Source organism: Oryza glaberrima, chromosome 12 (genome assembly GCF_000147395.1).
Source record: "Oryza glaberrima chromosome 12, OglaRS2, whole genome shotgun sequence".
In the NCBI taxonomy this organism is placed as follows: domain Eukaryota; kingdom Viridiplantae; phylum Streptophyta; class Magnoliopsida; order Poales; family Poaceae; genus Oryza; species Oryza glaberrima.
The window spans coordinates 6339884-6483494 of record NC_068337.1 but is presented as its reverse complement, the minus strand read 5'-3'; the positions used below and the strand labels follow the sequence as shown (position 1 = coordinate 6483494).

At 41.6% G+C, this 143611-nt stretch overlaps 10 protein-coding genes and 2 long non-coding RNA genes across 20 annotated transcripts; 4 read left to right on the top strand and 8 right to left on the bottom strand.

Annotated features, from left to right (window-relative positions):
• The first annotated feature begins 23240 nt into the window (after positions 1–23240).
• Positions 23241–27235, top strand: LOC127757759 (uncharacterized). 4 transcript variants are annotated; one of them, XR_008013527.1, is made up of 5 exons: positions 23241–23678; positions 23758–23972; positions 24719–24804; positions 26019–26200; positions 26924–27235. It is a non-coding gene; the product is annotated as an uncharacterized LOC127757759 (long non-coding RNA). The 4 variants fall into 4 exon arrangements; XR_008013528.1 differs by having other exon boundaries at positions 23749–23972; XR_008013526.1 differs by having other exon boundaries at positions 23241–23972.
• A 2916-nt stretch (positions 27236–30151) lies between these two features.
• LOC127757181 (bZIP transcription factor 1-D-like) lies at positions 30152–36224 on the top strand. Of its 3 annotated transcripts, none has more exons than XM_052282631.1 (13): positions 30152–30374; positions 31831–31960; positions 32068–32136; positions 32408–32497; positions 33545–33628; positions 33839–33898; positions 33969–34159; positions 34247–34301; positions 34446–34485; positions 34570–34802; positions 35410–35487; positions 35575–35700; positions 35778–36224. In XM_052282631.1, exons 2-13 carry the CDS (start codon positions 31904–31906, stop codon positions 35871–35873), a joined length of 1179 nt encoding a protein of 392 aa, XP_052138591.1. In that variant the 5' UTR covers positions 30152–30374; positions 31831–31903; the 3' UTR covers positions 35874–36224. The 3 variants fall into 3 exon arrangements, with proteins under 3 accessions (XP_052138591.1, XP_052138593.1, XP_052138592.1); XM_052282633.1 differs by having other exon boundaries at positions 30155–30374; positions 32411–32497; XM_052282632.1 differs by lacking the exon at positions 30152–30374 and adding an exon at positions 30494–30512.
• A 612-nt stretch (positions 36225–36836) lies between these two features.
• On the bottom strand, positions 36837–37923 carry LOC127757182 (FAS1 domain-containing protein SELMODRAFT_448915-like). Its single transcript, XM_052282634.1, has one exon. It carries the CDS (start codon positions 37921–37923, stop codon positions 37192–37194), a length of 732 nt encoding a protein of 243 aa, XP_052138594.1. The 3' UTR covers positions 36837–37191.
• Positions 37924–40818: 2895 nt separating this feature from the next.
• LOC127757180 (MAG2-interacting protein 2) lies at positions 40819–52873 on the bottom strand. 2 transcript variants are annotated; one of them, XM_052282628.1, is made up of 11 exons: positions 52673–52873; positions 52239–52302; positions 51949–52137; positions 51001–51196; positions 50673–50899; positions 49492–50449; positions 46040–47243; positions 45471–45830; positions 44152–45382; positions 43748–44013; positions 40819–43613 (listed from the first exon to the last, which is right to left on the bottom strand). In XM_052282628.1, the coding sequence occupies exons 1-11, from the start codon at positions 52739–52741 to the stop codon at positions 41016–41018; spliced, it is 7362 nt and encodes a 2453-aa protein (XP_052138588.1). In that variant the 5' UTR covers positions 52742–52873; the 3' UTR covers positions 40819–41015. The 2 variants fall into 2 exon arrangements, with proteins under 2 accessions (XP_052138588.1, XP_052138589.1); XM_052282629.1 differs by lacking the exons at positions 52239–52302; positions 52673–52873 and having other exon boundaries at positions 51001–51186; positions 51949–52096.
• A 718-nt stretch (positions 52874–53591) lies between these two features.
• LOC127757006 (uncharacterized) lies at positions 53592–54089 on the bottom strand. Its single transcript, XM_052282411.1, has one exon. It carries the CDS (start codon positions 54087–54089, stop codon positions 53592–53594), a length of 498 nt encoding a protein of 165 aa, XP_052138371.1.
• A 2993-nt stretch (positions 54090–57082) lies between these two features.
• Positions 57083–61813, bottom strand: LOC127758246 (uncharacterized). Of its 2 annotated transcripts, none has more exons than XM_052283873.1 (11): positions 61539–61813; positions 61341–61454; positions 60392–60417; positions 60040–60124; positions 59747–59956; positions 59284–59406; positions 58569–58626; positions 58404–58477; positions 57777–57865; positions 57632–57701; positions 57083–57414 (listed from the first exon to the last, which is right to left on the bottom strand). In XM_052283873.1, exons 2-10 carry the CDS (start codon positions 61431–61433, stop codon positions 57632–57634), a joined length of 828 nt encoding a protein of 275 aa, XP_052139833.1. In that variant the 5' UTR covers positions 61434–61454; positions 61539–61813; the 3' UTR covers positions 57083–57414. The 2 variants fall into 2 exon arrangements, with proteins under 2 accessions (XP_052139833.1, XP_052139831.1); XM_052283871.1 differs by having other exon boundaries at positions 57622–57701; positions 61539–61811.
• A 1129-nt stretch (positions 61814–62942) lies between these two features.
• On the bottom strand, positions 62943–70685 carry LOC127756217 (adenylylsulfatase HINT3-like). Of its 2 annotated transcripts, XR_008013205.1 has the most exons (9): positions 70347–70685; positions 70112–70167; positions 67805–67862; positions 67239–67305; positions 66566–66621; positions 66391–66444; positions 66041–66246; positions 65037–65343; positions 62943–63077 (listed from the first exon to the last, which is right to left on the bottom strand). XR_008013205.1 is itself a non-coding variant. In XM_052281612.1 (7 exons), the coding sequence occupies exons 1-7, from the start codon at positions 70605–70607 to the stop codon at positions 66121–66123; spliced, it is 678 nt and encodes a 225-aa protein (XP_052137572.1). In that variant the 5' UTR covers positions 70608–70685; the 3' UTR covers positions 65726–66120. The 2 variants fall into 2 exon arrangements, 1 of the variants encoding a protein (XP_052137572.1); XM_052281612.1 differs by lacking the exons at positions 62943–63077; positions 65037–65343 and having other exon boundaries at positions 65726–66246.
• Positions 70686–73144: 2459 nt separating this feature from the next.
• LOC127758191 (pentatricopeptide repeat-containing protein At2g22410, mitochondrial-like) lies at positions 73145–77426 on the top strand. The gene is made up of 3 exons (XM_052283812.1): positions 73145–75680; positions 75781–75886; positions 77214–77426. Exon 1 carries the CDS (start codon positions 73321–73323, stop codon positions 75310–75312), a length of 1992 nt encoding a protein of 663 aa, XP_052139772.1. The 5' UTR covers positions 73145–73320; the 3' UTR covers positions 75313–75680; positions 75781–75886; positions 77214–77426.
• Positions 77427–77502: 76 nt separating this feature from the next.
• On the bottom strand, positions 77503–79159 carry LOC127758192 (uncharacterized). The gene is made up of 2 exons (XM_052283813.1): positions 78710–79159; positions 77503–78148 (listed from the first exon to the last, which is right to left on the bottom strand). The coding sequence occupies exons 1-2, from the start codon at positions 78977–78979 to the stop codon at positions 77747–77749; spliced, it is 672 nt and encodes a 223-aa protein (XP_052139773.1). The 5' UTR covers positions 78980–79159; the 3' UTR covers positions 77503–77746.
• Positions 79160–81382: 2223 nt separating this feature from the next.
• Positions 81383–83269, top strand: LOC127757928 (uncharacterized). Its single transcript, XR_008013559.1, has 3 exons — positions 81383–81665; positions 82308–82540; positions 82749–83269. It is a non-coding gene; the product is annotated as an uncharacterized LOC127757928 (long non-coding RNA).
• A 22116-nt stretch (positions 83270–105385) lies between these two features.
• On the bottom strand, positions 105386–107874 carry LOC127757579 (protein TWIN SISTER of FT-like). Its single transcript, XM_052283121.1, has 4 exons — positions 107561–107874; positions 106898–106959; positions 106278–106318; positions 105386–106038 (listed from the first exon to the last, which is right to left on the bottom strand). The coding sequence occupies exons 1-4, from the start codon at positions 107759–107761 to the stop codon at positions 105809–105811; spliced, it is 534 nt and encodes a 177-aa protein (XP_052139081.1). The 5' UTR covers positions 107762–107874; the 3' UTR covers positions 105386–105808.
• A 23104-nt stretch (positions 107875–130978) lies between these two features.
• On the bottom strand, positions 130979–132085 carry LOC127757413 (uncharacterized). The gene has a single exon (XM_052282914.1). It carries the CDS (start codon positions 132083–132085, stop codon positions 130979–130981), a length of 1107 nt encoding a protein of 368 aa, XP_052138874.1.
• Positions 132086–143611: the final 11526 nt, after the last annotated feature.

The following is a 143611-nucleotide window of genomic DNA, read 5'->3' as shown; positions in this document are numbered from 1 at the left end:
ACACAAGAGCCATGAGAGCCAACAGCATGAACTAGGGGGCACCAGAGAAGCCTTCTCACAACTCCAAAAGAACTCATAAGAACAAAGGGGTAAGACAGTAATGCAGTCTTCACCAATCGCTCGTACATGAGGTTTTCAATTGAACAAAAGTTGTCTAATGGATGGACTAGAGAGGTATTTATACTAGGAACATCCCTCCTAGCTGAGGTGTGAACATAAGAAGCCACGTTCTGGTGGTCAAGGCTAACATAAATAAGAATGCAAAGAGTTTACTCGGGTTCGCGCACAGCCCTTCAGCTCCTGCGCAGTCTTAAGTAAAAATGCTATAACTTCTTATTGGAAAATGATATTGAGGTAGGGTTTGATGCGTTGGAAACTAGACTTGCCCCTCTTTTCAACATGTATGCCATGCAACTCGTCTCTTGACTGGATGGGTCGCACAAGCCTTAGAAGTTGAGTTGTTACAGCGTAAACCATCTTCTTGTTGGTGTAGACAGCTGCTGGTTGGGCATGGGCTGATTCCTCCTCGACATAACTCCCTTGTTGTCCTCAACGTGACCCATCCTTCTTGGCGTAGTGATGATGTTCTCGGGTGTAAACCTTAGCAATACAAAGGTAGAGCATTTTGGTAGTATAAAATACTCACTAAGATTTGGGTTAAGTTGAGCAAAGAGTGAATTTACCTCTTGTTGTATTTTCCTAGCACAGCTGTGCATGGATGGACCATGATAAGTTTGGTCGTTCTTGCTAAGACGTAATCCATCAACTTGGTTTGCGTCATCTTCATTTCCTTCATGTGATGTATGACGTAAACCATAACCCTTACAATGCTATAAACTACATCGGTCCACATTCAATTATTCAATAGTATAGCTAGCACATATGACTGATGCATTACAATCCTACTCTACAAGAGAATCACTGAAAAATACACCAGCTACTCTAAATAGTTTGACCATACTAAAATAAAACTAATTATTAGCCAAATTATGGTAATTCTTTGATTTTTTTTCTAAGTTATTTTTTTAAGTTTGACCGAGATTAAAAATTACATAATAATATTTGTAATGCGAAACAAACATACTATTTAAATATATTCAATGTTAGATTTAATTAAACTAATTTGGTGTTACATATATTACTATTTTTTCTATACATTTGGTCAAACTTAAAAAAAATGACTTATAAAAAAGTCAAAGTGACTTATAATATGATAAAACTGAGAATCTTATTTGCATTCCTAACCACGAAACCAAGTATATAGGCTCTCTCAACTGTTAAAACCGACTCATTTTATCTCCCCCAACCATTAACGATGGTTTCGTTCTACGTGACACTTGTGTAGAATTACAATCAACGATTTGTCTGATATGACACGTTAACTTTGTACCAGCATGCTGACATGGTGTTTATATGGCAATACTATCCTAAAAATTATGGGTCCATATGTCAATATCAAGGAAAATAAAAATAGAAAAGCGTGAGCCCACACATCAGCCTTTCCTTTGGCGGTGTGTATCCTAGTTATGCAGAGGCCGGAAGTTTTCTTAGTATGGTTCTATCAACTTGATATAATCGTCTGAGATTAATAAAAGCTTTCTTTATAAAAAAAACACACACACACATCAGCCTTTCCTCTTCTGTCCCCACTCTCTGTCCTGTCAGCCTTTCCTTCTCTGTCCCCACTCTCTGTCCTGTCAGTGGATGGGGACGGCCTTTGCAGTGGTGGCATTCTCTCGACCGTTTTTTTTGACAAATTGGCCCTTTACAAAAACTTATTTTGAAAATAGCCCCTACCAAAAACTTCAACCAAAACTAGGCCGTCGGCTCAGCGCCAAGCCCTCTGGCACTGAGGTCATGCTCAATAGCGCCAACGGGGCTGGCGCTGACCTCGTGCCACCATGCCGGCCGAGCGCCTCCCCATGCTGACGTGGCAGGAACGTCAGCGCCAACCGCATTGGCGATGGTATACTCAACCTCAGCGCCAACCTCGTTGGCGCCGACCTTGTGCACTTAAGTCCATCAAGCAAGCAATAATTCTCCTCTTCTCTCCTCTCTCCCTATCTAGGTTTCATCCCCTCACAGTCGCCCTCTCTACTCCCTTCCCCAAATCTCTTCAAATCCACCCCAACTCGAAGGGCATTTCGTTGGCATTGCGTGGGGGATCAATTTGTAAGGTAAACCCCCTCGAAAAACCCTAATTTTGTCAACCGGTTGGTTATTTCCATTGTTCATTTTGGTTGAAAACGTGGCTTGAGAAAAGTGGTGAGAGATGGGATGTGATTTAGGGGAAGGGAGAGGGGTATAATGTTGTACTTCAATATTGATTTATTTATGGACGATTCATATTGTTGAACTTTAATTTGATAACCTCGTTAAAACCTTAGTTTTTTGTACCATGTTATGTTTCCCTAAACCATAGTTGGTGTGATTTATGGAATATACATGAAGATGTATTGTCATCCGGGAGTATTTATGTGGTATTATTGTTAGCTAGAGTTATTGGTTGATTGCAATTGATGTAGCTATTTTTTTTCAGTTGTAATTTTAGGATGTTTAGGAAGGATAGCGTCGGCTATGCCCCAGAGCAGCTGCCTCCACCAGGTGTGGAGCGCCCAATGTGTTAGTGTGGGGATGAGTGTTGTTTTCAGATAAGTCATGACTAGGATAGTTTTGGCCAAAGGTACTGGATGTGCCGCAACTATGCGTACAATCCAGAGAAACCTAAGCCCGTGCCTAAGGGAAAGAAGGGAAAGGCGAAGATGCCGGTGAAGGTAAATTGTTTTAGTGTATTTTGTTTCACATTGCATATATGGTCATCTGTCGTGAACATATAGAATGTGATTTAATGTGTAGGAACCTGAGATACCACCCCCTCTTTGTGACTTTGTGTAGTGGATTTACAAGGAGATGACTGAGTTCTATAAGGGGATGATTCAGACCTGGCACGAGCACCAGAAAGAACGTGAGGAGCGGCAACGGCAGCGTGCCGCAAAGGAGAAGGCCGAGAGGGAAAGGAGAGAGGAGTTGGACCTAAGGGAGTTTGCTAGATTGAATAGGGAGAAGGAAGAGCGGGCTAAAGATCAGGCGAGAAAGTTGGCTAGGGCACAGCATAGGATGCTAGGTCGTAAGCGGCAAGGAAGGGCAAGTAGCCACGATGCACCCAGTAGTACCATAGTACTTTGACTCGTAATGTGTTGAAATGCGCGCGTGTAATAATTAGAGTTCAGAGTCTTTTGCTTTGTGAGCATTGGATCAGCGGCACTCTGAGATGTTTAATTTGGTTTGGAATCCGTAAGACATGTGGTAATGAATGTTAGAAAACTTTCCGATGAAATTTTAAGTAATTTGATATGTTGAGTGGTATTGAGGTTGGACTTAGGTGGCCAAGTCCCTCCCCAGTCAATATGTTCAGCTGGCTAGTTTGCAGGCAGATAGGTCAGCGCCAGCAAAAATGGTGCTTGGCCTAGGGACCTTAGCGCCACAAGCGCTGGCGCTGAGGTCGGACTTAGCTGCCTCGGTCGAGCCCCAGACCTGTAACCCTTCTAGATGGCTGTGGGTTAGGACCTCAGCACCAGCAAAAATGGCGCTCTGCCTAGGGACCTTAGCGCAAGCAAAAATGGCGCTCTGCCTAGGGACCTCGGCGCCATAAGCACTAGCGATTAGGTCGGACTTAGCCGCCTCGGCCGAGCCCTAGACTTGCAACCCTTCTAGATGGCTGCGGGCTGGGACCTCAGCGCCAGAAAAAATGGTGCTATGCCTAGGGACCTCAACGCCACAAGCGTTGGCGCTGAGGTCAGACTTAGCCGCCTCGGCTGAGCCCCAGACCTGCAACCCTTTTGGAAGGCTGCGGGCTGAGACCTCGGCACCAGCAAAAATGGTGTTGGGTCTAGGGATCTCAGCGCACAATCGCTGGCGCTGAGGTCGCACTTAGCTGCCTCGGCCGAGGCCCAGGCCATCCAACCTTCTAGATGGTTGCGGGCTAGGACCTCAGCACCAGTGCATGTGGCGCTGTTCCTAGGGACTTCAGCGCCACAAGCGCTGGTGCTGAGGTTGCACTTAGCCACCTCGGCCGAGGCCCAGGTCCTCCAACCTTCTGGATGGCTGCGGGTAGGACCTCAGCGCTAGTGCTTGTGGCGCTGGTCCTAGGCCGAGCCCCAGACCTAGTTCAATTTATTTGGCGCTGAGGTTGCAAACCACCCAGCAAAGCACTGCTAGCTGGTAGCTCTCTGCCCAGGCAACATTTCAATAAACACATCAATCCAGAATTACAAAATATCAGCAGTCTCATTACAGAATATCCATAGTCACAGAAAACACATCAAACCATCCATCGAGTCCAGACTGACATAAGTCAAGTTCAGTTCATACATTCCATCCATCCATTCAGCCATGCAAATTGCAAAAGTCAATACAGTCCATCAATCCATCCATCCATCAAGTCCATACATAGAAACCAAAAGTCATAGTCCATCCATACAGTAAGTCCATACACATCAACTCCGTCAAGTCCATACACACTAGCGCCAACGTGGTTGGCGTTGACATTCCTGCCATGTCGGCAAGGGGAGGCGCTCGGCCGCCACGGTGGCACGAGGTCAGCGCCAGCCCCGTTGGCGCTGCTGAGCATGACCTCAGCGCCAGCGGGCTTGGCACTGAGCCGACGGTCTAATTTTGGTTGAAGTTTTTGGCAGGAGTTATTTTCAAAATAAGTTTTTGTAAAGGGCCAATTTGTCAAAAAAAAGGCTTGTCTCAAGGCCTTGCGGCAGCGGTCCAGTGCAAATCCTCCACGTAAGTCAGGAGGTGACTCGATCGGTAATGGTGAGGGCAGTCGCTAGTCGGAGACTCAGAGTAGCCTCGTGTCCACCGCCAAGCCACACCAGGGTAGAACGACTCAATGAAACCCGCCCTAATCCCATCAACCTAATCCATAGTGGTTGAGGACCCGTTATGGTGAGGTTTGGCGCTCACCATACCTCGCCTCGAGCATGGGTACCCCATCCCCATATCCTGTCCTCGTCGCCAATCTGCTAACAGCACACCGTGTGTGCAAAGTGTTAGAGAGGAGCAAGGGCACGGCCTAATTGGCTGATTACTAGTAGGTGGGTGTGGGTCTTTTATGGTGGGCCAGACCACCTAACTAGCCAATTCCAAAGTAGCAAGCAAACGACCGAGCCATAGTCCAGCATAAGAGCAAGATAGACTCAATGCAATGGATTGATCTCAATATGCAGGAGTACATATAGGCACGTCCTTCCCTTATCTACTCAACCGACTTATAGAAAAGAAGGTCGGGAGAGATATCGGGAGAATGGCAGGAGATAAACACTACGGCATATACCAAAATACATAAGATACTAACACCCTCCCCCCTCCCCCGTGGCAGTCAAAACGTTGGCTGGACGAATGTTTAAACTGGAACGAAACACCGAGAAAATGGAACTGGGTAATCCCTTGGTGAATATGTTCGCATATTGTGACGTCATCGGAACATGAAGCACTCGAACAGAACCGACGGCAACACGATTGTGAACGAAATGAAGATCAATCTCCATATGCTTTGTCCGCTGATGTTGCACCTAGGTTGGTGGAAAGAGTGGAGAGATACTGTTGGTATTTCTTACAACCACATATAAATCCGCAGGCCCACGGAATACCGTTGTAGCACTTCCCTTTCGGGTGATCCCAAAAGGATATGAACTCAGGGAACGTGTGTAACCTACCTAAGACTAAGACTATCCAAGGACAACAACTCTTGGTAGGCTAGCTAGGCTATAGAGGACTTCTATGTGTTTTAATTATCTAAGCTAAGTTAAAGGTAATTTCCTATTTGCTGCTTCAGGCACCGACCCCTGCTGGTGCGCCAGCGTGGTTCTAGCTGTAGCTCTATGATTTACCCGAACGTGGAGGATTACTAGGACAGGATTCAGGGCTGTCACCACCTACCGTCTACCTTTGACAAATCCGTTGTTGGTATTTCTTAACGACATTACTAGAAATATTTATTCCCAGCAATGGGGCAGAAATAGTCCTGATATATTTATGGTTATAGAAGTAATCCGCAAGCGCATGCATATACCATTGTAGCATTTCACCCGAAAGTATTCCAAGGTATCGTATTTATTTGATCCCAAAGGAAGATTGTGAAAGAGAGAACCATGCTAATATATACACATATATATTACTTTCTTTTATCAAAGTCTAAGTAGGGGTTAATTTAATATAAGGGTAAAGTGACACAAAGCGAAGCTAATAGATTTCCTCATATGAATAATTCTAACTAAGTGGAAGAAGAAATAGAAAGAACTCATTCCCTATACTTCTAATATACACTCAAACTCTAGTCTACATTTGCTAGTATACAATCATGTGGCCAACACCCCTTAACAGTGCCCTCCTGGTGTTTCAAGAGACCACCCTGGGTTGCCGAGTTCCTTACGACAACCTATCATGGCCGTTCAACCGGGGCTAAATACGGAAGAGTACCCTCCCCAGGAATTTGTCTTAGGAATATATACTAACGTGGAGGAATACCCGTACTGAGCTGTCACCTTCAGCGGCCCACCTCTACTGTCCCGCAGCATATATATATCCAGATAATGATATTTACTAATCTAAGCACCATGCTTACATTAATAAATACTACTCTACTCCTCTGCAGATGATATAGAGTAACCGATAAATCGGACACTAAATCCACACCATTGCACCTCTATTGTAGACTACCCACACAATTATATCGACACAAATGTAAAGTAAGAGCAATACTCATACTAAGTAAAGTACCGAGAATATAAGAAGAAGAGTATTTTCATTAATTCCGAAAGTATTACAGAAGAGAATAGAAAAGCTACTAGAGCCATACCGAAACTCTTCCGAAGACTCCTAGGATTCTGAATACTATTCTATTCTACTCCACTTAGCACTAAAACTACTAAAATAAAATATGAAGAGGAATCTTGAGCTTGCTTGAGTGTGTTGAGAGCAGTGTTTCCCTTACCGCCGGTAACCGCGCGGTTACCGGGCTTACCGCGGGGGTACGGTAATATAAATACTGTGGTAACCTCCTTAAATTCAAATAAATTTAAAAATAATTTGAATTTTTGATAAATTTTGCACGGTTTTTCACGGTTACCGTGGTAGCCATGCTTACCGCCGGGGCGTGGTAACCCTGGCCCCGGCGGTAAGGGAAACCCTGGTTGAGAGAGTGAATGAGCTCCTCCTTTTATAGGACAGTTGTGGCAGTTGTAGCCATGCGTAATGTCCATTCTACCCCTGCAACCGTCATTGAGAGAGCATCTGGTGCGTCCACGTGAAGGGCTGAGCTGACTGGGTGCCGCCAGGGTTCGGCCGAACCTGGGCCGGCCCAGCAGGCCTCCAACTTTGGCAGGGTGGCTGATAGGTGGGTCCTTATGCCAGTTTTGTCAGTTAAGGCGGTTTCCGGACGGTTACACCTGACATGTGTGCCCTCCTTATCCTCTAGCTTGCTTAGAAGTGAGGTTCCTTCACTTTCTCTATATTTTATTTGCTAATTTCCTGCAACATATTATTCTCCAAGTACAAGTGGAACTATATTATTCTAAAACAAATATGCATTGTAAGCATAGTAAATTTTCCTTTATTATAGTTGTATTGATGGTCGAAATTGGTCTATAACGACCGCCAACACACGTGGTATACACAACAAACAAAAGTAATCTCTAACCTAGACACCACGCCTAAGTTATTAATTACTAACCTAATACTTGCGCAGGAACTTCCTTCTTTATACAGAGTCCTAGTACTAGAGCACTTAGTACGAATACTAAACAATAAACTCGCAAAGATGGAAATCTAACTCACTTGGATTAAATAATTAAATAACATAAGAAAGGATCCCGAATATTTACTTTATAGAAGAAGTTTCTTCGAACTCGGAGCAGAGTGTACCAACAACTCCGGAACTCCTCCAAAATTACTCCTAGAAATCTGCATCCGCCGAGGTAGAAGTCGGAGAGAGCGCCAAACTTCCGGGCACTCCATAGCTTCCCTTCACTCTCTACCTATTTTCTACTAAGAAGAAGTAACTAAGCCTAGATAGGAAGAAGAGAGTACTCCAAAGAGTTGTGTGTGTGTGTGTGTGTGTTGAGAGTGACTTGTGCTCCTCCTTTTATAGGGCCATATGATGGTTGTAATGGCGGTAACTGCCAGGGAACCCGGCATAACCGTCATTGGGGAGTCAACAGGAGCGTACAAGTGGAAGCAAATGATGAGAGGCGCCGATATCGGTTCGGCCGAACTTCTGGGCCGCCTCCCGGCCACTCCTTCGGTTGGGGGCTGCCTGGTGAGAGGTTAGCATGTTGTACCCTAGTTGGGCTCAATTCTAGGTGGTTTTGTTTGACATGTGAGCCCTCCAATCTATGTAATCGCATCCTGATTGTCCAGAGGTGTATTTTATCGCATGACGGGTGTGTTTTCTGTATAAAATACCCGCATACATATATTTGACCAACACTAGTGGAAATAATTAGTAATAATCCCTACTACTAAATTAGATACCATATTTTATTTCATTATATACAGGCATTAATGGTTAGATATTACGATTTAAGAACCGTCAATAGATACACAACACTAACGTTGTCACAGTAGACCAAAGTAGCTCAGGATGACGGAGCATGTAACTCATGTAGTAGTTGGTGAAGCCAGCATGTCTCAACCACAACATTTGCAACGACCCTATACTCTGCTTCGGCACTGGAACGGGAAACAGTGTGTTGACACTTTGGACAACCAAGAAACAAGGTTATCTCCCAGGAACACAACATATCCCGAGGTAGACATGCGAGTGTCAGAACAACTGGCCTAGTCAGTGTCAGAGAGTAGGCAACTAAGTCAGCCGTAGAAGAGTGCCGAAGATGAAGACCATAGTCAAGCATGCCATGGACATACCGGAGAATACGCTTGAGGGCGGCAAGGTGAGAATCCCTGGAATCGTGTATGTGGAGACATACTTGTTGGACAACATAAGAGATATCAGGCTGTGTGAATGTCAGATACTGTAAGGCTCTAGCAAGACTGCGGTAATCAGTAGGATCAGCAACAGGCGTGCCATCAGAGGAGGACAACTTGGAATTAGTATCAACAAGAGTGGAACAAGACTTGCATTCGTACATGCCAGCACGCTCAAGGATCTCAATGTTGTATTAATGCTGACTCAAAAGAAGCCCAGTAACAGTGATCCCCCAAAAAGTGATGTAAACTGCTAAGGTTCTTCATAGAAAAGTCAGATTGCAAAGCCTGGATAGTCCAACGAAGGAGAGCATATGAAGACTTAGTCAGAACAATGTCATCCACATATGGTAGCAGGTAAAACAAATCAGGGCCGCGAAATAGAGATGTGTCGGATTTGGCTTCACCCAAGAGTGAGCAAGTAGCTGGCAAATCGACTGTACCAAGCACGGAGGGTCTGCTTGAGACCATAGAGTGATCTGTTGAGGCGACATACCAGGTCTAGCTTGGTGGGATCCACAAAATCTGATGGCTGAGTGCAATATACTGTCTCCTGAAATATGCCATGCAAAAACGCATTCTTCCCATCAAGTTGATGAACTGGCCAACGACAAGAGACGACGAGACTAAGGACCGCGCAAACAGTGGTTGGTTTGACAACCGGGCTAAAAGTCTCGTCGAAAGATAGGAACATGATTTAACCTAGACGGAAAGATGAGGGACGTCAAGTGGACTTACCCCCTTAGAATCACCTACTACCTCCATTTCAGGTTATAAGACTTTTTAGCATTATCCACATTCATATAGATGTTAATAAATCTAGGCACACATATCTATCTATCTATCTATCTATCTATCTATCTATACCTATACTAATCGAGCACTTCCTACGAGCTCCCACGTTAACCAGAAAGATCTAACCGTTGATTAGGCAAGTAATAAAACATTGACCGGTAGATCAGATATTATGGCCCAATATGCCTATTCGATTACTTTGCATTGGGCTTTTTCCAAAACCCACACGTTTATCTCCAAAAAGCAGTTATTGTATATCTCTTTGATTTTGTTCATTATCTCTATAGTACCACTTATCGATAGAGAGGCACAGATAGACAACGAGAGATGGCACATGAGTTGCTCCACACGGATCAGCGCCGATCCAAACTCCGAGCGGAGGATCGTCGGCAACTAAATCTGTCAATGTGTAACATCGAATCGGGCACTTCCTACGAGCTCCCACATTAACCAGAAAGATCTAACCGTTGATTAGGAAAGTAATAAAACATTGACCGGTAGATCAGATATTATGGCCCAATGATTTTGCTATATATTTGTCGACAAATTTTCTCCCAAAAATTTGACAGATGTAATTACAGTACAATCGTAGTGTAATTACACTGTAACTTGCATGTAATTACACTGTAACTATAGTGTAACTTGTATGTAACTTTCAAAAATCTCTACGTAATATGTTATTTCGGTAAATAGAGGTTGTGGGAACAAATCCTTACAAACATGTGTGCGTTGTGCGTTGTGATTTTATTTTTCTTTCTCACCAAAACAAATCTTACATGAAACTTATATAAGTTACACTGTAGTTACGTGCAAGTTACAGTGTAATTACATATAAGTTACAGTGTAATTACACTACGATTGTACTATAATTATATCTGTCAAATTTTTAGGAGAAAATTTGTCAACAAATGTATAGGTAGTCCCATGGCCCAATATGCCTATTCGATTACTTTGTACTGGGCTTTTTCCAAAACCCACATGTTTATCTCCAAAAAGCAGTTATTGTATATCTCATTGATTTTGTTCATTATCTCTATAGTACCACTTATCGATAGAGAGGCGCAGATAGACAACGAGAGACGGCACATGAGTTGGTCCACACGGATCAGCACCGATCCAAACTCCGAGCGGAGGATCGTCGGCAACTAAATCCGTCAATGTGTAACATCGATCAATATAAACTCTAGGACGTACGCAAAGTTGACATCCTCTATATATTCGCGAAATCAGGCACATCGATCTTTCCTTAATCAGTCAGGTACATGCATCTTTCCTTAATCCAGATTAGTTTCTCATCTAGAAACAATATTGACCTGCTGGAGCTTAGAGCCAAAAAATTTGAATGGTCGAGATGCTGATCAACAGATCAAAACGTTTGCTTGAACATCCGTATTCGTGTTTCCAATCCCTACATCATCACATCTACAGTCACGTAGCAATCCTCCATGGTCGGACCTGCAATCTATGCAGGGATGCGGGTGCCTATGAATCTTGCATGAATCCGTCAAACTTGCATATTGTATGCGATCTGTTTACCCTATTAAATGAGCTGTTTTGATGTATTTCCCAACTGAATGACCGTTTGATATTAGATTATGATTTCTACTGATATTTTGCCTATAAATAACTGACGGTTCACTACATGTAGGTTCACTAAAACAACTGAGTTGTTGAATAATAATTTTAAAGCCAATAGAATATACTTATCTATATTTTTTTCTGAATACAAACTTGGAGCTAATATTTAATTTCCATAGTGTTAAATGCCACAAAATTATTTTAAAGCAGATAGCATATACTCATATAAATAGACACATATATTATTTTAATAAAAAAGATCAATATTTAGTTTTCCATATGTTCGTATAAACTGCATACTGTATGCTAAATAAAATTACCAATCATACCAAATAGAAGACAGTAACAAATTATTAACTGTGTATTATTTTTCAAGGAACATGTAAACGGGTAAATGCAAATGTTTCCCAAGCTTTTAAACAGTGCGATTAAAAAACATTATTTATATGAATTTCTTATAAAACCATTTTAAAATCATTTTCATCTGTATAACATTTAATTCATTTTTCTACCCATGAATAATTATCACTCATACCAAAAAGAAGACAGTAGTGAATAACAGTGTGTTGTTTTTTAAAGTAACAGATAAATGTGCATGATTCTCAAGTTATTAAACAGTGTGATTTTTGCAAATATTTTCTGCATGTGAATTTCTTGAAAATCCGTTATAAATTTATTTTTGAAGTTTATAGTGTTTAATTCATTCTTTTCTACCCTTGAATAATTATCACAAATCTTCCAGCTGTTAAGGGAAAAACAGGGAATAAGAGTCAAGGGTAATTATTTAAAAGGATTTATCTCTACTTATAGAAATAAGAGTCTACACTTGGCCGTCTTTATGTCACAAGATTAATGGACCCAAGATCGTCCACTACACTGGCCAAGGTCACCTGTGACGGGCCCAAACTCTCATCTTTGACGGCTTCGCGCATGGTCAGTGATCAGTGGTCACTGGTAAGTCCAGTCACCTTTGACGGGTGGCCGGCCGTCACAGGTGACACCCACCTCTTATGGGCAAGTTACTAGATGGCCATCAGAGGTGTTGGTCTCCGCTAGCCTAGGGCGAGTTGGGACCCGTCACAGGTGACTCATCTCTGACGGCCCTTTAAATAAAGGCCGTCAGAGGTGATGGTCTCCGTAGTTGGAAGCTGTCACAGGTGATCTACCTGTGACGGCCCCAAAAGTAAAGGCCCGTCACAGGTAGGTCACCTCTGACGGGACTTTATTTGCTAGTCCGTCACAGGTGAGGTTACCTTTGACGGATTTTTGTTCCGACCCATCACTAATGAGTTAATTCCAGAAAAAAATAAATGCTAAATATTGGCTAGCCTCAGGATTTGCTAGCCATGCCCTCTGAAACACAGATACATCACAGATATATTCCAGTCACCCCCCTCCCCAATATAACATCACAGATCCATCTCAAACATCACAGATCCCCAACAACACAGATCCATATCAAAAATTGACATCATTCACATATGCAGTTCAAATGCCACAATTTTGCATAGCAAATTCACACCCCTTGAAAGCCACAATTTCGGTCGTTGCTCATAGAACCGCATATATACTTACCAAATGGATTAAAGCCATAATGTCCTCGACCTCCACAACCTGTCAATAAGGAAAAAAAAGGAGAAAACAGATGAATAGTACAACGTAAATCGTAGTTGATCAAATTTGATGATAATTTAGTAAACTACCATAAATATTGCACATATGAAAGTAAATTACATTGCACTCCATAAAAACATATTTGTTTACATCACAAGAAATTATAAAAACATCTTTTTTACATCACAATAAATTATCTAGCCAAGTTCATGAGTCTATTTGACGTGAAAACGTCATTTCTTGTTCATTATTTCTGCAAGAATGAAGGCGCACACTTCGCCTCTGATAGCGGGGGGGGGGGGTTGATGGGTGAGATCTTAAAGCCAGCTCTACCTTTCTGTTTAATAAATAAGAGGTTAGCATGTTTTGAATAGCAATGTTGGTATTGAAATGAGCTTAGTCGCCATTAGCAACAACCTCAGGGTCGAAATCTTTCACCTCTCTTAGAAGTGTTGACATGTTTTGGCACACGTGGAAAACACATTGGTCTCCGATCTGTTGTGCGCATGTGAACTTGGTGTCATGATAAAGTTCATCCTTACCCTCCTTGTGCCTACCACCCTTTTCCACATATGGGCCCCAAGCCATATTTAAGGCCTTGGTGATTTCAGTGAAATCATAATCTTTGGATTTATTGGAGTTAAGGTAGGTAACCCTACTCTACTTAGGTACAATGACTAGGACAATCTAATGTCCCCTGCGCAGTGGTTATGTAGCGTTAGTACTAAGAACCTTAACTTCAAAAACAATATACATGAAGGGTATTGTCCTCTTACTCTTGGTTGTGTGCGCACATGATGTACTCCTTGTCTTGATGGGCCCATAAACACCGGTTGACATAGTCAACCACCTCAGTGAAGCTCTGTCATAAATTAACCTCGTTCACCATGGATGGATCAAGGAACCCAACCTGATTACCAAGGCGACGACTCTCGGTCGAACACAACCTTAAAACATTTACGTATTAGAACTAATTTAATTAGGAGATATAGTCCAATCATATCACAAGTATAGAAGGTATGCACTTACAAGGAGTAGCATTTTAGAAGACCAGTGTCCAACTTCCGGATCCTGAAAAGGTCGAAGAGGTCATCAAAGCCTATAGTTATATAGGCAGGTGAAGATAGGAACGGCTAGTGGTCGTGATGTCCAACTATGGATGACTCCCTCATTTTCCGCTTGGCATTGCTTAGCTCCATGTATTGCTTATGTAGCTCTCGGCAAGCAATACCCATCACGGCTAACACATTGTCCTCCACCAATGGTATGCCTAGCTCAAATTGGGCTAGCGCCCTCACGACCTTCCCCGCTTTGCTCACCGGCATCGACGTCGCAGCCTTGCCCCTTTTTGGCTCCGGCGCCAACTCCCGACCTTCCCCTTGCCGCGTTCACACTTCTGGCCCTTGACAAGTGGTGGGGAGCTATCGGCCTTTCTTGTGGTCTTTATTGGAGCCAAGCTTTGAGCTATATCTGCCAAGTCCATATCAGCTCCACCAGGAGAATGAGGTACTGACAATGCCGGTCCACGGGGAGCCTCAATTGATAGCTTAGACTTAGGAGGTGTAAGCTCCGTCGGTCGACTTGGACGAGGAGTCATCTTCACAACTATGTCTTCTTTGGGCCATTGTATGAACGTCTTGCGCGCATCGCCCAAAGTCATGATTTCATCATTGGGGGGCACGGGCAGCGGATAGCCTGACCAGGTGTCCTTTACTGTATCGATGGACACCTTGGCATACCCAGCTAGCAGGTCTGCGCAGTGGACCTTGTCTGTAACCGAGGGTTTGAAAGCCATGCCCTCAGCGACTTCGGGAGCGAAAGTTGGGTGGACCCTCGCCAGTAGGACACACTGTGCTACGCCCTGCATATGTGAAAGTTTGAATTTAATATAGGAACGTGTAAAGGTTTTTTTATTAGATATGGATTGGATAACATCAATTACCTCTATGTGGTCCACTGCAGCTAGTGGTGCGAGCGGGAGACCAGGGGCCGGCACCTCTGTGGATTCACAACTACTCCTATGCTGTGACGGACTCTCGTCATGTTGTGCACGAGGAGTTGGATGCACAGCAGGTGTTGTGCCTCGGGGTATATTCATGTCGGTGCCTTGTTAACCCTTTCTTCCACCCTAGCGTTCATGCTAGCTTCCAGTTCTTGAATGACCTCAATCTTAAGTTCGGCCTTCAAACGAGCGTCCCTCTCTTCCTTGGAGACTTTCCGTTTCCTGTATTGGGAGCTGTACTGTGGGAGTCCATGCTTCCAGGGCACATCGCTACCAATTCCACTAGTCCGGCCAGGATGTTCTTTGGTTCCGAGCGCCTTTGTGAGGATGTCATCTTCGCGCCTCTTCAGCGCGGACTCAACCTCGCTTTGTGAAGCTTGTTTAGCAACCAAGCCTAACTAGAAAAAAAAGAGTCGTTTATACGAACTTTTACTTTATACGAACGGAAATTAGTTAGGTTAAGTAGTGAACTCACAAGTTCCTAATAGACAACGGCATCACTTTTGTTCTCAAATGTGACAGAGCCGTCCGGGTTGACCTTACCCCTTGCCCGCGCCCAGTTACGAGCTCTTTGTTCAGGGATGTCTAAAAACGGGGCAGGGACATTTGCTGCTGCAGCGGGTGCATCTTCTTGGGCCCATATTGCCTCCTTGCCGATGTACCCTGCGGTGCCCAGCCGATGCGGGTGCTCATTCCGTTGTTGCAGTAGGCGATGTGCCTCGCTTGATTCCCTAAACTCTTGGGTGTTCTTGAGAGAGCAGAATTCCTCCCACACCGCTTCGGTTATTTGAGGGTATTCATCGAACGGCGTATGATTGTCGGGCGGGTTGACAAACTCGGTGAAGAGTTTCGACTTCCAATTCTTCCAAGCTTTGCCCATCTTCTGGAATGCCTTCCGCTTAAGCCTATCCTTTGCTTCAGCCGGAAATGTGAACCATTTCTCCATTGCTGTCAAAGCTCGCTCTTTCTCGGCTTCTATGACCTTGCCGATATCTTTATGGAGGATCCCGAAGTTCTCACGTGCCGCCAGCCCGCAGCAGTTAGACCATCTTCCAATGACAGTCCTGGGCGCCGTGGGCCTACCACTAGCGTCAACCTCTCTTATAACTTGCACTGTGGTCGGCCATATATTTTGTGACCAGGGATTTCTACTCGACCTACTTGCACTTGTCCCGCCTGACATCGACGTATGTTGTTCCTGCGGCAATTCTGCAGCACAAACAAAAGGCAACATATGCTAAGGGGTGCTAGCTAAAATTTATGTGGTCATGTGGTGAAAATTTATCCTATAAATTACCATGAATTTCTGGTTGTTCGACCGCCGTTGTCGAGGGATGACCTTCAGCAACTGTCTCCGTGGCTGGGTTTGCTTCTTCATGGATCCTCGCAGGTGTTGGGGAGGGCGGGTTTGCGCCAGGCGTTGTCATGGTCTGATTTTCACGAAAAAGCTTATAAATTTCCTACCATTATACTAAATAGCATTAGATCCAATGTAATACGGGGTATACTATGAAACATATGGCCTCAGTTTATAACAGCAGCAGCAGCATCAATTCATTTTATAACAATCATCAAAATTCATCAAAATCAGGCAATCAGGGGCAATTCTTATGCATAAAAGAACAAGCGTAGATAATATGTTCTTATGCAGAAAAAAAAACAAGTGTAGATAATCTGTTCTTATGCATTAAAAAAAAGAACAAGTGTAGATAATCTATGCACAAAAAAATGAATAAGGGGCACAGGGGTAGCATCAGCAACAACAATTCATCAAAAAAGAACAAGTGTACATAAAAAAAGGAACAAGTGTAGATAATCTGTTCTTATGCATTAAAAAAAGATCAAGTTTAGAGGTATTTCTGTTCTTGAGCATTCATCACTGGCCATTTAACGTAAGGCAACCATAGGCAGCAGCATGGGCAAACATAGGCAGCAAGGCTTCAAAAAAAAATTATCATACACATGGCAATAATTTCTTAAACAGCCCACAATTAATTTATCAAGCAGGGGCCGGATAATAGATAATAAAACAGCCCACAATAATTTATGTGGCGGCAGCAGCAAGGGTATATAAATCATGTATATAAACAACAATTCATGCAATTCACCTATTCATAGATAGCAAGGGTATATAAATCATGTATATAAACAACAATTCATGCAACTCACCTATACATAGACAGCAAGGGTATATAAATCATGTATATAAACAACAATTCATGCCATTCACCTATTCATAGACAACAAGGGTATATAAATCAACACGTGTAGATAATCCGTTCTTATCCATAAAGAAAAGAACATCCACTGCAGCAAAATTCATGCTAAGATCCTCTAATACCAATAGAATAATTCCTCTAATACTGCATTCATCCAAAATCTATCCCCTACATTCATCCAAAACATCCACAGACAACAAATCACATTTAATTCATCTATACAGCAGCACCAACAATCGAAACAACAAATCACATTTCATTCATCTAAACAATGCAATTCATCCATCGAAAAAAGGAGGAATGGGGGAGGGTGGCGGCGTACTTAGAGAAGCGGCGTACTTGGAGAAGGCGGCGCAGGCCGTAGTCGTCCTGGATCCCGGCGGCGGCGAAGACGAGGGCGGGGAGGCAGCGGCAAAGTTGATGCAGCGAAGTCGAGGCAGTCAGCGTCTTGGAGGTGGAGGTGGCCGGCATCGTGGATCCCGGTGTCGAGGAGGTCGGGGACGGACGACGGAGAGGACGGCGGCGGTCGAGAGAGTGAGTGAGGCGGCGGCGGTGGAGAGGGAGGCGGCGAGGGCGGCGGTGGAGAGGTCGAGGCGGCGGTGGAGAGGGTGGCGGAGAGGGCGGAGATGGCGGCAGAGAGGACGGCGGAGATGGCGGCGGAGAGGGCGGCGGAGAGGTCGAGGCGGCGACGGTGGAGATGGCGGCGGAGAGGACGGCGGCGGTCGAGAGAGTGAGTGAGGCAGCGGCGGTGGAGAGGGAGGCGGCGAGGGCGGTGGTGGAGAGGTCGAGGCGGCGGTGGAGAGGGCGGCGGAGAGGGTGGAGATGGCGGCGGAGATGGCGGCGGAGAGGGTGCCGGAGAGGTCGACGCGGCGACGGTGGAGATGGCGGCGAAGAGGACGGCGGCGGTCGAGAAAGTGAGTGAGTGAGAGTGGGTGCCGAATCTGGATCGATCTAGAAGAGGTTCAACCCTAGTCAAACTTACATGTGACAGGCGCCAACGATAGGGCCGTCACAGGTGATGTCACCTGTGACGGGCGCCAACTGTGGAGCCGTCACAGGTGACCTCACCTGTGACGGGACCAACAGTCTAGGCCGTCACAGGTGAACCTGTGACGGCCCCGCAATAAGAGCCCGTCACAGGTGAGTTTGCCTACAGCAATTTTATTTTATTTTATTTCACTTAGTTCTTTTATTTTCCTTAACATATTTACACATGCACTACATATTTTTGTTATACTTAATTATTTTATTTCACTAACAGTAGTAATTGCACTTCATTATTTTACTAATTTTATTATTTTATTTCCAATGGTTATACTTGCTTAATTATTTTATTTCACTTCTAGTTGGTGCTTCACTTAATTATTTTATTTGACTATTTCATAAGCAATATACTATTGATCATTGCGAAGATATTAGAGTCATACAGATAACAAACATGTAGACATAAACTACGTACATAAATTACAAAAATAATCCTTCCTCATGGTCGACGCGTGCATATTGAACGTCATCTTCTTCTTCCTCCTCTTCTAGAGGTATTTCTTGACCTATGCCGTGGACGTGCTGGTTGTAATCATCCTCGTCTGCAATATTGTCCAATCCAACAATTCTCCTTTTCCCTTCACGAACAACATGTAATTTCTTGTTACACGGGTCAACTATGTAGAACACTTGAACAACTTGTTTGGCGAGAACGAACGGTTCATCCTTGTACGTGTTGTTAGCCAAGTTGACAGTGGTGAAAGCTTCATTGTCAACTTTTACATTGCGAAGATCGACCCATCGACAACGAAACAACGAGACTTTGAACTTCAAGTAATCTAGCTCCAATATTTGCTCAACTCTACCATAGTATTGATCACGACGACCACTGTCACTAGCAGTCTCAATGCGTAACCCACTGTTCTGCACTGTGCATTTGCTGTCTTGCTTTACCGTGTGAAAAGTGTATCCATTTATGTCATATCCTTGCCAGGTGGTGACACTCCATTCAGAACCCTGTGACAACCACTGCAGTGTTTCACTAGACAAGTTCTGCAACCTGGCAATTCGGTTCTTCAGCCACTCGTTGAAAGAAGACATGTGCTTATTTCTGACCCAACTCTCTAATCGGCCTGGGTTCTCCTGTCGGAGAACTGCAAGGTGTTCGTCAACGTACGGCACCACCTCAGTCATATGCTGCAGTACCGTGAAATGAGCTTTATCGTACACCTTCCGATCCAACCTAACAGTCTTTCTTCCAACAGTACCAACACCATCAAGCCTCCCTTCGTGATGAGATCGTGGTAATCCAATTGAAGATGTTTCTGACATGTAGTCCACACAAAAATCGATGACCTCTTTGGTGGTGTAACTCTCGATGATACTCCCCTCGGGGTGTGAACGGTTCCGTACATAACCCTTAAGGATCCCCAGGTACCTTTCACAAGGATACATCTGCGTCATGAATGCTGGACCACAGAACTTTGTTTGCCTCACAAGGTGCAAGGGAAGATGTTCCATTATGTCAAAGAAAGTTGGACGAAAGTACATCTCAAGATGACATAGGGTTCTCACAAGTTTTGCCTGTAGTTCATCTAGTCCCTCGGGATCAATGATCTTCTGGCCGATTGCATGGAAGAAGGAACACAACCGCTGGATCGTGTGTTGCACCTTAGGAGGCAAAATATTCCTTATTGCAATGGGCAATAGCTGTGTGATAAGAACATGGCAATCATGCGACTTCATTCCTACCAACTTAAGATCTTGTAGTCAAACGAGCCTACTGATTCTTGATGAGTAACCAGATGGAACCTTTATACCACTCAAACATGTTAACAAATCAATCTTCTCTTCTTTCGAGAGAGTGTAGCAGGCTGGAGGAAGGTAAACCCTGCCGGATTCCGTGGTTATGGATGTAGTTCCGAGCGAACACCCATTTCTTCCAGATCTCGTCGGGCGTTGAGACCATCCTTTATAGTACCTGGGTTAAGCAGTAATCCCATTAAACTCTCGCATACATTCTTCTCGACATGCATCAAATCTATGCAGTGGTGAACTTCAAGATCCTTCCAGTATGGTAGTCTCCAAAATATTGACTTTTTTTTCCACATGCTCCTCTCTTTTGTCTTTTGTTTTTCCACATGCTCCTCTATTTTTTCCTTCGACGTGCTCTTCTTTTTTGTCTTTCCAACTTTCCTCTTTTTTCCAAACTCGTTGGTTATTCCCATCACTAAGTTGTGCACCCCTATCCCTGTTAGCTCTACCGGGGGTCCGGCTATATCTCTATGTCCATTGAAATTCTTTTTCATATTCCTATACGGGTGATACCTTGGGAGAAATCTCCTGTGACCCATGTAGACCGTCTTGTGTGAATGCTTCAACCATTTGCTTCTTGTTTCCTCCATACACTCCGAACACGCCTATTTCCCTTTCACAGTTTGGCCAGAAAGGTCGCTAAGGGCCGGATAATCGTTGATGGTACAAAACAGCATCGCATGGAGGTTGAAATACTCTTGTGCATATGCGTCCCATGTTCGTGTGCCCTCATTCCATAGCCTTTCGAAGTCATCGATTATCGGTTCAAGGAACACATCGATATCGTTGCCAGGTTGTCTCGGTCCTTGAATGAGCATGGCAAGTATAATATACTTTCTTTTGAAGCACAACTAGGGAGGAAGGTTATAATTAACAAGCAGAACTGGCCATGTATTGTGACGACTACTCAAATCACCAAATGGATTAATGTCGTCCGTACACATTGCGAAACACATGTTTCTTGGGTCATTTGAGAATTCTTGGTAAACCCTATCGATTGTCCACCACTGTATTGAATCTGCTGGGTGCCTCAGCATACTATCGACTTTCCGTTCTTCGGCATGCCAGCGCACTAGCTTAGCTTGTTCCTTATTCGCAAACATTCTCTTCATGTGCTCCGCAATTGGGAGATACCACACCACCTTTGCTGGGCCTCCCCTCTTTGACTTACTTCCTTCACCTTCACTCTTTGCTCGTTTGTATCTTGATGCCCCACAGACAGGGCAGACATCCAAGTCAGCGTATTCCTTGTAATACAAAATGCAGTCGTTCGGACATGTATGAATTCTTCTGACCTCCAGGCCCAACGGACATAATACTTGCTTCGCTTCATATGTCGTCTGCGGTAAATTGTTCCCCTCTGGCAACAAGTCCTTTAACAGCTCAAGAAGTTCTGTAAAACTCTTGTCTGACCAGCCATTACTAGCCTTAAGCTTCATGAGCTCCAACATGCATGACAACTTGTTGTGCTTCGGCTTGCATCCATCATACAAGGGCATCTGACAATCTTCCACCAACTTACTAAACTTCTCAAAATCTCTGTCGTTGTCCTCTGCGTCTTCAATGTCATGCAACATTGTAGATAGACATTGAGTGTCCAAATCTATGGTCTCTCCACCTAAAGGAGAAGGTACGAACATGCCTTCTCGAGCTGCGGTGGTGTTCTCTACATCCTGATCCAACACTTCTTCAGCTGCGACATTAGGCGCCTCTTGCTCTCCATGCTTGGTCCAGCAGGTACATTTCTTCATGAATCCATTCATTATCAAATGAGCATGCACTTCATCGCTATCTTCGATCATCTGTTCATTCTTACAGTCCCTACATGGACACGACATGTGCATGCTCATCCTACTTTTTCTGTCATTATCCGCAAATGTGACAAATTTTGTGACCCCCTCTCTATACTCGGTACACGAATGATGCGCATAGTACATCCATCTACGGTCCATCTGAAATCAACAACATACGAAGAAAAATATATGATGATCGATATATTGAGAAGGAATGGAGAATAATGTGTTTTTTACCTTGAATTTTAACAAAAAATCGCCCCCCTTGCCCTCCCAACCGATTTGTGAACAGTGAACTGGTCGGGATGGAAAGCAGTTGGCGGTTTGGGGGGTATTTATAGACCCAACACACCTCAAATGGGTTAGATTAAAAAAGCCCCTCAAAGGTGTTGGTCATACCTTTGACGGGCTTCAATTGAGTTGCCCGTCAAAGGTATTGACCTACCTGTGACAGGCCGTAAAAAAAATCTGCCACGGCCAATCACAGGTGAGGGGATACTTGTGACGGGTTGGGAGGAAAACCCATCACTTCCTCACCTGTGACGGCTTTTACTTCCGGCCCGTTACAGGTGAGGGGATACCTGTGACGGGCCACGGCCGGATGCACCACCGATGACGGCAAACCTAGCGACCCGTCAAAGGTGACGGTCATCTGTGACCAATTCATAGGCCCGTCACTGGTATGCCGTCACAAATATAGGGTTCTGGCGTAATGGTCATAGCAGTTGAAAATTGGCAGAGAAAACTGTCATCAAGAAACATTGTTTACAATGACATACAATAATTTTATACATCCTCTTTTAGCCGTTATTTTCAATATCCTCCTGTGAGATTATAACTTTGCCCTTTCTTTCTTTTCATTATGTATATTTTAATAAAAGGGTGATATTAATTAGGAATAACATCACTTAGTTCTATTCTCAAATCCTTTTTTTCATGTTTTAACTGCAAAATAAAACATAATGGCTGCTTAATTCCATATTGTCAAGGTATGCCCTCTCTGGCTCTCTCTCTCTATATATATATATATTGTGAAACGGTATGCTTCCATTAGTTTAAATGTCGCATAACTTTCATTGAGAAGTGTCTTTTTTTTCCCTTCAACAGCCTGTTGATAGAAAAGTTGGTGACGGAAGTCTTAAGGGGTGCTAACACTGATACAGGTCTCTCTCACCGGACAGTGAATGTTTAATATTAATCTCTCTAAACGTTGTGCGAGTGCTGAAGAATTAGAGCGCCACGTCAGCATATTTTTTGCAAAACAGCCCATGCGTTTTTGTTAATTACATACTGGTTCCCACAATAATTGTCCGTTCGATCTCGCTGAAGGGCCGATCTGACCGTCCACGTGTCCACTGTGGCGGCCCTTTCACACCCATGGGATCGTCGGATCAGAAACGGACGGCGCAAATTTCGGTCACCCGCACCAAACCCTAGCCCCCTCTCCCGTTTCGCCCGCAGCCTTGCACGCCCTCGCCTTCCTCCCCTCGCGCAACCACGCGCACCGCCTCGCCCTTCTCCCTTCGCGAACACCGTCACCGCCGCATCCTCGCCCACCTACAGCCATCGTCGCCGCGCCGCCACTGCCGCCTCTTCCTCTCTTCAATCTCGGCCCCGCCAGGCTGCCACCGCCTCCCTTTCCTCGCCCACTCCGCTTCGCTCTGCCATATCTGGCTCAGTGGTTGCCAGATCCGGTAAGAGGAGCCTGGGAGGAGAAGGGAAGTTGAGAGGGACGCCATCGCCTGGAGCGAGACACGCCCCAGCCGTGGCCCCGCGTCCGTCGCTCGCTGCGAGACATGCTTTCCGCCCCGGTCGGTGCGGCGCCAAATCCGCCTAGGGGAAATCGGCTGACTCGCCGATGTATCCGGCTGCCCGGAGACGACGGACGTAAGCCGCCGCCATAGTCCTCTTCTTCTCTCCCTCTTTGCGCTACTTGATGTGCTGGTTCTTGCTCAAGGTCCACCAGATCCGGTAGAAAGAGGTGGTAGGAGCAGTGGGCTCAGTGACGAGGTCAAGGAAGAGAAGGAAGGAGAAGGGCGGCTCAGTCATGGCTGCCACGAGGGCAGATGTGGGTCGGCAGCTACTATGGCAAGGCCAGCGCCCAGTGCCACATGTGCCGTTGTACATGGCGCCTCGCCGCCCTCGCTTCCTCCAGTTGAATCTCTTCTCCGTACTCTTCAGGTGAGTTTGAGAGCCACTTACCTGCCTTGCCATAACTAAGTTTAGGCTAGTTGAGGCATGGTGGCATAAGTGTGGCTTAGAAATAGTTGGCCACAAGTGTGGCAAGCTTAGCTTCAAATTTGAGAGTATGACATGTGGGTCCTAAGGCTATGAAAGTGTGGCATGACACAATTGCCGTAACGAACCAAACACATATCTGAAAAATTATGGCATACTTCCTCCGTTTCACAATATAAGTCATTCTAACATTTTCCGCATTCATTTTGATGTTAATGAATCTAAATAGATATATATGTCTAGATTCATTAATATCAATATGAATGTGGGAAATGCTAGAATGACTTACATTATGAAACGGAGGGAGTAACTAAAGTGTGGTGTGGCAAAGTGTGGCAACCAACCAAACAACCCCTAAGCCATGCTTCTTCTCCTAGCTATGCTAACGGTTAATGGCTACTGTTACTACTGCTTGCTATTTTACTGTTGTTGTATTTCACGGATATTTGATTTGGGCATAGTTACTATTGATTAGGATCTCACTAATGCAGATTTAAAGTAACTCATGTGCTCATCCATTCCATTGAAAAATGGAACTTGCGCTGAGTTGGTGATCTTTAGATATTACCGATAATACAAATGTCTTTTTAAGTTTTTATTTGTTGCAGTGTGTTATTGGAATGAGGGTCTTTTGGACTTGCTCTTGCCTAGAGCAACCGCTGATTTTTCCCTCATTATGAACATATCAGGAATGGCCAATTCATCACTGAATATTTTCTTGATGTTCATGATTCCTAACACTATGAAGGGATGGCTGACAATTTTGACTTTGGAGGTATGTACCTGATCCTGTCATTCTGTTTTTTAGTTAAGAAAAGCCGGATCTACCCTTATGTATTTTTTCCTGCGGTTTTGCCTACATTATGCTATAAATTACATCAAGCCTACCGGTGCTCTCCTACAATATCTAACAAAGGTTTAGGTATACTTATATTTCTGTTAGACCCGAAATCTCATGAAAGAGTATGTATTTGTGTTCTCTATTTAACAATGTGTGATTCATTGAAGATAGAATCTTAAAGATATGATAATTTGAATCAAGGTCACTAATTATGCTTCAATACCAAATGGCCATGTTGGTGGCTATGTCGTAGTTGTCGAATTAACTATGAACCTATCTCAGCAGTTGTCGAATTCATGAATAATTTTCCCTCTTTTTTCCTGTGTCGTTTATTTCTATCATTTACATTAGATTTGATTAGAAAATGAAAAATATTTATCACATCCTACCATCACAGCTGTTTTTTTTCTGAGGTAGGAGTATGTAGTACTCCAGATATTGAGTCCAGAATTATTAAATATGCGTGTGTTGTGTTTAGATGCGAGAAAGACTGCATGACCAAAATCTTTACTTAATTCATGCACCACGCACATGCATGAAAAAGTCTGAATCTTTCCACTGGTCATTTATTTTGCTCACGGCCAATTCGAAGAGCTATGAGCTATTCGTATTTCTTGCCTCACACCAATCTTAATCCTAATGTTTGGGGAAAAAAAAAGAGATTCAGTCTGTATCTTTACTTTACGCAAAACCACATTGTTCCTTTATATTTTGCATTTCAGAATTCAGTTATGCCTAGGAATAGCCTTTTGTCCTATAATTAACTAATCGAACAACAAATTGACGTCGGGAAAATCTCTCTAATAATCAATATCTGCTCCAATTGTTTCTTACCATTCATGCTCTGTACTTGTGCGTGATGATACCATGCCTTCATAGCATATAACTAAGTTTGCATTATACCTTCTTATCAGTCTGTTGTGTGCTTGGCTAAGCAAATATATTGGAGTGCTATTCTTTGTATAGGCATGTAATTGAGCTTATATTTTTCTGGTTGTAGGTAATCTTTACATAAATGAGTTGTTTTGATCTAATAATCCAGTATTCTGTTCAGGCTTTCCCCATTCCTTTCTATTAAGTGTATTGAATCAGCTCATTGACGTGTTGCTAATTATCCTTTCATGTGCATCTACTGAATAATGTTGCAGGGTTCAGTGGAATCTATTCATGTACTGTGACCTGAAAAATATGATATTATCAGGGATTGCCAACTTGCAAAATTGATTTGATTGATAAGAAATCCACGTCCCATTTTCAATGGCTCAATGCGCTCAAGAGTCAAGAATCTGTGCTGGTAATGGTTGCTACACGAACTTTTCTGCAATTACAGGTTTCAATCATTTGCTCCCTTTATGTTCTGTGCACTTTTCATACAGTATTTATCAAGGTAAGAACATGGATCATGGATGGCATGTACTAATGTACATATTTGCCAAACTATCACCTTTCTAAATATGGACTTTCCTATTTCAGAATTTAGATAAGATTTAGGGCTGACACTTATATTTAGTGATTAGTACAATTTCAGAGTTTTGTCATTTTTCCTTGGTGCATCATAGGTCAATTGAGGTTCATTAATTCTTGCCAAGCTTTATTTCTGACAATTTTTGTTTTCCCTCTACCTGTGTTTCTACCTGACAACTTACAAGCATGAATATTGGTAGAAAAAAATAGTACTATAATTTGCTCAAATAAGTAAACTAGGATAGGAGATGATTTGGTGTGGCTTGAGACAAAGCTGAACTAATCAGCAAATTGATAATTAGTTATTCTTGATAATGGCATTTTAAGAAGTTGTTTTCAGTTTTGCAAAAATAGTATAAAAAAAAAGAAGAAAAGTTGTTTACAATTTTTTAAGTAAACTTGTGAGCTATTATATGTGATAGTGCATCCGTTATTTGTAAGATAAATGTAAGCCGTTTACTCTCAAAAGTTTAAATGAATGAACCAATGCCCACCTTTCGTTTTTTCTGGTCTCAATACCTTTTATCGCATATAATCCTTTATGTTGTTGCACGATATAAAATAATGGAATCTTACCAATGCCCTGCAGGTGAAAACATTACAGCGTACATTATAGTTCATCATTCTATCATTGACAACTAATAAGACTTTTACGGCTCCTTCGATTACTCAGGCCTCGGTGCAGCTGTGCCAATTGGATTAGCAATGAAAATTCCTAGGCGTACTCACACATTTGCATGGGAAAACTCATATGTGATTCCAAAACTAATGTTGCATCACATATCTGTTATGTAAATCAAAGTTAAAAGTACAGCGAGCTTGATGTTGCAAATGTATTGTCTTACACGATTTGTCTATTGCAGTTTTGCTATATATGAAATGCTTCTTGAATGCATCAGAAGTCTCGATGTCTTTTTTTTTCCCTTGCATTGTTAGTCTATGGGCACCGCGCAGCATAGATCACGTTTATTTCTAGTTAAATCCATTATTCAATTGTAAATATTGTAAAAAATACCAATTACCATAAAAAAATATTTAGTTACAGGAATATAACGTTCAATGATCATACATCTTATTGTAGAAATCTCATCTCCAATATTAATTAATGATGTAATAATATAAACAGGAATGCTGACTGAACAAAGCTAGCCCCAAAGTGTCAACAAGATTCAGCATGTGTAAGATTCAGCTAGGATGTTTTCACATAAAAACATATACTACAGATACCATTATGAAGTACTGTGAAAACGTCAGTACCGATACAGTGTTGTTAAATATTACCCCGACACCCCGTGCAACGCACGGGTTGGCGATTAGTATGTCTAGATTCATTAACACACATATATATATATATATAGTGAATCTATTGTACACCCCCCCCTCCCATGGGTCAAACCCATCTTCCCCACCCTCCTAGGGCCCAAAACCCCCCCCCCCCCCCCCTCCCACCTTGGTCAAAGCGTCCTCCCGCCGGTCAAACCCGCTCACCACTCCCTCCCCCGCCCACCACTTTGCTACTCTCGTCTTGCAGGAATCGTGCAGTAACAGGACGGTCATCATGCAGTAACAAGACAACATTATCGCAGTAACAACGTCAAAAAGTAGCTATGATGGATCTTGTTTCGTTAAGCGTTTTTTATGAACTTCATGGTGCAAACGGATTGGAAATACAAGATATAATGTGAGAGATATTGCTCTCTAAAGATTGAGATTTACCTCTTTTTTAGTCCTCGTCTCACTGGAACAGCGTAGTAACACGATGGCCAATATGCAGTAACACCTCTGCTTTTCGCAGTAACAACGTTAAAAAATAGTTACGATGGTTCTAGTTTCGTTAAGCACTTTTTTTTTACGAATGCCATGATGCAAATGGGTTAGAAAAATAAGACATGACGTGTACGTTAGTACTCTCTAAAGATTGAAATTTAAAATACTCTAGATCAAAAAAACATTACTACTATAGGGCCACTGTTACTATGCATGTTCTCTGTTACTGCAAATTCCGTCGTATTGTTACTGCCAAAAGTGCAGTAACAACCTATAAAGTTTACAGTAACTACCTATATATTTTTCAGTAACATATGATGTTACTATCCTTCTAGGATAATGTTACTGTCGAATCATAGTAATAAAGTATGATTGTTATAGGTACATAACTGATTTGTTCACAAATCATCATATGGTGATTTGATGGTGATTTGGTCAAAAGTACTTGCCATGAACCATGAGATCATGGGTTCAAGTCTTGAATTCACCAATTTATTTTTAATTTTTCTAAAAGAGAGAAGGATTCTAAAAGAGAGAATAAGGAGGGACAGAAAAAAAAAATTTCTAAAAGAGAGAAGGGTCTTGGATTCACCAATTTATTTTTAATTTTTCTAAAAGAGAGAAGAAGGAGGGAGAGAAAAAAAAATTTCTAAAAGAGAGAAGAAGGAGGGAGAGAAAAAAATTTTCTAAAAGAGAGAAGGAGGGAGAGAGAAAAAAAGGAGAGGGGGAATCGGAACCATGAGATCATGGGTTCAAGTCTTGAATTCACCAATTTATTTTTAATTTTTCTAAAAGAGAGAAGAAGGAGGGAGAGAAAAAAAATTTTCTAAAAGAGAGAAGAAGGAGGGACAGAAAAAAAAATTCTAAAAGAGAGAAGGGTATTGAATTCACCAATTTATTTTTAATTTTTCTAAAAGAGAGAAGAAGGAGGGAGAGAAAAAAAGTTTTCTAAAAGAGAGAAGGAGGGAGAGAAAAAAAATTTCTAAAAGAGAGAAGGGTCTTGAATTCACCAATTTATTTTTATTTTTTCTAAAAGAGAGAAGAAGGAGGGAGAGAAAAAAAATTTCTAAAAGAGATAAGAAGGAGGGAGAGAAAAAAAAATTTTCTAAAAGAGAGAAGAAGGAGGGAGAGAAAAAAAATTTTCTAAAAGAGAGAAGGAGGGAGAGAGAAAAAAAGGAGAGGGGGAATCGGAACCATGAGATCATGGGTTCAAATCTTGAATTCACCAATTTATTTTTAATTTTTCTAAAAGAGAGAAGAAGGAGGGAGAGAAAAAAAATTTAAAAGAAAGAAGAAGGGTCTTGAATTCACCAATTTATTTTTAATTTCTCTAAAAGAGAGAAGAAGGAGGGAGAGAAAAAAAAGGAGAGGGGGAATCGGAACCATGACATTATAGGTTCAAGTCTTGAATTCACCAATTTATTTTTAATTTTTCTAAAAGAGAAAAGAATGAGGGAGAGAAAAAAAAAGAGGGGTAATCGGAGGGAGGTGCGCGGGAGGGAGAGAGGAGCGATGGGACAGGGGGCGACGGAGAGGAGCGATGGGAGAGAGAGGAGCGATGGGAGAGGGGGCGCAGGGAGAGAGGAGCGATGGGAGGGGAGGAGGTGGGGACGGATGGAAGGTGCGAGGGGGATGTAGAATAGTTATTCTAAGGGAGGGATGTATAATAGAGCTAATTATATGTATATATACACACTAGAAAATTATGAAACGGAGAAAGTACTGATCAGCGGGACTCAAAGGGCCCGGTCACGCCGAGATTCCCTCCCAACCCGGCCCATATCATCAATCCGGCCCAAAAATCGACCCACAGCCAAGCCTCGGCCCACCCCCAACACCCACACCCACACCCCCACGCGCCCACTCCGCCAAAAGCGAACCCAAGTGGATGGGTGAATGGACAGCGACGCGGACCAAAACCGAGGCAAAGGAAGGAAGCGCGCCCACCAACCAAACCCCGACCCATCCGCCCACCTAGCCTCACGCCCTAACCTAAGCCACGCTAGCCTAGCCTACCACTCCACTCCGCGTCCCCGCGAGACCCAGCCGCAACGCAACCCAACCCAACCCAACCCCGCCCTCGCGGCCTCGCCTCGTCGTCTTCCTCGCCTCGCCTCGCTGCCCCTAGCCTAGGCGTGCGCTACCAGCCAGCACAGGTGGTGATCTCATCATCCCCCGCCCGCCCGCGCGCGCGTTCGCGCTCCCCCGCCCCCACCACCCCAGATCCCGAGGCCCCGCTCCACCGCCCGCGGGATCGCGGGCCCCGACACAAGGTATCCGCCCCGAATCCCCCTCGCCGGATCTGGCCGCTGGTTTTCGCTTTTTTTTTTTTTTTGAATTCTGCCGCCTCCGCCGCCGCCGCGGGGAAGCTGCTGCTTGTGCCGGTGCGGCGGAATTCCGGTGGGGGTGTGGTAGGTCTAGATTTTGGTTGTGTGGAGGAGTTGGTGGTGGTTAGGGTTTAGGTGTGTGATTTGTGCGAGGTTGTTTGGTGTGCCGATTTGTTTTTGTTATTCTTTTTTTCGATTTTGATTTTGGGGTTGGGGGGTGCTTCGGTGGGGTAGTGGAGAGGGGAAAACCTGGGTAGAATGTCTTGAGGAGTGACGGCTACCTCGGGCCTCGCGCGGTGAGGAGAAGCTCTTTTTTAGGTTTTGAAATTTGGTTTGTTAGATCCCGAATCGAGGGAGCAACGGTTTGCTGGTATGAATATTGATGGTGGTTTTAGTTAGGTTATGTTGTGTTTCTGTTGATTAATGATGACTCTAACGTTGAAAAAATGCTTACAAGAGCTTGGTTGGAATGACGTAGTAGCTGTGATTTGAAATTTGAATAGTCTATTCCTTTTGGAGGGTTTACTAATGAGTATTGATGATGGTTTTAGTTAAGTTATGATCTGGGTTCCTGCAGATTAATGCTGCCTTTCTCCATAAACGCTACTTGTGACCGTAGTACATATGATTTGTAATTTACCTAGATTCAGTTCCTATACGAGGGATGTATTTTTATTAAGAATCTAATGTTTTACTACGATTGGATTTCGGTTAAGATTTTATACCCCCATGTCTTCTCAAATATTTTTATGCTGCTCTTTTGGGCTTTTGGTTCTGGAGCTATCCTGATGTATTTAAGTGTTACATTTTGGGGTTCATCTGAGCTGCAGTACCCATCCCATCTCACTGTTAGCAAATTTTTGGTTTCCAGGGATTTCTGTTTTCTCTATTATTTACGTTCCATAAGTGGTAGCTGTAATGTGGAATTAATTTAAACTTAAAGTTTTTGATCTCCGGATTTTGGTACATTATATTGTACCATAGTACCATTAAGGTAACTGGGTTTACATGTTCAGGAGAGTTTCAAAGGAGAAAGGATTTTGCTAAACAATGTTTTGATTGGGCTATTGATACAGTAGGTCAACCACTAACAGTTGCTTAGATTGTGTTACTACTTATAGGAACATCTCTAACCATGTGACCAATGCTTTATACTAGAAGACTGGTATTCCATGTTATCATGTGATTGTGTGGCTAGTAGAAGGATTTGTACTTTTAGTACATAATTTGAGATACTTGAGGTTACTGTGCAATAGTAGATATCTTGGAAGGTATTTTAGTCCACCATGGTTGTCGGAAGAATTTGAGGTCCTGCGATAGATGTTTTCTTGGGAAAATGGTCCTACCAATAGATTTGAAGAAGTAATTTAGCTTACTCGCGCTCTTTGTATTGCCAATTCAGATTTTGCTTAATGCTACTTTATGCGTGTGTGGATAATGGAGTAATCACTGCTCTGTGTATCTGAGCTCACACCATGGGTAGCAGTGGCGCAGACGCACCGACTAAGACAAGCAAGGCATCTGCACCTCAGGTTTTGGAATACATGCCTGACAACATAATCTCTGTACCAAAAGATATATATGAACACTTCATTCCTAAAAAGCTGTTTCTTTTTTCATTTCTTTGTTTTAATAATAGGAGCAACAGCCACCTGCTAGTTCAAGCACTGCAACACCGGCTGTTTACCCAGATTGGGCCAACTTTCAGGTGAGCAGGCATTTTTCTCTGTTTAGGTGATTGGTAACTTGGCACTGATGCCACCTTGGGGTGCAACAAATTGGGGAAATAAATATGTAGTGCCTTAATATTTAATACTCCATCTGGTTGCTATATTTTGGGACAGAGGGAGTAGCAAACTAGCAATTACAGTCTCTAATGCTTAATGGATAAAAAATGACATTATCTCAGATTGCAGTTCTCATAGCATGCGACAGATTTAGAAAGATAGTATGTTATGTACTCACTCTCCTTTTTTTAGCAGGGATATCCTCCAATTCCACCACATGGCTTCTTTCCATCACCTGTGGCATCAAGCCCACAGGGTCATCCTTACATGTGGGGAGCTCAGGTTAGGTTTCCTTTTGTTTAAATAACAGTGGGGACTACTCCTGTACTCCCCACTGTTATTTTTTCCTTTTTCATGTTGGAAATGATCTCTCAGAATGTCTGAAGGTATTCAAAACTCTGATGGGGGAGAATCATGTAGATCAAACTTCTAACTATGTGATTTGATTTGTTTGAACAAGTTGTCTAGAATAGAGAATTCTTTATATGCCACCGGAAATACCAGCTTGCTTTCATATGCATTACTTGAACTATGCCCTCATATGCCACTGGTTTAATTTTCCATGCCCTGTTATGCTACTCGCCCACTCCTGTTGCTTAATCTCAGAAAGCCATGTAGCATGGCCTTCTTTTCTCCTAAATGGCAAAAAGTGCATTGATCCCATGGAGTATCAGTCCCACCACTGCTGCAACTTCCTCTCTAGCTCTCCATGGTGGGGGCAACCTTGTCCTTTCTGACCTCGTCTCCATACTCCAGTGCCCCCAGTCCCATGACCTAACCATGGGCATGCACTGAACTGAAGAGCTCGGCTGCTTGGGCTTCTTTGGCCATTCTCAATTTTTTGCAGTGGGCCCCACAGACTGAACTGAAGAGCTTCAATCAATCCAAACTTGTGCCAAGGCTACAGTGTGTTTGGATTATCTTTTAACAAAATTAACAGGACGTTCACAGGATTGCTAGATAAGCAAACAAGATTGAGAATAAATGGCAAATAAGAAAATGGCAACTTTCACTGGCAAATAAGTAGACCTAGTAACTTTGTGCATCAAATATAGAAATGGTAGCATGCATGCTCGGCTACCGGTGATATGACAATTTTGGTGTGAATGATACATGGTTGGTAACTATAGTATGTTTAAAGAACTGCCAGTTGGATGTTGGTTTGCCAGGATATAGATATGCACAGCAGGCCATTGAACACTCTTTAGTTAGCTTTCTCTACAATGTTGAACTATTCATCTGGATGATGCTTCTTTATTTTACATAGATTCATTTGATGAAATAATATAGATTTGTTTTGTTCTCATTTTTCCTTTCACTCTTTTACAGCCTATGATACCACCATATGGAACCCCACCACCACCATATGTCATGTATCCTCCAGGAGTATATGCTCACCCATCTATGCCTCCGGTATGTTCCACAGATTGCTGTAATTTATTATATTCTTGTCTGTAAAAAGCACAATTGGTAGTCTCAAAATAATATTGCTACCTCCGTCCCAAAATATAAAGGATTTTGCCCATGTTTATAAGGCAGAATCCCTTATATTTTGGGATGGATGTAGTACTAAATATCATTGCTGAGATTTGACTTTCGTTTTGTCATTGAACAATCCTGCAGGGCGCACACCCATTTACTCCATATGCCATGGCCTCTCCAAATGGCAATGCTGATCCTACTGTAAGACATGCCATATTTGATTCGAAAATTTCCTTTTTCTTGTGGAATCTAATGTTCCTTACCATTCCAGGGAACTACAACTACTGCTGCTGCTGCTGCTGCTGGCGGTGAGACGGATGGCAAATCCTCTGAAGGAAAAGAAAAAAGTCCCATTAAAAGATCTAAAGGAAGTTTAGGTAGCTTGAATATGATTACAGGGAAGAACTCTACTGAACATGGTAAAACCTCTGGGGCATCAGCTAATGGAGCCATTTCTCAAAGGTTTGTGCATTGTCACCTTAGCCAACAACAACAATCTTGTTTTAGAAACTTCTTGTGTCGGTAAAAGAATTTCTGCTTCTATTGCAGTGGGGAAAGTGGAAGTGAAAGTTCTAGTGAAGGAAGTGAAGCAAATTCTCAGAATGTAAGTTCTGCTCAGGCAGTTTTGTTCTTGGGGTTCAAATGCACATGGCCACATGTTTTACAATTTTTAGACAATTAATATACCATAAAGTTGCTATTGAACTGGTATAAGTAGTAATAACTTTGCATCATTATGTCTTTGTAGGATTCACATCACAAGGAAAGTGGACAAGAGCAAGATGGAGGTGTGCCTTTGAACATCTCTATGGTTGCTAGTGTTCCTTATTGCTCGGATTGAAACCTCTTAATTTTTCTTTGCATCCTGTCAGAGGTTCGAAGTTCCCAGAATGGTGTATCACGTTCACCATCCCAGGCAAAGTTGAATCAAACTATGGCAATCATGCCAATGACATCAAGTGGTCCAGTACCTGCTCCAACTACAAACTTGAACATAGGAATGGACTACTGGGCCAACACAGCTAGCTCCACTCCAGCAATACATGGTAAAGCAACCCCAACTGCAGCTCCAGGGTCTATGGTTCCAGGAGAGCAGTGGGTGCAGGTTTGTTCTATTAGCCCTTCCCTTCAAGAACCGTGCACTTGTAATATTTTCTTCCCGTTGTAGTATTCGCTGCTGTGCTTCATAAATGCTTTTCTCCACTTAGGGTTCCGTTAGCAACCCTCCATTAAGTACTATAGGATGAACAGTGCATTTATCGGTGTGGGATGGACGGAACCCTAATGGCGATGGCATTTATGGGACAAAATCGCTTGTACGATGACATTTTATGGAACTTGCACTCATTGATGGCATTTCTTGGATTTGGGTGTTTGTCAATGGCATTTCTTCTTAGGTACAGACATTCATCAGAAAAATCGTGGTGTTAGTATGGAGTATGAATTTCATAGGCGCATTTCAAGTTAAATTGATATATTACAACTTTTTATTCTTATTTGGGTGCTCTTCACCTCTAAAATTATGTATTTTCTATCTCAATCCTTTCATTTTGGCATGCCATCATTCAAAATAAGATGTTGAGTCCTTATATGAAATACAAAAACCATAGAAATGGCACTTAATCATCAACAATCCTATGGATACAAACATGAAGTTTTCAGTTTTTCTGGCAAATGGAGAAATTAGTCGTGTTGACTCTCCCATGATTCAGGATGAACGGGAACTCAAAAGGCAGAGAAGAAAACAATCCAACAGGGAGTCTGCTCGCAGATCTAGGTTGCGTAAGCAGGTATTTGTTTGTGCATTTCAAGCTATACTGGATAGAATTATCTTTTGTAGTGCCTTCAATTGATGAAGCCTAACTTAAATTCTGCAGGCTGAATGTGAGGAGTTGGCTCAACGTGCTGAAGTTTTAAAGCAAGAAAATGCTTCACTTAGAGATGAAGTGAACCGGATCAGAAAGGAGTATGATGAGCTTCTATCAAAGAATAGCTCATTAAAGGTTTGGTTTCTCATTCTTCGCTCTCTTGCTATTCTGAAATATATACTTTAACACTGTTTTTGTTTTTTGTTCTGTAGGAAAAACTTGAGGACAAACAACACAAAACTGATGAGGCAGGAGTTGACAATAAGCTGCAACATTCTGGTGATGACAGCCAGAAAAAAGGAAACTAATTGAGCTATCGTGCAATGCTCCTGAGCATAACCCTAACTAGATTATTGGCAGGCGCAACTGTAGTATTCGTATTAACTTCATACTTATTGCAGTTAATTGTTACCAGGTTGTGATAATGTTAATGCCAACTTTGTGTGGCTGGTTCCTGTTTCAGATCTGTCTTGGCTTATCTTTTAGAAGTCAAGATATGACTGGCAATGTAGGTTGTGACCCAGTTCACTGTATCTGTTAGAAATAGTTTATAAACTCATGTTTACAAATCTGTATTGTTGACTACTATTGTTATGTACACCTGAAGATGAACCAGTATTTTATATAAGATGCAGTCAGGTTGAACAGTTGGTTTTGCTTGTGCTGATGTCTAATTGTCTTATAAACTGTTTGCTTGCATCGGTATTGTTCCTGTGCATTTACTTTACTTGCTATAATTTACAAATAGAGAATCTTGTGTTCGTGGAAGAACTCAGAACTTTTCCAACCTTTGAATAAATTTTGTAGTTTTGTTTTACTGACTCTTTTCCCTATTGTTTCTTCCATCGAGACTGAGCTTTGCTTAGGCTACGGTAAATAGGGAAGCAGTGCTCAGAAGCATTGTAACTAAGCACATAAATTTATTGTCTGTGCTAGTATTTGTTTCAGCTTTTATATTGTTTCTGATCAGATGTTTGTTTAGCTTTTAGCATGATTAATGGCCGTGTTTAATTGTGTACAGGAAGACAGTTCTGGGGTTAAATTTCTCATACAAGAGCTGTGCATAGAGCCATACACCATAGGTATGGATGTTCCACAGGTTGTTAATACTTTCTGTTTCTATTATATTATCATAAAACTTTTGTCTAACATGGAGCTATTCATTCAATCATTCCAGTTTAATTTGGGCTGGCCAACACATTGATCTTCAGCAAATGCATGGGAAGCTGCTGAAGGCTGGCAAATTTGGGTTGATGCTGCTCCAGGTTGGTCAGACCTGCTTTTGGAAACCTACTCAATAGTCTAACTAATCTTGTTGTTATAATTGATCTTACTGTGTTATGCATGATAATAATCATAGGAACAGAAATAACTTAAAACTCTTAAGGCTTGATTTCCATCTTGCTAATTTTTCCCATCGTACAAAAAAGGAAAATATAATCGCTTTTCTAATAAAGAACAGTGATCAAATGAATTAACAAATATTTGAAGCTTTTCCTCTAAATACCAAATAGGTATAGATCAGAAAAAGATGTGAAGGCATGTTCAGACAAAAAACTACTAGCTTGCATTAGCTTTCCCTGAATAGAGATGCATCCATTGAACTGTATGTCCATGGATCCAAACTTAGAAAATGGAAAAGACTAACACTAAGATTAGTGTAGTATAAGAAGATGCAATTTGTGACGTGGAAGTGTCTGAACTTTGAGGGCTTTCTGCTGCAGGTTGCAGGGATGGACTTGTGGCAGAACTCATGTTGGGAGAGGTTAGCGAAGACGTCTCCAAGGACCGGTTTGCCCCTGAAGCTGGTCCAGGTGCTGCAGTTGCTGGAGCAAGGTGGCCAGGGCAAGCTGACCCTTTTCCTCTTGGTACTATTGGCCTTATAACTCCATTGATTCCATGGCACCTGAACAAATCTCCTACGCGGCAGACGTCAGGACTGATGAGCTCAATATTGTTGAAGTAGATCTTCTGGTGCTTCACATTGGTTATTGTGATTGTCTGGCTCGAATGGGCTGTGGGAACTATTGTTGCGTTGGGAAGCTTGATGAGGTCGTCGAACATGAGCGGAGCCGGGATGGAATGCCTTGACAGGAACTCCATCACTTGGCTCTCCGGGATGGTTGCAGTTGACAGCATCCTGTCGTTGGGCATCAGGAAGGTGGTGTTGTGTGGGATCTTCTCCTGCACCATCCTGATGAGCATGACGAAGGTGAAGTAGCGGGCTCGCTGCATCTCCTGTGCAGTGGAGGCGATGTCGCCATTGCCCACCACCGCCAATGGGGAAGGCGTAGCAGCGACGTTAGAGCCTGACACTACGAGGGCAATGAGCAGGCTAGCAGCAAGGAAGGAAGCCATGGGGGGTAAGTGGTAGCAAGAGGTACGAGCTCAGATCTTGTATTGTATTACTAGCTCCTTGCTGCCATCAGGCTGCCATGCTTTATTCTTGTTAAGATTGTGGGGGTTGGAGATGGATGGGGGTGTGCTGCTGCTGCTGCTTGTGCCTGCATGCATGCTTATTACCTGCGTGAACTACTCTGTTGCATTTCAGGCTTTGAGCATGTTTGAACTACTACATGGTTTGGTTCATTCGGTAGTTGAGGGAGCGTTAACTGTTCGGAGCGTTAACTGTTCTTTTCCCGTATGCTTATACTGGGCCTGGGCGTTAATCTAATACTACTGGATGAAAAACTCCATGCATTGCTGCTTGAAGTTACATGACAAAATGACATGCTTTGTTTTGTAGCTAGACAGTGACTTCTGATTTGTACTATTTACATCTTAGATCGATCACCCTAAGGTTATAAATATCTGAGGTGGGTATAGTTTCATAAGAGAAGAAACAATTTGCACCTTAGATTTATCATCCAAGGGTTAAAAATAATTTAGGTGACATCTACTTCATGAGGAGAGAATTGTTAGTATTAACTACACCTACCTAAGTGGGGTGCAATGCAATTGTACTCCTAGTCTGTAGAATTGTTGAACTGCCTATCAAAGTTTGAAGACTATATGCTGCCCTGTTTCCAATGGACTGGACTTTTGTGAATATTTACTCTACTTTTTAAGTTGCTTTGCTCTTCTTCGAAGGGCTTGTTCACCTTGCTACCATTTTCAACCTTACCCTTTTTTTTTTTTGTAAAGTTACCAAAAAAGTGGTTATATTTAGTTTGTTGCTAAATTTTAGTAAGCACATGAAATCTTGCCGAAATTTGGCAACCTTGCCAAAATTTTGTCTACTTTACTAAAATTTGGCAATGCTAAAACTTGGTAAGGTTGAAAAAGATAGCAAAGTGAACAAGCCCTAAATTCTTGAAGAGTCAGGTGCAAGGCAAAATAAAAAAAAAGTTTGTGAACAGGATGCTTCCCGGCATCTGAGCCGTCTATACGTGCAGTGAGCAAGTGACATAGAACATCACCTGTCACGCAAAGGACGGAAGGAAGGAGCAGCCGATCAGGTTCACGTGCATCGCGAGCATTTTTCATGCGGCTCTTTTCAATATGGGTGCATCACTGTAAAATCCCAGATTTGTTGCAGGTACGAATTAGGGTTTCCACAATTACAAGTTTAGGCATATATCGATCTCTCGAGAGGAAATTAGAGGGGGCAAAAAAAAGAGGTACCGTCGTAAAGATTGTTAATCACTTCTGAGAATTACACGCAAAATTTGGGTTTGTCACAACACGTTCGTTCCCAGCCCTTCCCAACTCCTCCTTGTTTTCCGCGTGCAGGTTTTTCAAAATGTTAAACAGTGTTTTTTTAAAAAAAAGTTTCTATACAAAAGTTGTTTTAAAAAATCATATTAATCTATTTTTTAAAAAAATAACTAAAACTTAATTAATTATATGCTAAATGCTACTTCGTTTTGCGTGCTGAGGAGTGAGGGTTCCCAACCCTCATTTTGTGTACATTTGAGTAAAGCATTTTGTGCATGACCCTAAACAAGAAAAACGCCAACAGATCAGAGGGTCGTGAAATAAGGGGGCAAATACTACGGAGACAACTCAAAGTTCAGTAATCCTTTTTCATAAAAAAATGAATACTACCATCTATCTTAAACTATAGCAATCTATGATCAAATAGAGCATGTTCTATTCCCCACACCAACACACGCCACCAAACTCTCTTATGTACAGATAATCATACAAAAACTTAACAAGAAACTCAAACTTTGTTTGCAAGAAATATAATTGGTAAATAGACAAAGGGAAGAGAGCAAAGGAATACTACTCTTGTCTGGAAATATAGAAACTTTTAACTACGAATCTGAACATACACTTGTAGATAAATCTATATTCATAGTTAAAAGTGGTTTTATTCTATAACAGAGGAAGTATCTCATAAACGAAAAGAAGTTGAGTTTTCTATTAAAAGTTTGTCTGATTGTCTATTATTATCTTATGTGAGATTTTCCAAAAGAGCCAAATTGTAGATCTCAAATCACAATGTCGGTTTCTGAAATACACTGTATACTAAACAAGAACGGTACTATACGTACTTACAAATCCAGTTCTCAAGATTCAGTCAGTGTGTCATGTACTACCTCTCTTTCTTCATGTATCTTTTACTATACGTTTGTAAAAGAAAATCTCTAAGATGTATCTTTTCCCTTTAAACAGAAGAAAAGGTGCAGGGAAGACCTAAGTAAAAAGATCAAATCCACCAAAATTTGTAGTCAGAAGACCTTTGTCTCCTCCACTGCGCCCTATGAACAGCTCATTTGGAATGCAAGAATTTCACCGGGATCAATTCATTTCCTCGAAAATTGGCCACCGGGTAGCTCTAGAATTGAAGAGTCGGAGTTGCAATGGCTATTGCCATCATAAGAGTCGGACAATGAAAATACTTCGGCCCCGTTCTTTTCGGTTTATACACTGTATTATTTAAGTGAAGTATTTATTCTATGTATTAAAAAAGGACCTACTATATTGTTTATACCACTTGTTCTGAGCTATTTGTAAAATTTATTTCTTAAAATTTAAATCTATATCTATAATCAAAGCGATAATCCACTCGATAATTTAAACTGAGATTTCGTTTGACTAGCGAATAAATACAGCAGTATTTTGAAGCGGCTCCCACGAAAGCCATTACTTCAGCCCTCAACGTGTCTGCCTGATCGCCAGCGTTTTGAAGCTGGCAGATCCCAATTTCAGACAATGTGCTTACGAATTACGATGAATAGAAATGTACAAATGAATATAAACAGGGTCTACATCCTACCTGTGCAACAAGGCTTGTCCTGTAAAAACTGATCAAGTAAAAGAACATGGTATTTCTTTTCCGGAAACATTCTGACAATGCTAGTTGAAATTCTGCAATAATTTCCCCCCCTAAAAAGTTTAAACTTTGCAATATTGACCTAGCTAACAGCTTATGTTACAGTTACACTGATAGTACACCACCTGCCTGTGTTGAGTTAAAATATTCACAAAACCTCGATGCACATCTACAAATCTTGGTTCGGAAGGGTTGCCAATGCAGCTTGCACAAGAGAAACCAAGTTTGATCGTAAAGTGGAGAGAGCATGGCTTACAGACAGTTTATTGTCAGTAAGAAAAACATCGGTTCCTCCCAATTGCTGAGCTTGAACAATCTGACCATTCAGGTATCGTCGCACGCTGGCCTCCGTGACATCCATCAGGCCAAGGGATGGGTGGGTGTGCATCCATCTGGAGATGACAAAGCCAGCCAGTAGATATTGGCCCCTGAGCACCAGTTCAGATATGAAACTAGGAAACAAGACCCTAGCAAACAGTAGAGATTTATTTGTCTTGGATGTCCCTGGTGCATTCGCTTCATCGTTCCACTTTACAAGGAGATCGTTCTGCGATGACCTAGCAAGATGTCCGACAAGATGACATATGTGAGAGAACAATTTTGAGTATTCCACTTCGGTCACGATTCTCTGCAGGACTCCAGATGACAAAACCAAGGCCAGCAGCTCATGATCGTCAGCATTTGATGAGGTGGACACTGTTCCTTCCCTCATTTTTGCTTCAACCATCTGCAGGCACCGCAACCTTGTAGTTTCATAAGGGAGAAGCAGCATGATTTTGAGAGCCATCAACGGTTCCATTGCAGATATGAGTTCAAGTAACCGGTTTGCTTCATCATCCTCGATTAACATGCTATTTCTGGATGATGCTCGGTCCAGAAGTTCAATTACCTTATGTGGTTCACCAAGCTCAACTAGTTTTCTGATAATCTCCATCCAACAAGTGTGGAGGGGATCAACAGATAATGAGGTTCTACCGTGCTTTTTCGTTGGACTCTCTAACTCTTCTGGTAGGGCCTCCCAGCCATCATCCCAATCATCACTCCAATCATTGGTTTCTTTTGGTGATTCTTGAGGCGGAACATATTCTTCTTTGGAAGAGAACAATTGCTCCCACTCTTCTAAAACTGCTTCCATAACAGCAATAGTCTCAACAGAAGAAGCACTTTCTGACAAGTGCAAGAAGCAAGATACTGCAGAATCAAGAGTCCCCAGGTTGTCGGGTGTGATATTAGCATTAGGAAGAACTGTAGTGATCATCTGAGTAGATCTGAGGGCCACTAGGGTGCCTGTAATGCTGCTGGAGGGACTATTATTATCATCTGCTACGGAAGAACCTGTCCCAGGCTCATACCACAATTCCCATGGCTCAACCTGGGAAACCAGCTCATTTGGAAGGCTTTTGAGGTTTCTTCCTGTGATGCACTGCATCAGTTGCAGAGCATAGACCCTCAATTGGCTGTCTAGCTGCATGTTTTCAGAAAAGCTGATTAACTTCCCCCAAACACCAGATCTAATCATCTCAAGAGTGCCAGCGTGTTTCTCTGTTGATCGGCTCAGTGACGACAGCAATTTATGCAACAATATCTGAGACTCACTAGGACTCTTGATCAAATCTGACAAACAATCATCTAGAGTAGCACTGTAAAGCTCTAAGAGATCCAAAGGATTGCTTGGGTCTACACTCTCATTTTCCAATTGTTCCTGTCCTCCATGGTATACTTGAGCTACAGATTCAAAAGCACAGCCGGAAAGAATCATAGATCGACAAAAATATGAAATCTCCATCGGGATTTCATCACCAAGGCCAATTTTTACATACATGGAGATGGCATCCCAACCTTGACACACTGTTATCTTATCATCTACCAATAGCTGTCTGAAAACCCTCATGCAGTGAGATAACCTATTTGAATCCAAGTATTCTGCCCTTCCATATGGACAAGCATCCATTGACTCCACCGGTATGTCATCAATAAGTTTAATCCAAAGCATTACCAACACATCCAGAGGTTTCTTCCATGAAGGCTCCTGTGGATGGTTTCTTGTTAAGTCGCAATGAAAACATAGCATGCAATACCTTATAATGATGCATGAAATATCTGTAGCTGGAAGAACTTGGATGTATTCCTTGCAACTATCATAGTTCAACTCTATTTCAGAAAGGACCGCCTGCACCTTTTCAGAGTCTATGTTGTCTGATCTTGCTTCAGTGCGGCCTTCTAAAGATGCCAGCAAACCAAGAACATAATGCTTGTAAACACCTTGCCGTGATATGAGTCCCTTGGCCAGTACATCGACATACATACTCACGAGAGCTTGTACCATATCAGCCAGAGCTCTGACAGTTGAAGCATGGATATTCTTGCATACCTCTTCATTGAAATGCTCAAAGTTCAGATTATCCAATCCAGCTATGTTTTTGTAATTCAAGCCATCAATGAAAGATACTTTCTTGCACTCTTCAGCTAGGACCTTATAATACTGAAATGGTTCGAACTTATGTGTATGGACATGTTCAGGGTATGTCAACTCTATCTCACTTGACCTTTTCAGATATGAGTGGCATGCTGAAAGGATGTCATAAATGTAAGAGAGACGTTGCTTATTATAACCATTAATCTCTGGATAGACATCTGAATGTATCATATCAATCACACCCTTAGCTGAGTTGACAATATCATCACGGAATTCAGAAATTTCACTCAGAATATCATTGTTATCCCAAGACTCAGAGAGAAGAGCGCAGCCCAAAAATCGTAAAAGCACCTACAATCAATGAACAATATTTTGTGACATGAGAAATCTGTGGTGCAAGAAACTCAGCATGATGTTACAGAATAAATTAGTGCTGCACGTGTGTGTGTGTGTGTGTGTGTGTGTGTGTTAAGAGAGAGAGAGACCTCAGTTCGTCGCAAGCCATAGGTCTCAGCTATTTTTACTGCTTCCTTCAGTATATGTTTCTTCTCCAGCTTAACAGAATCAATAAAGGAGAAAAGAACATTTTTGATGTAATTGACATCACCAGACAAGAATCGAGATGTGTCGACATCAGGCAACACTTGTTTGAGCATCATTGCTTGATCAGCCAGTCGTCTCTCCTCCTCTAACTTTGCTTTCCACTCTCTCCAGAATGTGGCATTTGCTTCATCAATCTGGTCTAACTCATCTGACCAAAAGTAAAAGCAAGGACAATGAAAATGAGTTAATGATTAATGGCCATTGACACAATGCAACATTCAACTAGAGTGACTATCCACAGGAAAATCAGTGAATAAGTTCAGCATCTATCTTGGCATACACCTACCTGATTCGACTGAGGTAAATTTCTCATGGAATTTCTCAAGCAGCAGATTTCTCCTCTGCTCAGGAGTAGAGCATTCTTTCTTCAAACTGTTGAGCGAACTGTATGTCATTCCTAAATTCATAATGCTGCTAATTTCTTGAAAGCATTCTCGTTTCTTGAGCTCTTCCTCTATTATTTTCACTCCATTGAAAGGGTCCATGAGATTCAGAAGAATGGAACAGCCAAGAACATAGTCCTCTTCGTCAACAGGAGGCTCTATTACAGACTTTGCAAGAGACATGACTAGATCATCATTGGGAGAAAAGCCACTTACAGCCAACCAATGTATAATGCAATTTATTGCTTTTACTTTGGTTGAAAATTGATATCTCCTGATGGGATGGTCAGTCTTCAAAGACTGTTTTTTACCATCATGCTCTTCATCATTGGACAACTTCAAAAGCCATGGCAATTCCAATGCAGAGAAGGAAAAGAGTTTCCTGCTTTCTGCCAAAGAAGATTCCCACCTATATGCATCTTCATTTGACAAGTCTGTGCAAACTTTTGATAGCATTTGTTTAACAATCCCAACATGATCTATGCCTCTATCATCACTAATGTCTTCTCTCAGGTCAAGTATATCTTGCACACTTTGGACAGGAAGTGGTGTGATTGAAGAGCCATCAGTCGAGAAATTAGGAGGATTTGTACCAGTTGAAATCATTAATTGCTCAAATTTATCATGGACATCAAGCTCTTTCCAAGCATTCAATAATTCACCAACAGATTCTTCATCACAATGGCTGAGAGAGAAGCCCAACAGCTTGCCACGGGTACTTGTATCCAGATTATCGAGCTGAGGACCCCTAGCAATTGCAGCACATAAATCCCACACTGCACCATGACCCTTTTTAGTCAAAGTTAGACAGATATCAAAGGCTAGCTGAAGGTCGCCATTAACGACTGCTTCTCTGGCAATAGCCTCCTCCACAGCAGCTATTTCCTCTTCATTTTTCAACCCTAAAAGTTTTGCGACATCAGTAATCTCTTCAAAGTGAAGATATGCCCCTGTCTGACTTGTAATAACCATTCGGATGATCTCCATAGGATCCTTAATCTGTCTGAATTGAACAGGAAGGATAGTCACCCCTAGATAAGGAAGTCTGACAGTTAAAGCGTCAATTATATCCGTTTCTGCTTGAACACTTATACTATTAGGTAACAGGTTTAGGCATTCCCTGGCCTTCCATATCTGCAAATGTTTGTACAGTCCAGGTTAGCATTAATCAACAGACATACAAGATCAATATTTACTGAACAATTTAGTGACATTTACTTACTTCATTACAGGACAAAGTTGAAGCCGAGAAGAAATACTCCCTTGCAGCTTGGACAACAAGATTTTCAGCTTTTTCTATGGACAAAGAAACTGCACTTGTTCCTCCCAGATAGTTCCTGGCTAGTGAAAACTTACCAGCTTTTAGAAGCCCTCTAATAAATTCTACCAGCATAAATTCTGAATCAAGAAAAGGAAATGCCTTTTCTTGGAAATGTTTCAGATCACGCCACATGTTAGCCCACTCATTGTCTGATCGAACAGGTTGACGTCGACCAAATTTTGACAGGAGCAACCGTATAATTTGCTTTGCATTCTTCTCATCCAAGTGTGTGCTCAGGAAAAAATGTATTGGCTTTGGGACCTGCCAAAGTTGGACATGATTTTAAACAAATAACAATGTGAGTCACATCCAGCTATAGCAGACAAGTCACAATAAGAATAGGAATAACACTGCAGACTAGCTTTTTTTTTACTAAGGTGTTGCCAAAGCATTTAGCATTTTTGTAATTTTATGCATGTTTAACATTAGAGATTCAGAAACAGAATTTTTTGTTGAATAGGCATTAATACCTGATAATAAGCAAACAGTCTGCCAACTTCTACATGGCCTTCAGCAACTTTTAGCTTCTTCTCCAGCATATCAAGAGATTTGATATTATCAAGTTGGTAATTTATTGAATCATGAGAATAAGAATCCCCTGGAGAACTCAGACCAGATAAGATTCTAGTGCACACATATTGCATGTCATCAAAAGAAACCACACAAGTGCCAAGGGCTTGCTTAGCATCTTTGAAATTATAATCTTCTTCACTGGCCAACATAGATTTTTCTCGCTTCATCTTATGGTGCAACTTTGATAAAATTGATGACATGGTATTCCACTGGTTAGTTGCAGAGCATAGATAAATGCAGTGAACAGCTGTTTCTATCATTTCAGCAATATCCTTGAAAAGCCCATGAATTGGTGAGTCTCCACAACCATTTTCAAATACAGCCAAGCAAATGGAGAGCTCATTTTGAGAAGCAACCTCTTTCAGCCATCTAATCAGGTATGATTCTCTGTGTTTTTCTTCATTACTCAAACAGATCAAGTGTGATCTCTTTTTCATAAAAGGGATTGCCTTTTCTTCTAGTCGTTGGACAACTGTTCCTTCTTTGGCTCCTTTAAGGATGATTTTGAACTTCTCATAGTTAGGAAGATCTTCCCACATCGCAAGGTTCATTATAAACTCACTCAACTCGTCAGAATATACAACTTCATAAAGATATTTAATATCATCAAAAAATGGTTCCAACTCTACAATGCCCTTTTGGCATCCAAGCTCTATCATGGCAAGACAATTTTCCAGCTGTCCACTTAAGCAGTCAATGTCCCTTGCTCTGCTTTTGTACCACTCACAAAGTTCAGCAATCGATGGCCATGAAAAGCCAGCAGAATGCTTTAGAAGTAGTTCTGTTTTGAACTCTCCATTCTTCTCCAACTGATCAGAACAAGTGTTTATGAATGATGCCATTTGTTCGCATTCAACCCAGTCACCATCTCTTAAAATCACAACACTAGGAGGAGATTTCCCAGGTAGCAACTGACTATAACTCTGAACAGAAACAGTTTCTGGGATTGCAGACAAAATATGTAAAATGTCAAAAGATATAGTGTATGGATGACGCTTGAAGAGAAGATTAAGGGCGCCAATTTTGCCACTTTCAGCCAGAGCAACAGCAGTTTCCACAAGAGGCATCAAACGAAATTTTCTATATTCTACAGCTGAGAACCTGAAAAACAAGAAAATGACATTTAGCTAGAAAGCACAAGCAGCAAGCTGGTGATTCCAAGAAAGAGGGGAAACTGTACAATGATCAAACGTGCAATTAACACATTGAGGGCCCCTTTGAATCGCAAGATTGAGAAAACGTAGGAATAGGAAAAACGTAGGATTTTGATAGGAATGTAAGTGTAAAACATAGGATTGTAAAACGCAGGAAAAATACAGGAATGACCGTTTGATTGAACCGCAGGAAAAACACAGGAATTGGATGAGAGAGATAGACTCAAAGGGAAGTTACCAAGAGGTTCTAGCTCATGTAAATTTCCTCCAAAACTTGCATGGGAAGAGGCATTCCATAGGAATTTTATAGGATTTAATAGGATCCATTCCTTTGATTCAAAGGGCTATATAGGAAAAATTCCCATAGGAATAAAATCCTCTAGGCCCCCTTTGATTCAAAGGAAATTCATAGGAATTTTAGAGGATTTTTTTCCTATAGGAATTTTTCCTATATAGCCCTTTGAATCAAAGGAATGGATCCTATGAAATCCTATAAAATTCCTATGGAATGCCTCTTCCCATGCAAGTTTTGGAGGAAATTTAGGCCCCCTTTGATTCAAAGGAAATTCATAGGAATTTTAGGGGATTTCATTCCTATAGGAATTTTTCCTACAAAGCCCTTTGAATTAAAGGAATGAACCCTATGGAATCCTATAAAATTCCTATGGAATGCCTCTTCCCAAGTTTTGGAGGAATTTTAACAAGAGGTAGAACCTTATGGAAAAAATTGGAAAAAATCCTTTGAGTCTTTATCTCTCCTCAATTCCTGTGTTTTTCATGTGGTCCAATCAAACGGTCATTACTACATTATTCCTGTGTTTTGCAATCCTCTGTTTTACACTTACATTCCTGTCAGAATCCTATGTTTTTCCTATTCCTCCGTTTTTTCATTCTTGTGATTCAAAGGGGCCCTAACATGAGGTAGAACCTCTTGGTAACTTTCCTTTGAGTCTATCTCTCTTATCCAATTCCTGTGTTTTTCCTGCGGTTCAATCAAATGGTCATTCCTGTGTTTTTCCTGCGTTTTACAATCCTAAATTTTACACTTACATTCCTATCAAAATCCTATGTTTTTCCTATTCCTACGTTTTCTCAATCCTGCGATTCAAAGGGGCCCTAAAATTCCTATGAATTTCCTTTGAATCAAAGGGGGCCTGAGTAATTTTCCATGTGAGCAAATACTACTGGACCCTCAAGTTGGAAACTCATGCAAAAGGAATCACAAATCATTTACTTGGATGTTAACCACCTAATCCCTTCGAATTTTTCCTTAATGTGTATATAATTAAGAGACTTCTCGATGTTAACTTAACCTTGATAAGAAATATACTAATTACAACAGATTACAAATGCCGTTGAATTGATTGAATGATTAATGATAATATGGTATCATTACTCGAAATCACAACATGTTTCAGCCCTGAGATCCATATTCTATTCTACATAAAGAATTTGCAAATATCTCTTTTGCCATCGCCATCTTCACAACGTTATGATCATTATGCCCTTTTGAAATTTGGAAAATCATGAAAAATTAAATATAATTGTAACATATAATCAGGGATACTTTTGAATAAATCTTTTAAAATTTCATGATTTGCATTGAAGAACTTTGTCAGTGTTGAAAAAACACTGAGGAATACTGAAACATGCGGCGAAGTACACATTGTTTTCTAGATTTTTCTGAAAGGATACGTTGTATAAGAGACATTTCAATCTTCTACAGTTTTTTGGACAATAGAAGTATAACTTCCAGCCTCTGCACCAATTAAGGATGCACATAGCCATATTTTACATTACGTCCTCAAACATTTCAGAAACGTATTTTTTTCTATTGCTCAGCAATAAATAGTTTGGTTCTCTTTTTACTAGTCTATAGACTTTCTGGTAAATTTTCAATGATTATTGAAAGTCTATAAAGTCATAATTATCTCTGTGAGAAAAAGTATGCTGATGTATGAATAGAAAAGGAGAGCAGTGGCGAGAAAAAATATTTCTTCAAATTACTGCATTTGACTAGAAATGATCCATTCCTCCATGTTATGAAAGAAGTCGATTAATTAGATTAATATTTTTGTAGAAACTGATATAGCTTAAGAACTGCAGTGTAGTAGTAAATTTTTCAAATATATCATGAAGTTGATCTGATTGCATCTATATGTGTAAAGAAAATCATTATAATGGTCATAACATACCTTCCCATATTAATTCCCAAGAATGTCTCCAGCAAGTCATTATAACGCAACAAAAGAAGCCTAATGATGCGACTGTCCCATGCTGAGGTATCAATGCTGTTATCCAACTTTGAAAATTTGAAACGGTCTGTTATACGAAGGCCAAAAGAAAGTAGGGCTTTCAGAGCAATCTCTGTTGGTCCAACTTTGTTCAAACATTCTGACAATACAAATACTTGGTCTTTAATGTTTGCCAAGTATGTGTCTATATCATGAACATCTCCATCGGAGCTCAACCACTGTGCTTTAAGAACTTCATCCTTATCTAAATTATGCTTGCAGGCAAAATCCAAAGCTTCCTTGTATCGATTCCCTCTGATGAGAATAGAGTACTTTTCTGGGACTGTAATTTTGGAGAATGATATCAGGCTCCAAATTATTTTATCCATCTCGGAACGCTGATTATTTCTAGAAACATTTTGTAGGTTAGGCATAGAGTTACTATCCACCTCCTCAAATGTAGTGTTTCCTTCGTACCGGCTTGATTGCAAAATAAAAGTGTATCCTTCAACAGCTCTTGCCTTTTCCAGTTGTGGTGTAGATAGAACATGACCATCTTCTGAAACTACCCTGTTTCCACTGATGCTGTACATGTTAATGCTACCTTTTTCCTTTACCACCATCAGAATATTATCTGTCCACCAACTGATGTCCTTAACATCACTCAGTTGTGTACCATTCCTGGGAGGATGAAGTGAAGCAGAGCGTTTGTCATTAGCAAGTACAAAGATGTTGACAGAACCATTCAAATCCAATGTAGCAATATGCTTGCTCTGAGGTGAGATTCTGACTTTTGCAGATGAAGCAAAAGTTGCTTGGTCCTTAGGAGGAAAAAATGTCCCTTCCAACTGCAGACTTGGAAACGAAAGACTAAATTCCAGATTTCCGTTGAAGTGCAACACATATAGAAAACAAGCTCCTAAAACATCACATCAAAAATATTAGACACAACATAAACATTAGGCCAGTAGATCTTCATAAAACCAAAATGTGTTCATTCAAGATCAATATTTGATATCAAATGACTTGGTTATTACACAATTTTATTATGTATGCAGCACAAAATGCTATAAAGTACAGGGTTGACAACTGCTCATAGGGGTATTAGTAAAAACTAAAAACCAGTAAGAGCAAGGGTATACCAGAGGAGCCATTGGAGCTTAAAAAGGCATTTGGATTCCCAATTAAGACCACTAATGAATGATCCTGGTGATAATCAACGCATGATACACTATGTGGCAATTGAGGAGTCTTAGCTGATACCGCATCTTGAATCAATATGGCAACTTTTTGCAGGTTTGCTTCATGATCTTGCATGTAGTCAAATTTATGAACCATGCCATCACTTGTGAAAATGTAGAAACCCGGCCTACAAACATGTATACCGATATTAATAGTTACAGCCAAAGATAACAAAACTTGTGCATGAGCCCTTAAAGGGAAAAGTTATAACAACCAATTAAGGATCACCTCTCCGAGCTTGAGCCATCATGCACAACTATATTAACGATAGGATAAGACAGCTTCAACTGATTGCTTGTTCTCCTTGTTAATGCCTCTCCATTTTCTTTGATCAAATGAAGTGTGTTCAAGTCATCCACCACACCTAAAATGCCTTGAGCCTCCAGCCAAGCCCCATTTGTAAAAAAAGCCATCCTGTCATTATCTGACCAGAAAGAATTAGGAATCGTAATTTAAGTATTTGAACACAACAGTTTTGATGACTAGTAAATCTACATCAAAATCCAGTGCCATCTACTGCAGCACAACACACTGCATACTCTTATAATTTTTTCAAGAGATTCAAAAGAAATGCTAAGGAAGTAGACCGACAGTGCCTAGGATATGGCAGTAGTGGTTGCAAAAATATACTAAAAGGTAATTGCAAAATATCCAATAGATTAGTGAACTGATGATAGTAGATTTTTTCATATTTAAGTCATTCTCATTCCAATAGTCTTGCCACCCAAATTGTCACCAGTTTAGTCAGCAAAATTGGAGTTGACAGAAAATTTCATGTTTAACTACCAAAGTATATAGCAAGTAGCAACAACCAAGCTGGTATGGTAGAACTACATCTTGCATGATAGCAGCCACTACATTTGCTCCTGAAGTTATCTAATGATTTGCAACCTTGTAGGTTACCTGTCATAGTGTCATGGCCTACTGGTGTTATTAACATTACAAGCATGAAAAAGGCTAATGCCCAGGTCAAACAAGGACAACTTCAGAACCACCCATTTCATATACAATGGAATGTACTATGATCAGATACAAAAGAAGAAAGGGATAACTGAATACTCTCTAAAAGCATGAGAACCATTCCTTGCTTAGTAATCATTGCAGCATTTATGATTTCATCGCCAATGAGCGATACTTTAAAACTCAATGATGTGTAACAAGTAGAATGTTGCTTACTCGTATATACGCCACAAGGTGAAGCATACCCATCGCCCTTCCTCAAGACGGTTATGCGATTCCCAACAGCTACCCCCACATAGTCTGCGTTTCGTGAGACAAACAACAATGCTGCATTTATCCTGCTCCTCTTCTTACTCCAACCCAGTGCGCTGTTCCTAGTCCACCTCTCCTTGAGCTTGCTTACACCTAACAAGAAAAGTGGCAGTAGCTAGTGTTAGATGCATCGTCTCCTGGACAGATTTAGTGAATGATTTGATGCGAGTGCAAGAAGAGGGGAGGTGATGTACCCTGTAAAGAGAGATAGGAGAGAACTCCTCCTGCAGCACCACTTGTTCCAGTGATTTCTCCTTCCTGCCATTGCAAACAGTGAGGATAAAATACAAATTATAGCTCTGAGAACAATACAAATAAACATCAACATGGCTGCACATACAAATATCGTACAGTGAGTTAAAGAAAATTTGATCAAAATATTCCATAAAAATAGTAAATTAAGAAGTGTGAGTCAATGCGATGAACCCAGACAATATCCCCTCCTGAAAAGAAAAAAAAAAGTGCCGCCCCGCCCGTCCAAAATTATCGAAGTTCACAAGAAAATCCGAAACATGCCATGAACCCGTGAATCCCGTAGTACGGGTACTATCCCGCGATCGGATTCGAGGAGCCGCGCCTGTGAACGAGAGGAGGAGAGGAGAGGGGTCGGGCGTCTCGCGCAACTCACACGAGGGATTTCGTGGGATCCCGACGCGAGGCGGCGGATCTCGTACAGCGCTTCGTCCTCCCCGGCCATCCCCGCCGCCGCTACCGCCGACCACCGCCCGCCGCCGCTGCGCGCCTCGCAGCTGGAGATCTCTCCGGGGGTTGGGAGCTCCTGCTCGAGTCGAGGATTCGAGGAGTCTCCTCCTCTTTTTTTTTTTTTTCCTTTTTCTTTTCCTCTTCCCGGTGTGATGTTACGACAGGGATGAAGATGGGCTGGGACGGGCCGGGCCACCGACCAAATTTCCTGGGGAAAAGTACACCGAAGGTCCCTCAACTTGTCATCGAGTTACAAAATCGTCCCCCAACCACAAAATCAGATATGAAACATCCCTCATCTTACAAAACCGTTCACTTTAGGTCCCTCGGTGGTTTTGACCCCGGTTTTATTCCACGTGGGCGGCTGAGTCAGCGTGGGACCCACGTGGGCCCCACATGTCAAGATGTCACGTCATCCCATCCTCTCCCTTCCTCCTCTCTCTCACTTCTCTCCTCTCGGGTAGGCTAGCCAGCGGGTGGGGAGGAGGTCGCCAACAACAGGCGCGAGGACGAGAGGGTCGGCGGCGACCAGGTCGACGGCGTTGGATTCGATGACGGCGGCAGCGGTGACATTGAGGAGGTTGGAGATGGAGATGACGGAGACGTATAGCGATGAGGAGCGGAGCACGAGGTAGGCGTCGCAGGGCGCCGCGGCGGCGGCGGAGGTAGAGGTCGCATGAGGCGGCGGCCGAGGGTCCTCGCCCGCGCCGTATCGCGACAGCAAGGAGGACGTGACCTCGTACTCCTGCTGCGCCTGCGCCGCGACAGCAAGGAGGAGGACGAGCGCGAGCACAGTGCCCCCCCTAGGATTCGCCGTAGCCTCTCCGCTATCGGCGAGGTCGGCGTCAAGAGATGGATGGTTGTAGGGGCGGATTTGCCGCCTCGGATTCGCCGTAGCCGACGACGAAGCCGCGGCCGCAGACGGTGAGGTTGTCCCCAGGGACGAGGCCACGACTGTTGTCAGGGTCGTCGTCGTGGACCACGATGGACAGCACCTCCTCCTCGCCGCCACCGCCATCATTGCCGTAGATGCCAATGTGATCGACGACGCTCGTCGTTGGGATGACAATCAGTCTAATGGCGCCGTCGTTCCTAGCGAGGCGGCACGCGAACGCCACCGCCTCCCGATTGTCAGGCTCCGCCGCCGACGCTGTTGTTGTTGTGCCGCCATCGGCAAGATTCAACGCGGGAGCTTCGGATTTGGCCGCGGGACGGCCAAATCCGGGCACGGATCCACGTCCTCCACCACCGCCGCCGAAGGCCCGTCGTCGTCCATGCATGCCGCCGCCGGCCACCATCGCCCGCGGTCTGCTTGACGTTGCCCACCGTTCGCCCGCGGCCATCTCGACGACCTTCAACTCCTTGCAGGGGCTGACATGACGCCCGCCGGCATGCCCTCGCCGGATCCGGCCGCTTCCACCATGGGTGCCAGGTGCCCCAGCCGGCACCGTTTCGGGGAATAAGAAGCAGCCCCGCCGCTGCCGTCGTAGAGGAGAGAAGTGAGAGAGGGAGAGAGAGGAGGAAGGGAGAGGATGGGATGACGTGGCATCCTGACATATGGGGCCCACGTGGGTCACACGCTGACTCAGCCGCCACGTGGGACAAAACCGGGCTCAAAACCACCAAAGGACCTAAAGTGAACGGTTTTGTAAGTTGAGGGATGTATCATATCTGTTTTGTGCTTGGGGGACGATTTTGTAATTCGATGACAAGATGAGGGACCTTCGGTGTACTTTTTCCTTTCCTGGGCCAACATGGGTCGGCCCATGATAGCCCATAAAATGTGTGCATATAAATGGGTTTTTTTTGGACCATCTAAATAAAAGTAATGACATAAAACAGAGCTTAAAGCAGTCAGATTTTTTTTTTTTTTGGGCAGCAGGATCTATACTCAACGATCAAGACTAGTGGGCCTCTAACTACAGACTTTTATTTGCACAATCTGGTCTCTTTGATCGATGAAAATAGTACGGACTTCATTTCTCAAACAATACGATTAAACACCAATCAATACATCGGAATAACATAATCGTACAAAACCATTACATGCAAGCGATTATTAGCTTAACTAGAAACTATAATCAAATTTATTTGTAACTACAGTGTAACTATAGTGTAAATATAGTATAATTATAATTACAATGTAATTTAACCTATTTATACTTGACTAACAGTGGAATCTAAAATATACTACTAGTACGGAAGAATTCCTAACGTGAGACCCTGTGTGTTTTGCCGGTCATTACAAATCAATACATCTGATTCTTGAGTGCAAGGAGTACAGAGGAAGTTATTTTGGACAGCGACACGGTTTTAAAACATAACTTTGACTTTTTATTTTTTAAAATATATTTAGATTATTTAAAATTATTTTATTCATAATTACTTCAAATACTATGAAAAATTACTTTAAAAAATGTTGTTACTTTTAATACCATAAAGAGTTGTTTTCTTTTGGTAATGCAGGTACTTCTAATACCTTAAAAAGTTTTTTTTTTTAAAAAATATAGTTATGTCGGAGTAAGGAACTCCTGCAACGAGTAGCGAGTACTCCCTCTTTGAAGATTCAGCTAAGGGGTGAGTGAAATTCAAGTCCCCGATTCCCTGCACAAGCGGTTCGTCGTGCATTTAAAAATGAATTAAATGCAAAATTATACGAGAGTAACGTGTTCTGGTTTAAGTTTATGACAGTTAGATTTACTCTATCCGTCTTATACAAAATCAACCTAGTATCGGATGTGACATATCCCTAGCACCAGATGTGACATATTCTAATCAACCTAGTACCAGATGTGACATATTCTAGTACTACAAATCTAAAAATACATCTGTCCAGATTCATAATAGTAGGATGTGTAACCTCATTCGTTTTTTATGTGACGGTGGGAGTACATACTTAAAAGATACTATTTTTTAAGTCCATCGCCTCCTCCGCACAGTCATCAGGCCCACTCTAATCATTAGAGACGTCATTTACATCCCGTAGGAGTACGTGTTCAAACACAAACATATGCTCATCATATCGTTGGTACTACGCTTTGAGTGCTTTGATATTTTTTGTCTAGATCGTTTGATTTTAAATGCAGTTTATAGATCAGTAATGCTCTACGTATTCTACACATATCTATATTAGAACAAATAAATCATATGAAAACATTATTAAGAGTAAATTTCACAAAACTACATGTATTTTGTATAATTTATCACAAAACTATATATTTAAGACCTTGTTTCACAAAACTACAGATTTAGTATATCCGTTTATCACAAAACCACAGGTACTTTGTACAATCTATCACAAAACTATAGATTTAAGAACATGTTTCACAAAACTATAGATTTAGTATATTCGTTTATCAAAGAACTATACATTTAGTGTCTTCATTTATCACAAAACTACAAATTTAGTGTCTTCATGCTAAAACCTGTAGTTTTGTGATAATAAAGATACTAAACATGTGGTTTTATGATAAATAAAGATATTAAATATGTAGTTTTGTGAAACAAATTATTAAATCTGTAGTTTTGTGATATATTGTGCAAAGTACATGTAGTTTTGTGATAAATGAAGATATTGAATATGTAGTTTTGTAAAATAAGTTATTAAATGTATTTTTGTGATAGATTGTGCAAAGTATGTGTAGTTTTATGAAATTTCCTCTTATTTTAAACAGTCGTGTATAACCCTTTATTAAAGATAACTGCCGATTAATATGCATGTAAGCATACGAACATATAACAAGTTAGCAATGTTTTCTCTTTTGGACGGGTTACACTAACCTTGCAACTTCAATACAAACAAAGGGTAAGTTGTCAGTTATATGCTTACAATGCGTTGTCTATCAAGTCAACAAATGCTTTCGCTCTTGCCTTTTTACATGACATGCCAATATTATTATTCCCATTGCAATACACGGATATTTTTTTGCTAGTAATTTAATTTTTTTTCGATTTACCTGCACAAGCAAACCGCTGTGACAACATGCATGCCCCACGGGATTTAGGCCCTCTTTATTTAGGCTTAGGCTTATTGGCCTAGACTTTTAAGTCAGCTTATTGGCTTATATGATTTATAAGCCAGTGGATTTAATGTTCTAAATTTAGTGGCTGAGTAATACATCTACCTCACATAAGCCAAAAAAGCTTCTACAACCTAGCTTTTGGCTTAATATTATTAGAGTGGCTTATGGCTTCCAAAAAGCCAAACGGAAAAGCTGCATGTTTGTTTAGGCTTACACTTTTCGACTTATAATTTGGCTTATAAGCCTAAACAAAGAGAGCCTTAGGATTTAGACGAAAAGCCCAAACCGAGGCACACTTCTTGCGAATACCAAAATAATGACAATTACCTCCAAGCCTCTTGCAAATATTACAAATTATATGGGGATGTTTCTATTCCATTAATCTAAGCCCATAGGATTCAAATTAGAGCCTACCAAATATTGGATACACATTTTCATTCTTCAATGTACATATAGTCTCATGAGATTGTCTGTACACGGTCATGTAAACCCACATTTCAAGGGATGAACTACAGAGGTCAACAAGACTCCAGCTTGGGCAAGGCATCGAAAAATTATCTTGCTTGACCTCACATAAAAAGCACACGTTTGCTTCTTGACGATTGCATCTGCATGAGGGGCTGCATAGGGAAGAAGCAGGGCATGGCTGAAAATAGGAAAAGTTAGTCCACACAGATTTTTTTTCCCCTCTGAATAATATGCTCATGTGTTAGGAAAACTTGAGAAAGAGCATGAGCATCTTGACACAAAAAAAAATAGAGAAGATAAATAGCACCAGGTAGATACTAGTTCCTATCATGCGCAAAAATGTGAATAAATATTTTATCACGCTTTACTGTGGAGGGCAACTTACAATTAGGTACCTAAGATGGTTTTTTCTTTTGGACAACTTTCGAAATTCGTCTTAAATTTTGACCGCCTTTCTTCATTTCCCTGAACCACAAAATATGAGGATCAGACCAGAGAATGTTCGAAGTAAAAGATAATTATAGTTCTTGTGGCACAGACCTCTGGTGCAAGAATACTATGAGATAGAACAGTGGCAAAAGTACTATTGTTAAGGCACAGAGAGCCAGGTAGAATCTGTTTGTTTGTTTCTGCACAAAAGGAAAAGTACAAAGATAAGATTTCAGATACTTTTTATTCCTTTAGCTAGTAAAAGGAGTATAGTTACACAATGAGAAATATCCAGGACCTTGGACCTGGATAAAGAAATAAAAGAGTTCTGTCCAAGTGCTATAATGATTATTTTTCATTGATCACGCATTATCTGTTCAAGTGTGAACTACAAGGGCATACATTTGGCATGTTTAAAGTGTAAATGCTATATGAAAGTATGATAACCTTAAACTGCAATACGCCACAAAAATTTTTTACAGCATACTCCAATCAAAGTTGATATTACACAAAATAAAAATATTATAAAGCTTCCACAGTCCAGAACAAGAGATGAAAAAACTGTTAACTTATTCCAAATGTTATTTGCTGATTTTTATTGGAATCAGATCCTGCTTAAAATTCATGTTTTCATATGTAGCTCAATAATGCAGCAAAAAGTTCAGAATCCTTTTTGTTTTGTGAGGAGAAACCCATAACTGAATCAATCAAAGGTTTCCAAGTTAGGAATTCTCTCACCCTGCCACCTTTGGGGAAAGGTTTAGAGCCATTCTTGCATGTGTGGGCATCACAGAATTGGCGCAAGAAAAATTCTGTGAAACAAGTTGGATAAGCAAGAAAGCTACACGAGAGTGCTATGAGGACAGATAATTAGATTCAAGTAGTGCTCAGTTGCTCACTTACCATGAAGACGGCTGGCAGATTGCCCTTGATTAATAGGAAAGCAACTATCTGCAAGGCTCTATTAGCAGAAGCAAAACTGAGTTAGATAATTTCCATCAGTAGGCCAGAAAATGCTCAATGTATATCACATCTATTGTTTAACCATAAGAACCAAGGTAGCAAACTGATTTATGAAAAGATAAAGGACACAGAAAACTTCAATACCATTGCAATAATGGATTAAGGTAAATACAAATAGTGCTTATAAGTAAAGCATGTACAGCACCCATAGTCTGCTCGTTGATTAGGGGATAGATAAGCATGAAAATCTCTATCCAAAGGTCCCTCATTTTCATCTAATTAACATAACAAGTACACCAATATGCCTGCATGCATAATTTGGTGCTTCTCAACAAGATCACAGCGCAGAACAATATTAGTTTCAAAGGAAAAAATATGTCACATAAGATGAGAATAGCTAAAGACAAAAGTTATAACATATCAATGATGTGTAGTTTATCTAATGCAATCCTCGATATGTAGAGCAGGAAATGGGAATAGTAATATTTACACACAAACAGTCCAAGATAAAAACAAAATGCAAATTAGTAATAGCAGAACATGAATATGCTTCTTGATATGCTATATGAATATAATGAAATCAAACAAATAAATGGATTTAGAATGTCCCCGGAAAAAAATGGATTTAGAATGGTTAAAACAAAAGGATAAGAACCTCACAAAGATGACGATTCCTTGCAGCTGCAGTTGCACTGCATTTACTCTTTGGTTTCTTAAACTCCAACATCAGATCACAGTGAAGTGCTCCACATAGATCAGCCAAGCATCTTCCTTGACTCTAAAGGAGATAGTGTAACAATCAGCATTTCTAAGCATGGCCAATCATAATGAAGAAACAAAAATAGATTAAACAAGTTAGATCTGCACTAGGAGATGCATTGCCAAGAAAATCCCACAGAAGACTGTCTCGTGTAAATAGTTATAAATGGAACTTCGAAGAGCCTTGAATTTGTTATTTTTTCAATTAATGAGGAAGGGAAAGAATATAATCACACTTGTGGCAGAAACCACACAGGCTACACCAATACTATCAAAGAAAGAAAGCAGATATGAAACTAGTACAAGTGATTTATGGAACGGATGATTGAAAGTCTCATGCAAATCGGTAAGAATCATACATTATCCACAAGATTATTGTGCCGATTGTGAAAATGCTGATCAAGGAACTTCTCTGCTCGGAAGGCTTTCTTGCAGAAACCACAGCGCCATTCATTTATATCAAAGTGAATCTTATGCTGCTCCTGTTCCCGAAACATGTCATTACCAGGATGAAGTCTACATTTGCTTGGGAGTTCATATTTCTCTTTTTCCACAAAGGGCATCAAATACTGCATAGAAAGGAAATGTTAATCTGTCATATTATTATAGAGGCACCAATGCACTGGGCATTTTCATGTTACACATGCTTTACCTCATCAATAGCTTTCCAAGCTGCACGGCTTCTTTCCCTTGAGCAATGCACTTGATTTGTGTGTTCATGTGACATAAGAAGAGTTCTAGAATCAAGTTAAAAGGACAGAGGGTCATGAGTCAAGCAAGAGCGTTTCCAATTTCCATTAAGGCTCCAAGGAATGAACTACTTTAGGAATTAAGAGGACCTAATCTCGGCAAGGATCTTGCTTGTAGTGTCATGCCTTGAAAAGGCAAGGTACAATTTTGGGAGGGACTAGGTGAGGGTCTTATTTTAGAATTTAGACTGGCATGTATAAAATAAAACATTAAATAACATATTTCCCTCCATATGAGTTTGTGAGCTTAAGTACCTGGATCCAGCAGCTTCATGAAATTCCTATAGCACAAAAGGAATATTCAGATTAGCTAGAATAAGGGAATTAGGAGTTCATCTTAAAATCAAAGAGAATTTTCTAGTAGATATAGCAGCAAATTGTAATTTGCACTGTAACAAAGTAAAGATTTACTTATTTCGTGTTTATCATGAGAAGCATGCATATTCATATCCTGAAATGTCATTTGCTTATCAGCTAATACAAATAACAGTGTGCTGCTTTCTAATAGAATGTAGCCATTGCAAGTATATGCAACAACTCAAAGGAAGTGATGATTGAGCATAGGATGGTATATCGAATAATTGATGGCAGTACGCTGCACACCTACCATAAGAACTTAACTTCACATAAAAAACATGCCTACTCAACATGCACACCATTAGTATCAACATTTTACTGAAAAAACTAGTAGCATGGACACCAGAGAAACGTTTACATGCAACAGCTCTCCTTTTTGTTTTGCATAAAAATACTACTATAATAAATTACCACGGCGAATTTCCATCTCACAATCAATCGTTGCAAGAAACCACGACGGGCATCACAAAGCAAATTATACAAGGAAAACAAGTCAGGTAAGCAAATCATATCAACATAGGCAAGCTTGCAATGTTCCCTTTAGGCATGAAGCAAGACAAAGAACAAATCTGCAGATAGACTAGCTGATGCGGACCCAACGCCAATTAATTCTCTTAATGGAATGAATGACACCGTCTCACGTAATGCTCACAAGTTGAGCCCAAGCTCAGAATGTTGAATCATTTCATTTATACTTATCAAATCAAAGTAACCTAAAGCTTAATTCTACATACAAAAGAAAAAACACCTCTTCTGCACCCTGAAATAACAGGAACTGAACGTACGGATCTCTAATTCAGCAAGCAAGAAGACTACCGATCCAATCCAGCACAAGATAGATATATACCTGGTGTGATGCCGCCGCAACAGCTAAAAGGCAGGAAGCGAAGAGGACGAGGTAGGCGGCGGAGCGAGAGCGACCACCCTCCCGCCTCGGCATCCTCCAAGCTTCTAGAACCTTCTGGAGAATAATCGGAGGGGACCTCAGGTACTTGTTCTCACTGTGATTCGAACTGAAAAATCATGCAGGAGAGGACTTCCTTACCAGAAAAAAGGGGAAATCACTCACTCCGAGCTATCTTGGATGGATCTCCCGCTCCACCCCACCCCAAGTCCAGTGCAGCAGAGGGGAGTAGGGGACTGTCTGGAGAGGAAGAGAGGGAGGGGGAGATGCGGGCTTCGATTCGAAGCGGCGGAGGCAGCCAGGTCAGGCGAGCGTGCTCCGGCGGGAGGATCGCCGGCGGCCGGCGGCGCGAGCGAGAGAGGCGGCGACGGTGGAGGGGAGGGGGGATCTTTGGGGGTTTGGATTCCGATACCTTGTTGTTGTGCAGTTGTAGCTCAACTGCAGCTTAGGCAGTTGGGTCACAGAACCACACGATCTGAAACGGGCGGCCCAGATTAAGGGCATGTTTGGCAGGGAGCTGCAGAGCCCAACGGGGCCCTCGTTTGGCTTATTTAGGGAATATTTGCAAACGAAAATAATCTGTGAATAAAATTTTCATATGTGTGTTCTCAGTGGTTTAAAAACAAAGGCTGAAAAATAAACTACGATGAAAAAACCCTAAAATGAACTCTAAATTTAAAGTTAAAAATTAAAATTTTGTCTTATAAGCATAAGCGAAATGATAAAGTTATAAAGCTTTAAAGAAAAGTTTAATTGGACCCATATCATTACAAATATGCCATATTAGAATTCATACAAAATTAAAACCATGCCATCGCCATCATGTTTTCCGTCATCATATATACCAAAATACACCTAGAAGTGGGACCAACAAGTCAGCTCTATCTTTTTCCTCCACCAACCTATCCTCTTTATTCCCCATCTCTCTTCACCTTGTTTTTAAATGCGGTGCCCAGCGAAGAGGGTGTGCCTCTATGTCATCGTCAGCGACCAAACACTTGTCATCGTTAGCGACCAAACACTTGTCAGTCTAGATCCAATTGCCCCACCACCCAAGCCAAGCCAAGTAAAAGCTGCAGAAACACACAAACATGGTACATGGTACACCGGAGACAGGTGCACAAACGGTGGTCGCAGCTGCTATCCGTCCCCACGGAAGTAGGCCTGCCTGACCATGAACGTCCCCATGGGGGCACGCATCACCGGCCAGTATGACCCGCGCGCACCTCCACGACCACCGCTCGTCACCACACGGCGCCACCCATGCCACGAGGAATGCTCTCGCCTCGTCGGCTCTCCCTCCCTCCCGCGTTGGCTCTCCCTCTGTGACCAGATGCCACCACCGTGAGCATGAGGACGACGCCGACGTCGGGCAGCACCACCATGATGACGGTTGTTTCCCTCTCTGCGTAGCTCAATCTCAGGGGTTTAGTAAAATTTGCTAAAAAAAGAGAAAGAGAGTAGAATGAGATGAAATAATCTGAAAAAAGAAATATGGAGGAGACTCAACTCATATAATTATATTTAGAAGTGTTAACGGTTAACTATTAACGCGGCCATCTTGCACTGGTCATAAGCAAATTCAGAGATCAGTCACGAGAGAAAATAAATTACAATGTAAGGCCCTGTTTAGTTCCCACACAAAAATTTTATACTCCATCACATCGAACATTTGAATACCTGCATGAAATAGTAATTATAAGGCTTAAAAATAACTAATTGCACAGATTGCGACTAATTTGCGAGACGAATCTTTTAAGCCTAATTGCTCCATGATTTGACAATGTGGTGCTACAATAAACATTTACTAATGATGGATTAATTAGGCTTAATAAATTCTTCTCGCGGTTTACTAACGGATTCTGTAATTAGTTTTTTTTATTAGTGCCCGAATACTCAGTGCGACACCCTATATAATACCCGATGTGACACACCAAAACTTTACATCCCTGTATCTAAACACCCCCTAAATACCATCTGCATTTACTTTGCGTCATAACCAATGCTAAAAGATCAGCCATAACAATTATGTACAGCATATTAAAAAAAGAGAGATTTGGAGGGAGACGGTTTTGGTAGATGAAAGAGGGAATTGCAATAGTGGATATGAAGAGGAAATTGTGAGAGCGGATGCTCCTTTTAGAAGAGTAGAGTCCAAATATACTCTTGAACAAGTAAGCGTAACAGTGGAGTACTATGGTGGCGAACTAAATGGAGTAAGTTATTTTTAAGAAGAAATTTTTTTAGAAGAGGAGTTCTATGGTGGCGAAATTGGAGTGAGTTATTTTAAGAAGAAATTTTTAGAATAGTAGAATCCAAATATAGTATTGAACAAGTAGACGTAACAGAAGTTCTATTATGGCGAAGTTAATGCAGTAAGTTATTTTTAAGTAGAAAATATGTGCGTGTTAAGAATTGAACATGGAATTTTGAGGTTGAAAACACACATCTCTTGCCACTGTACTATCAAGTGTATAACTCCAGCATATCAACTATGTCCAGCACTTTAAATCCTCTTCCATGACAAATCTGCGTTATCTAAAAAAATCAAGCAAGTTTTTGTTGAGCCTCACACAAGGCTGCGTTATCTTAAAAAAAAAAAGCAAGTCTTTTGAGCATTATTAAGCTCTCACGCAGGGCACTAAAGCTCTGTTCGTTTTTGCTTTTAGCGCCATATTTTTCGAACTACTAAATGAAAAAAATATTTTATATATGTTTTTCTAACAAATAAAATAAATTATTTTTAAGTTTATAACAGTTAATACGTATGTCCGTGCCACCCATTACCTCATCTATTCCGATGTTTTAATGCGCCCTAAGGCTAATAGTGTGTAGCACTATTGTATTATATTTTTCTCAATATATTAATTATGTCATCCCTAGTGTATTTTTAAGTCTTAAAAGGGTATCCATGATGGTGCCAAATCATTTCATACCGTATTATTCACTTATGGCGATAGACTATTGGATGTTTTTTTTTTCGATTGAGGTAAATGTAAATAGTATGGTGCATTTGTCAGCTATTAACACTTTTGGATCTAAAATGAACAAGTGATATGATAATGTTATAGGGAATCACTTTGTTTTTCAAACGTAAACAGAAGATATAAAGTGTCCACTAGTACGAGCCAACCCTAATGTAAGTGATCAACACACCCCAGTAGTAATGCAGAGTACCCACCTTTATCACTGTTCATTTCATGCTTTGAATCACTATATCTGACTTAGGGTGTGTTTAGTTCACGCTAAAATTGAAGGTTTGGTTGAAATTGGAACGATGTGATGGAAAAGTTGGAAGTTTATTTGTGTAGGAAAGTTTTGATGTGATGGAAAAATTGAAAGTTTAAAGAAAAATTTTGCAACTAAACACGGCCTTACTTTACTGTCCTTCCGGTGTCGTAATGCAGAGGATTCAGATCCATTATGTCTTGTGTTTAGTATTTAGGAAAAGTTATGGGGGTCGATTTACAATCACTTTTTTTTTAAAAAAAAGGTGCTAGATTGTAAAAAAATTGTACAACCGTTTTACCGCTGCTGACATGATTGTATGGTTAGCCTTTGTTGGTTTGTTATTTTTTTTTATGTAAACCTTTGTTGGTTTGTTGACAAATGACAACTATCTACAGGTATCGAACTTACCGAAGCTGTAGGGGTAAACGATAGAAGTGATTTCACACTCCAAGAGGCAAATTTCGTGCTGCAGTAATGCTTGCAACAGGGTCGACAGGTGTATCCATCTTGTTGCAGTACGCCAGTACCCACTCCATGAGTGAAGAAAAATCACCTCTCAAAGAGCTCTCCACTCTCCAGAGCGACAACAGGAGGAACAAAGACTACACCTACAAAATCAAGAAAGAGATTTTCTCTCCCTCTCTCTCTTGGCTTGGAACTGTGGACTCATTCTTCATTCTTCAATGGCCAATGGAATTTGTTGGATAGGAAGAACCTACACCAGAAAAAAAAATAAAACCTTTTGAATCAAGAGTGAAGCAGCATATTTAAGGTACGCTTTATGCTTCTACTCCCTCCATTTCATATTCTAGCATTGCCCACATTCATATAGATGTTAATGAATCTACAAGAAAGTCTTATAATATGAAACGGAGGAAGTACTTAGTTTTAATGATTAAAAGCAACAAGCCCGAGTTGACCAAAACAATGAAAGAACTATCAACTAATTCTAAATTAAGTTCTAAAATTCAAAATTATCTACCAAAACGAGTAGTTGAGAACTTTCTGTTCAAAAGAAGAAAAAAAAAAGAACACATGAAAATATCAGAGCATATGGATGCCATTTGGCAACTGCAACAATGCTTAAGAACAAAACGGCTAGTGATTCAATATCCCACCAAATGTACGCCTTATATTCATCCATCTTCCATATGTTCAAAAAAAAAAAAAGATCAAAACATTGTGCAGGTGGGAACAACCCACGATTCACCACCGGCCGGCCCAGGTTTGCCAGTTCTTCGCTTCCATGAAACCACAGAGCTAAAGCCTACCAAGTTTAACAAGCCCAATTTTACTATTTTTTTTCACATGAAGTGTTCAGATCACTAGCAAGTTTCTGCCATTTGGCTTTTCTAGGATGATTACTTAGCCAGTTAGTATCAAAATTTTGAAGCATGAGGTACAAACTATACATCAACTCATCTCGCAGCAGTGCTCTTCAAGATGACTGAGAGAAGCAGAAAATAAGCCTGTTGACTTGGTTATCTACTTCTTAGAGTTCCTTCGGTATCGTTGACCCTTCAGCGCTGTCATCCTGAGGTGGGAAGAGTAGTTCCTTGATGCCGCTAACAAGATTTTTGGTTTCCTGGTTGTGCTTGATAGAGTTCCTTTCATAAGTCTGCAGTGTATTCACAATTCCAGCACATCAACACAAACTTCGGCAACAATTTCAACTATCATTAGGTACAATTCAAACAGGCATGCAGCTATTTTGATAACTCGCGAGACATATGTAGATATTGAGTATATAATTACTGAGTACCTCTGAAGACCACAAGTTATCGCCTTTTCTACGGGGAATGATGTGAACATGAGTCTGCAATAATACATTTCTCTTAGAAAACTTGATATGCACAGACAGACATTCTACATTGAGAAGCTTAATTAGACAAAACATCTAGGGTGGGCAATTATAGAAAGTATGATGTTTTACTCACGTGAAAAATAACCTGCCCGGCTACCTTTCCATTGTTGACAAGCACATTGAATGCATCTGTACATGTTACAAAGATTTTATAAGTCAAAGCAAAGTAATATATGTTGGCGTAAAGTAGAAAATTATTTTGGCATATACAAGGGAATCAAACACAGTCCAACACAAGGGAACTATGTCTCATCTGGCATATATAAATATATCCTCAACATCAAGGAGACAAGGGTTTAACCCAAAAAATAGAATGAATGGGATCAGTTCTAGCATTTTTGTTTCTAATATATATGATATTCAGTTTTAGATTGCTTGAAAGGTCAACTTGAGAAGGAAGAAACATAGAATATGAGTTATCTAATTTATTTATGTACAAAATGCCACAAACAAGACTACATTCATCATTGCACTGCTAATATAGTAGTAATGTATAGTCTAACAAATATTTAACATGTAGGTGGACAATGGGAAACTTGGAAAGGTCCTGCACAGACAATACTTACAAGACAAAATGGGGCAGAAAGATAAAGATAGAGCTCAGAAGATTTTCTACATAGTTTTATTAAACTACTTTACACAAGCAAAGCCACTTTTGGCATTCTTTAGTGCCATCAGAGGACAGTGCAAAACACCAGCATAATTGTCCTAACAATTGCAAAGTTGTAGGCTTGTAGTGCACATACCACATTGAGTAGCCTTCACGATTGCACTGGAAAGAAGTGGGAGTTTACAACATATAGCTGCTATTACCTGTATTTTTTTTTTAAAAAAAAATCAAACCAGAGAAATTTCCCAGTTGTGTCAAGTAGAGGTAAAGCAAAACAAGCAGCATGCAATTTCTAATGACTCCTATCGTGCAATGTTTACTAATTACTATCAAACACAGAGTAGACAACAAATGGAAGGAAACATATAATGCTTTTATAGGGGTTACAAGTAATTACTGAGAAGAGAATATGCCCCAATACAAGATAATAATTTAACTTCATAGGGGTTTGCTAATATTATCAATAAAAAAAAGTGGTCAAAGTTGTATTTTGAAGACTGTTCCATGTCCAAAAAGACATGTTCTCGTGGCCAGAATGGGTATATGGTAATCTGCAAAATCTCTGTCCTATAAATTTCTCATGGCCAGAATGGGTATATGGTAATCTGCAAAATCTCTGTCCTATAAATTTTGTTAAAATGTAAATGTTCATGTACGGTCTGCATAACTATCAAGATCATTGTCATCATAACCAAAACTTACAGATGGCGGTGTTGCCTGTAGTGATGGAAAGTGACGTTTTGGAATGATCAGTGAATGCCTACAATCGTAAACAGAAAGGACTGATCATGAGTTAAGCGCAAAAGCATCTTGGCATGTGAAAAGGAACCAATTCGTTAAATCTCAGATAGAAATACTATATAAGGGTAGATTCAATGCAGAAATTATTTAATCAGTCAGTTGGCCCAAGCTGCCCAGAGTTGCCGCATTATCAAAAATACTTTGGAACTAATTCACCACATTTTATGCAATCTATATTCAATTTGTAATAGTTTCTATTAACTTTTGTTCTGTTCCGTCAAAAACAGGCATTAGAACATAAATCTGCAACCAGTATCAGAATCACAACAATGCAAACTTTTCTTCATAAAACTGATATATCAGCTCTTCCATTTCGTAGTTTAAGTATTAAAGACTAAAGAGTGTTAAAGAGGTCAAGACAAGAAAGGACCGAGAGACAACTAGTAGAGCAGCCGAAGAGGATGGCTTGAGGAGGGAAGCAAGAATAACATCCATTAAGCAAAGGCTATGACAACAGAGGTCTGAAACTACAGCTCTCAGTGAGGCACAGACATTTTTATCATTCTGACTCTGATATTCTATCTCTAAGCACAATTATTAGGTTAACATGAAAAACATCACTGGTTCTTCCATGATTGGCTTCCCAATCCTTCAAATTTACCCCTAAATATTCAGTTTGGCTTCAATATGGACTAGGGATTGACCCAGCAATATGGCCGATCATCTCATCCCCACAATGATCATACAGCAAGCCACATCAACAGCAAACTGGCCAAAAAAAAGCTATGTTGTACACCACTATCAAATAGGTAAATTGAGGTTTCAGCGAGCAGAACCATTATCTTGTTCTTTTAAGTTTTATAAGCAAAGTAGCTATGATTGCAAATACAATAAAATATTTGACCAATACTGATGCAACTTTAAACTTTATTATTTCCCATTTTTAAACGGTCTTAATACTAGGGACCATGATATGACCAATGGACCATCATACTAGACTAACTGGCAACAAACATTTGGTGGCATCAAGCACATGCTCAAATTCGATTGATGAAAAATGACATTCACATTTCCAATAATTTTGGGGAAAAACATGCAAATTCATTTCTCACAAAGGGATCTTTACATCAAGATTAAGATGGCATACAGACTACAAAACATTAGTTCCTTCACAATTTTACAAACTGCAAAAGCAGAAAAAAATGGTTGATGTAGTAAGTATTTAAATTTTCCAACGGATCAAATAATCATGCCCAGACATCCAGCAGTCGTATTTTACATTGATCATTAATGATGTCAAACAAATGCAACATCTTAAATGTCTCATACTTATTGAACACATGAATGTAAAGCACCCAAATACAGCATAGAGTATGCACATCCAAGCAGAACCAGGAGTTAATCATGTTGACCTGACGCACTATGTTAAATTTGTACTCTCTCCGGTTTCATTTTAATTGACGTTTTGGACAATGACACGGTCTACAAGATATATCTTTAACTTTATTTTTCTACTATAATATATATAATAAATAAATGCATGTTTACTTTTATTATAGTGCTTTAAAAGACAAATCTATATATGTTGTTCTAGTTCCTTTAAACTAAATATTTTTAAAGTTATTGATGGACAAAGTTATAAAAGTTTGACCTCAACCTTGTCCAAAACATTAATTAATATGGAACCGGAGGGAGTAATGAACTAGTAAAAGCATCAATGGCATGCAATTTACTGAACTACCAAAAACCAAAACCACCATACCGGACTAGTAGCAATATTACAGCATTGGGAGATGTTCAATTTCATCAACTGAAAATGAGTACAAGACGTAACTATGCAACCATCACACAATTGATGCATGGTATAACGTGTTGCCACGTGTGCCTTGCATACTTCAACAACATGGAAAATATGGAGTATTATTATTTTTTGTTCAACCCACCACATTAGTGAAATGAAAAAAAAAACAAAGTGCCATCTATATTGCGCACATGAAGAATACATGCAGCACATAATCCAACACAATGGAGAAGTTAGCGACGTACCATGCAGGCATGCACAAATCACAAATGCACGATCAGTTTATTCATCCAAACGGAATCTAGCACTTATTCATTCATGCCTACTCATCGGCGACACAATCAAAGGTGTTAAAACTCAACCAAATTTCACTAGCAATTTAACAAGAGAGACAAAACGAGTCATGGATTTTAAAAGTTGCAGAGACGAAATCGAGAGCGAGGACACGCAACTAGCTAGCGCCTTACCCAGTGCTCAGTGGTTTGGTGTCCAGGATGCACAAGCACACATCGTCCTCGTAGAGCTGCAACCACACAAAAACACCAAAACGATTAGTGACGCGAAAGAAAAAAAGTTGATGCGCAGAGAAGGTGAGAGCCATCACCGCACGAAATGGCGGAGAAACGCGAATTGAAGAAGCAGAGAAACCCGAGACCAGAGCAGGGACGGTGACTGAGCAGCTGCGCTGCGCGTGAGTAGTACCTTGTAGGCTGGCTTGTTGCCCTTCACGATCTCGCAGAACACGCAGCGCTGGCCTCCCGAGGTCTCCCCGCTCCCGTCGGCGGCGCAGGGAGACGCGGCGAGGCCGCCCGTTCCCTCCGCCTCCCGCACCCGCAGGTCGTGGTGGTGGTGGTGGTGGTTGCCCCGCCGCGCGGCCGGCGGCGCGCACGGGCGGAGGTGGGAGAGGAGCACCCCGAGGCGCCGCTCCTGCACCGGCGCCCCCGAGCTCGCCGGCGGCGACATGGGGCGCGGCGGAGGCGGCGGCGCGCGCCCGTGTGCTTTGGAGTTCGTGCGCGGCGCGAGGAGAGAGAGAGAGAGAGAGCGTGGTTGCTTCCTCGTGTGTGTGGTCTCTGCGTTTTATCCGGAAGCGTGGGGCCGTGTGGGCCACGGGGGCCCCAAGGATATGTCACTGACAGGTGGGTCCAGGAAGTGTTTGATCGGCCTCCTGGGCCGCCTGGTGACCTGGTCGGGCCCACCGGGGTTTGTCTGGTGCTGCGGAGGCAGAGTTTTCGCGGGGGTGATACGTGTTACTGCCACTGACATGTGGGGTCAGTTTTGTGGAGGTGGGGTCCACTGCCAGTGAGGTTGCGTGCTTTTTTGAGTGGGGACCATGCGCTGTTGCGGAAGACGCCAGTAGCGGTTGCAAAGCGTGACGTGGAATACGGGATGCTAGCTCATGCTCACTGACAGGTGTGAGAGGCTCCCATCGGATGGCCTAAGAGCAAGGTCAATGGTGCAACCGGCTAATGACGGTAAAAATGACCACGTCAGCTTCTTATAGCTAGTGCCAAAGGTTAACGTATACAATAAGCAGGGTTACACCGACTTCTATCCATTTTTTTAATCTTAAGCTTCCCCCATCCAATTCATCTTCTTATTTGTTGCGGTACTGTACCTATTTTCTCACCTCCTGCTTGAATGGGTTGCTGCCAGCAACCTAGCGAGGATGTGTTTTCACAAGCTACGAGCATGACACAGATAGATGCCAGTTGCTAGCGGATTGACGCCGGCAGAGTTAGAGAAGCCGACGGATGAGTGGAGCAAGGGTGAAGTAGGATGACAAGCAGCTGCACGGGAAACGCTGTACCGCCGTCACTCCAGTCATCGTTCGAGCTCGCAACTTCTCTCTCCGTCGCCACAACCCTCGAGCTAGCTGCTTCCGTCGCCGCCAATGGCACCATCGTGTGACCTCGGAGCTTTCGTCACCACCAACACAGCCAACGTCGTCCTCGAGCTCAGCTTATATCTCGCCATCAACGAGCTCTCTCTGCTATAGTTCTTGTTGCCTCGTCGGCAACCTTTCCGCTCCGTTGTCGTCGAGCACTTCGCACTCAAGCTCACTATGGTGGTCGCCGTTGCGCTGCCTCTGCATTCTCGGGCGGTTGCCGTTGCTTCATCTTGCCATTTCTGCTTCGCCTCAACTCGCGTGGACCTACAACTGCGTGGTCCAATCATAGCTAACCTGGTGTTGCTGCACTGCGTTGGAGCGCGTGTGTAGTCGGCGATAATTTACTTGCCGGTTCACGCTCTCTCTCCTGCTCAGCTCATCAACAAATCTGACGTGGCCGTTTTATTGCTGGCTAAAACAGCCTATTATACTTGCTCTAATAAGCTAAAGAAAAAGCTAAAATTTAAATTTTCAAGCTTAATTTTAACATTAATTTTGAGATATTTTTAATGTAGTTTATTTTTCAACATTGGCTTTTAAGTCACTAAGAATATATTTATAAAAGTTTTACATACAAATTCATTTTTATTTTCTAATAAGCCGTTTTGGTTTATTAGGAAATAAGCCAGACGATGGGGACTAGAGGGATTTCGTTGGCTTTCCCTTGCACGTGGGGCTTATTAAAAAATGATACTAATAATGATATTATTTTCTACTAATAGATATCACTAATAGATATCATAGAGTTGTTTTACTTCTTTATTTTCTGATGATTTTTTTGTATTTTCTTTGTTTTCCTTTGAAAATCTATTAGATTCTATGTGAATCTCTATAATAAGATGATACTTTTCTAAAGTACACCCTCCATTTCATATTATATGTCATTTGACTTTTCTCTTAGCTAAAGTTCTTTATGTTTGACTAAGTTTATCGAAAAAATATAGCAACATCTATAACATGAAATTAGTTTCATTAAATTTAACATTAAATATATTTTGATACAATGTTTGTTTTGTATTGAAAATATTGCCATATTTTCCTACAAAATTAGTTAAACTTAAATAACTTTGACTATAATATTTACTTCATAAGTATTCCCTCCATCAAACTTTTTAAGCCATGAATAACAATATTATCAAAGTTTCAAACTTTTTGCTTGAAATTGAAAACCTCAATGTCAAATCAGTCTTATTTTTTTCAACATGTATAAAATTATTCTAAAAGATATTGAGAAATAGGAGATAGGTTATAATGCATCCATAAATCTTACTTCCTCCGTTTCACAATGTAAGTCATTTTAGTATTTCCCACATTCATATTAACAATATTGATGTTAATGAATCTAAATAGATATATATGTCTAGATTCATTAACATGAATATAAATATGAGAAATGCTAAAATGACTTACATTGTGAAACGGAGGGAGTACCAAATAGTTGGATGCATTATCCAAAAAAGAATTGATAGTAAGCTGAACCATTTCAATAGTTTGGAGACTAAAGTTTAGAGGTTTCCGGCGAAATATACTCCTAGGTCAGGGAGTAAATGGACTTCTGTTTTTTTCCAAAGGAAAAGCATAAGTTGTAATTTTCCTTGGGCTGGGCTAGCCCACTACTCATCAGCCCACGTTAACACGCGTTCTCTGGTGGCCGAGTTCCTCTTCCTCTCCGGCGTCTCCGCCCGCCGTCTCGTCTCGTTTCTCATCTCAAAATTTCGCGCCTTGTCGCCGCGCCGCGCGGCGGGCATGTCTTGACGGAATCGCGTCGACGCACAGGCACCGGGGGCCATGGCGCCGACGCCTCCCGTTCCACTCCCCAACCCGGCGGGGTCGGCGGCGGCAGCGGTTCTGCCCCGGCCGGCGTGGAACACCAACCGGAACCTGGTGGTGACCCACCCGCTGCTCTCCCTCCTCGAGTCGTGCGCCTCCTTCCGCCGCCTCCTCCAGCTCCACGCGCTCCTCACCGTCACGGGCCTCGCCGCGCACCGCTTCCCGGCGTCCCGCCTCCTCGCCTTCTGCGCGCTCTCCACGCCGCCGCGCCTCGCCCACGCCGCCGCGATCCTCGCCCGCGCATCCCCGGGGCCCAACGCCTACATGCTCGGCACCATGATGCGGGGCTTCCTCCGCGCCCGCCTCCCCGCCCGCGCGCTGGGCCTCTTCCGCCGCGTCGTCCGGGATCGCCTCCCCGCCGACGCGCGCACGTTCGTCTTCGCGGTCAAGGCCGCCGCCGCCGCCGCCGAGTCGGAGCACGGTGGAACCCCCTCAGGCGGCGAGGCCATCCACTGCGCGGCCCTCAAGTGCGGGTTCGTTGGCGAGAGCGTGCTCGTGGGGAACGCGCTGGTACACTTCTATGCGAACCACAAGTCACTGGATGATGCAGGCAAGATGTTCGATGAAATGCCTGAGAGGGATGTTGTCTCTTGGACGACGCTGGTGGATGGGTATGCACGGGCAGGGTTGGCTGACGAGGCATGGAGGCTGTTCTGCAGGATGGTTGTTGTTGGGGGCATGCGGCCTAACGCGGTGACGCTGGTGGCTGCTGTCTCCGCGATTGGTCAGATGGGGTTGCTAGCTTTTGGGATCATGCTGCACAAGTATGTCACAGAGGGTGGTGTTGCTCGGAGTGTCAATTTGGATAATGCGCTGGTGGATATGTTTGGGAAGTGTGGGTGCGTGAGATATGCAAGGGAGGTTTTTGATGGCATGGAGGTTAAGGATGTCTACTCCTGGACGAGCATGGTTAATGCATACGCTAAGTGTGGTGATTTGGAAAGTGCAGAACAGCTATTCGAGGATATGCCCAGGAGAAATGTGGTTTCTTGGAGTTGCATGATCGCAGCTTACTCACAGTTGAATCAACCTGAAGAAGCAGTATGGTTATTCAGGGAGATGATTGCAGCAGGTGTGGATCCAATTGATGCTACCCTTGTGAGTGTTCTGTCAGCGTGTGCTCAGTTAGGTTGCTTGGATCTTGGCAGGTGGATATATGAGAACTACATTGTGAGTAATAAGATTGGGCTTACTGTTAATTTAGGTAATGCGCTCATTGATATGTTTGCAAAATGTGGGGATGTAGGTGAAGCATCAAAATTATTTGATGAGATGGCAGAGAGGAACGTAGTGAGTTGGAACACTATGATCATGGCCCATGCCGTGCATGGTCAGTCTGAAGAAGCTATTCGTCTCTTTGAGCAGTTGAAAGGAGAGAATATTGTGCCTGATCAGATCACTTTCCTGGGATTGCTTGCTTCATGCAGTCACAGTGGGTTAGTTTCGGAAGGACGACGATATTTTAAAGAAATGGAAATGTTTTATAGGATTGAACCCAGGGTAGAACATTATGCATGCATGATTGATCTTTTGGGTAAAGTTGGGCTTCTGGAAGAGGCATTTGAAGTTGCAAGGGGTATGCCGATGGAAGCTGATGAGGCTGGTTGGGGTGCTCTTCTAAATGCATGCAGAATGCATGGGAATGTAGAGATTGGTGCATGTGTTGCAGATAAGCTTGTAGAACTGGATCCTTCAGACAGTGGAATCTATGTACTTATGAGCCAAATATATGCAAGTAAAAATAAATGGGATCAGGTGAAGATGCTGAGAATGACGATGAGAGATAGAGGGGTAAAGAAGAATCCTGGCTGTAGCTCTATCGAGGTCGAAGGAAAATTCCACGACTTTTTGGTGGCAGATGTTTCACATGCATGTTCAGAAGAAATCTATTCAGCATTGAAGAATATTTACTTCCATTTAAAACAGGAAGGTTATGTTCCCCCAACTTGACTGTGCTGAAAACTCCTTGTTCTTCGTCATTCATGAACCTCTTAATAGCCTTCACTGTAGAAGGAAAAGGAAATTCTACCAGAAGACAAGATTTTACTAATCTAATGCTCAGCTTCCTGCTGACAGACTTTTATTAATGCCCTACCTTACGTTCATGAATAATGGCCTGGAGCTGAGCTGGAAGTGAGATAAAATTTGTACTGTCTTCATAGAGGTATATGTCAAATGGGCAGAAAAAAGGTAGTGCAAATCTGATGAAGGATTGCATGTACTGTCTTCATAGAGATGTATGTCATGCGATGAGGCTATTCTTGATTTTTGTAAGATATGTCATGGCAAGGAACTATAGGGAACTTGATTGAACCCAGGTTTCTTTCTTTTCCTTTTTCTTATAAACAAACTGTAAGTTCTCATTGAGGTTCTTGTTATCTCTGTTTTTATAATGTAAACACTCTGTTTATTATGCAGACAGTTTTAGATGGCATTGCTACGGAGCTTTTACTGGGTGAACCAGATCCTCTGCAATCCCCTTAATTCACATCCAGGAAAGCCTTCTTGAGGTGATCAGTTCCAGGTATATTGCATGAGATTTTTCTACTAGAATGGTTATGAGGATGGAAACCATATAACTAATGCTACCGTATGCTGTTCCCCCATTTTTGTGTGATAATAAATGCATCTATTTGGCATGGAAAAGAACCATACGAAATTAAGAATCAACAAACTCTGATACCCTGTAGCATTGATATGTTTAGGGTTAATAATTGGCTTAACGATTACAAAGCACACTGATGGAATAATATCATTCTGATTCTGTGCCTGCTTTACTGTTCTGCTTGAAGGTGTGCACTGATCATTTAGATACTTTGTAAATGCCACACCTGTAGAGTGTAGACTTGTACTTTACTGACTGTTTGATATTGACAAGACCACTCATGAATCGACTTCTCATTTTCTCTTGGACCATTAGTGCAGTAACAATCGTCTAGTACCTCTGCAGTATTAGTTGGTTATGGCTGAGCAAGTTCGTTCCAGTCATAAATGTGAACTAATAAGCTGTTCCCTTCTCTGCGGTGACCTAGATTGTGTACCCCTGAAGGCCTATCCAGATTCATGGATGTACAACTGAAACCACCTAACTTTCTTGCCAACAAGCCGCTTAATATGGTATAAACGCCAAAACCCCAATTGAATGCTGCCTTTGCGGCGTATTTACACCCATCTCCGGTACATTGTGGCACCACAGATCACTTCACAGAAACATGTCAACCATTCATGGGTTGCAACTCCAGGTTCACTGTGCACAATTTAACCCGGCACATGTTCACTGCTCACCACCACCACCACCATCTAGCTCATAAATCATCTTCTATTCTGCCACATAGATGAAACACCTAGCTTAAAATGTTCTGTGACAAAGAAACAGAACTTTTCTACCTAGGGCCAAAGGTGTGAGAGCAGATGATCCACGCCCTGATTGCTGGGGAAATAGGCGATGAGAATGGTAGGCCGTGTGGTGTACTGGCCTGACGACCTGCTTGGACATGTCCACATGAAGATTGGACGCCTTGCCTTCCCTGGGGGAGTGCCCTGGCTTTAGTTTCTCAGGACTGATGTATGCATAGCTTTGCGATCTGTACTTGCACACTGCAACAACTCCCTCCCTCCCCACCTAGCTAGGACCCTTGAACTTTTTGCTAGCTTTATGCAGTATCACTGTAGTTCAGGCTGTTATCCTCTCGAGTCAGTGCTTAAACCCCCGTGTGTTTTGGGGATGGGAGGCAAGGGAAAAGTGATCGGATAGAATGTGCTACAAAGGGAGTAGTAGGTGTGGCATTCATGGCCCTCTTCACTCGGCCCAAATCTACCCTCTAACAGTTTGCATTCTTGAGCCATGGCAGATCGACAGTCATGGCCTGCGTGCCTCCCGCTGCGGCGCCGAAGAGCTCGGCACCACCCTTCCTTAATGGAGAAGACGAGAGCAAGGACGATACATTCACTGCCCAGCTGATTGCCTCAGTTTCATTGAAGCCAGCAGAGCAGCGCAGAGCTGTACTGCTGCGCGGTGCAGTGTACTCGGATCCTAAGCCATGGCGATGCTGCACCCGTCGTCCTCTTCTCCAAGCTGCAACAGTAAGTATACTCGCACATATAGTGGAAAGCATTCATCTCTAGTAACTAGCTAGCACATCTATCACCATTACTATTAACTAATTGATTGATTAATAATAATACATTTATATTGCCTCCTCCTCACCCTCACCATTCTATGTCAAAGTCCCTGGATTAACATAGTGATCAATAGTCCTTCCCTCAAACAGTACTAATTGCCCACGTGCTACTAGGGTTTTTTCTTTCTACAGCCACCTGCCCTTTGAGCACGGGGGCATGCATGCATGCAAGCAAGCAAGCACCAACTGCTAGCTAGACTGCCCTAATGGAGAAGGCTCAAGGTCTCCAGCGGCTTGACGGCGTCGAGCTTGCGGTGCGGCATGGCCGGCGGTGGTGGCGCCAACGGCTGCACGAACTTGCAGTTGGGACAGGATGGGGAGGACTTGCAGAGCATGACGAGGAGGTGGCAATTGACACAAGGCACGGCCACCATGTTGCCTCCAGGTCCAGAGCTGACGATGGTGCCACCCTTCTTTGTCTCCTCTGCAACAACAGCAACTGGAGTAGCAGCAGCTCCGGTGCTTCCTCCATCGATAATGGTGGGGACGACGACGACGGTTGGCTGGGTAGTCGAGATGTTGAGCTCCAGGTTCACGCTCTGCTCCTTGGGCCTGATCCAGCTTTTCTTCAAGGTCTTCCTGTTCAGGTAATACATCCTTCCAGACTGACAGAATCATATATACACATGGCATTAGAAAAGATAAACAACGGGGACTATTACATCAAATGATAAGCCAATCATGGCAGCATCATATCATACAACAAGTTTTGCATCTTTTGGACGTTGAGCAAGTAGCTAGATATCACAAGTGGCATCATGCACGTTGAATTAAGCTGCATGCGTTGCCCACCAATATCCATGTGGGTGCTGCTGGTCTATCTAGTTGCTCTGCTACTTCTGCCAGCTCAATATTACGTCAGTTTCACGTACGCACGTGCCATGGCGGTGGCAGGTGGACACTTCTAAGAATAGGAGTTGCACGCCATAAATTATATATTTCTTAAAACTATTGTTTCAGAGCCAGGAGCTATAGCTTGCATCAAGGCATAAACACACGACAAGATAAGCTAATTATAATACTATATATGAAGTATAATGTGCAATGTATCATGCTTATACTTAACTAGCTAGTAGTAGGAATATTACAATCATTAACAAGTCTCTGCACTAAATTGTTTTTCATAACTATATGTTTAGATGTTAGTGTGATGGAGAGGAACTCACTTGCAGGTCAAGGCACTGCTCCCAGTCGAGGGGCAGGGGGTCATTGAGCTGGAGCTCCAGGTTGGCGTGCGACACGGGCTCCTCCCAGGTGAAGTGCTTCCTCTTCTTCCTGGAGCTGCCGTCTGACTCCGACGATGAGCTCTTGGTGCTCTTGGTGGTGGAGGAGACGAAGCCTGGCGCCGGCCACGTCGGCCCTAGTGAGAGCTCCGGCTGCAGCTCCATCCTCTTCACACTCAGGTACTTCTCCACTCTAAGGAATTCAGTGGTCATCTTGGCTGATGATGCTAGCTCCTGCTCTTATATACACACACAAGTAGTTCTAGGGTGTGAGCTCTTGAGAGCTAGTTGTAGTACTAAGAGATGGAGGAGGAGAAGAGAATTCAGTGGAGGGAGGGGGGACTGCTTCTCTTCTACAATGGGCTTTTGATTGATGGGGTCATGCAGGGGAGGGCGTGGACACTAAAGAAGGGTTCTTAAATGGCCTTCATCCAACCCCATTAAGGGGAGGGCAGGCCGGGCATTGAAGATGACAAGTAGAGTGACCTTAAATGACTCAAATCTCTCCACCTCCTCCCCATTTAAGGCGGCCTTGCGCTGCTCTACATGCCCGGACTGTACACGTCATAATGCCACACCCAGCCCAGGAGAGCCACCACAAAATCTACAAGGCCCCTTGCTTGCCTTGTAAGTTGTTGTGTAGGGTGGTAGTAGGATTCGAGCAAGATCAGCAGCTGCTGCCCAGCTCAGGCGGCAGCAGCAGCAGCAGACGCCTGTAACTGAGGTGATGTTGGTGGTTCTGTTCAGAAGTTAACACTACAGCACTGGACTTGGAGTTAAGGAAAGCGGACCCCCCCTCCCTGAAGATAGAGCAGTTCAAAGAATACTTAGGATTCTCCGCTTAATATCAGTTCAAGATTTTGCTCGCTCCAGGGCTTTGCCTATTCGATTAGCATGCATTTGCATGGGGTGGTAAAAGCTGCTGTGCCATGCCACTCATACCGCTGGATGCAATCTCTGTGAACAAGGAATTAACAGTGCACAGAATTTAGTGCAACTTCCTGCCCAATGGAAAAATAAAAAACCGGTGCATGTTAGTTGAACCACAAAGGCCATCTATTGCTCCAATAGTACGCTACTGGATTTCAACAGCACAGAAGTGAGGATAGCTAGCGTGTGACCTTGGACATGATGGCTCAATTCATGGTGATGGACACTAGAGTGAAACCTACAAGGCAGAGTCCTCCATATCTTAAAATCTCTCTTGTACCGTCTGACCATCATACTTCTATACCTACACCATTAACTACGTTGTAATCATGAACTGCTTCTTGTGGGTGAGCATTCATGGCTTTTGCACCCTAACTCTAATTCTCATAAAGAAGAAGCAGGGGGAGTGAGGGGCGCTGATGCATAATAAAAACTGAAGTCTCACCATCCAAGCCCCATGCAGTAAATAGGCCAAGGCATTAGGAAGGAATAAATAAGGCTTGTTGGGCCTTCTACTCCTCACCAGTGCCAACCACGACAATAAATAGAGGCGCCTCTCTCTTTGGTTGTTGGAGGCATGAATCCATTTAAGTTTTGGTGTTCTATCTTTCGCTATTAATTCGACCGGACGTCCTGTTGATTTGATGTCGTCTATTCTTCTTTGACAGGCTGATCATGAGTTAATGGAGCACCATCAAGTGTTTTGACAGTTTTCTGGAGCAGGATCTTTTGCAAACGATGTGTGTAAATTGGTTGTGACCAGCAAAAACTTGTGCTTCTCCATGGTATGCTTGTCATGCACTCATCTTCTGGCAATTAAACTTCATTGTACTTCTCAATAAATATATAAGTTCACCAATGTAGTGTTTGTATCTGCTAAATCTTTTGTTCACCTTTCTTGTTGGAAGCTATTCTATAGTTTATTAGTGCTAGTTTGTAATTAATAGACTGCGTAAAGCAAAATTATTTTTCAGGAAGTCATTGCATACCTGTAAGAACTGTTGGTTGCTCGTTGTGAAGATTAGAGGGATGAATTAGTACAACAGCCAGACCTATGTGCCTACCTACATTTATAATATGAAGACCATACCGATATAGGTATCTGTTTGGTTCGGAGTTTGATGATTCTTTTGATAACTCTTATGTGGATAAGAATTAAGACATTATACAACCATATCATTGTCGATATAGCATTCTAAATTATTCCTCTATACCTCGGTTATAAAATATTTAAGGGTTGTTCAGATTGTAGGCAAAATAAACTTTACCAATGCCAAAATTTTGGCAATTTGACAATATTGATAAAATTTTGGCAGGATTTCTTATATATTTACTAAAGTTTGGCAAGAAACTAAATAGATGCACATATTTAGCAACTCTAGCAAAATATAGTTGAAATAGCATCAATCTGAACAAGCCCTTACTCTACTGTCATGGGATACGTGGTTTCACAATCCTCTTAGTGAATTAAAAGTGTAGCTATTGAAATATGTTCACTCCGCGCCCCTGCTTCAATGTTGCAAAAAAAAAAGTTGTAACATGCCATTTAGTAGGGGAATATATGATTCAACATCATTATGTTTTTGTTCTGTGTGTGTGATTTGCTCAGACTATGTTGCATAACTAATTCACCTAAATAAGCATAAATGATGATGGTATGCGAAATAAATAATTTTAGTTTGACCTTAACAAAATAAGCATGATATGCAGAATAAATAATTTTAGGTTGACCTTCAAAATAATTGTGATAAGGATATCTACTTCACATATCTTTCATTGAATGCACCTCCATATTTTTATTTCAGACAATAAATTGAGGATGAACCCATGAGGTGTGTGCGCTTAGTCAAGGATGCATGCTGGTTATTCTTGACTTGCCAGTCGGTTTTCATCAGTTATTGTCATATTAATCATGCGCCTGAAGTGGCCATTAGATACGAGCTCTGCAGCACATAATAAACCACTGCAGGTAGGGGTGGACAAAAAACTCGAAACTCGTGGCTCGGATCGGCTTGTAGCAAGCTCGGCTAAGATCGACTCGAACTCGTAGTCTTAATGAGTTGAGTCGAGCTAGCCTTTTAGCTCGTGAGCTTAACGAGATAGCTCGCGAGCTGCTCGTTTAGCTCGTTAGTATAAAATATCACCAAATCTTCATGAACTTAGTGTTTATTTACTAGTGCTTAGTCTTTTATTTACATAAAACTATTCATAAATAGTAAGTACTATATTAGTTAGTGTTTATTATTATGTTAATACATAATAAAATGGTAAATTTGAAATTATTAATATGATATTAATAAGATATAGCTCGTTAATGAGTCTAACGAGCTAGCTCGCGAGCCGAGCCGAGCTAGCCTTTTAACTCGTTAACATTAACGAGCCGAGCTGAGCTGGCTCGTTAACATAACGAGCTCAAATGAGCCGAGCTGGCTCGTTATCCAGCCCTAACTGTAGGTATACCCCAGGGATAATTATTTTCCCTTTTAGGTTGCTTATCAGTTGTCTTTTCACTTCCGGATATGTGGATAAATAGTTTCTACACTTTGCTTATGACAAATAAGAGGACATACTGTTTACTGCTTACTGAATGGCATACATGAGATCTTTGTAGGGTTTCTGTTGTTTGCAATGATGATGTCAAGTAGATCAAGAGGGGATCCTTGAGACCGGCAGCAAGAAGGAAGCTGGGGACTCGCGGGTTGATGGGAGATTCTACTAAATATAATTCAATTGATCAGGTTCCATAAGCTGAGCGAGACGAAGCCCACATGTTAGTGACGACAAACATGATAGACCCACCTGTCAGTGGCAGTGTGGCGCCACGATGGGCTTCAACAGCGACAGGTGAAGTATATGTCTAATTATCTACTCCCTACGTACCATAAAAAACTAATCTAGTACTGGATGTGACATATCCTACTATGAATCTAGTACTAGGATGTGTTACATTCAGTACTAATTCGTTTTTTTGACAGAGAAAGTACTATCTAGCTACATCGAAATCAGCTTCCGATGTCGTTATCTATTTTCCGAAGAGTGTTTTTGCTTGCAGACCAGACGATGATGATAAAAGATGCTCGCATGTGTGCGTAAATTAATATGGTCCATGCCGGGCGGCCCCTGCGTGTGTGATGCGGTGCGGCACAAATTGAAGGAGCTCGCCTATGTTGTTGGGTGGCGATTGGCGTTGGCCCCCCCATTCCGAGGCAGTGAATGGATGGACGGACAGGCAGTACTTTGGCCCCCTATTTATGTGATGTGAGCGACTTCTACTTTGACAGGACGTTCGCATGTGGTTTTCCTGCCATGGAACCTTCTCAAGCCTGCCATGGATTTCATCGTCCACTGCATGGTGCCTTTCGTCGCACTTCTCTTGCTAACACAACCTTGATGATCTTCAAGTGCAAACTGCAATCAGATCGATCAATATCTGTTTTTGCTCAAATTAAGTACCATTCAAAACTGTTCAGAATGCAGAGGTTGGTCTGTCTGTCTCTGTCTCTTGTGAAAAGAATATGAATCAGCAGTGGTGGAGGTGAGCTCAGATTGGAAGTGGCCAAATACTATGCATGAATTCGGCAACTGGTAAATTTTCTTGTTCTTTCCCCTCCTTTCCCTATTCATCTCCTTCGTTTTTGACACGCGCTCTTTCCAAACTTCTAAACAGTGTTTTTTATAAAAGAAATTTCTAAACGAAAGTTGCTTTAAAAATCATATTAATTTATTTTTCAAAAAAATAGCTAATACATAATGAATTTATGTGCTAATGAGTCACTTTGTTTTGCGTGCGTGAGGGATTAGTTCCTAACACCAACAAAAGAACACAGTCTAAGTGTTATTGCTTAGGGCAAGTTTTATAGTAGAGATGATTACCACATCTAATTTCGTGCATGACATACACCATTAAATTAAGATGTGTAATAAGTTACATCCACCATACGATTTTCAAGATCTCTAACACTCACATCCTGTTTATTTACTGTGCAATTGCACAACTGTTGACCAACCATTTTCAAGCTTGTTAACCAGTAACCACTGCTGCTTATACTGTGCAATTTGGACAATCATATCCATAGCGTTTCGTCGGGACAATAGAGCAGAGCTCTCCCCATACTGATTGGACGTTTCAGACATGATGAACTCCTCTTGTTCTCACATTTTACCAGGAGTTCCTTAATTACACCCATGGACTTCAAGACCATTAATTTATATAATATGCGCCATACTATTACACATGCATGCCCAATCATCGCAGTGCATGCTACTGCTTCCGATTTGGTTCCAAGATTCGTCATGCTTCCTGTCGGTGAAGTACAGGAGGAACTTATTATCTTCCACTGCTCATGCACATCATTTGCGTAGACCAACATATCAATAGGGTTACGTGTGCACAAATGCAGCCTCCAGTGGATTATAATCCAAAAAATAGAGTAATATTTTTGATTTTTAAGAATAATTTTAGATAGATTGTTTTCTTGCCTTAGCAATAGAAGTGATGAAGATAAACCCGTAAACTTGGGCTTGGGCTCTGTTTAGATAATGGGTTAAAAGGGGTGGGATTGGGATAGGAATAAGTGGAGGGTTGAGATGAAACGAGATACATAAAATGAACGGTTAGAATTAAAAATTACCCTTCCAGAAGGTGGGATAAGGTTTCCCCATCCCATTATCCAAACATGGCCTTAATTCTAAAATTACTTTCTAAGATTTCAAAATTAGGATTTTAGCTGAGGGCTGATGCCAAGGTCCTGTTTGACTAAGATGATAACTGATGGCTGAAATTGAGTTTATGATAATTCTTTGAGGAAAGTTGAAAACATGTTTTAAAAAAAATTTCTAAGGAACATTAATGGGGAATAACATGCTAGTTTGGTTTGAAACCAAATTTTGTCCTTATAAAATATTGCTACCTAAAGAAACAATATTGATAGTGTCAAACACTTGGCAAATTTTTCGTACTACCATATTTGGTAGAGTAGAACTCTCTACTACAAAATTGAAACCAAACCATTCAAAATTTTAGTAGGGTAAAAGTTGGCTTCAATCAAAAAAAAAAGAGCCCAGCATCCATAGGCGGTGAGAAGAAAAAGGACCGAATATAATAAATAGTGCAGCAGTAGCATTACAGATGAACCATTAACATATATGCAAACTAGCAAAATACTCATGCTTATTTGAACATATGTTATTCACTTGATTAAAAAAATATTATTCACTAATTTGTAAAATACTTCATCCGTTTCATATTATATGACTTTCTAGCATTGCCCACATCATATAGATGTTAATGAATCTAGATACATAGATTCATTAACATCTATATAAATGTGGACAATGCTAGAAAATCTTATAATATGAAATGAAGGGAGTAAGTAAAAGTTGGGGAGAGTGAACCGGTGACAGAAACAACAATATCACTATTGTTTTTATAGTAGTATATCATAGGAAAAATGCATACTGTAAGTATATACTCCGTCCATCAAAAGAGTTAGACATATTATTTTGATAAGACCAATAAAAAATTAACTCATCTTATGCGTATGCATGTAAACAATCAGATAACTTCTCAGGTTCTAATTAAACATTTAATTTATCTCTTTATTTAAGTTTTAAGTACATAAAAACTACAGATATAACTAACTCATTTGAAAAAAAACTAAAATATCAATAAATCTAATATTTTTGGAAGGAGGAGTATAACCATAGTATTATTTGTAGAGATTAATCGGAGTGGGATGTAGGAAGGAGAAAACGCTCCACAGTGGCATCAAATGAGAGTCATAAATGTGGGTTAAAGGTAATTAACGTACTTATGTTGGTCGGCTTCATGGTAATTAAGTCGGTAAAATAACCTTAATTATGTTTTGTCAGCTCTTTGGTCGCTGTTAATACCAGTACTAGTTTTGTTGTAACAGAAGATCTTGATTTGTAAGGGGAGACGGATCAAAGTTTAGTAATTGCTGGGCCTATGGGCCCCAGCTGTACTTCTATTTTGCACTTGACAAAGACACATCGGTTGGGAAACTCTGTTGATAGCCATTAATAGATCTCTCCCTCTCATGCCACGGACAAACAACACAAACAAACTACTCCCTCCGTTCCGTAATATAAGGGATTTTGATATTTTACTTGTACTGTTTGACCATTCGTTTTATTCAAAAAATTTTAGATTTATTATTTATTTTATTTGTGACTTACTTTATTATTTAAAGTATTTTAAGCACAACTTTTCGTTTTTTATATTTACACAAATTTTTTGAACAAGACAAGTGATCAAATAGTACAAGCAAAATATTAAAATCCTTTATATTAGGGACGGAGGGAGTATAAAACATAAGGACAATCTCAATGGTAGTTTCATAGGAGTTTCATTCTCAATAAATGAGACAACATTGAAGTAAATTATTGATAAATGAGATAACATTGAAGTAAATTATTTCATTTATCAATTCAAAACTTTTTAAATAACATGGCACTCTTGGTAACCATAAAATGAAACTCCCCACGAGAAATGGCCTGATAAACACAAGTTTTTTTTAGATAATGGAATATAATATCCGGCCTTTACTCAAATAAGCACAAGTAGGATAGAACTCTCATTAAGATGTCCAGTGTGAAACTAAATGGTAAGAAAATAGATCCAAATGAATAAAAGGAAAATGAGGTATACTAGAACTTAAGAAAAGGGGTGATCCAAACTAAAATTTACAATATTATTTATTACATGCATATAAAACTAAAGGGAAAAAAACTTACTAGGATACTTTTTCTAATTTTGCTTGAGTTCCTCTAATTCATAGAAAATCAAAGGGAAGACAACTACTATGGCAGATACATTTTTTTTCCCAATGTGGCTTATCCGTATGACGGGGCGTACGAATCTCAAAACAATTAACCAACAACATATATAAATAATTACTGCGATAGCTAGTGCAGCATTAGACACTTGTTTTTCCTGTTGTGTAGAAAATTACTCAATAAAATCAAGAACAACCTGATGTTGGCATTTGGTAGCAACCATCTTCAGATATCGATCGTGACTTTAGAAAGATAAGATAGCGAAAGTACAAATGGGAATTAATTAATGTTTCCAAATGTTGATCGTCGATCGCAATCATGAATTCATTCATATCTGCCGATCGAACTAACGACAGATCGACCTGCACAACATTTGAGTGTCATAAAGGTGACAGGCCAAGTCAGCATTCAACAGTTCGTCACACGCTGTTCTTATCCGGTCTTCTAGGAGCAATTTCTTTCACTGATTAGAATCAACTGTACGTAGTAATTAATTGTGAAACATTTTCATTGTGCCATTCAGAAATTTTCAGATATCCCCCTTTAATTATTAGGCGCTACATGCGCATCACTAAATAATCAACTTCAGGTAATTCTACATGCATGGTTTCGAGTTATTTCATGTTCGCACCAAATTATAATTAATTAATGTACTAACTTCAAAGATCTAAGGTCTATAGTAGTATAGTAGATATACATGCATTTTTTTTAAAGTTAATTAATAGATACAACCCAATCTCTATATCCACAGGGCAAAAGATACACAGAGTTATAAGACTCGTGACCTCGAAACTGAGGAACACAACAAAACACTGAAAGAAAGCTTGAAGACTAGAGTAAAGAAAATTAGAAGACTAAGCTTCAAACATGTTTTAAGTCCAAGCTTCAAACATGTTTTAAGTCCTTGTGCAGCATCAACTCTTCCCATTGCTTCTCCGGAATTGTTGTCCCTTGTGGAGATCTCTGCTGTAGCGTGAGAGGGAGGAAGGGGAGAAGCAGAACTAGTCTGCCCTATCGTTACCGCACCATCTCTGCCATTGAGGATCTCATCCACCAAACAACCACCATCCAAACTCACTGTTGTGCCGCCTGCCAAAGTCGAATCCCGCTGCGGATGCTGTGAGGGGGAGCTAGCTCGCATGTCCCTTGTGCTCATCGACGTCACTAGCACCAAACTCTTCACATGCTGACATCTACTAGTCCATTATCTCCTTGATCCATGTCACCATCGCTAGTTGTACGCGATGGTGCTCCTAGCTCATCACCAAATCACATTGTGGCCGTGCCTTCCTCCCACTGACTTTCGCCTCATCCGCCATTGATGCCCTAGTCCAAGTCATCGTGGCAATCACTGGCGCTCCTAGCGCACCATTAAAGCTAAGGCATAGCCGAACTGGATAGCCACCACCGACATCTCCCACCTCTGTTGTCACCACCATCACTGTCATCATCGTCCTTAGTCTTGTCGCCGTCATTGTGCTTGTCATCGCTCCTAGCGTGCCGACAAGCCAACCAACCACCAGCACGACCACCATCACCGGCCAACACCGCCCTGGCCCTTGTCGCCATCTCAGCATTTGATAGTGCTCCTAGCATGCCGCCAAGCTGATCAATCCAAATGAGGCCACCATCACCACCATCCGCTGCCTCTACCATCTCCACAGCACCACAGTTACTGTCCCTTTCTCCTGGCGCCGCCTCAACGCTCTCTGGCGCACCTAGTGCGTCGTCAAGCAGTCCTGCTACCATCTCCCCCATCGACCACAGCCACTACTACCACTGCCCCTATCGCCCCACTAGATCCACCCACACTAGCCTCTAGATCCAGTCGAGCCACTATTGCTGGAGCCAAGATCCGTGCAAGCCACCGCCGTGTCGCCTCCTCCAAGGAACGGAGCGAAGGAGGAAGCCCCAACCGCCCTCCTGGCGGACACACGCACTCTGACACCCCGCTCCGGTGGCAGCGAGGTTGGAAAATGGGTGGCGCCAGCTAGGTTGAAGAAGGAGAGGAACCAACCCTTTCTCTCCTCTAGCATCTTCATGCATACTACATGCACGTGAAGCTCTGATCAATTTGGTTTGCATTAATGCATATATAGGGGGTGTTTTAGATCCACGGGTGTAAAGTTTTAGCGTGTCACATAAAGTATTATATAGGGTGTCGTATGGGGTGTTCGAGCACTAATAAAAAAATAATTACAGAATCCATCAGTAAACTGCGAGACGAATTTATTAAGCCTAATTAATCCGTCATTAGCAAATGTTTACTGTAGCACCATATTGTCAAATTATGGAGCAATTAGACTTAAAAGATTTGTCTCGCAAATTAGTCCCAATCTGTGCAATTAGATTTTTTAGCCTATATTTAATATTTAATATAGGTGTTCAAACGTTCGATGCAGGTGAAAAATTTTAAGGTAGAATGTAAACAGGGCCATAATAACTCTTGAGGTGGATCAGGCATGTAGACACGTATATGTCAGGGCTAGTATTCTGTGATTCTGTCTACTATTATCTGTAGTTCTGTACAAGTGGGGCAATACCATACGTCACTCTGCTTCCTGATCCAATACAGAACAAGCTGGCTAGATAGACAGTGAGAGCAAACAGAAGCTATTCAGAACAAAGCCAGTGAGCAACATATAGTCAACCTAGCCAGTGTGGCTTTTATGGCACTGTTCAGCAATCCCTTCTATGTATGAGTTTCATTGTTCCCAACTTGATGAGCTGAGCTTAGAGCAAGGTTAATAGTATAGCCAACTACTGGCTCAAATCATCTATAATCAATTCAATTAATATCCAATTTATACAATAGTTACCTATAACATATATGACACAATTAATACATAGTACCACTTGTTATACACACATACATCTTGAAGCCCGTGCTACAGCTGGCTATAAATATGTAGCCCACTGCTCTTCTCTCTACTCTTTTATCTCCTCGAAATGTGTTTATAGCTTGCTATTGTACATGCTCTTATTATGCCCAACACTGCCCAATCAAATTGAACAAAACTTAAGGAAAATGTATTTGTAGCAAACTCCACAAAATTACACCACTTTTATATCATTATCACAAAATCACATTACATTTTAACTTAAGAGGTTTGAGAGAGTTTACACTACTTGCATAACTTTCACAAAATCACGCTGAGCCACTTGCCGACCTGACAAGCCTATATATACATGTTACTCTCTCAGTTTTATATTAATATTATAAGACAGTTTAACTTTTTTTTAAGTCAAACTTTTTTATCTTTTCTAAAGTTTATAGAAAACAATAGCAATATATAGTACATCAAATTAGTTTAATTTAGAACTGAATATATTTTGAATGTATTTTGATATTATATTTGTTTTCTGTTAGAAGTTAGTGTTGCTATATGTTTTAAATTATATAAACTAGATTAAATATAAAGAAGTTTGACTTAGAAGAAAAAAAATCAAAATATCTTATAATATAAAACGGAGGGAGCAGACTCATGGGACCGATAAGCTAGTAGGCATGACCATTGGATATGATATGAAAACAGTAAAAATTGTGGTTTTTTATAAAGCATTAAGAAAAGAAGAGTAGTGTTCTGAAATTATTATTCAAAACTGTAGTTTTGGGATAGTTTTTGTAAAATTTACTCAACTGTTTATAGAAGTGTTTGCTCGGCGCACATATATACAAACCATAACTAGCTATTGTTTAAAATATTCCTAGCTAGTCTATCTCTCTCTCTCTTTTTTCTTTTTGCACATTAACTATAGCCTAGCGCACACCCTATGAAGACACACCAGTAGACCAAAAGCTTCATACCGAAATTGTGAATCCTGGCTGAAAGGACAACACTTCATCATCTACTTCTTTTATTGTCAGCCGTAACAAAAAAAAAATTGAAACTTAATTACAAAGTTAATTTTGGCTTTTCTATTTTAGTAGAGATACTACTAGGAGCGCAGCACGCTCGTATTCCGAGCGCCAAACATGTATCAGTCTAGGTCCACCTCACCCCACGTCCCATCATCCCGCTCCCACCGTTATCGTAATAAGCGATTTACTTCGATAAAAACAACTTCCCCCTGCTTCTGATCCCACCCCATGTCTGATCATCCCGCTCCCACCATTATCGGAGTAAATGATTTATTATGATAAAAACAACTTCCCTGCTTCCGGTATATATTCTATTTTTCCCGTACCCAATCAACCACTCTCGCCCCCACTTCATTTTCCCCCTTTTTTTTATCTGAATCGATCCACCATCCCAGCACACAGATCGGTGATACACCATGGAGGAGGACAATGGCACCATGGCGGTTGACAGCGGTGGCTGGCGGCGGTTGAGGCAAAGGCGCGGCTTCAAGCCTCGTTGCCGGACGCCGGGAAATGTCTTAACCAACAAGGAAGTGTTCACCTGGGCCAAGAGAAACAACCGACGGTTGCTCCATGTCGGCGACATTGACAAAACAAGCAAGTAAGAAAATGACACTCCAATTTGCATCTGCATACTCTCCTTCACCTTCACGCATGAAGCCCCAATTTTCTTTTTTTTTTTGCAAATCAAATTAACGTGCAATTTCCAATATTACCTGATCTTAATTGATAGGCTGCACAGGTCCTTCATTTGCACATCGTGCTCCATGTGGCTGTCCACAGAGGATATGGTGGAGTCCGCTGGTGATGGAGGTTGTTTGCTATTTTTGTTTTGCTCGTCGTCTCTATGACATGAACAATAATTTTTTTGCATTCTTTTCGTACTTGCTTGATGATGGATGGCTGCTACTGCGCAACGTCGAGCTCATCTCTGTACCACGCTGCTACATCCTTCCATGATTCCATTGTCGATTACCGTTCGCCACCCAGTTGCCCTCTCCACTACCAGTCACAAGACATAGACCAACCTCTCCATCCTTATAGCAAGATCCAGCAAAGTCACCAGGATACCAGCTCCACGATGAAGTTTTGGCTGGATCATTTTTTTTCTAGTTTGATTAGTAATTTTATCACTCGTGTGTGATTGAGCATGTAATTTTTTCATTCATACGACCATTTTGTGATACAGATTACCAATACTCTTAGTATCAGTTTTTCCTCTTACACTATGCATTGAATACAACAGTAAATATATTCTACGAGATCATGGGCTATATCGAGAGAAATGTGGTAATTACTCGCAGACCACACAGTCTTAAATAATATTTATATCACTAGTAAAAGAATTACTAGTGTTATAAGCTGGTAATAATTCTTTTATGGCCATATAGGAATAGTGTCGTACGATGTGGGGACATTTATGCAAGTAAATTTGTTACTTTTAAAGGGAACATTCATGCGATTAAATTTGTTATTTTTGAAAAAGCATATGTGGGAGGCTAGGAGTAAATGGAAAACTTTACATAGTAAATTCGTTACTTGTGAAATGTGGGAGACACTAGAAAAATAGAAAACTCGGAAAGAAAAACTAGACGGTAAATATTTTACTAAAACGAGAAAACAGAAAAAATGGATAGAAGGAACGAAAACCGGAAAAAACTCGATGGTTAATATTTTACCATGCCCTTTCATGGAGCACGAATGAGATGGAAAAGAGAAAAAAGAAACACGGAAGGTGTGGGGTTGTAAAAACCGAAAAAGACGGGTAACCGAACAAGTTGGGATGCGGAGAAAAGGCGAGGTGGTAAAAAAAGGGAAAACCGAAAGGAGGGATTATTGTGCGGCGCTCGATCTAAAATTCCGCGTATATTAGTGCCACCGTTTGATTGCTATGCTTTTCTAGGGTTTATTATTTGTAGCGCAACCAATTAAATCATAGTCCTCTGTGAACTGCATGCCAAAGTCACCACTCACCAGTGGACTAGGGTTGGACGATAGATCGGTGGCAATGCGTGGGAGTATTGTCCGCTAGCTTTGCTCAAAACACAAGTAAACGAAAATGTCAAATTTCAAATTAAACGTCGCGACCATTCTTTTGTTGTTTTTATATAGTTTGTACGTACCCTAAACTTTCCATGGTGTATTTCTATACTCGGAAACTTTCAAGTTACCCTATTTAATTTCGCCATCTCAATTAATCACATCTCAGAGCTAAGGAATTTAATTAAGCAGAGCTGCACACACGTACAGACCTGATGAATTGAGAGAGATGGATTGGATCGATCACTGAATTGAATGAAACAAGGCAGGACCCATGGATGGATAGAACTCATCAAGGCCACACCTGCACTGAGCTGCGGCAGAGCAAGAAATTTAAGATCGGCGAGCAGTCGGTGCATTCAACGGATTTCCTTCCTTCCTTCCTACTTGGCTCTCTCTGATCGATCTGATGCATACGATATAATGCAGCAAATGCATACATATATTTCATCGATCGATCTGCTGCTGCCTGCCTGCATTGAACTCTCACAATATTTCAGGCATTTATAGATCTCCATCCTAGCTACCCATCCATCGCCCGAATAAATATACGCAGCCTGGCCAAACTTAATGTTATCTGAACCATCATCTTATTAATTATATGATGAATGCCTACGCCGACGACCCCCGTGCAGTACGGTATTTGGATTCAGATCGTACGTAGTACTACACTCTAGATATTTCTTCAGTTTCTTTTTTTTTTTTCATATTTTAGATCCGAAGATTATTTACTAGAGCTATATGTTATGAGAAAATTCAGCTGATGAGATTTCATTAATTAATTGGTTTCTTGTCCTCCCCTCCCTCCCGTTCCAAAATATAAACATTTCTGGCTATATGTACCTGGACAATGGTGAATTGGTGAGGCATGCATGGTGTTATTAGATCTCCGGTATACATCTTCTCAGGATAAAAATCCCTAGCTATGCCCTGGTTGCATCGACCTAATCATCGTTTATACATTTTTAAGGCATTGCATTGAGATATGAAGAATTGATATATGATGTTAAGCCAAAAAATGTCAATGCAACTTTAATTTATTGATCGTATCTAGCTAGAGACGACGGTATAACATTAAAGCTAGAGTTTCAATACATCTTTGCTACACATGTACAAAGCTCGTATGAATGGTCGATCTAGTGGTCTTGATTGGGGCTATTCATGATTCTTTGTTTTTATATAAGAGGATAGTTTTACCATTAATTGAGACGTCACACGCTCTTTTGGATTTATATTGTTCACGGGCATTTCTGGTTCGGAGAGGCCAAGAGTTTAATTCTTTATCTGATATAAAGAAATAGAGGAATTCCGTTACTTCCCTCGAGTTTTCATAATTTCCCTCAACAAATTGTAATTAACTTTGTCTTTATATATCCAGACTATACCCCTGAGTTTGTTAATTGTTTCTAGGCAATATATATCCTATGCACATAATTAATCTTCCTGGGCACACCAACTAGCAAATGTCACAGAAAATACTATTAGAAGTATATATGTCCATTTTTTTATAATTTTTCATGATATTTGTTAGTTGGTGTGAACAGAGTGTACACGATAAATTTATGTGTATAGGATACGTTGCCTTGTTTCTAATATGTCCATGATGTTGGAGACGGAATGTTGTTTCAAAAAAGCCCAACATACCTCCACAGACATAATGGGTTGATGACTAATTGGTCCTACACTCCAACTACAGGTTTCTCTTCTTTTTGTGTGTGTTGTATTTGTGCATGTTTTAACTGTTTCAAGGTGGTTACACACAAATTTTCATACCTTTAAGAAACCCACAGTAATTAAAGCCAATAGTTGCTATCCCATCTAACTCTCTATAATTAAGGTCTCGTTTGGGCAGTTTTAAGAAAATATATATGCAGACTATTGGCATGGAGCAGAAACAATCAACAAACTTGATCTATATTAGGTATAGAGACAAATTCGATTGATAAATCGTTGAAAGAGAGAAAACACTTTCATAGACCATGGCCATGTACAACCGACAACAGATTGCTACTACCTCCGTTTTAGGTTATAAGACTTTCTAGCATTGCCTACATTCATATAGATGTTAATGAATCTAGGCACACATATATGTCTAGATCCACTAACATATATATAAATGTGGACAATGCTAGAAAGTCTTATAATATGAAACGGATGAAGTAGCAAAGATTTGGTTAAATGTTCAATAACTATAGGGGAGCTCTATGCATGGTTAAAACTTCAGAGTACATTGAATTCTATCGTTTAATATCTTGCAACTATGGCCATTAAGTCAAGGCAGGAAATTAATGTACTAAATGGTCATGCATGCAGTACATAAATTAGTTGATTTGGAGTACGCAAGTCATACGGCAAAAATTTCTGCAGCGCAAAAGTACCAAAGTGTACATGTAAATATATCATTTAATTTACCAAAGTGTACCCTAAACCCCAAGACAACCGCCAGCAAAAATTATATATTTTTGCTGGCAGCAAAGTAAAGACAACTGTCAGTGAAAACATTTTTTGGATTAAGAAAAATAAAAATCGGGATTCAGATTTTGAAAAAAAAAGAAGAAAATTGAGCTCCTCGACACCATTGCCAGCGGGAGGGAGGGCAGAGCTCGACAAGGAGGTGGGTCACCAATTCCAGATCTGCTTCCCCTGAGCCGTCGCCGAGCTGCCCTGCCTCGTTGCCGAGCCACAGCCACTTCCCCCACCCATCTTCCCCATCGGCGAGCCGCCCACTACCGCCCACGAGAGTCATAACCACCGCCGACCGATTTGCTTGTCACCGCTGGATCCGATGGGGAAGCGCGTCACTGGATGTGGTCAGCCCACCGCCACCGAGGTCCTCTCGCCGCACCAAGACCCGCAGCTTCCACCGTCAGATTCGGCGGTGGAGTCACTGGATTTGGGAAGCCCAGCTGACGTCGAGGAGGAGGAGGAGGCAGAGGCGAGGCCGTGGGAGGGGGAGGAGGAGGAGGCGAAGGAGCGGGAGTTGCTGAGGGGCCGTTCGCTGGGAAACTCCGCCGCCGCCTGTGCCCCTCTACAGCCCTCGACCTCCGCCACTGGTGCACTCGACCACTGCCACGTTGGTGGTGTGACCCGGCTGCCGCTTGTAGAGGTAGATAGGGAGAGAAGATGGGAGTGAAGGGATGAGTGGTGAGGAGTGAAGGGATAAGGATAATGTGCAGAGAGATGTTATTTTTATAGTGTAAAGTATTTTTTTTCCATGCAGCTGTGTATGAGTATGTTGGTGAAAAGTTATTTTCAGAAGCGGTTGTCTAAAAGGGGAACATATCCTGTTGACACAAGCTTCCCGTGCACACTCCGTGCACACCAACTAACAAATGTCACAGAAAAATCTAAAAAAAATTGGACACATACTTCCAATAGTATTAGACTTACGTGTGAGATCTTATCTTTAAATTCATTATATTTTAGCCGTAACAAAAAAGACTAAATTCTGACAGATTTTTACCCTTTAAACTGTCAACCCAAGCTTACGAACAATTTTTGCAATTGGAGGAAGAGTTATCACAAATACAGTTGAAGATTGTTAAGGGAGATAAGTGGAGTTTTATCTGGAATAACGAAATTTTCACTTCAAAAAAAATTCTATAGGCTGAATTTTATCACTTTGCAACCACCAAGGCCTTTTGTTTGGATGTGGAAGACCAAGTGTGTAATGAAAATCAAGGTTTTTGCATGGCTCCTCTTCAGTGATAGGCTCAATACCAGGGACATATTGGATAGAAGGCATTGTGCAAAGGAAAATGATGACCTAACATGTGTTCTGTGTAATGGTGGGTATAGAGAAACTCAGCTTCATCTCTTTTTTGTCTACCTTTTTAGCATCAGATGTTGGCAACACCTGGGAATTGAATGGAACTACAATCTGCAATTCTTCCAAATGGTTCTTGTGAGATTGAGGTTTGGTTGGAAAGGTTTTCTAAAAATATTTTTTATAGCCTCATGGCATATTTGGAAATAGAGAAACGAGCTTATCTTCCAGAATGTCCTGCCTACGTTCCAGTCCTGGGTCCTGGAGGTCACTTTTTGTGAATGAAGTTATTCGACATATGTGCAGAATGAAGGATCCCCTAAAAACAAACTGTTTTTATTGGTTACAAACCTTATAGCTTTTGAGTTTTCCCTATAATCTGCAACTCTTGTAAATATTTCCCTTACTTTAATGAAAATACATTGCTGGGCAAAGCCCTGGTAGTATTTCAGTAAAAAAAACTGTCAGAATTTTCACTTTTTTGCCATGGCTAAAATATAATAAATTTGAATATGAGACTTTATAGATATGTGTAATACGATTAGGAGTAAATGTCCAATTTTTTCTAGATTTTTTTGGTGATATTGGCTAGTTGATGCGCACGGAAAGCCTGTGTGCATAGGATATGTTCCTGTCTAAGAGGACCGTTTGTAAAAATATGGCTATTTTTACCAGCGGTTGTTTTAAGACAAGCGCCAATGAAGATTTGCCGTCTTCGTTGGCAGTGTCTTAAGTGCACAGCCAGCAAAAACTACAACATCTTCGCTGGCGGCCTGCTAAACTCGGCCACTAGCGAAGATCAGTTTGTGCAGGCGGTTCGAAGCCCCCACCGCTCGTTACGTTGTTGTTGGTGGTTTTCACAAATGGCCACTAGCAAAAATGATAGGGTGACACCATGAAAAATCATTTTCTAGTTGTATGCATTTCTGGTTGGGAGAGGCCAAGAGTTTAATTCTTTATCTAAAGAAATGTAGAGGAAATCCAGTACTTGCCTTAAGTTCTCTTAATTTCCCTCAACAATTTGTGATTTACTTTGTCTTTATCCATACTATACCACTGAGTTTGATAACTCTTTTTTGGCAACATATATCCTATGCACATAATCTTCCCGTGCACAACAACTAGCAATTGGCACGAAAAATTATAGAAAAAATGAACATGTAATCCTAATAATATTATAAATATATGCAAAGTCTCATATTCAAATTCATATATTTTAGTTGTTGCTAACAACGGAATTTCAAATCAGATTCGGAGAAGAAAGAAGAAGATCGAAGCGGATTTGGTGTAGGATTGAGTTGGATTTGGAGACAGAGTACGTATCGGCTGGATGTCGTATTGGCTGTAAAGAAAGTGTGAGCTGATCAAGGTTGATAGAGCCGATGACCAATAAGCCGATAAGGTGTGACTTGGGCTCGTCATGGGCCTAGATTGGGATAACCGTCATTGCCAATTTTCGATAGAGCTCGATTAAGGCAATTGTATCTATTAGTTAGGTTAGTTACATCGGTTTATGTTAGATTTGGCAAGAGACCGCCGCATATGGTATTATTTGTGTTTTATCTTTAGAAAGGTTTTAGTCGTGTCCATTATGGACTAAGTTTGTACTGGGGGTATAAATACGAACCCCTTAGCACTGTAATACGAGAGACAATCCAATACAACTTTGGTGCATCGCCACCCTTTTCGTTTTTTACTTTTCGACGAGTTCGCTTTGCAAGAGGTAACACATCTCGATGGCTTGTGCTATCGGGGTTATTATGTCACTTACATTTTAGTCCTTTTATGATGGTCATCTGCTATCATATATCTTGGCTAATCTAGTCTTAGTATCTAGATTTACCTCTATCAGCTGATTCTCGCTTTAGGGTTCTTGCCGGTATCAGCTAAATCTTCCTACTAGATTAGATTAGTTAAATCGTCTACCTTCCTAAAAGGTGATTGTTTACTTGATTATTTAGACTCTAGGTTTCTTTATCTACTTTATGATGCATCATCCCTAGTCTTTTATTGAACCCAAGAAACTAACCTGGAAAGAATTATAATTAAGGATAGTATGGGAGTTTCAGCTGATCTTACCTAATATACATGCTTCTTTACTAAGTTTTATGTATATTTGCCACTTATATAGGTAGATCACTCCATATAGCTATATCAAGCTAGACCGGTATCGGCTGGGGTGTCTAAACTACTAACCGATCACATTTTGATATATGTATATAAATTGATTTGCCTATATAAGTCTGTACTAGAGTATTAGCTAGTACATTATCTTATTCTACTTTAAATATTGTTCCATCGGCTATTTACATAATATTGTCTTAAGCTTCTTTATCAAACTTGATAAGCAGTATTATAGCCGATGAGGCATGTTTAGGGTTTGTTATCCACTGATTTATCCAATCCGTAGCCAATTTGGTCTAACTACATCGGCTGAGACCACCAACGATATGCTATCGGCCTATCGGCTGATCGGCTATCAGCTAACTAACTCTGTTTCTGTCTTTCTTGCTGATTACAGGATCAAATCAGTTGGCACGCCCTTTACACACTCAAAGCTAGCCTTGGACCTACATGGGAATTAAGCAGATCTCCCAGGCCGCCGTGTTTTCACATCAACAGCTGTAACAAAAAATAAAAAAAATCTAACCAATATATGATGAATTCGATTACGAGACTTTGTAGATATGTGTAATACTATTAATTAGGAGTACATGTCCTTTTTTATATATGTTTTTATGATATTTGTTAGTTGGTGTGCATGGAGTGTACACGAGAAAATTGTATGTATAGGATACGTTTCCATGTTTCTAATATATCCATGATGTTGGAGACAGGATGATGTTTTAGAAAAGCGTAAAATGCCTTCACAGACAGAAGGGGTTGATGACTAATTGGTCCCGCTACAGGTTTCTCTTCTCTTTTGAGTGTTGTCTCCTTGCACATACTTCCTCCGTTCCATAAAAACCGAATCTAGGAGACTAGGACTATATGTGACATATTATAGTACAACGAATCTGGACAGAGTTATGTCCAGATTCATAGTACTATGATATGTCACATCCAGTACTATGTTGATTTTTTATGGGACGAAGGCAGTATATAATTAATGTTCACACTCACACATATATATGTTTTCAATATTTGTGCATGTTTCAACTATTTCAAGGTGGTTACACACAAATTTTCATACCTACAAGAAACCCACAGTAATTAAAGCCAATCAGTTGCCATCCCATCTAACTCTCTATAATTAAGGTCTCATTTGGGCATTTTTTTAGAAAATATATATGCAGACTATTGGCATGGAGCAGAAACAATCGACAAACTTGATACATATTAGGTATAGAGACAAATTCGATGATAAATCGTTGAAAGAGAGAAAACACATTCATAGACCATGGCCATGTACAACCGACAACATATTACTAGCAAAGATTGGTAAAAGGTTCAATAACTATAGGGGAGCTCTATGGTTAAAACTACAGAGTACATTGAATTATGTCATCTATCTTGCAACTATGGTTATTAAGTCAAGGCAGGAAATTAATGTACTAAATGAAATGGTCATGCAAGTAGTACATAAATTAATTGATTTGGAGTACGCAAGTCATCCGGCAAAAGTATATATCATATGCAAAGTTTGTACACATGTAAATATATCAAATATATATCATATGCTCAACTGCTCATGAGTCTGTGAGAGAGCAGTGAATCGAGGCAACAAGATATCAACAGCTCCAGATGATCAAAACAGACAACGCCCTACAGAAAGTTGTACACACATTTTCAGTTTTTTCCAAGGATTTAAATCTCCAGCTATAGCCGGAGATAGCTGTTAGGAAAGGTAGCAGCTAAGATATGCTACTTTTGCCGCTACATGATCTACAACGCTAATAGCTGTACTTAGCGGGAGATAGCCGCTATTTAGGCTTGAGTTAGCGGCAGCTATGTTTGGTTGCCGGCTGAAATTGTCTACGGGCCAAGGCCCATCTACCTCGTGTAACCCTAACCCTTACTCCCTCTCCCTTACAACATCACCCACTCACTCCCTCTCCCTTACAACCTCACTCACTCACTCCCTCTCCTCCTCTACAGGCGGCGGCGGCGAGTTGCAGCGTCGACGGTGATGGCTACAGCTGCGCCCAGAGGCGGCTGTAGCTGAGCCTGGAGGTGGCGGCTGCAACTGAGCCCGGAGGTGGCGGCGATGGCTTTGCCTGGAGGCGACGGCGGCGGCTGCTGCTGAGCCCGGAGGTGGCGGCGGCGGCTGTGCCCGGAGGCGACGGCGGCGGTGGAGACGGTGGCGGCGGCTGCAGCTGAGCCCAGAGGTGGCGGTGGCCGCTGTGCCCGGAGGTGACGGCGGCGGCGGCTGCGGCTGCAACCAGAAGCGATGGCAGCTCCTCCCCCAAGCAGTGGCGACGATTCCTTGGTGCTTCTCCCGGCGGCGACGCAAGCATCTTCCCGGCGGCGGCGTAGGCTTCTTCCCGGCGACGTACATGCAAGAAAATGTTCTATGTTTCAGATTGTGCAAATGCAAATGTTTTGTATGACTTGGTGATGAACTCTATGAAATTCTATCTAATTTTTGAATTTTTTTCTAATATTCTAGAAAACAGCTAAATGATTTAGCTGTAGCTATAGCTGGCTATAACTACTCTTAGCTGTTGGAGAGATCAACCGTTAAGAGGCTTAGCCGGAGATTTAGAACCTTGGTTTTTTTCTCAAATTTGTCTCCAAGCGCTGGGAAAAGAACTTATAAAGATTATTCTTTCTGTATTCGTAATTTGACATTGCATGTGATGGCTCTTCAAAAGCACATTTCCTCCTACTTTTGGAAGTACATGGTAGTTAGATGAAGCATATATATATATATATCTTGCTCAGAGATAGGAGTATTTTTTTTCTTAAAAAAAGAAGGAAGATGAATTAGGCCATGGTCAACGGGCGTACCCCTAGCCTTCCAAGTCTGACACGGTCTCAAAAAAGCCGTGAGGACCATGCGCGCGCCTGCGAGGAGGCGCGATCCTTCTGCAGGCGCCGTGCATCCCCACGTGAGACACCGCTTCGAGGCATCGTGTTGAGCAGGACAGGGTGCTAGTGCAGCTCTAGCTTGGTGCAGCTTTAAATCAGACCGGACCCATTTAAAGGTATTGCATCCATTGGGGAAATAAGGTCTTTTGTCAAGCGGACTTGTGATGTGATCCTTTGCTCCGGTATCAACATACCGATTAGTGTCAACACCCTAGGCATGTGTAGCTGCGCCACCCACCTTCTCATCAGGAACATAGGAGTCATCGTAGCGGTGCCAGCAATTTGCTGCTGTGTGGCTCCCCTTTTGTAGCAGACCTGACACACGGGGCGATTGTCATTGCCGCGCCCACGTCCACCAGGGTGTCCACCGGTGTTGCAGCGACCACCGCCACCGCGGCCACCACAACCACCACCGCCACGGCCACCGTGATTTCCACCTTGACCACCATTAGCGCCGCCTTGATTTGCCGCATTAGCTGAAGGGGTGAGGTAGGCTTGTTGGATGCGAACCTTGTTTTCAAAGCTCAAAAGCTGTGAGTAAACATGAGATAAGGAGATGGGAGCGATTCTTGCCATAGCTGTAATTGCCTCAATAGCCGGATCGAAATCGCAGTCGAGGCCGTTGATGATGTATGTTCCAGCGGCTTCCCTGCAGCCGCCATCTCATCACCGAGCGATCTCATCTTGGCGAAGTACTCGGTGATTGTCATCGGTCCCGTCTGGGTAGTCGTCAAGGCAAGCAGCACATTGATTGTGCCTGCGTTGGTTTTGGAGGAGAACATATTGTTGATCATGTCCCATGCTTGTGCCACCGTCTTTGAGTTGGCGACTTGCATCAACACCTCCCAGGATAGAGAGGAAAAGAGGAAGCCGAGCACCTGCTGGTCCTTGGCAAACCATGAAGTGTACTCTGGATTGGCGATCACCATCTTGATCTTCTTCTCTCCTTCTTCCATCTCAACTTCGGCAGCCGGTGCTATGGTCATGCCGTTGATGTGCCCTTCCAGCCGTGCTCCCCGTAGGGTTGTGAGAACTTGCGCTGACCAGAGGGCATAATTCTGCTTGGTGAGCTTCTCCGAGATCTGGAGACCAAACAGAGGGTTGGAGGTAGCCGCTGCGGAGGAAGAGCTCGCCATGATCGATCTAATCTAGCGAACTAATCTAATCTAGCAGCAGGGCTCTAATACCATGTGATGTTTCAGAGGGCAAGCGTGGAACACCTTCGATGGGTGCTTGCGTATTAATATGATGCCATAAAACGGGCGAACAAATACAAGAGGAATATATAGCGCAAGATGAGTTGTTGGAGTCCTCCTAGATTACATGAACAAAGACTTATCTATCTAGCTAATCCAACAACTCATTCCTAGCCATACTGTTACATTAACACATGTATAAAATGCTAACACTGAGGGAAGGCGAGGTAGGTGGACGTTGCCTCCTCCCGCTCGCTCTGTTGCCATTCCATCGGGCCCCCGCCGAGGGGAGGCACTCTGAGGAGGCGAGGCCATGGGGAGGTGAGGGAGGTGCCATCGAGGGGAGGCGAGATGGATGCCACCTCCTCCCACTTGCTCAGCCATCGTCCCTTCAAGCCGTGCCAATAGATGTGGGGATGTGGGGGAGAGATTGAGCTGGAGAGAGCCGCCTAGGTGGAGAGGAGGCTGCCTCGCCTGTTTGCCCTACCGCGGAGAGGCAGCTAGCCGCCGCTCGCAAACTGGACTTGGACGGGAGAGAGGAGATGGGAGAGAGAGATGGAGATTTGAGAGGGAGACGAGAGATAGGAGGATAAGAAGAGAGCGAAGAGACCAAGGAGATAAGGATGGGAGTGACCCTATTCAGCTCGGCTCCTTCCTACAGTGTCAATTGTTTAAAAAGCCAACACTTTTATCTTGTATAAGGTGCTGGTTGTTATTAAAATCTATCCATGTCTAATAACAATTATAGGTGCCACTTAATATTAAAAACCGATACCTATATCGTCACGTAGGTGCCTGTTCTCCCAAACAGTGCTCTACAAGCACGTGTTCAGACTGGAAAATCATTATAGGTTTTGGTTTTATTTTTTCATAAGTTTAGTTAAACTTAAAAGAGTAAACAAATCAAAACAAGTTATAATATGAAACAGAGGGAGTTCGCCGGGACTTTGTAATTTGGGAAAAGTTCACCAGCTGTCCCTCAACTTTACGTCGAGTTTGTATGACATCCCTAATCTCCAATACCAGAAATCTTCACCCCTAAAATATACAAAACCGTGTAATTTGGGTTCCATGGCAACATGGATCTCTGGTTTGGCTGACGTGGAATCCTAGTCAACAAAATAAAAAATAAAAAAATCATGGGGCCCACATGTAAGTGAGTAGGAAAAAAAGTGTGGGCCCTCATCTCTTCTTTATCTCTTTTCTTCTCTCTTCTGTTCTCTTTTTTGTCTTCTCTTCTCTTCAGCAATCCTGCGAGGGCGGCGGCGCCAGAGAGGGGAGAGGCAGCCGGCGAGCCCGGCCGAGCTCCACCGCCGCCTCTAGCGCCTCACGACAGGAGGAGGGAACGAGTGAGAGGGGAGGCGGCCGACGGGAGATAGGGGAGGGGAGAGGCACAATGACGGGGATGCCGATGCAATGGGGGATGGGGGGTGCAGTGCGGAGACGGGGACGGGGCGCGGGCCAGGCAGACGTCGCAATGGCGACCCGTTGCGATGAGGACGGCAACACGAGCGGCTTGGTGATGCGGAACAGGGCACGGGGCAAGCAGGCGAGTATCGCAAACCGGTGGTCTCCGTGGGTGATGATCCGCTGCTCGAGGTGGAGCGGCGGTGTGACCTGCGGTCATTGATGTCACTGCCTGCTTCCACCACCTTTTCATGGCCACCGTCACTGCTGTCCCTGGACGTATCCTGTGAGATCTTGCGTGGCCGCATAGCCCGTGGCTCCACCGCTGTCTACGTAGTTTGCACCGGTCGGACGCCTGCTGTTCCGGCTCGATGGGGGAGACGACGACGCTGCCACCAAGGATGCATTGAGCGAGCGCTGACATGTGACCGTACGCCACGTCAGTGAAACCAGGGATAAATTGAGTCCATACTGCCTCGGGATCTTTTTTGAACGGTTTGGGATAGTTGAGGGGTAGAGATTTATGGTATTACGGATTGGGGACCTCAGGGACGTCAGGTGAACTTATTACAATTTCTTGGGATCGACCACTGTTCCATCATTACTTTGTTTATCAGATCATATGGGTGTTACGTTTTGTTGGACAACATTTGTTGGCCCGACTATATTTCATGGCCCAATCTAGCTTCCCGGGCAAAATTTATCTGGGCTTTGCTGGCTCTGTTGATGGGCTATCTTGGCCTATATATTGATGATCGTCACTGAAAGATGTACGTACACACAATAAATTATGGGATTAATTATGTTGGCTTATTAAACAGATGCAAATGCATGCGCGAGTTTTTTTTATTTTCTATAGAAATTCTTCATTGATTATACTCCCTTCTTTCCAAAAGAGCGAATCTAGATGAGTTTGAACAGAGATGTCTCATATTCAGTTCATATTCAGTACTAGATAAGTTTTTTATGTGCGGAGGGAGTAAGGCACTACTACGTTTTAATAGAATATCATTATTGACTTTTAACACAATGGTTGACTATTCATTATATTCAAATAATTTATATAAATATTTTTTTTATTGTGATGTGTTTTATCAGTAGATAAACTTTAAGTATGATTTATACTATAGCATATTTATACAAATATTTTAATAAGATAAATGATCAACCTTTATTTAAAAGTCAAGATGTCATTTATTAAAAAAATGTAGTACAATATCAACGCGTAGCGACGCAACTTTCGTCTTCTTGTGGCAGAAAAAAAAACTGAGAAAAAAAAAGTGGCTCTTGTACTTAATTTCTGCTCGAGCAGAGCTTACGATAACGCGGCATGTTTTCATTCACGTAAGTCGATGAAGAAAAAATTAATCTCCATAAAATACAATGTTGGCTACTTAACTAGCTACTCTCTCCGTTTCACGATGCAAGACTTTTTAGCATTGCCCACATACATATAGATGTTAATGAATCTAGACACATATATATGTTTAGATTCATTAACATATAAATGAATGTGAGCAATGCTAGAAAGTCTTATATTGTAAAACGGAGAAAGTAGTATATATGTAACAGAGAAATTCACTCGTCAATCAATTTTCATTAGTACGAAAATCTCAACACCACTTCTTAGTAGCTAGTAGGGTCAAGTCATTACACTTGGTAACTAGCTATGTAATGCCAATTATATTGCCCTTCTGAATAGGGCTAACATATCGATCTAGAACTGGGAAATACTACAATCACAAACATTAACACAGAAGCACTACTCATGCACCCTAGACACATTTTCCATTTTGGGAAAGTGTCCTCTAATAACCACCATATATATGTCCTACAACATTTTATGACATATATATATATATATATATATATATGTTTCTTTTTCTCTCTTTAATATATAATAACTAATTAATTTGCCTTCAGTTAGGAGGCTAATTAACAATTGATGTTGGATAGATTAAGTCGCCGGCGATCGATGGCTGATCGAGTTGGATGATGGATGTAGAATTGTGTCATGACCTGTACCTCCGGCCGCCGCAGCCGCCCTCCCTCTGGCAGTTGAAGTAGGCGGCGGCGACGGGGGAGCCGAGGCTGTAGCAGGCGGCGAAGTCCCTGGTGTTGAAGTTGGAGCGCCACCCGGGCGCGTAGATGGACTGCCGCACCGTCTGCCGGAACACGATGAACACCAACCGGTGGATCCCCGCCGTCGGCCGCGGGCTCTCGTACGCCACCACCTCCGTCCCTAAACATTTTTATACATATATGCACATCCATTCATTTATATTACCTCCTTTTTTAATATACCCGTTGGCTATTTTACAAACGTTTGATCATTCGTCTTATTTAAAATTTTAATATACCTCAGATGCTAGGTATCTCGATCGAGGTACCTAAATTCTTAAGATGACTGTAATATTTCTCTAAGTTTAAGCTTTTAAGCTAGTTCGATTTTTTATGGTTGGATACTATTAGTTTACTCACCTTTACTCGTATCACCTCCTTCTGGTACATCAGTCACCAACCTATACAACCAACAACAATTAATTAACTCTCAGCCTAAGAATATAGTAACAACTCCTATAAATAAAGTTAGGGCAACCACAATGTGATATAAAAGTATTCCTAGGTAGTAAGCAATAAAATAACTTTATTGCCCACCAACAAGCATTGTGGAAACTGACAAGGTAGGTGCACGTACAGGTAATGGTGACTAGGTAGGTGCACGTACAGGTGGCTAGAGATTGGTCTTTTTTCACTTGTGGGCTCTACCTTATATTCATATGTTAATTACATTCACACATTATGATATATGTATCAGCTACGGCCCACTAATTTCTGGGCCGCCTATCTTATTACCAACTTTGACAATTGCCGTTATAAAAAAAACTTATACAGTAGAAAAAAATAAATTATTTTAGAAATGTGCCACCAGTAGTCAAGTGAGCTGTTTGGGTGAAATGAGTGCTCGACTATGGGTGACCATATATTCCTAATAATTTTTTGTGCTTGGCATGAGATGAAAACATAGTTGACTTGCAGTATAGATGAAATGGAGAGAAGATAGCTAGCTCTATCTAGCTACTAGAGGATAGCATACGTACCAATGGAGGTATTCCCTTTTGGAAGCGTTGCTGGGGCTAGGTGCATCAGGGTCCACCATTACCTAAGTAACAAATCATGGTGTAAAAATTGTTAATAAATCCATGCTATGATTTTCTTTTCATAATTTTAGGAGCGACTTTTTAGACTTGTTTTTGATCAATTAAATGACACGTAAGAAAGGACCATATATATATATATGCATTGTAGTTGACAGTTGACTAGCAAAACTTTGTCTCCCGATGAAGGCTGAAGATGTGAACCATCTATTTTTACTTAAAACAAAGTTGCAAACTAACTTCCCCTGCATTAAGAAAACATTATAGTAGCATATATGCATATATTCCCTCTATTCAAAAGTTTAAGACATTTTTCTTTTATCAGCAAAACTAAGGGAGAAATTAGCTTATCCCCATACAATTAATAAAAAAAAATTATATGCATGTAACCAATAAGTATTAAGATGACTGTTTGGTTTCGGTCAACAATTTAATTATTCACACATATGGACACTATAAATTTGCTATTTGGCATCTCATTTTGCAAAACAAAATAAATAAAATATGCTTTAGACTTTTGGATGAAGGAAGAGACTACATATATATGTTCAAATTTGGCATGCCCGAAAATGCAGCTAGCTGTATGTGTTTGTGTAAACGACTCACGAGCGTGTAGAGCGCCCTCCCATCGCGGCCTCCGGTGATCTGGACGGCCGGCTCGCCGGCGACCTGCGACGGCCTGAGCTCCGACCCGCTCGTCATCTCGCGGTGGTTGTAGAACAGCCTCAGCAACGCCGACGCGCCGAAGTGGTCCACCACGTCGCCGACGATGCTCCCGACCACCAGCGGGTCCCTCGACATGCTCATCGATCGCCGCCGCCGCCGCCGCCGCTAGCTCTACAATCAATGCCGCCGGCGACGAGGATGCTAGAGCTAGATATATACTAGCTCAAGTCGTAGTAGTGCAATGTGATATGATGTTAATTGGTGGGGTTTGCAGTGAGTGTGTTGTGTTGGTGGAGAGGGTGATATGTACTCCTATTTATACCCAGGCCACACTGGCTTTCTTGGCTCATTCCTATGTTGATTTTCCATGGAATAATGGAATATTTCTGCATAGATATAGAGATAGATATAGTTAGCCAGCTATCTATCTATCTATCTATCTTATATGGTTCAAAGATGCGAATGCATCCAATCATAATTTCAAAGATCCTGGTATGGACCAGAAATAAACCAAGCGAGAGATCATCTTGTGATATCATGGGACTTGATAATAATCACATTTGTTTAATTTATTTAAAGAGTCGATTTATGATCGGATCGGATGGACAATGTGTTGCCAACAAGGAGTCGGTTTCCGATCCAAAGGTTTGGGTTTCGACGCGGCGTTGGAATATTAGGATGGATGATATATATGCGATTCCTGATGATCCTTGATGAGTTCTTGGGGAATCTACTTTTTGTAAAGATCATCTCAATCCTTTAGGCTTGGATAGCGGCTACTAGTGGGTGGACAGGCCATTTTATAAAATCCGTGTAATTAAATTGGTGAACAAAATCTTGAGGCTACCACGCCATTTATTCTCTAAATCTGGATCAAATATTGGATGGATGCAGTGCACAATAGGAGAGAGAGAAAAAAAAAGAGAAAGAGATGTCGCTTTTGAAAGCTGTTGACCCATGAGATCACAATTGAGCTTAGTATTGAGCCAATACACACACACACACACACCCCGTACCCCCAGCAGCAATAGCCTGGTCCATATATCCTTTTTTTTTTGTTTTATTTTCTCTCTTGCTTTTGCTTATCTTGACTTTATGACATCACATAGATGTGACTTCAGTTCATTCATATATCTGAACTAACATTAGTCATATTATTATTATTATTGTTATTTTTATTCTCCTCCCCAATGATGGGGGGTATTGGATTCCGCTGAAAAGTGGTTGCAGAGGAGAAAACATATATGGGCCTGGTGTATTAGCTGTGAAAGATTTATGTACATTACCAAGAAAATTTTAATTTTTGGATGATATACAGTAATAACTTCTACTACCCACTAACCCACACATCTCAAATGAAGCTAATGAACAGCTTGATTTTGGAATGGAGGTATGGACAACAGACAACTACTTAATCTTGGACTCATGATTAAAACCCTAACGCATGTGTGTGTAACCATGCACTCGTAACCAGGGGTTTGCAATTTCGAAACAGGAGTTTTTGCTGGTAGGGGCCGAAAGAATCAAAATCACCGAAATTTCAGTATTTTTTTGGCCGATTTTTTTGGAAATTTGATGACTCTTGAATGAATTTGAATAAACTTCGACCAAATTAAAAAAAAACCAAAAATTTCAGACGAGATATGTGCTTGCCGGTGAGGAGCGAAATTACCGAAATTTCGAAAATTTTCCCGATTTCGTTCCAAAATTGCAATCACTGCTCGTAACTCCACGTACTACTATATATACCAAATGAAATTCCATCATATAGAAAAACAGTTATTTTTGCAAGGAAATAGTTTCTTTCTACACTATATATACACAAGGAAAAGGCTAAATTCTAATAGTGAAATTTCTATACATATAATACTTTGGTTCTGATCAAAATGGCAAGTTTGCCTGTTTTATATTAAGAACTGAAAAACTGACAATTTTAACCAACATATTTAATTAGCATATAGAAATATTTAATGAAACATCGGTATATATATGGTTATTTTCATGCATAGATGCATGCACCCAATTAACAAAACCGAGGTGCAGTGCACCTGAAGAAAAAGGAGAAGAGTTAAAAGTGGTAAGATCTGATGTGCATTAAGGAGAAAGGATTGTGTATAGCTAGAGCGCACATGCATAGCAGATGTCTAACCTGGTGTGTGATGGAAAATTAACAACTTTAACAAAAGTTAAGATCTGCTGCCATGATCGATCACTAAGACATATACATACATATATGCCAAGAGGCCCTGCACATATGCAGCAGATAGCCAAGACTCTTACACCATCCTATACTGTAAAGTGTTGTGCTTTCCGGCCGCCTCTAGAAGATATGAGAATTTGTGCTCGTGACAAATATAATGTTGAGCTAGGTAGCCAAAGCAAACCAGGAATAATGGGCTCCAATGCTGTGCTTTCTCTTCTTTTCTTCAAAAGGAAAACTATGTTATGCATCATATCTTTTGATTCCTTGGCCCTAGCTACTTTTATTCTTGATCAGTTGTAATATGTATGATCTCCACTATTTTGGTACAATTTTTTTTAATGACACAATGCAAAGGTGTGCTTAGCGCGTGTCAAACTCATATGTCCTATGATGTGACAGAAACATTATCAATGTTCATTATCACTACCTCCATTTATAAAGACTTCATTTATGGCTATGAAGCTAAAAATGAAGTACTTTTGGATGACATAATATTAGTTACTTGGGAAATTAAAAGAATTTTGACAAGATAAATTAAAATCTTGGAACTTCCATGCATGGTAACAATACTTCATTTTTAGCCCTGTTACCGAGTTGTTTAGGCACACGGTAGACTTCCGTTCCCTGGTAGTGCCTGCAGAAATTGTAAGTACCGCAGTTTTCTTGCAAAAATATTTGTAGTTATTCCAATGATCTATATTATATATTGGCGTAGCACAAAAATAATATATTATTGAACCTAATAAAGTTGTGCTTGAGCGAAAAGAAATTCTCTAAACTTTAATTTACTTATGGCTTGCGACAAGATATATTAATTATTTTTATATGTAGTTAGAGTATTGTCATGATTATTCCGTAAATAAATAACACCTAGATTATTTGAATTTCAACTACATAGTGTGCTTAACGTAAGCAAGTTCTTGTTTATTATTTTGAGATTTAATTTCCGCTGCATATTATATCCGAAGCAATTTTGAATTTCAAGCTTTGATTTTACGATCAATTTTAGGGGTGTTATTCTTGTCACTTTGCCCAGCTCTCTTTTCGTCATGCTAAAAACACAAGTAAAAATCTACCAACAATATTGCTAGCATTAAATTAAACTTTAAAATTTAAAACCTTTTTAGTTCAGAGCCACCTCTCGATGTGGTGGACTGGCAAGGTGTACATGCTTATCACTACTACCTCCATCCCAAAATATAGCGACTTAAAATTGGATGTGACACAACCTCTATTCAAATATATTGTACTAAGATGTGTATGATGTGTCTCATCTAGTCCTAGTTTGCTATATTTTGGGATGAAGGGAGTAGCTAGCTAGCAGTCCCATTGTCTTTTAAGCTGTTACTAAAATTTGAATTTCAAGACTTAAATTTTGAGTTGATTTTGGATTTTTAATCATAGTTTATTTTTCACCATTCGCTTTTAAATTTCTAAGGACACATATATATTTTTTTAACAAATTTTTTTTTGCCGATAAGCCATTATAGCTTATAATGAGCCATTTCCAGTTAGTTTTAGAAAAACAAAAGAGCTAGGTTTCCAGTCCTATTGTCTACTCACACTGTGCAAGCTAGGTAGATGTAGAGTGTGAACTTTGCAGGCTGTTGTAGAGTTACCAAATCTGTTAGTAATATGCCTTAGAGGCAATCTTAGAGATAATTGTATCACGTACCATGTTTTATAAACTTACAATAAAGTATTCCTGATAAGTTATTATGGATCAATGAATATGATTTATACATGAGATTATCTGTATATATATATATGTTACAATTTCTAAATGATCCTTATCAAATGTGAAACAAATATGATTATAAGATTCAACTCATGTATTAATTGACGATCATGTTTAATGGACTATGGTATGGAGATACTAAATCGATAATGTGGACACGTGTTGGAGAATATATTGTTGGATAGACCCATCTTGACACACTGTCAGGATTATTATAATGTGATATCAGTTAGTCTTAATTAATTAGGTGTTGGTGTTGAATCCTTGCACCTAATATTATCATGGTTACTAATTGTAATGGCTTACACTGGGACTGCTAAATGCTATTCCATAACTGCTTAGTTATAAAGGTAGTCTTCCAATTTGTTATTAAGCATGTAGTGGGATGTAAATAATCATGAAGGGATTTTTCTATCCCATATAATGGGAGAGATATCTTCTGGGTATCTCGATGTAATAGATTATGAAACTGTATAGCCATTTCGAGATACCTGAAGTGCTGGTTAGGATTTGAATAATCTAATACAAGATCGAGTAATCGAGTAATTGAATAAGCTTTGAGCTTGATCAATACCATAAGGTAAAAGGTGTCATACCCATTTATGCACTAAAGGTTAAGTTGATATGATCTTTATGTCTACTCGGTGGGTCAATTTGTTTGGCTAAGGGTTATTGTTGACATGTGGACTGAAAATGGATTTTCAAATTGCAATCGAAAATACATTAACCTAAGGGGCTGTGCACTTAACAGGTTAAAACAAGACAACTGGATATAGATATAATAGTGTCTTAATTCGGATAGAAATCTGAGTAGAACTCATAATGGGCCTTCGGGACTGATTAAAGGTCCTATATGTTCAGGAGCTAGGGGCCACGTAGGTAAGAGACACACATGCATGTAAACCCTAGCCACCACTCTTAATCACGGGAGTCAAAACCCTAGTTGTGTGCAGGTGCTACCACATCCACGCACGACGTTCCTCCCTAGACGTGTGGATACAAGTAGAGGCTTTGCTAATTGACGTTGGAATGCGAGGCGGCAAACACGCAAGGAGGAGACACTCGCACAAGAAGGAGATGATCGGGTTGCTAAGATTGACTACTTCCTCTTCACCGACGCATGCTACATATGATTGTCTGCAATGCCTCTTGTTCTGCTGTTCAGCTCATCTAGCAGTAACAATCCATGATATGTTACTCGCATGGTTCTTGGTTTATATGGTACAAAATTTTTGTTTTATGTTATCATAGCATATACTCGTAACCTATATCATCCTTTTTGTTTGTATGATCTGGACATTATCTATATATGAAGTACAAAAACACATGCATGAGTACAAGTACTTGTGGATACTGGTGTGTGAGTGCGAATATAAGTGCCTACCTTATCTATATTACCAATATAAAGTTACAACTTACAACATCAGAAAGCTCAACATGCAAAGATATCACATTATCATCCATTAGCAATTATTGCATCTTAAACCTCATGTAAAACATGTTATATCTTCTATATTTTAAAGCTTTCAAATACAAGCATGTTACGAAGGGTTTCATGGAAATATTCTTCATTGCCTCGTGGCACATCTGGAAGCAGAGAAATGGGCTCATTTTTCATAATATTATGCCTTCATTTCCATCCCGGAGATCCCTTTTTATGAATGAAGTTCTTCTGTATATGTGCAGAATGAAGGAGACTCTAAAGCAAATAGTTTTTGATTGGTTACAAACTCTGTATTATTTTGGTGATTTCCTTAATTATAACCTTATACATATTTTTTATTATTTAATGAAATTACACTACTAGGCAAAGTCCTGGTAGTATTCCCAGTAAAAAATATTATCCCATATAATTTACATAATATTTCAACATATATCTCTTCATCATTTTCTACAATATCTTATATAATTATATAGTTCATCCCCATTTAGTTAATATTTTCTATCTTCTATCATTAAACCATATCATGTCAATTGTTTATAGCCTTTAGATGATTAATCTATAGTTCGAATTATTTTTCTCATTTTCTTCTCCCATGAAGCCACATTACCTTACTTTTATTTTTCAATTATCAATCTATATAATATTTAAATTATCATAAAACCACATCAACTCAATGGTTTATAGACTTTTCAATGATTGATCAAAAATACAAATTCACATCTAGCTACGTTACACACTATTTTTTATTATTATCATATTAAATTTTCGTAGCAATGCACAGGGTTTCATGTAGGGATTAAGATGAACACGGCCGGATAGTATCTTGGCTTTACTAATAAGCCATGTCATCAAGTCAATAATTGAGCAAACTAATTAAGTATCAACGCTTATCTTTTGGAGAAGACTAAATATTTTCTTTAGCTACTTATATAAGTATCTATTAATCTAGCTCCTTTAGAAACTATATGTGCGTCGATCTTCTTTTATGCGGATCATGCATTATTGCAATAGCAAGATTATTTTAGTCAGATATACTGATACAGAGGAATGAGAATATATAGTGCTATATATATTTGCCAAAAGGAGTGAGAATATATATGAGTGAGAGGTAGATGCCGGCATGACGTATAGTCGATTTGTTTTTCAATCTGTGTATTCATGACGTCTAGAGGATTTGCATATATGTGCCAATGCAGTTATTATATACTTAAAGTGCGTTATTTGCGTTTGCATTTAGTAAGACCAATAATTGACCAAACCAACACACGCAGATATGGCGGCCCATTACGAACGTTTCTTTTTCATGGAAAGAGAGACGGGCATTTGCAAAACGGATATGTCTTCACTTAGGCCACTAAATAACTACTACATCTGTCCCAAATTATACCAAGTTTTAATCATATACTCCCTCCGTCTCAAAATATTTGACGCCGTTGACTTTTAAAACATGTTTGACCGTTCATCTTATTAAAATAATTAAGTAATTATTAATTATTTTCCTATCATTTGATTCATTGTTAAATATACTACTACCACGCACTCAAGTTTTTAAATAATATTCACAAAATTTTTTAAATAAGACGAACGGTAAAATATATTTAACTAATTCAACGGCGTCAAATATTCAGGGAAGGATGGAGTAGGACATACTGGTTTGTTTCAAAATACAACAATTCTAAAGTCATAAAACAAATGATATTCCATATACGTAACGAGAAGTTATTATATTTTGAGTGTAACGAGAAGTTATTATATTTTGAGTCAGAGTAGTACTAATTGATTAATTAAACATAACACTAATTAACTACCTATTAACTTAAGAAAAAAAAAGTCTAAACTACTTTCGATGAGACCTCTTCATGGGCATATAAAAATTAGTCTAAACTACCTTCTCGCCTCTATGCCATTGGCCAAACTGGCCACATTGACTGCCTAATAGGCTGATACTCCCTCTGTACTATAAAAATTCAAATTTTGCGGATAAATTTGAGCATAGTATACGTCGAGAAACATCCACGGGATTTGAGTTTTTATGAGACAGGATGTACGTGTGTTGTCTGCCTTCGCCTCCATCCAACTGGCCCTAGTGATGATGTGATCATTGAGTATAGGCGTATAACTACAATAAGGAATACAAAATGTTGCTAAAGATGCACAATATTTATGTTAGATTTATGAGATATTTAACTATTTGCCACACTTATACGAGTGGCAATAAATGATTTACCACTGAACCCATATGTAACAGACACATAAGGGTCCACATGTCATAGACTGCGAGTGGTAAATCCTTAATTGCCACATCTTAAAAGTGGTAAATAGTTAAATGCCCCTAGATTTATAGGTTGTGTATTCGAGATAACTATATATCATAATAATTGAGTCGTATTTCTTAGGATTATATAGCCATGTATAGGATTGTATTTCTAATATATTCCTCTAATTGAAGATCCTTTGTATAAATACAGGATTACCCCGACGCCCCCTCCCCTATCCCACATTGGGTGAAAGGTGTTTCCCCTAATGCATTCTACATGAACCCAGATAATAATAATGTACTTCTTCATGATCAACAGAACCCTCATCTTGACTTAATTATGCGCATATTGTGCTACGTGAAAGGCACCCTCAATACTGGCCTCCACATCGGCATCGGTCCATTCAATCCTTGACTGCGTACTCTAATACGGATTGGGCATGTTGCCTTCATAGTGCTATATTTTCGTATCATGTGTCTTCCTCAGTGATGATCTAGTTTATTGGTCTTCCAAGCGTAAGACAATGGTCTCCCACTCCGGTGCTAAGACAGAATATCGTGCGATGGCTCATGCTGCTGCTGATCAGTGTTCTCGACTGCGCTAGCTCCTATATGAACTTCATGTTCCGTTCACATTTGCGCCAGTTGTCTATTACAACAACTTTAATGTTGTTTGTATAACAGCCAACCTAGTGCATCATCCTCACATGAACTACATCAGGATTGATCTCCTTTGAATAAAATTGTTCTTGCAATGTTCTCTCATTTGAATTGCAGAGATCATCGACCACACGTCACAATTGGTATGGCATCGTTTGTGGTGTAACGATTCGATGGTGTCCTAGACTTGTTTTAGTTGGAAGCACTTCATCAACATCGCAATCAACCAAAGTAGGATTATTTATCCTCTTTATCAGAAGATTGGGCCACAAGTGACAGGTAATTAGTCGTCTTATCTTGGTAAAAAAATTAGCCGTCTTATCCCCCGCCATGTCGGTTGCCACCACCGCCACGCTAGCTATCGTCTCTGGTTCAGTCCGTCGACTTGGCCTCCGTCGTGTTGGCCACCACCTTGGCCATGTTGGCTGCCACCTCCTCCACGTTGGCCATCGACTTAGCCACCAATCCTGGCTGCTATATCAGTCCCCTCCTCTACATGCGCTCTGCCAAGCTAATCGTCTCTGCCTCCATTTCCACTTCCCCAGCTCTCGTATACACTGTTGTTGCTGCTATCGCCCTCATCCTCCTCGAAGCCCTGCTTCGGCGGCATGGCGTTGGAGAGCTCGTCGTTAGTTCCCCATTTTTCAGTAGGTGTGGTGGTGGTGGTGGCGTAGGGGAGAGGGAATCCCCATCCGTGGACACCTCTTGGTGCCCCAACTCACTGTTAGTGATGATGTACTGATATTTTCATGGGAATCAATGGCTATCTAAAACAGAGAAGAGAGAAGTGCAGCGAGAACAGCCTTAAGAGGATCGCATAGGAAAATAAGCCCACTTTTGCATGCGGCTCCTTAAGTGGCCCATCCGTGAAAATAATTTTTTTCATGTGAGTCTATTAAGGAGCTGTATGTGAAAACAGAGATCGAATTTTATAGGAGCCACCAGTTAATTACAGCTCTTCCTGACGAACTTAATGCATACTCCCTCCATTTCAAAATGTTTGACACCGTTGACTTTTTAGCATATGCTTGACCGTTCGTCTTATTCTAAAAAAATTTGTGAAATATGTAAAACTATATGTGTACATGAAAGTATATTTAACCATGAATCAAATGATATGAAAAAAATAAATAATTACTTAAATTTTTTAAATAAGACGAATGGTCAAACATGTACTTAAAAAGTCAACGGTGTCAAACATTTTGAAACGGAGGGAGTACTATTTTTCTTTTGGGCGGCTTGTGTAATTAAGAGGAGACAGTGAAAACCGTCTTTTAACTAGTGTTGATGAATAAAAAAGATTAAGAGTGGCCTTCAAAAGTCTTTGATACATTTAGTTATGCTGTTTTATTTAAGGGTGATCGATACGTAGTGAGAAAAGAAAGTACTAGCGGTGCTGATTTATTCCTTTAGTCCCAGATTCACCTTCGCATAATTAGCAATATGGATACATAAGATAGCTTTTGAATTGACACATTTACCAAGGGTAATTAACCACGTGCTTCTTATATAGCTGGAGGCAATTCACCAAGTTAATTACCTACAGCTGGAGACAATTAACGTCGTAGTGAGTAGTGACGACCCTTGCATAAATTAATAATCCTAATATGGATCCAGTGTGGTGGGTTGCACTTTTTTCTTTTGTATCAAGTACTAAATCCGCCCTTTCATTTTCTCTATAAATTGATGATACGTGCATGCAATATAATTAATGGTGATATAATTGAGTTTGTGAATATGAAAGTTGGCCAAGATATTGATCGATTTAAGAAATTGATGATTTGGGATTTGGTACTTTATGTATATGCCCATTACATATACTGGGTTGACACAATTTGAGTCTATGATATAGGAAGAAATTGTGTTTGAAATATGGCTTTTGTTTTATTTGTTCATACCGCTACTTAAAAAATGATTTTATTTCTAACGCCACACTTCTTAATTCGTTGGTGGATGAAAGAAAAAACGCTAGTGAAAATACAAGAGATTCCTAGTTAGTGACCACTTGTGAAAAATACATTTTCGCAAGTGGTCATCTTAATATGTCCATTTGCAAAAATAACTCTATTTTTACATGTAATCTCTTAAGTGGCACTAAAGAACACCGCCCGTAAAAAGATTTGGCTCTCAATTCCCACGCACACACCTTCCTCATCCGCTTCCTCCTCGTCCTTCCTCATCCTACCCCATAGCCACACACTTCTCTCCTCCACCTTCCACACCAGTGGTGGCATCCACTAGCGACGGGCGGAGCTCGGGCGAGGTTCATAGGTTGTGTCAAAGATCGGGCGAGGCGCGCAAACGGCGGCGACTTGGTTTGGCGGCGGATGGACCGGTGGCAGAGCTCGAGCGAGGCACGCATGGCGACTCATGTGGGCGGCAGTCCGGCGACTGTAACTCGTGTGGTGATGAGAATACTAGGTCCTGATCTTCCGATAGGTGTTGATAACTCTTGATTTGGTGGAAACTTGACACACACGATCTGGCTTCCGATTAACACGATCCGAACCCTGCAATCGTAGCATTACATCTCCTCTGGTTATCAACCGTGCACTACTCGGTTGACCTTGCTGAGAAGGCTAATCCCTGCATACGAATCGAAGAACACAAGCAAGAATAAGATAGATTGCAACATAATTGCATATAAATGATTAAGCACTCCAATTTGGGGTTCCATAAACCGAACTAGGGGCGAAACTGTAATGGCAGAAATAATCTAAGCAAAACCCAACTCTAAACTATGAAAGCTACTGAACAAATATGATTTGGGACGTCCTAGGGTTGCCCTAGGGCGCACACCGCGTTGGGCTTAGCCCACGACACAATTACATGGCCCAATACCAAATCAGATTCGGACTAGATGATGTATGTGGCTTGTTTTGTAGATTCCCGACAGCTCGGTGAGATTTTTGATGTGAGACCAACACCATCTCAAAGTATACTCCATAAACTTTCCAACAAGTGCTTATGGGCCCCAAGATTCCTTCTAGATCAGTGGCTAAGTCCGTTTGAAGTTGATGCTGTTAGGAGGTCCGAATCCGAATCCAAAATGTGTAGAACTTTTCTCTTGTTTTTTGTGAACCAAAAATGACGTGGTGACGTTGGAGTGGACTTGGAGAAGGTCTTGGTTTGGTCTCCAATCAACTTTTTTATCATCCATGCATTCCTTACACTCGTTCGCTTTTCCTTCATCCACACAACTACCTCTGCAAATGAGAAGATATAAAACTCATGGTATAATAATGTTTGTTCAAAATTTAACATTGAACATATCACTACTAGGAAAACAACTTTTCATGGTGTTTGGGAAAATTTTTTGCTGGCGGCTACAAGATGAAACCGCTAGTGCAAAAAATAGAGGGGATGGGGGGTGGGGGGTCATGGGCCGTGACAAAAACCTATCTTCCCTAGCAACCGCCTTAAGCTGGCCGCTAGCGAAGATATGGTATTTTCACTAGCGGCCCTCTTAACTTGACGCTAGTGAAAACACCAATCTTCGTTGGCCGAGTGATGATGTCGGCCTCTAACGAAAATGAACCTATTTTCACTGGTGGTAGGAACAGTGTTTTGCAGTATTAAAATCCCACCTACCCGGTGCTGCCCACAGAAACACTCGCTATTTTCTCCTCCTCTCTCCCTCCGCTCCTCTTTCTCTCCTCCTCCTCCTCCGTCTCCCCCTCCCTCCCCACAGCCGGCGGCGGCGGCTCGGGCGGCGGCGCTCAGGCGGGCAGAGCTGCGATGCTGCACGGTGGCGGCGACGACGGCGATGCTTGGGCGGGCCGGAGAGCTGCGATGCGAGGCGGGCGCAACCACGGTGGACGTGCGATGGGAGGCGGGCGTGCGGCAACGGCGACACGAGGTGGGCGCAACCACGGCGGACCAGCTACGGCAATGACGACGACCTTGGGCCGCGGGTCCTCAGCCAGGAGGGGCTCGGGCGCGGGCGCGGCATATATGGCCGCCGTAGGGCCGTGTGCGGCGAATCCAACCGTGGGAGGGGCGCGTGCGGCGGATCGGGCCGTGGTGACCCAGCTCTCCCTCCCCTCCCTCTCTCAGATCCGGTGGTGACCTTGCCTTCCCCTCCCCTTCAGGCGACGCCAGCTCCCTCCAGCCTCGAGGCGGCGACGACGATGGCGACAGGGGGCGGATCCGGTGGTGCGATGGTTGGAGACCGGCGACGTCCTCCCTCCCCTTTCATCCCTCTTCTCCCTCTCCCTGATCTGGCCGTAGGGAGACGGTGGTGGCAGCAACCTCCATGGTCGCCGGCAATGATGTTTGCATGTTGAAAATGCTATGTGACAAATCGATGTAGATATTTGGATGCTGTGAGAAATTGATGTTTGCATGTTGATGTTTGGATGTTGATGTGAATATGGATTGGACTTGAATCTGAGCTTGATGTGGATTTGAAAATTGAAAATGCAGCGGGTTTATGAATGTTTTTGCTGGCGGTTAGAGGGTATGTGGCATGTGGTTAATTTTATTTTTTTTCCTCAAAATCGATTATCGCTGGCGGCCGGCATAGCACAACTGCTAGCAAAATTTGATTATCACTAGCGGTCCTCATAAGGCTGCAGCCAGCGAAGATAATTTTCGCTGGCCGGCTGTCTTAAGCCGGCTGCCAGCAAAGATACGTCTTTGCTGGCGGCTGACTTAAGACGGCCGCCAACAAAGATATGTCTTTGCTGGCAGTCGATAACCGCCAGCGAATATCTTGATCTTCACTGGCCTTTGCTTTGTGGCGGCGCCAAATGCCGCTAGCGAAGACCCAAAATAGGCCACCCCAAAAGATGGTTTTCGTAGTAGTGTATGCATTTTTGGTTGATGAATACTATATAAGTTAGTCATGGTCATAGTTGTGTCCTCATCATGTGGGTATCGGATTTGGCGGTGGCAATTCGCGTGTGTGACGGATCCAGCGCTGAGGACTCACATGGGCAGCAAGGCGCAAGTGGTAGATCTGGGGACGGCAACCAAGATCCATCGCCGACTTCTCCCTTCTCCACCATGACGGTGTTGCATGAGTGCACTGACAACCGTGCTCCGACGAGACGTGTATCGTCTGCCTCTTTTTTCTTTATATTTGTTTTTCCTTATCTCTTGCGGATCCATGTTGGTACGATGCAAATAATTTGATTTGTATTTTTTGTTTGATCCGTGGATTTAGGACCATGGAAATAGTTAAGGAGCTAGTGTTGCTGGGGGAGCAAGTTTTCTGTAATTGTTTTTAAAAAGTGAAGTATGGTTTAGTAATAAAGTTATCATAAAACTATAGGCTTAACGTCAATTTAATGACAATACTTGGACGTTTATAAATCAACCATAACATCATAACGTTAGTGTTAAGGATTTAAACTCCAAAATATATAGTTTTTTTATAATTTTATTATTAAGTCTATACTTATGCGATACTTAGCCTTAAACCTGTAATTTTGTTTGTGATAAATTTATTGTTTAATCTATGGTTTTGTGATACATCGCCTTAAATTTATAGTTGTGTGATAATTTGGTCAAAATACATGTAGTTCTGTGAAATGTGCTGACGCTCATGTTGTATGTTTATATATGAAAAATGAGGCAAATTTTTGAAAGATTAGATAATGAATTAGAATAAACGTGTGAAGTAGGAACTTAAGTAATAAAAACAGTTTAAAGGCTAAAATAACCACACATATTCTATCAAATAACTCTATATATGTTATTTCACCCATAATGAAATAAAATGAGTTGATTCCAATATACTACTATATTCTACTCCTGTTGGAGTAGTGTCATACACTACTACGAAAACCAAACCATCTTTTGTGGCGGCCATTTTGTGTTTCCGTTGGCGGAAATCGCAGCCGCCAGAAAGCAAAGGCCAGTGAAAATGTCGATTTTCGCTAGCGGTTATTTACCGCCAGCCAAAATGCATCTTCGCTGGCGGCCGAGAAAGGAACGCCCGCCAGCAAAGAGATGTCTTCACTGGCGGTAGCCTTAGGACGGCCGCCAGCGAAGACATGTCTTTGTTGGCGGCAGACATAACGCAGCCGCCAGCAAAGAAGTATCTCCACTTGCGTTAGCCTTAGGTCGGCCGCCAGCGAAGATAATTCTTTGTTGGCGGCTCACAGTATTTTAGGCCACGTGGCACGCTAGGAAAAATGTAGTAAGGCTTCTGTGGATGGACACGTGGCCCGACAGCGAAGATATGGGCTGTCCTAGTTCTGACACGTGGCCCGCCAGTGAAGATGCAATTTTTTTTAAAAAAATTAAAACATTATTATATATACTATTTTTCCTTTTCTTTGTGTGCGTATTTCAGAGTCAGGCATGGTTGATATAACTAATCGAGCTATCGACAGAGTATGTTCTCTTTCGCGTATTTTAGAGCCACGCATTGAGTATATATGAAGCAGAATAATATACATATATATAAATATTCGGAAGCACCTATATATATGTACATTGACAAATTAAATTCGACCGACGACATAAAATTTACAAGTATTTTGAATGAATTACAAAACCCTAGCTATATTATACGTCTGGTCCAGTTAGACAGGGATTCGTTCTCCGGCAGGGCTAAGACTCCTTCGTTGTCGAAAAACCGCCCAAGCTGATGTGCGCACTCATGGTGGATGAAGTAGCACATGTCCGCCTAAATGTTCTGAATGGATGTATCATTGAGCTCTCTTTCAGACTTGGGGAATTTTGGAAGCTGCATCAGATCATGACAGAATTAAGGAAATTAACTATTCACAATAATACAAGTTAGCGACTAATTTAACAAGTGTGTATTACTTACCTCGTCGTAATTCGCACAATATTTCCCATTAACCCTTAGGAACTCACAACAGTAATATCCGCATAGTACTGTTCCCACCGGTTGCTTGTGACACTTTCAACATCAAAATAATTATAAGGTACAAAAGGTTATTACATCGAAACACACAAGCATTTTTGAAAATTAAGTAGTACTGTGTGGCATCCATATATATGTACTTACCGGCCACTTATTGCAGATGGATATGCGTTCTCTTTAGTTTTTGCGTTGTCCGCCTCGCTGGTAATACCTTTTAAATGCACTGTTTCACGGATATAATTAATTTACGTTCATCAGAGGTTAAAACACGTCATGCTAATATCTTACTTACAGATCAATAATTCTTAGAAATTCCTGATAGGTGTTGCTATCTTTGTCGAGAGAATCCAAGACGATGACTTCATTGTACTTTGGATAGAGAAGAAAGACTATCCAATGGTTGCTGCAAACGAAATTGTTAGTCGAGCCATGATTATATGTATATACTCTTAGTGCATATATATTACAACTTACTCAAAGGCATATGGGGCATAAACACACTCCTTGTCCTGTGTAGATTCAAGCGCAATAGCTACGTACGTAGCGACATCGAGCATCTTTTCAAGATGCTTTTGTGCTTTGTAAGCTTTCCTCTCTTAGGGTGTCATCGCCTTGATGTGTTCCGGTAGCTTCTTCTCGTCTAGCGTGTATGTGTGGCTTACTTATCCTGCACGGGTTTAGGTAGGCGACAGGTTTTTCATCGCTTCGGCTTCCACGTAATTCATCATGCCAACAATGGATGATCAAATGAGCTACGCATATAGGTGTAGTGATCTATTAACATGTTCAAGTGTAGCACTTACAGACACCAGATGGCAATCAAATTGGCGTCCAGCCGCTTCCTACGGTAGAGGGAATGCATATCGGAGAAATGGACTTGGAGTAGACAAGGACCGCTCCAGAAGATGTTCTCCCCCACGGCAACTGTGAATGAATCGATGCCTTTCATGGTGCTTGCCCTAATGTACCAATCGTGCCACCTTCTTAGTTGCCACGGTCCTTCTCTTAGTTGCCAGTCGTAAATGAATGGTTTGCCATTCTCAAACTCGTGTGGCACGTCTGGGGAATTGATATAGTTGAGATAGTCATCGAAGGTCTATTTGAACCCTTTTAATTTTCTATTATCAAATTCGGCATTTATGATATCTTTGTCCCTTCCTCGGAATGCCGTTACCATATAATGTTTCTTGGACTCACTTTTTGCTTTGTGCTTGTGCGTCCTTACCATCACTAGCACATCGGCACCCTTAGGTTCCTCTGGTTGCGATGGCTCTGGTTGCGATTGCTCTGGTTAATCGGGCATTGGCTGATCAGGCACCGCTTCAATTTCACCCGCCGGTAGCTTTGTAGGCTCTGCTTGTACAGACTCTGATGGTTCTTCTGCATCCTTTTTTGTCCGAGGTGATGCAACGGGAGGCTCCGGTACTGGAGGTGAGGCAACTGGTGGCTCTGATACTGGAGGTGATGCAACTGGTGGCTCTGGTCCTCGAGGTGATGCAACTGGTGGCTTTGGTCCTAGAGGTGATGCAACTGGTGGCTCTGGTCTAGGGGGTGAAGCAATAGGACTATCCCTCGGACTGGCTACGACTGGTGGATGCGACGGTGACATCGATATCCTTGGTGGACGATCAGTTCCATCCGTTGACCCTAGTTCAATATCATTCTTGTGCCATAGTATGAATTGGTCGACGGCATCTCCAAGGTACACAATCTGCTCAGTAGTTGGAAAGTCGAGCTCGTGCATCCGGTAAGCCTCAATGACTGTCCGGACCTCTACCTTGGCGTAGTCATCCGGAATGTCTTGGCAATGAAACCTGCGGCCTGGTATGAACCTCCCAGTTGCAACGAGTATTTTCTTTCCCGCCCTACCGACCGGAATCAAGAGCTTGCATGGAGTATCCTCCGTTACATCATCGAAAGGATAGCTCGGCTCAGGCTCTAAAACAGCTACACCGTGCATCATTTTTTGACTCCAGTATATATTGCATTCGTCACAAGCTGCTGCCCTAGCCTGAGAGTCAATCTCTTCCTTGTAACGATCACGCTTCTTGTAGGTATGAGCATCCTGTTTGAATCCATCCTTCCAGTTAGTCTTTGAGGAAACTCCCCGTACACGGCCAGAGTGCTCCGGTTTGCCCAAGGCATAGGTTAGCTCGTTCCGGTCTCTATCTGGCACGAACGTCCCGGCCTGTTGCTGCGTGATGATGTTCTTCATCTTGACAGCTACCTCCTAGAGCTTCTGATCCTTGAATACTACATCCCCCTCAGGGGTGAAGGCCGGTGTTCTTGCACGCACCCAGTTCCTGCTTCATGGGTTGTGATTTTTCATAGGAACAGGTTTCCCAGCCTTCTCCATCTCTTCATCTTGTTTTGCCCATTTCTTCACCGCTTGCCGGTAACCGGTTGATCCCAAATGATGTGGATATTCATTCCTTCTTGCTAGCTCAGCCATCTTCTGGCTCTTCTCCTTTTCTTCCGCCGATGTCTTAAGGGCAACGAACTCATCCCACTGGGCCTGTGTTATCCTTCCGTAGTCCTTAAACGGCGTGAGTCCCTTCTGGACATATTTCTTATCCAGATCCGTTTTCCAGTTTCGTCACAGCTTCCCCATTGTCTTCAACGCATAATCCTTGGCTTTATCGTCGTCTGTCCCCTCTGAATATTCAAACTTGCTTTGCAGCGACGTCCAACAGCTGTTCTTTCGACTCTCTGGAACTTTCTTCCAATCCTTCCATGTGATCTCCACGATATCCCTGACCACCGCCCCACATTGGTTGCTATACTTTGAACATGAGTCTTCCGGTGACAGGGGTTCCCCTGTCTCACTCATCCGCATCAGCACACTTACTTCCTTCAACAACATGTTTTTCCCTCGCTCGCCCCTCCTTTTCTTGGGTTTGCTTAAAGCTGTTGTGCACACGACAGCTATAGCTACAGCTTCAGGTTCAGTTGCGGCTTGGGCTTTCCTTTTGGAGCGACGTGGAGCATTCAACTATTGTTTGCAAATAACGTGACTTTAATTAAAATCCATAGTTCGCAGTTAATATGATTGGAACTAAACATATATTATATGCTACGTACCACCGGTTCGGGTGGAACGTAGTCGGAGTCAACTTCATTGTCGCTACCGCCCTTTCTCTTCCTTGCCGGAGAAGGATGGGGGTCACTCGGCGAGTGATACGATCCACTACCTGGTTAACTTGAGCTAGACGACGAAGATTCCTCCGCGACTACTTGCGTGCAAATATCTTCCTCCATGACTAGCTGAGTTTCCTTGCCCTTGTCACCCGTGGGTTGCTCTTGGGTTGGTTTGTCCATTGATATCGCTTGAAGGTGAATTAATGTTAGTTGCGAAATGGAATCATTTTCTTATTGTAAATCCAAAAAGAAGGCAAAATTTAGATACTAATTTTGTACTACAACTATAAATATTGTTACCAATCAATGAGATCGGCAACGACATCAATATTACAATCCACCAACCCTGACCATTTCAAACTACCTAATTATCAAAGAATGACAGAATACAAAATGCATGGAGAATTATGGTGTCTAAGTCGGTTCCGTCCATGGACTACACTGACAAATCCACCATAATTCCCTATGCATTTTGTATTCTGTGATGGTTTGATAGCCTAGGAACTACAGTAAATCTGCAGCCAATCTATCAATTCTTCCATTTGAACTAAATTTCAAACCCTAAACCAAATTAAGTTCCTTAATTATCAAAGAATGACAGAATACAAAATGCATGGAGAATTTTGGTGTCTAGGTCGGTTCCGTCCATGGACTACACTGACCAATCCACCAAAATTCCCCATGCATTTTGTATTATGTGATGGTTTGATAACCTAGGAACTACATTAAATCTGCGGCCAATCTATCAATTCTTTCATTTGAAGTAAATTTCAAACAACACATTTTGATCGCCATAGTATCAAACTCGAATTACTCAATTTCAGTCAAACTAACTAATTTGTGCATCTAAATATTCACCCAACAGTCATCTCAATGCATCATATCCAGATCAGCATATATATATATATATATATATATATATATATATATATATATATATATATACAAATTGCAGAAACTATGCATGCTTTCAGATCAGCAATGGCTAGCAACAGCATAGGCCTGAACAAAAGAAAGTGCATTTCATTTTGGAAAAAAAGTGCAGCAATACATATGTACAATATGTACAGGTCCATTTCATTTTGGAAAAAAGTGCAGCAGCAGAACAAGTCCTTTTCTTAATATGTTGAGCACAAGATCAATTTTGATTGTACAAATTAAATCACATTTGCAACAAGAAAACAAAGGACAGTACTCATACATGCCTCTATCATCGATATAATTCAGTGGCTGCACATCGATTTTAGTTGGTGCACAAAAAATTCAGAGGCTGCACAAACTCATACATGCCTCTATCAACACAAAAAAAAACTGCATCCACCCAAAATTTCACCACCAATTAACATTCATCAAAAATTCATCCCAATTCAGCCATCAATTCATCTCACATCACATTCATCATCCATCAATTTTATCACATTCATCATGCATCAATTCATCTCACATCACATTCATCATACATCAATTTTACAGAATGGGGAGGAGGAGCAGAGGAGGGGGTGTACCTCGGCTTCTCGGCACGGCTCACCGTGGAGTCCCGGCGCGGTGGCGACGGCGGTGGCACGGAGGAGGAAGAGGCGGCGGAGCTGGTCCCGGCGTCGACGACGAGGACCCGGCGGCGGCGGCGTCGACGACGAGGACCCGGCGGTAGCGATGACTCCCGAGGTGGAGGCGGCGTCGACGACGAGGAACCGGCGGAGGAAGAGGAGGTCCCGGCGGCGGTCTTGGCGGCGGCGGTGGGAGGAGGAGGCGGCGGCGGCGGCGGGGAAGAGGAGCCGGCGGACAAGTCCCGGTGGCGGTGACAACTCCCGAGGTGGAGGAAGGAGGAGCCGGGGGAGAGGTGGAGCTCGATCTGGCAGCGGCGGTGGTGGAGACGGTGGGCCGATCGAGGAGGAGGCGGCGGAGAGGAGGAGGATGCGGCGGCCGTTGGTCGGAGAGGAGCTGGATCTAACGGTGGCGGTGGAGAGGAGGTGCGAATGGATCTAGCGGCGGTGGCGGCGGGCTGAGAGGAGAAGGAGCCGGCGGCGGCGGTGGAGGCGCGAATGGAGGAGCTGTGTCCAAATAGAGGATGGCGCGAATGGAGGAGGAGGCGGCGGCGGTGGTGGGCGCTAGGGTTATAGCTGGCGGCGGCGCTCGAAATTTTGGCAGCCTAGCGGCACAAATTTTAGGGTTCGCGCGCCTTCGGGACTTAGGAAATTTTCAGCCGCGCGCGCTAGCTACTTATAGGCGAAGAAATCTTCGCTGGCGGAGGAACGCGCCGACCGCTAGCGAAAACATTTTCGCTGGCGAAGGATTCCGTGGGACGCTAGCGAAAAGGGTTTTCGCTGGCGGCAAGCTTATGTGGGCCGCAAGCGAAAACAGTTTTTGCTGGCGGTAGCTTATGCGGGCCGCTAGCGAAAACAGATTTCGCTAGCGGTGGGCAAAGCCAGCCGCTAGCGAAAACCCTTTGGCCCCACATGTCATTCCCAACTGAAAAAATAATTTTATTTATTTTTATACAGATATGCTTAATTTATCAAAAAAAAATAAAATATGATTTTTTAATGTTTGCGCCTGATATTTTTTAAATGCATGCATACAAATAAATTTATACCAAACTATTTCTTGATCCAACAATTATCATGTCACTATATTCCATATACAAAAATTCATCTCATCCATCATTGTCACGCATTATAATACATTAAAATTCATCGATACGTCCAACATGATACATATGTAATGAATTAGCTTCTAACACTTTTCCCTACACCTTCATCTCTCATGTATGGCTTCGGCGATTCACCAATTGATTCTTCGACGCGTAATATCTTGTTTCGAAAGTCTGTGAATAGTGTCATGTTCTTATATTGCTTGTATGCCTCGACATCTTCGACATCATCAACTCCCAAAATCCTTTGTTTTCCCGAAATAACTATGTCTTTCTTCAAATGAGATGGGTTTGCCACATAGAAAACTTGAGCGACCCGATCGGCAAGCACCCATGGGTCATCCTTGTGGCCTACGTTTTCAAAGTCAACTATTGTCAGCCCAAAGTTGTCCACAGACACGCCGGCTGGGTGTTTCACCCATTGGCACCGAAACAGTGGAATCTGCATATTTGGCCCGTAGTCTAGTTCACAGATTTCTTCTATGAATCCGTAGTATGTGCTCTTTTGCTCAGTTGTGTTGATTGCTTCTACTCGAACGCCACTGTTTTGGCATGCACTCCTTTTGTCTTTCGCTTTTGTGTAAAACGTGTATCCATTCAGATCATATGCTTGCCACGAGGTATACACACTTGATGGCCCGTCAGCTAGCATTTTAATTGTTCTTTTTTCCATGGTATGGCCATCTGGTAGATCGAGGTTCTTAAACCATTCAGTAAAGTGATGCTTGTGTTTCTTCATGATCCATCTATTAGATCGACCCACATTTGTTGCTTGTAATTCATGCAGGTGTTGCTCTATGTACGGCTCCACTATTGCGAGTTGCTGCAGCACAGTGAAATGAGCATCTTTCACTTTTTTGTAGTCATTGTCGTGGATTCTTTTCTTCCCTTTTGTTCCTTTCCCAGATAATCTACCTTCATGTCGAGGTACCGGTAAACCAATTGCTTTCCCATCTTTTAGGTAATCAATGCAACACTCAACGACCTCCTCAGTTGTGTATCCCTCTATCATGGATCCCTCTGGGTGGGCGCGGTTCCGTACGTAGCCTTTTAGAATGGACATGTATCGTTCGAAAGGCCACATCTGATGCAGGTACAGGGGCCCAAGTGCAATTATCTGAGGCATGATATGAACTATGAGGTGTTGCATCATATCGAAAAATGATGGTGGGAAACACATCTCAAGCTCGCACATTGTCTGTATAGCGAAAGTCCGGAGAGGACCTAACTCTTCAGGATCAATTACTTTCTGAGATATGGAATTGAAGAAATAACAGAGCTTTGTGATGACCATCTTTACGTGAACTGGTTCGACTGCTCTAATTGCAATCACGAGGAATACTGTGAGCATTACATGACAGTCATGGGAATTGTAGCCTGAAAGCGACAGATCCTTCATCGACACTAGTCGCTTAATGTTTGAGGAGAAGCCAGTAGGCATTCTCACCCCATGTAGGGATTTGCACATTGCCATTTTCTCGGCTCTTGTCAAGGTGTAGCAAGAAGGCGGTAGGTACACTTTTCCATTATTACCTTCATCCACATGATGAAGCCCTTTCCTTATTTGCATATCCACGAGGTCCTTACGTGATTTTAGCCCATCCTTGGTCTAAATCTTTCAAGTATAGTCCCAATGGTGCTATCGAAGACATTTTTCTCTAGGTGCATGACATCGATAGAATGGCGTATGTCTAAATCTTTCCAGTACGGAAGGTACTTAAAGAAAATGGAGTGCTTCTTGAATGGCACGCTAGGGCTTGCTGGCACTTCGGCATCATTTCTCTTTCGCTTATTTGTTTCCTTCTTTTTTACCTTCCCAAAAACAACCTTCAGGTTTTTGGTCATTCTGAACACTTTATCACCCTTCCATGGTTCTGGTGCTACACCTTTCTCAACAGTACCGTCGAAATATTATGCTTGGGAGCGGTACGAGTGATTCTTTCGTAAGAAACGTCGGTGCCGCATGTACACTAGCTTCTTCGATCCCTTAAGATACCTGTACACGGTACCATCCACACAAATAATGCAACCCGTCTTTCCCTTGATCTGTCCCAATAGGGAAAACAGTGCGGGCAAGTCGTTGACGGTGACAAAGATAATTGCATGTAGCGTGAAGTACTCCCGCAGAAATTCGTCCCAAACTCGGATCCCGTGTTCCCACAAATCGCGCATATCCTCCAGCAAAGGCTCTAGAAACACATCCATGTCATTGCTAGGTTGTCGTGGTCCCTGTACAAGGATGGTCAACAAGATATACTTCCTTTTCTGACACAGCCACGTTGGGAGGTTGTACATGGTTAGGAGTACTGGCCACGTGCTGTGTGAGCTTCTCAAGTCACCGAATGGATTCATTCCATCGGTGCTCAATGCAAACCTTACGTTTCTTGGGTCCTCTACAAACTTATGATACTTTATGTCAAATTCCTTTCACTGTCTTGCATCTGCAGGATGTCGAATCATCCCATCCTTTTTTCGCTTTTCATGATGCCAGCGCATCAATTCGGCATCCCTCGGGTTTGAGAACAAACGCTTCAAACGATCTTTCACCGGAAGGTACCACATGACAAGCTGGGGAATATTCTTTTTGTTACTGTCTTTGCATGGATCGGACTCTTCTACATTGTCAAGGGCAACATCCAGACCCTCGGACTGGCTACGGCTTGTTTTGTATCGACTACTCTTACATGTTGTACATCTGTCCAAATCCTCGTACTCTTTACGGAATAGGATACAGTGGTTAACACACGCGTGTATCTTTCGCACACCTAGTGACAAAGGGCATATAAGCTTCTTCGCTTCATAGGTGCTTGTTGGCAGGGAGTTGGGTTGCGGAAAAAGTTTCTTCAACAGAACCAACAAGTCGTTAAAACTACTGTCGGACCAACCATTTCTAGCCTTCAATCTCATAAGCTCAAGCACTGTCCGCAACAATGTGAAATCCTTCTCACAGCCCTTTGCCTCATCGTACAAAAGATCATTCGCTGCCTTTTTCAATGCATCAAAGTTATCCAACCCACGAGCGGACCCAGCAACATCCTCAGGTTCAGCATGACGCAACATCTCTTCCAAATCTGCAAAATTACCATCATCTACGCTGACATTACCATCATCAGCATCATCAACTGTACTGTGCTGACCATTGCCACCAACAACATCATCATCATCAACGGGTTCTACTGCATGCACTTCTTCTTCTTCTTCTTCTTCTTCTTCTTTAGCTACTACAATGACATCCTCGTCCCAGCTCAACACTTCGTCCCGTACTGTAGCCTGGTTCGGAACTTGCTTGCTTGGGATCTCTCCATGATGTGACCAGTTTGTGTATCCCTCAACAAATCCATGCGTCACCAAGTGTTGCTCGATTACAGATGGATCTTTCCAACTTTTCTGATTTTTGCAGTGCACGCATGGACATTTAATATCTTTGGTCTTCTTAGATGCAGTATTCTTCTTAGCTGCTTTCATGAATATGTCGACTCCTTCAATGTATGACGCACGATATCTCTCTTTATCCATCCATGCCCTGTCCGCCATCTATGCATTAATTAATTAATTGCAGAAAAAATAATACAACTTTAGTTAGTTCAAATATTTTGAACAAGATAATTAAAGCTAGCCAAAAATCTGCATATATAAAACATACATCTATCCCTCGGACGAATTACCAAACTACCCTTCTTTCTCTTCTTCTCTTCCTAGCTAGCTCATTCTTTTGCAGCTAACTAATATATAAATCTGCTAAAAATAAACCTATCGAAAACTAGATATATATATGGAACATCGATCATGCACAATATTTCTTGCAAAGTTTGCCATTTTGAGCTCCAAATAACAAATAAAAAAAGTTTTTTTTCCTCCATGTCAAGTATTTTTTGCGATGAATAATCTCAACATACAACCAATAAAAATGAAAAAAAAGTCTAACCTCTGGTACAATAAATCTTTCAAAAGATTCGAGATCAAAACCTTCCCCCCTATGTAGGTGTTCTTAAGAGAGAGAAAATCATGCTCCTAATGGTGCTCGAGGTTACTGTAGCTGGTTCATATAGTTCAGCGCATTTTCCCTCGCGGTCGTCATATGTCGGTTCGTTCGAACCGCCATTGAAAATTATTTGAGATGGCGGAGGGTTAAGGACGCCGCCAGAGAAGATGCAGGTATCTTTGCTGGCGGTCCACGTCATCACACCGCCAGCGAAGATACCATCTTCGCAGGCGTTAAGTTAAGAGGCCCGCCAGCGAATACACCTACATCTTCGCTGGCGGGCCGCATCCCCTTACCGCTAGCGAAGATACAATAATACCTTCACTGGCGTGAGATTAAGAGAGCTGCCAGAGAAGATATCCTATCTTCGCTGGCGGCCTTCTTAAGTAGACCGCTAGCGAAGATGTGTTTCCGCTGGCGGCCCTTGACCTCCCACCCCCACGATTTTCTGCGCTGGCGGTTTTTCCACGTGGCCGTTATGAAAAATATTTTCCAAACGCCATGAAAAATCAATTTTCTAGTAGTGATAAACTGATATTGAAGCTAATTGGAACACGAGAAGAAATAGCGTACATGATGTTAGACATTTTTTTAATCAAATATTTTATCATTCCGGTAACACTAAATTGACCAACATAGTATACTATTACTAAGTAAAACCAGTTTTTTTTCCAAAGATATAGGTAGAACCCAAGTTAATTACGAAAAATATTTTTAGCATTTTGGACTTTTGGGGAGAGGATATTAGAAACAAAGGAGATACATTGCCATGCAAAACGAGCAATATAGAAAAAAAGATATTGAATTGTCTCTTGCATTTTGCAAAATCTACCGTTGGTTACTTATTAACCCGGCAACGATGCTACTATGAACTGGTAAAGATGCACGGGAGCAAATTAACAGTATATGTGTGACGACAATGCTTCAAACAGTTTTCTTTTTATAATGGAATTAAATTCGGCCTTTGCTTCAATGAAGCTACATCTAATTATTATAATATTCTCTCAAAAATAGTAAGCATTTAAGCAATAAGAATAATATAAATAATAAAGCCAACTCATAATAAGGAGTAAACACATAATTCTTCAAACAGTATGGTTTTGGAGAAACATCATATATATGGAGAAGAAAATGTGATGCTTCAAACAGTATGGTTTTGGTGAAACATCATATAGATCAGTGGAAAAGAAAACTTGATGAATAATTGACGGTCATGCACATCAGTGGAAAAGAAAACATGATGAACAACTGATGATCTCCCTGCAGGAATATGCCAGCAGATTTCTGACATTATTGCATACACTTGCAGAATAGTAGTGACTTTTCAGTCTATCTAGTACAAATTAATCTGATTTCTGAAACTTGATTGTGCAGTAGGTAAGTGGCACTCAAACGTGGCTTATTATAGTCCATATGTTTTACACATCTGAAAAAAATTAAACTAATTGTATGCATATGATATACAGGGTGGACATGCACAAATCGTCAAATTAAAGCATGCAGCTAGATAGCTAGCTAGTGATCCAGCATATATTCATTCAGGCGATCGATCTCCATAGCCTGATCGCATGATGGAATCTGTACTTCTTTCCATTATTTGATGGCTGCATCGATGGCCAGCACAGCACAGCACTGGTTCGAGGCGCCGCAAAGGAAAAGTAGATCAGATTAGCATGGCCCAACAATAATTCGCTCAGAATAAAGTGGGCAGTGGAGCTAACATATATACCTCGTCTCATATATACTCCCTCCGTTTCGAAATGTTTGACGCAATTAACGTTTTAGCACATGTTTGACCATTCATCTTACTCAAAAAATTTAAGTAATTATTAATTCTTTTCCTATCATTTGATTCATTGTTAAATATATTTTTATGTAGGCATATAATTTTACATATTTCACAAAAGTTTTTGAATAAGACGAACGGTCAAACATGTGCTAAAAAGTCAACGGTGTCAAACATTTTGAAACGGAGGAAGTATATGGCAACATAGGAAAGGACACTAACCAATATATCATCGTCACCATGAACACCAAGTACATCCAATGGTCCCCAATGATCAAAATGCATGCTTAGTTTGAAGAATTAGTTGGTTAATGGATTACTCGATTCACTGTATGACGGGAACACACCTGTTGTTTTCTGATTAAGATTTAGATTTTATCTCGGTTTAATTCGTATTAGCACGCTTTTTAAAACTACTATACGGTATGTTCCGTGTGAAATATTTCTATATAGAAGTTGCTTTGAAATATCAAATATATCTATTTGTCAAGTTTGTAATAATTAAAACTTAATTAATCATATGTTAATGACTTTCTCCATTTACGTGCGCCAACTTAATCTTCATCCTCATCACACCATCTCTAATAATCAAATAAAAATAATTATTATTATAGACAGCTCAAATGTCCGCAACACATCTAAAAAGTTATTTTCCACCAACTTAACATATATATCTAGCTCAGCTGGTAAGGTTACTTATGGTGTAACTTGTCCACCCGATTAAAAGTTCTAGGGTTGGCATGTGTGCTCGTACTTACAACAAGTTTATGTACTCTAAAACTTGGTATATGCACTCGTATTTAGGGTTAGTTATTCTTGATATTTAATTCTGGTATTAATATAATATACGCTTATCGCAATTTTTGTTTTATAAACTTGTTGATTTTGATTTTTAGAATTATTTTTTGTCTGAAAAAAGTTTTTTTTGTCACTCTTGTCCGTCCTCTTTTCATTATTGCTAGGAAGACGACTAAAAATCACTTAAAAAGTGTTCTTAAAATCACGTTATTATTTTTAAAAAATAAAACATTGTATCAAAGGAAGCACTAGTGTTGTGTTAGTGGAGTCGTGGGTGTATTTATGTACGTCTAAGGATTTAAATCTTGGTGCTGATACGTACATGGATGTGTTATCCATATATAGGAATTACTGAGACAGAACGATTATCATGAATTTTTAAAAAAAATATCGTAAAATTCATCCTCAGCCGATTTTGGTGACGACTTAAGGTCTTTGTGGTATATAAAAAGTGGTGATGGCAATAAATAGAGTTGTCACTAATGTTGTGAAAAATTATATATTAGGAGCTCTTTTAATTTGGAGGAAAAACATAGGAATCTGGTAGGCAGTGTCTTTATGGGCCAATAGTTAGAGAGTCCTATCTGTAAATATGAGAAGAGAGTCGAGCTAGCACACGGTGACGAAGTAGTTTCGTCCTAGAAATGCTACAACTGCATCGATTCGTCATGAACATTTGTGATGGATGACCCCTTTTTTATCACGGCTGTAGGTAATTCCAGACGGAGCTTCTACAATGATATCCTTTCGTTACAAGACCATCACACGAACCATGACGAAGTTTCTCTGATCTCAACAAAAGTGCCTTATCGCGGAAGGCCAAAACTGTGGTAGTAATTTTATAAGAGAATTGTTGCAGGCTTAGGTCTATTTGAGTGTGTGTTAAGCACACGTCTATAGGTGTGCGTGCACAGTGATGTGTGTTCGGGGTTCTCAGCGTGTGTTAGGAGACGTTTACGCATTTGCGATTTGTGAGTGTGGTAGTAACTGGTACTCCCTCCGTTTTTTAATAGATGTCGCCGTTGACTTTTTCTCGCATGTTTGACCATTCGTATTATTCAAAAAATTTACGTAATTATTATTTATTTTGTTATGAGTTATTTTATCACTCATAGTATTTTAAGTGTGATTTATATCTTATATATTTGCATAAAATTTTTGAATAAGACGAATGGTTAAACATGTGAGAAAAAGTCTAATGGCGGCATCTATTAAAAAACGGAGGTAGTATGAAGGAGAGACACCCGGAATTATTTGTTTCATGTATATATTTTTGTCGTGTATATGTTGTGTGTCCTTATCATAATTATTCGTTGCATGCATGAAAAAACAATATTCGCAGGCTAGCCACCCAAATTAGGCCCTGCTTGTTCGTAATATAGATTATTAAGCCAAATTACTATAAGCTGGATTATAATAAGCCGATATCTAATAACCTCTTAACTGTTTGTTTCTCTGAATTATTAGTTGTATGTTAGTTGTTAGCCACCCAATAATCTAGAAAAAACATCTTTAGAGTGGATTACCAGATTATAATAATCTGGCTTATAGATTATAATAATCTGTCAAAATAAACTATATATTTGTTTCAGCTTACTACTAATAATCTATATTATAATAATCCTAAACTGAATCAACCAGTACCTAAACTGGCTGTCTCGACTAGATTATTCTCAATACATTTTTGCCTGGCTCCAAGGCTCCAAGCATGGCTGCGCCGGTGGCGGCTATGCCGACAGTTAAAAAGAAGAGTGGATTACTATACTGTGGTCGACGGCACTTCAGCTACGCACCGGCCTCGCTCGCCGCAAACCCATGCATGCATTATAGCGATGCAAAAGGCAATTCCGATCGATCGATTCGACGTCGACGGCGATGACGGCGGCTTTGAAGAGATATGCCAGCGGCCGGCCGGCTGGGCCCGCGGCTAGCTCCTATTTAACCGGCCGAGAAGCAATAAGCCACTCTCTCCGTTTCATATTATAAGCCGTTTTACTTTTTTTTCTAATTAAAGTTTTTTAATTTAATTAAATTTATATAAATAATTAGCCACATTCATGATATAAAATTAGTTTGATTAAATTCAACATTGAATATGTTTTGATACAATGTTTGTTTTGTACTGAAAATATTAGTACTTTATTTTGCTATAAATTTTATCAAACTTGTTTGACTAAAAAAAGTCAAACGAGATAATACGGACATCACTTCTTTGGATACACACAACAATCCTCCACCGGTCATTTAAGGATCGATAACAAGAGCTCGCGCGCTACAATTGAATTTAGAGGTGAGCTCGTTTCTATGTTCTTCTTTGTACAAATTTGAGAATAGATTTCTACCTAATGATTATATTGTGATTAGAAATAATGAAGAGGACAAGGAGACACTTGGAGAAGTAACTAGAGTCATGGAGGATCATCGAGGACGTCCAAATCAAGGTGGAGACCCAAACTAAGTCAACTTCAAGTGCAATTCGGAGTCCAGGACCAGTCTGCACTAAAACAGGCGCCCAGGTCGCATACGTGCTCGGATTGGGACGTTCTTTATATGATGGAAAGCTAAGAAGATAACATTTCCAATGGTTTTGGTCCCACGTCCAAATTATTTCCGAGTCAATGAAAATCGACCGAACAAGTTGACGTCCTTAATCTGTTCCGGTGCTGCGTCACCGTATTTAGGCCTTTGGACCGCGTATCGTATTAGTTGGAACCCATTAGTGTTACGTCAAGGGTTGGTTGCACGACCTAAACTCTATATATCAGTACCCACCATCACCTTTAGGGTTTGGGTTTTGCTTAGATTATTCTGCCAAGAACAGTTTCGCTGCTAGATCGGTTTGTAAGACCCCAACTTGTGAGCTTAATCATTCATCTGCAATTTTGGTTGTATTCTTCCTTCTTGTTGTTTGTGTTCTTCGATTCGCAAACAGGGATTAGCCTCTCGGCGAGGTCATACGCGTTTCGATATGGGTGATAACCAGAGGAGACGTGGTGCTGCGATTGCGGGGCTCAAGAGCGTGTTCGTTTAAGAAGCCAGATCGATTTGTGTCGCAACTCTGCTCAAATCATTGACTATCAGAATCTTTCGAAAGATCTGGAACCTAGTCCACGTCACGAGAAGAGCATATTCTATTCGATCGATGGCCGTACGTACAGACCGGATGGATCGATCGATGTGTGCGTCCGATCCAGCCGAAAGAGAGGTCGTCGCCGGCGGCGGCTACAAGATCGATCGCGAGCAAGTTGCGGCGGGGATATCGATCTCTCCATCGTATTCGTATCATAATTCATCGGCATCTTGCTGCCGCCTCCCCCGCGGCATGGACCACGCACGCACGCAGCACGGGCACGCGTCCACGCCACGCAGCATTTACAAAAATACTCTCTATCCGTTGAACCATATATCGGTGGAGTCAAATAGGACTCGACTAATTCACGAGAGATATTGATTTTTCTCAAAAGATCGTATATATATATATGGTGATTTAAGGGGACTTATTTTAAGCATGATTATAGAGGTAGAGTTCGAGCTCAAGCCAAGCTACCATAGGTTTGTTTTCGCCCCTGCATCTAACAATATGTATAAGCATTAATATTTAATGCATACATTCATATACCTCTATATTTTCAGTGGCGGAGCCAGCAGCAAATAATGTGGGGTCAAAGCTATAAAATTTCAAGTTTTCTATTGTTGCAACGCAAATATCAATAGTTTTTGGGTTATTTTGCAAAAACCTATGGGGTCATCTGATCCTGCAGAGTGCACGTAGCTCCGCCACTTCGTCTATCGATGATATCAATTGTACCTCCTATTTAATTAAATTTTCCTTTTCCGTCTTATGCTTAAAACGCACCCTACATATAAAGGCACGAAAGTCATTTTCCCTTAATTTTAATTTTGCTAAATAAATTAGAAATGTTTAACAGAGATATATAAAGCTAGAGATATCGGTACGTGACATGCAGTACAGCGCTCGTGATTCAGAGGCGAACACGTACGTACGAGTGGAGTTAGCCATGTTGGTGTGGAGGACGATGCATGTATATTGCATATATATAGTATATTACTATATAGTACTTCCTCCATCTTATTTTAAGTATAGTTATAGATTTTCGTGTCAATGTTTGATCGTCTGTTTTATTAAAAACAATTAAGATTAATATTTTTTTATTGTTAGATGATAAAACAATGAATAATTTCTTATGCGTGACTTTTTTTATTTTATTTATAAATTATTTAAGTTAGACCGACGGTTAAACGTTGGGACGAGTATTATATACTACATGTATATGGCTCCGCTTGACACTGACTAACAGGGAAATTTATCATTCTTCTCATCACAAGGGGAAGTGATGCGGCTTGGAGTTATAGCAGTGCTAGTCGTAGTACTGGGCGGCGCCCATATGCACTTTTCCTTTATTCCCTTATGTACTTTTCCAAAATGCTTTTCAGCACTCTTAACAACAGAAACAGATAGTACAAAATTAATAATCATTCATATAAATCACATCTTCGCATCACATCACTATACTGCAGGGGTGGATTCAAAAATGGGCCAAGGCCTCGGATGCCTGGCCCGTTCCACTTTTGGCCCAACAAATATTTACATGGTGAAAAATCAAGGAATAAGTCTATGCCTCCCTCAGCTCATGCCCCTAGTTGAATCACATCCCTCAACTGTAAAACTGGATACAACCTTCCTCCAACTCAAAACCGTTGCAAATCGACGAGCGGCGATAGGAGTGGCCGGCGCCGAGCTTGAAAAGGTGGCGGCCTCGGGTTGATGTCGACGGTGGCGCTCCGGCGATGCCCAAGTGAAGCGGAGGTGCGGTCAAGCTTCTCCTTCGTCTTCTGGACCTGACGGTGGCGACAACCACCTTAGGCAACGACAGATGTGGTGGCGTGGCTCGGCTGGAGCGGTGGCCTTCAGTGAAGAGAGAGCAAGCGCGTGGGGAGGCAGCTAGTGCACAGGACACGCTCGGACTAGGGTTGGAATCGGAAGAGAGGACCTTGGGCAAGCTATATATAGGCGAAGGGGAGGGAGACCGGGCTAGAAACAAATGGATTCGACGAGTTCATCCCAAGTTCGTCGGGATAAGAACGGGGGCAAAATTCGCGGGATTTAACACGATATCGATGGGGCTTTCTTGGGGGAAAGGAAAGGAGATCGAGAGAAATCCATTTCTGCAACTAATTTGGAAGGAGAGGCAGTGCGACAATGCATGGGCATGAATAGGAGACCGGCTAGAGAAGGTAGAATGCTGGGGACGTAATACGTGCATGGGCATGGGCATAGAGCGGCTGGAGGAGGAAGAACACTAGGGAGGTAGACTGAGTACCACAGGACACTGACATATATATGGAGCACATGTACTGACTCAGCTAGTCAAGGAGGCGAAGATGGCACGTCTGATGAAACCACCTCTCAAATCACCCGATGATCGAGTCGATTTGCAATGGTTTTGTGAGTTGGAAGACGGGTTATATCTGGTTTTGCGGTTGAGGGATTCGATTCAACATGAGTATAAGTTGAGGGAGGAAATATAGACTTAATCCAAAATTAAAGTTTGCATTGGGCCTTACATCCCATGTTGGACCATGGCCTAAGTAGCCTATGCCTGAGCCTGACTACGCCCGTTGGCTGTCAACCAATTTATTTAGAGGGAATCCACTCAATGTCACTGAGTTTTTCCACTTCTACAATATACCACTGACTTTGTCAAGTTGAATAATATGCTACCGTGTTTTCCCGAACGTCTACTGCGTGCCATCGCCGTCCACAAGCATCCGTTTGGTGTATTGATTTTTTTCTTAATGACTAAAATACTCTTGACTAATAAACCCTAGCACCTGTTGACTGAAAACACTAACCCTGCACTCCCAAATCGATCTGCCCATAGTGAAGCGCCGATTCCCATCGATGGAAGGCCGGCCACCCGAGTCCCCGACGTGCCGCCCACCGCCTGGCTCCCCATCGATGTGCCGCCGGACGCAGGGATCCCATCGACGCGCAGCGGCGGCCGGTCGCCGTGCTCTCCATCGATGCACGGCGATGGCCGGTCGCCGGGCTCCCCATCGACGCGCGGCCGAACGCAGGGCTCCCCATCGACGTGCGGCGGTGGCCGGTCGCCGGGATCCCCATCGACGCGCGGGCGCTGCCGGTTGCCAGCATCCCAATCGATGCACAGCGGCGGCCGGTCGCCGGGAACCTCATCGATGCTCGGGCATGGCCGGTCGCCAGGATCCCCATCCACGCACCGCCGGCCGGCCGACTATGCAGCAGCGTGGGCACAACCGGCCGCTGGCTGCGACCCACGGCCGGCATCTTGGTGCTACCTTCCCCTCCGCCGCAACCACCTTCCCTACCGTCACCGTGACCAGCCGCCGACCTCGCCTCCACCGCCGGCGTCCTGGCGCCTCCATCCCCAACTATGCCACTATCGCGACAAGCCGTTGACCTCGCCTCCACCGCCGGCGTCTTGGTGCTTCCAGCCCCATCTTTGCTGCAACCACCTCCGCAGTTGTTGCCGCAACCAGCCAACAACTGCGCCGATGGTTCAAACCTAGCGGTTGACTCCCTGGAATTGGCCCTCATTGATGACCACATGGAGGTAATCGTGCCTGATGGTACTGCTGCTCCCCAAATTGAAGTCCTAGATGGGTAAATTCTTCTCTCAACTGAAACATATAAGCTTAGTTTGCGCAATTTTGTTTGGTGACAAATGAAAATAGCTATTTTATCTCTTATGTTTGTTTGTTATTGTTTCATTTTCTCTTATGTTTGTTTACAATGTGTGGATCCGCATGATGGATCCATTTTCCACTTTTATTCTCATGGTGAAAATCATGCGCAAGGGCACTAGGTTTGAGGGTGCATGGGTGTTTGAATGGATAATTGATAGTGACACAACTAATTTCAAAGACTTTGTTGATGACATTAATGAGAAGTATCCATGGGGCGTAGATGAAACCGTAACAGTACAGTACCTTGATAGTTCTTTGAATATGCTTTGCTTAGTTTCTTCTAATAAAGAAATGATGATATTGTTTAAGTGTTTTGGAGAAAATAGATCTGGTGATGTGTTTATCACAATTAATGGTCCAAGTGACAAGTTCATCATTGACATGCCGTGTACACCATCAGCTCCTATCCCCTCTCAGGCATGTATCTCTCAGATCAGAAATGTGAATCAACCATTAGAGGGTAATGATTTGGCAGATACCACAGTGGACACATATCTGGACAATCCCTTTGAACACTTTGAGCATGTAGGTGTAGACGACGAGGATCAATACTCAATAGGTAGTGATACTCCAGAGTCTGATAATGACAACACTCCTGATCCTGAATATGTGCCTGGGGTTGATGAGGATGAGGATGACTATGGTGATGACAGCACCGATGATGATAAGGACTAGGTTACAGAAGATGCAAAACCCGATGATGAAACACCTATTGTAAGGGTACTATTTACCCTTATATTGAGGAGTTTAGGTTGGACATAGCTCAATATTCAATTAAGCATGAGTTTGAGGATGCAATTGACAAAAGTGAACCTGATTGATTCAGAGCGCATTGTCCCAAAAAAAGGGTGTAAATGGAGAATCCATGCATCACACTCAGCTGATAGGAAATCAATTGAGGTAACAATGGTACTCTTATGTGTTGTATAATAGTTTCTAGTATATAATAACATTGACTTTTATTTTCTCTGTTTGTTCACCTATGACAAGGTTCATGTCCTAGAAGGTGAGCATGAGTGTGCAAGCACTAGAAGGGATCAGAAGGTGAAGAGGGCATTCAAGGCATGGATATGTGAGAAGGTGATGGAATGGGTGAGGGAAAACTCAAGTATTGTCACACCCCGAACTAGCCCCAAACGGAACTAGCCCGTGACGCTCCAAATTAACCTGTTAATCGATACCAGTCCCAGGAAACAGTGCTGGTATCACAGGAAGATAGAATATCACAGCAACAGAGGTCTCTTTATTATAGAGTAGGAGTATAGTCATGTTGGGCTGTGGACAGATCCCGAGCTCACAACCGCATTACAAAAGGGAAAGCGGAAGCCAAGACTTGGACCAATCATGATAGGCGCGACTTGGGAACTAGGCCGAAACCCTAAAACTCATCGTAGCCGACTTGCTCCTGGAAGAACTCCTCGTCGGCGGGATCCACATCATCTTCTTCAGCTGTTCGAACAGCCGTGCCCACGGTCATGGGCGGATGTAATGTGATTCCTTAGCGTAGTTTTGTTTGACTACTGCTTTATGAAATTGCTGTTGTGGAATCGGATCGATATTGGGAAAATCTGCAGCTGATGGGATCAGCTAGGCCCGGGTGGCCGTTTGAAAGCTGTCGGCCGGGTGCCAACTTTGACCAATTCAAAGACTGATACATTGCACATACTCCGACCGGACGAGACACACTGTCTCATCCGTGTCGTTTGAGAAGCACTCACTTAGTTGTTTCAAAAAAGAGTTTAAATAA

Bases quoted from the DNA above. Each gene is read 5' to 3' on its own strand.
- LOC127757181 (XM_052282631.1), top strand. From the start codon at position 31,904: ATGGGTAGCAGTGGCGCAGACGCACCGACTAAGACAAGCAAGGCATCT. The intron at 31,961-32,067 runs GTTTTGGAATAC...TTTTAATAATAG, and splicing joins GCAAGGCATCTGCACCTCAG to GAGCAACAGCCACCTGCTAG. The intron at 35,488-35,574 runs GTATTTGTTTGT...TAAATTCTGCAG, and splicing joins GATCTAGGTTGCGTAAGCAG to GCTGAATGTGAGGAGTTGGC.
- LOC127758192 (XM_052283813.1), bottom strand. From the start codon at position 78,979: ATGACCACTGAATTCCTTAGAGTGGAGAAGTACCTGAGTGTGAAGAGG. The intron at 78,149-78,709 runs GTGAGTTCCTCT...TGATTCTGTCAG, and splicing joins AGCAGTGCCTTGACCTGCAA to TCTGGAAGGATGTATTACCT.
- LOC127757182 (XM_052282634.1), bottom strand. From the start codon at position 37,923: ATGGCTTCCTTCCTTGCTGCTAGCCTGCTCATTGCCCTCGTAGTGTCA.
- LOC127757006 (XM_052282411.1), bottom strand. From the start codon at position 54,089: ATGGCCGCGGGCGAACGGTGGGCAACGTCAAGCAGACCGCGGGCGATG.
- LOC127757180 (XM_052282628.1), bottom strand. From the start codon at position 52,741: ATGGCCGGGGAGGACGAAGCGCTGTACGAGATCCGCCGCCTCGCGTCG. The intron at 52,303-52,672 runs GTGAGTTGCGCG...TTGCAATGGCAG, and splicing joins GATCCCACGAAATCCCTCGT to GAAGGAGAAATCACTGGAAC. The intron at 50,900-51,000 runs GTGATCCTTAAT...ACATGTTTGTAG, and splicing joins GATGGCTCAAGCTCGGAGAG to GCCGGGTTTCTACATTTTCA.
- LOC127757413 (XM_052282914.1), bottom strand. From the start codon at position 132,085: ATGGCGGACAGGGCATGGATGGATAAAGAGAGATATCGTGCGTCATAC.
- LOC127758246 (XM_052283873.1), bottom strand. From the start codon at position 61,433: ATGCCGAGGCGGGAGGGTGGTCGCTCTCGCTCCGCCGCCTACCTCGTC. The intron at 60,418-61,340 runs GTATATATCTAT...TTTGTGCTATAG, and splicing joins TTGCGGCGGCATCACACCAG to GAATTTCATGAAGCTGCTGG. The intron at 58,478-58,568 runs GTAAGTGAGCAA...CTTGTTTCACAG, and splicing joins ATCTGCCAGCCGTCTTCATG to AATTTTTCTTGCGCCAATTC.
- LOC127757579 (XM_052283121.1), bottom strand. From the start codon at position 107,761: ATGAGCATGTCGAGGGACCCGCTGGTGGTCGGGAGCATCGTCGGCGAC. The intron at 106,960-107,560 runs GTGAGTCGTTTA...TTTGTTACTTAG, and splicing joins GGAGGGCGCTCTACACGCTC to GTAATGGTGGACCCTGATGC. The intron at 106,319-106,897 runs GTACGTATGCTA...TTGGTTGTATAG, and splicing joins AAAAGGGAATACCTCCATTG to GTTGGTGACTGATGTACCAG.
- LOC127756217 (XM_052281612.1), bottom strand. From the start codon at position 70,607: ATGTCGCCGCCGGCGAGCTCGGGGGCGCCGGTGCAGGAGCGGCGCCTC. The intron at 67,863-70,111 runs GTAAGGCGCTAG...TTACGATTGTAG, and splicing joins ACCAAACCACTGAGCACTGG to GCATTCACTGATCATTCCAA. The intron at 66,247-66,390 runs GTACTCAGTAAT...AATACACTGCAG, and splicing joins ATAACTTGTGGTCTTCAGAG to ACTTATGAAAGGAACTCTAT.
- LOC127758191 (XM_052283812.1), top strand. From the start codon at position 73,321: ATGGCGCCGACGCCTCCCGTTCCACTCCCCAACCCGGCGGGGTCGGCG.